The sequence below is a fragment of the Tachysurus fulvidraco genome, chromosome 2 (genome assembly GCF_022655615.1).
Source record: "Tachysurus fulvidraco isolate hzauxx_2018 chromosome 2, HZAU_PFXX_2.0, whole genome shotgun sequence".
NCBI classification, from domain to species: Eukaryota; Metazoa; Chordata; class Actinopteri; order Siluriformes; family Bagridae; genus Tachysurus; species Tachysurus fulvidraco.
In genome coordinates this window covers 37,700,864-37,845,042 of record NC_062519.1, presented here as the reverse complement: position 1 = coordinate 37,845,042, position 144,179 = coordinate 37,700,864, and the positions used below count along the sequence as shown (strand labels likewise).

Below are 144,179 nucleotides of genomic sequence, written 5' to 3'. Positions count from 1 at the left end.
CTTTAAAAAGACTTGAATGAATGAAATGATCCATTGGGCCCATGGCCATAACTAGCTATGCAGACCTCAGTAATCCTGGTAGGGTTTTAATATATACTGTACATACAGGATGTAATGTCACCACCAAAAAAAAGCCTAAATGCACAATTTCAAATGAAAAGCTTGATGCGATGGGTTTTCTTTAGTTTGTTCATTGAAAACAAAAAAAATGTTTGTTTCTTTTTTTTATTCCATTAAGCAGATAATATGCCTCGTATATTCTTCAAAAGTTGTTGTTAGTCTTAATAAAAGAGAATTTGCTACTGATGTAGTATAATCATTTGTGATTGTACATATAGTAACTATGAGACATTTCAACCATGTGGATCTTACAGAACTGATTGGGTCCCTGACATTTCTGTGCTTGAAAATACAACATCAGCTACTCTTGTGACAAAAAGGACAAGTGGAAGCATTCGGAGTCAAGCATTAACAATTAACAAAAGAAATGATAAGAATAGACTAAACAAACAATAACAAAAGGAGCCCAGTGTGGTTGCAGGCTGCAGTCACATTCCTTAAGGTAAGACCAGGAGGTCGGCTCACGCAGCTCATTTCCCCAGGTCATCGTCTTTCACATGGACGCGCCGCATCAGAAGGGCCTCCACTGGAAATCAGATCCAATCAGATGTTCCCAAGGCTTTGAGAGGGCCGGTAGAAGTCCCCCTATTTGATATTTGATCAGATTTGCCAGGCTCTCTAACCCCCACCACAGCTTAGCCACTCTCTTTTCCCCCTGCTTAATGGGAAGTAAAAGTCAGTAAGCCTTGTGGAATTCAGGACTCCTGTTACATGAGCATGTGCTTGCCGTCTGGACAAGGGCCTTTTTTTGCTCTCTCCTCCTCCCCCTTTCTCTTGTCCTCTCTCTTTCTCATGCCTATTTCTCTCTTCTTTTTTTATCAGTGCACTTAGCCAAATGTCACTGCATGCAACTGCATTAATGTGTGGCCCAGGCACATGTCTTGAGAAAACATTCTCTTCATTGTATTCACAGTAGTTATATCATCCATTTCCAAAGTGCTACACCCTCAGGTACCTGGTGGAGCATGTCCCTGGCTTGCAACAGTGTGATGTGTCATAGACTAAATATCTTGTTGATAATGATTACATGCCAAAGGCATTATTCTCAGCTTTGGCTGTTTCCAGCAGGAAGGAAAACTGAAAGGTCTTTCCCTATTATTTAGGTCAGCTGACTATCAACAAGTGACTTGTACTCTTTGTGGCTAGGATTATTTATCATGCTGTCTAAGTTAATTCTGTGTAATTTTGTATATAAGAATATCTTTCTTTGTATTGGTAACTAAAATTCAATACACATCACACATTGTCATTTTTTTTTTTAAAGAAAAACACACTCAACATTTAGAAATTTAGATTTTCCATGAATGGGACAAAAGCATTTCTAACGTGGCAACCAAACTCTTCCATGGCCAAAACTGTGAGAAGTTCCAGCTGTGAGGCTGAATCCCAAAAGATAGGACAATGCAGCATGGAGAAATTAATGTTATTACAATAGTAGCAAGAACTCAGTTTAAGCAAGATGGTGGAGAGGTTTTGGGCAGCTACAGAAACAAGAGGTTTCATTACAATTATTGAGCCAAAGCTAATTAAAACTGCCAACCGCTATCATCAGCTGCTGAATAAACAGCTGATCTGGATGACTGAATGCAATGATTGCGCTGGATAGATATAAATATCCTTGCATCCCTGCCCTCTCTTGCTTTCTCCAGAGAAAATTGCCTCTATTCTTCAGACATCTCCACCTACAACCATGGAGGAAGACAACCAAAAGTTCAAGCAGTCCTGTGCTGAAGGATACATTACATCATATGCAGCCCTGGACATCCCGACCGGTGCAGAGCTTCCTTTTTTTTGTCATGTGAGTTACCTTGGCACAAGGCAAAGTTGCAGGTTACTGAATTAGCAAAGGTGACCTCTGCATCTTTCAAAGCTGGATAATTTGTTATTTCATAGACACTCAACACAAGATCATTCATTTTTTTCAACTTCAGTAAGCACTTTCCTACACCTGTACTTAACAGATTGAGGACAGGTGGATACAGGTGGCTTCTGCAATGTTGAGATTCTCAGATGCGGAGAAACAAGAGCAGGCTTTTACAATCCATCACAATCATTTTGATAAATGAGGGTGCAAACAGGCTACCGTATACAAACCCACGACAAACCTTTCACTGCGAGGCAGTTTCTGGTTGCCTGTGGGCATAAAGTCCATAATATTGCTGACCCCTCACCTCACCCCACAAAACCACTTCCTCCAGCAACACTGTGCCACTCATTCAGAGTCACTGGACTGTTTCAGCCACAAGTCTGAAGACGCCTCATAGAGGGACAACTGGAGTGAAGCCCTTCGCAGCACAAGTTGAATAACTTCCGTCCACTTCAATTGCAACCGAAGGAGCAGAGTTGAAAGGTCATGGTAGCTGCAGCTCTTCAAGTACCATGCTTCTCAAAGGGGGGTTAGAACCAGATAAGATCAGCCAAGCACCCCATGCTGTTTTGTGACATATTTGCTAAACCCTAAGTAATTAGCATGTGTGTGAAGGCATACAAAATGCACAAATACAAGTCAGAACAAACACATTCAAGGCAGACTTGTTAGGTAGGTCTAATCACATTTAGAAAAACCTGCCTACTTAAAAATATATGCATGGGAGTGATATTTGGGCAGAGATTCATTGAAGGGTAGAAGTCACAAACACTAGCTGTCTCAGGTGGTTAGTTGGGGATACTACTAAAACCTATTAAACCAGCATTCAGTGACTTCTCTGCAGTTTATCAATGAGTTTTTCTTCACAACCATGTAGGAAGGTTGCTTTGGTGACTTCTTACCCAGTGACTGTTATGAAGGCTGCCACACTGCATTAGAGCTGAATAAAGAGTTGAATGTTCTGGTTGTGGAGCAAGTTTGGTGCATAAGGGGGCCTGATTCATAAAGCACACCGGACAGAGGAAGGAAGCATGGCCACCACCACTGATACACTTACTTCCTTTTTTCTGCTCTTACTGTCAAAAACTCAAAAGTTGTGGAAGTGGAAAATAACCATCAAGTCCCCATGGTTTACTGACATGTGAATGTCTTTGCTTTGTGGTTTTCAGCCAGCGGCTCGTCCAATAACAGATGCAGAAACTTAATCTTTCTGTTTCAGCAGACAACCACATGCACACACACACAGCAACACTGTAAGTCCTCTCCTGCTAGAGGCAGGATCTTTTCTCATTGATCCAATCACAAAGCACGTGCCCCTGAGAGGAAGACCAGTCATGTTTCAGCCCCTTTAACTGGTCCACCAATCCCTACACCCCCCCCCCCCCTTAAAAAAAAAAACCGCTTACACCATTCACAAAAAGCTCAAGGCACCTTTCTCATGTCTCAATTGTTCTTTAGTGAAACTATTGTGCAATCCTTTTAAGAGAATCAGGAACTGAAAAAGCTAAAAGTGCATACACCCAAGAATGCCCTTTTAACTCATTAATTCATCTGGAAAATTCCTGCAGAACAAATGTATTCTTCATTTAAGAGCACAGTTGTGCAAAGGTTTTAAGTGGTCAATATAACGCTTATACCAATTATATACTTCATGCACATAAGCTGTTTACAGACACATCAAACAAGTAACTGCACTGATATACAGTATAGTGGTGAAATATTTGGGGGGGGGGTTAATATTCTTCATGCAACAACAAAAAATTATGCTTTATCTAAATAATTTCTCAATTTCATTCCCTACGTTTTCCAGGGGAAAACATTGCCATTTTCCTTGAGCCAATGGAGCACATGGGAAAATGAAGTGTCTGTTTGGCCTTCTTACTGCAGCAAAGGGGTTCACAAAGTCTTCCCAGGATTAGATATCTCTGCTTGGCTTCAAATGATGTGGGAACCTTCTTCAACTACACTTTCAAGCACTTTTATGCAATTACATCCAATATATAAGGAATGGTGGTGGGGAGAGGGTAAGGCAACTGACCAGTATGGCCGTTATGAGAGGGTGGATCTTATTGCACTGGTGTGGGTGGAAGTTTGAGGAAGCAGAACGATCTTGGTGGGGAATGATTTCAAAGCCATGCGCTCAGCAACTCTTGATCGCAGACAGATTTGATGATAATCATAGCAGTGAGGGAAAACTGATAATCTTAAAGCATTGCTGTTGTGCACTGTAGTGGAAAGCCATGGAATACTATATCTCAACACATCAGTATGTAAACGTCTAGTATGGAAGATGATATGAAGGAGAGGGAAGCAAAAAACAAATGCAACATGGTATTTTATTGATGGCCTTCCTTCCTTCCTTCCTTCTCCTATTAGTCATAATATTTTGTGTTTAAGAAAAGAATCTCATGCAACCCAACAAAGAATGTCTTCTACCCAATTTGATGTGGATTTCAATGGAAGCTTTGCATGTCTGTACAAGTTCAAAGTCTATATGTGAGATGTTTTATAAGTGAATCCATTGAAAAGAAAACTTATCTGCCCTGCTAACAAGGCTACGCTGGTAAGTTAGCTGGACCGCATGCTGTACGCTAGGCTGAAAGCACATGGCTCGGGGGAGAGAGCTTACGTGGGAGCATTACCACTGCCTAGTGTGTGGGCTGGAAAGTCTTTGTTGTAGATTACTGTCCCATGAGAACCCGGAGCAACAAGCAGGCGGGGAAAGCAGGCTTTCAATGAGGGAGGGGTATACGGAGACCGACATGTATCAAGCCAGGAATGCGTGCTGCCCCTGATACACACTCAAACACCAAACATGTGCAGATATACACACAAACACCCACAGACACAATACTTGAGGATCATGCAGTAAACAACACTGATGAGGGAACGACATCAGAGGATGTCCCTGAACAAAAGGCAGTTGTAGGAAGTCGAGTTCCCAGACAGATATTCCTGACTGATGCTTGGAATTCCATCGTATTCGAGTCACGCTTAAGATATATTCGGGATGAAAAGTATATGAAGTTGGCTTTGGTTACAGCGTGCAAACTGCATGCAGCGACTGATCTTCCCATTGACTGTGCCTTGTTCTTCATCCTATTATACCTGATACCATTCATCAAACATTACAGCTTTACCCCACTCTCTTGACCTCTATGAAGTTCCAAATCACATGTTTGGCACTCCAGCATGCCATGTGTTGGCTGGCCTGGTGTAGGTCAAGCAGTGTCTTGCTATGTCTTGCTGTGCTTGCTTTATGAGTCATAATAGCTTCTTCTCTGATATACAAGACATAATAATTGTTCCTATGAAGTACCTTAGGAATTCTTGAAAACAAAAAGTAGCAGTGTGTGTGTGTGTGTGTGTGTGTGTGTGTGTGTGTGTGTGTGTGTGTGTGTGTGTGTGTGTGTGTATTGCTGCACATTGTTTTACCTGCTTACCTGCTCATCCACTTGTAATGCTAATTGTAGCAGTGGGAGGCAATGACTATCAGAGCCAAGACCTGAGATGCTGTCATTCAGGTCTTAAAACGGTAAGTCTATGAGCCTCATCGCCCATTTATTCATCTTATTTTCCCAGCCCTCCCACACTCACATGTGCTTAACTAGTGCAATTGGATTACAAGCGCCACCTTGAGGACAAAAAGTAGCTGCTTGTTTCATGATGATCCATAGCCCTTTCACCATTTCAAACCATATTTAGAAATGTAATATTTAGGTTGATTTTCTTTTTGAATTTTTGGGTGCGACTTTGCGAATTATGAAAATTGTATTTCTATTTTTAATGTCACATACATACATTTTTAAAAGTGTGTAAGCTTGTTAGAGCGCAATGTTTATATGTGCGATATTGCAATAAGTGCAATAACCAGCTGCCATTTCTTTATATCTTAATTGAACAGTCCTGATCAGATTTTTATTTATTTTTTATCCTTTTATTTTTACATCCTTAGATTTTTATTTATTTTTTATTTTTTTAAACATAATGAAAGACACTAAATTTTGTTATACTTTGTGCATTGACAATAAAGAATCTATCTATCTATCTATCTATCTATCTATCTATCTATCTATCTATCTATCTATCTATCTATCTATCTATCTATCTATCTATCTATCTATCTATCTATCTATCTCAAATGAAATGCTACTTACCTAACTCTTCTTTGCACAAAGACAAAGACAAAAAATAAGAACAGATTCATATAAAGAATATACTTTCCTGTATAGTTTATAGGTGATATAAAATACATAAAATAATACATGTAAAATAAAAATACATGTAAAATAAAAATTGAAATGGTGCATAAACATCAACCTGATACAATCATTTCTTTTCAAATTAAATTAAGTCATATTTGGAAAGCAACACCATGAAAATTTGTCATATTTCTTAAACTATGAAGTGTTTAAGAACATTTTAACACTTAATTCTTAAATTTGCTACAGAACACGTGAGCTGTGCAGATGGGTGTAAATGGGTAATGCATATGTTTTGAGATATGCTATGGGTATCTATTATTTAAGCTGATGTTTCTGGGCTTATTCTTGTAAAACGTGACAGGGGGGTTTACCTCTGTCAGTTCCTGATAAGTACAACATTTTTGACACCCTTTTTTTCCCCTCTCTCATTGAGTGTGTTAAGGCTCCAGAGTGACACAGACACAGATGATGATTTCATATGTCAAGTTTAACTAAAGTTTTAAATTACGTCGATTATGTTGTCTAGCTACTTAAAAAAAAAAAAAAGATTTACACTGCTATGAAAAATAATCTGACATTAAAACTAAATCTGCTAAACCAAAAATAAAAACTTGAGAAACCCTCTAATATCACATATTTAAATAATTATAATAATATTATAATATATCTAAAGAGCTAGGTACTTGCTATTGTTATAATAATTTATGTGATTATTGTTCTCTGTTATCTGTTATTACTGTTATAACTGTGACCGACTTTATCCTAAACTGCTAGTGATCAGTAATTTATACAGATCAGATTTGTTTATTTTAACTCTTCTATCCAGGATCTATTCTGCAAGACAACGTTTTGAGTTCAAGGACCAACAACGTTTGAGGAAAAGACGTTTCATTTTTCTTTTAAGTTTAAAATATTAACAATTTCACAACAGAAACATTTTAGCATGTGCAACTAGGAGTTAAAGCATGCCACTGAGGAGCAATTAGCATAATGCTAGCTTTCTTTACTTGTTAGCAGTGTTAGTACCCATGGGAGAACTTGTACCCATTGGGGGAGGACTATTCCCAAAGGTAGTCTTTTCTTCCTCCTTCATTGTGTCATCAGTTAGCCCTCCTACAACTACAGGGGTCAGCAGTCAGAGGTGAGACGTTCAAATCGTCTGTCTAACACCGAGGATGTGTACGGGACAGAGAGGTGACAGGGGTGTAATGGCCACCATGCTTGTTTTGGCTTGCATTAGGTCAAGTCAGGTTTATAAAGCAGACCAGGTGCTATCAGTCAAGCAGAGGCCAGGATGCTGACCTGGGATCAGGTCCTAGTGTGCTTTTAGGCATGAACTCATTTGTCAGAGAAGCATATTGAAGCAGCGTTGCCAAGTCGGTATCCCCCCCCCCCCCTCCAAAAAAAAACAAAAAAAAAAAACAAGCTACATCCCACAAACTGCATATCGATCAAAATGTTTTTTAACAAACATGCTAACATTTTCAGAGCTTATACTAAATTTCCTAAACAACTTTCTAATGTATTGACTGATGCAGAAAGAGCATGATCTAGATTATATTGAGAAATTTCATGAGGATCTTGGCACTGATTGGAACTACAACAACACGTGTGGTAGAATAATGTGTGGTTTGGTTCTCAGTGCAGGTGAATGTTGGTGATTTTCTTCAGAGCTTCCAATCATGTTGGAATAGCAAACCCTTAATTTGGATAATGTTATTTGATTCGAATCACATAGCCCATATATGCATTTAAATTATTAATACTCAACAACCTTTTTTTCCATGTAGATACACTGTTTGCACCTTTCTTTTGTCTGTCATAAAACATTTCTAGGAATTGTTTAGAGTTCATTCCAATTATTTGCATTTAATTAACAGCTTGGCAGCGACAGACTGTTTGTTAAAGGGTTGTCCATGGGCTTGGTGTTTCCACCCACCACCTTATTCCAATACAAGCCCAACTTGGCATATTAACTGTGAGCCTGGCAACCCTGCATTCAAGGCCTACAAAGCTGCCGGTTCTGTTTAGACTGGTCTATCCTTCCGTTTCCTTATAGCTGGGTGAACGAGCCAGACAATCGCTCAAACTTTGAAATAATGAAAGGAGAAGTATCGACACACAGGTGATGACTGACACCTAGATCATTATTGAGTTGTGTAAATATGACAGTTTTTCTTTTCCCCAGACCAACTTGTTTCAGGCTTAAATGCATTATTAAGAGGCCCCATGGGTACACACCCTATAGTAAAACATTCCTGAATAGACACAGAGAATAGAGCTTTGTTCTTGATAACCATGCATGCTCAACTCCATAAAAAAGGAGAGGTCTCTTTGATATATCTTCTGAAGAATATTTTATGACTGGAATACAGTGCAATGAAATGATAAGAACTAACAAGTGCTAACTTATTGCTGGGCTGCAAAGCATCTCGGTTATATGCAACACCGGAACAAATTGACCTGAACAGACTATAGGACTGTGTCTGTTGCAGTGTTATGTTGACCTACATAAAATATCTGGGTCTCCTCCCTGACCTCATTGAGCCAAGTTGTTGGAGGAGACTCCGTGCTGTTTACATTTACTCTATATCCTTTACTCTGACACCTTCAGTAGGAAATGAACCGTAGGTAAATATTGATAAAAAGCACTAACACTAAAAGTTTTGTGTTCTTCCATCTTGGCATACACCCCTGTTTGAACAGTGCAGGTCAGATGACTAATGGCATAAAGAAATTGTGAATGAAGGAGGGAGCTACTGATATGAAGGGGGCACCATTCATGCATTGCGGCTCTTTAAGGAAACATGAGCCTAAGTACAGGGGGTGGGCTCTTAAGATCCTGCTGCACTGCTACTGAAAAAGGATGCTGTCAATCATTCCTGGAAAACTGAAGATCATGCGGGCAAAGTGAAGCCTGATGAATAAGTGAGTGAATAAAAGAAAGAAAGAATGAATAAACGGATACCAATTTATAATTCAAAATCTTAGCACTGCTACTTTCTTATGCCAAGTTCCAGAAAAAAAAAAAAAAGGAAAGCACAGACATCTAAAGGTTACAAAGCTCCAGCACTGGTGACTTCTTCCTTAAATGTTACATAAACATGACAGAAATCTCCACTATGTCATTGATTGTTTTCTCTCTAATCTAACAGCATGTTTTATACATATTTATTAGCTTTAGATTACATGTCATATTTGTTACCTACTATAGGAATAATAATGTATTAAAATGAGCATGCTAAAATAAACCTGACATATGTTAGTCAGAACTACTGTCAAAGCTGGTGTTATAGGAAATTAATCCACGCCATCTGATTCATGAATTCGATAGCTCTGTGGTAGAAATGCCTTTAAAACGCTGACCTCACTCCGTGCTGTCATAAAAAAATATTTTATGTTCCTCCAGTCCAAGTCTGAAGAATATGTTCGTTTATGGCAGGAACATCTGTCTGCATATGGCTGACAGTGTTGCGTTATCCTCTTGTACAGTGTGAAGGAGGTAACCCAATTCCAAGGCCAGCTGTTGCCCAATGGGTGTTCTAGGGCAGGGGGAACATTACTCTTCTCTCTGGCTCCTTGTCTGAGCACTTCTGAGGAAAAGTTTATAAAAACCCAGGCAGCGCTTCGACAAACTGGCTTATTCCAGCACTCTTGCCTGACCTCCCCAAATTTAACCTTTGGCCCGGAAGGCCAATATTAACTCTCAGCCAATTGTCTGGGGGCTCCCAACTTCCCCTGCACAGCCCGTGAGAACATTCCAGAACTGGTTGCCAGGCGAAGTTGGGTGGTAGAATGCTGACCTCCAATATGTACTGGGTTACCCTTGATCTCCTCTCCAATCACCCCCTCTGCACCACCTCTCCCAGCATTTTGCATAGAGAGGCTACTGCTTGCTCTCACACAACACCTTGAGTCATGTCAAACACTGCTACCCCAAGTTCACTTACTACTAAGCACCTGTAGGTGTTTAGGTCTTCTAAATATACACAGAGACACTGTTCACTTCTTGTGTCAGAATTTCTTTCCAAATACCTGAGGAATCAGACCTTTAAGAGTGTAAATACTATTCCATGTGGAAACTCATTCATACTCCTTTTTTTCAACTGCATATTTTGAACACTGTACATAAGATAAGATAAGATAAAAAATAAATGTTGTCCCATTACTGTGGACAGTCAGCTGATGTGTCCATTTCCATTACATGTGTAACTAGGTAAAATTTTCTTTTTGTCCTTGTCTATCTTCTATTTGGGGTGAAGGTTCTGTGGGATCTGGGGGTGGAGGTTTTTTCTGTCAAGTCACTAGGGCATCGGACCGGGAACGACCTCAGAGAACAAAGGCTAAACCCGCCGTATCACTGCGTGGGAGGATGAAAGGCCGGTCGCTATCAGGCCCGAGCTAAGGGCAGCTGCAGTCAGCTGAAAAACAACACGCGCCACAATGTGAGAGGAGCAACACCACACTGCGTGTGTGCAAGCAATCAGAGGGCACGGACCTGTAAGAAAGGAAAATGAATGGCCACAGAATGTAAGGTTTTACTCAAAGTGACTGACCTCCTAAACAAGCTGCATGTAAGCTGGTTCCATAATCAAGTTTCCTTAAGCCAAGCGACGTGACTGATATCTGAGGTAAACAATGCCACTTTGATAAATTAGGTACACTAAATCATCATTAGTCAGGCACTTAATCAATGATGTCAGGAAAAAGATTAATTATATCAAAAGGATCGAAAGCACAGTGTTGTTTTCAGTCAAGGCCTGAGCATGGTAGATGAAAGTATGTAGAGGTATTTTTGCTGTCTTGCATTTTGCATACTGATCATTTTTTTTCCATCCAATTAACCAAACTGACTGGCACTTTTCATAAAATTTATCTAGAAATTTGATTAGTTATAGCATTGTGTAAATGGAGAAACTGTACTATTTTCATATGTTTCTGCAACCAAATGATAAAAACGTATTAAATCAAATTATTAATTAGGCCTCCAGACAAACCATCAAGAAACCTGTGTATGTATGTACTGTATATATGTATGTACATTTTGTCTCCTCTTTTACTCAATACTAAAGATATCCACAACACCTCTCAAAACTGCTGAACCAAGAGCAAATAAACCACAAGCCCAAAACTCATGACTCGTCAATCAATGACTTTCCTCACACTGCGCTACATATGTAGTTTGTCACTTACACTAGAATGACCTCTGCTTCTAAACAGCATGAAAACATTTAGACTCTTTCATAGAGGTTAGTTAATGATAAGTGCACAAAGGCATGGGAAAGCGGATTGCTTATCACTTTCACAGGTTAACAATGTCTTGGGAGCATAGTGTTCTTTGAGAAATACTGAAACTAAAAGTATAATGTAAAGGCAATGAAACATACATTGCACAACATATTCCATAAAAAACAACTACACATATACTAGTACATAATAGATGATAGATGCCAGAGATATAAATACAGGCCACATAGTAAGATTTTTTTTTTAAATCTGGTGTACAACCAAAAAATATACAAGGAAAGCCACATTCAAAATCTACAAATAACAGTTTCGTTTAGTACCATCGAGTCAGCTTTCCTCCCTAAATTCGACCTTTGTGAATAATTCACTGTTACAAAACATTAACACTAACCTTGAGAGTCTCTTGAGATGAACCAAAAGTATGACTCTTTTTATTCCTAAATAGCAACACTGGCATGTTCACACTTTCCTTTATGAGTCACACAGGAATCTAACATAGCTTCATGAAACAATGCCTTGAAACTTTAACTCAAAATATTGCACAAAAAAAGCTTTTATTGATTTATCTCAAGAGAAAGTCCCTTTCAGCCAATTATTTTCATCCAAATGATTCAACCTGCTATTTTTGATAGTTGAGGGTCACTCGTGCAAGAGCAGAGAGTATGGAGGGCTCTCCATTCTTCCTTCTGTTGTGTGATTCTAGCTATCTGAGTCCCACCTGGAAGGGTTACAAAGACTTGCAGTGAGTGCTAAGGGCTTTCCAAGGCTCTAGGCCAGCAGCGGTCAATCAAAGGGGAATGACCGCCAGGCCATGAGAAGCTGTTCTGATTAAATGCATTTAGAAGAGGAATTCTGAGTCAGCAGGTTTGGCACTTGATTTGTCACTGTAACACAGTAGAAATTGGTAACAGGGAAGACACAGCAAAAATAGGAATGGGGTTGGTTTGGGGCAATGAATGTGATCATGTGGTCATACGATGTCTAGGCAGTCAAAGCCTTGAAAGGTCTTACATAAATTTGAATTGCAATAAACAACAATAAAACCACACATCTCCCATATTGGCTAGAACCACCCTCATGTTTGTCCAGGGGTTCCTCTGAGATATGCTACTCATCCTCTTGCATTACTTTCCAAGGTTTGTCAAGGTTCAGATGGACAAACCTTTAAAGTCAACAGGGTTAGGGACAGGTGACTAGGCACGTCCTTGCATTACAAACAGGACTGTTTCCTTCCCCTGCAAATTTCTCCTGCATAGCTTGGAGGTGTGATTGTTGTCAATGAAAATCAAATGGAAATAAATGCAAGGGGCCCAAAATCTTTAGGTATGCATGAATAGTCAAACTACAGAAAGGCCAACATTTACATTTTAACTGTAGCTGTTGACAATTTTTTACCACTTGCTTTGGTAATATGTTGTTTGTTCAGCCAAAGCAGCTGTCCGGAAAAATATAAATAAAAAATATATAAATAAAAATATATAAAACATTTTCTATAAAACAGAAAAAATCATGAAAAAAGGCCCAAAAAAATGTGCAATTGTTTCAACAAAATTTTGGAGAAATTTGACATTTTAATACATAAGCTTTAGTCTTGTGAACCAATAGAAACCATGTGGGTGTGGCTCTGGTCTCTGGCTGGTAAAAATGGAGTAGCTTCTTGTTATTAATACTGAGTTAATGATGCCTTGTAAGTTTGAATTTACATTCATGGCATTTGGAAGATGCACTTATCCAAATGTTTGTGTCTACCAATAAACACATTCTGATACTGGTCACAGACTAGCGCTATCAACTACTACTTCAACTATTACTATTTTGTTATAAGATCATTTCCTAGGTGCGGAATGGAAAAAAAACATGGATGGGCCTCCAAAAAGTTGTGTCTTTTGTTTGCTCTGTTAGAACACATAATGCTCATTAAAAGCTAAGTAGACAGTTACAGTTACCCGCCCGAGTGGCATTTGCTCCTGTAGTGAACGTCAAATATTTCTGAAATATTAATGCAATAGCAACAACATTGGACAATTGTGAGTAGATTAAGCAACAAGCTAGCTGGCTAACATTAGTAATAACTAAAGTTGATAATTACCTTTCCAAAGCGACGATTAGTATGGTCAATGTTATAGATTTTTCCAAGTTCAGTGTCTGAATATTAACTGATTTAAAGACAATACTTTTCTAATTTATATGTAAGAACGAGGGATTTTAGACAGTTTACAGTGTGAGCTACCATGTTGATTTTAGCTCACTCCATAAACAGGGAAGGAACCAGTAGTTGACATTTTTAGTTGAGGGGATGTTCTTGGTGGTTTTTAATGGTACTAGGTGAGGAATTACAAGTTGCAAGTTTACGTCAACCATAGCATAAATAGAGGTTGTAAAGATTATTGCAGCACATTCCACAACACCGTGCTCACAGAAGGTCTAAAATGACTAAAGTGTTTTTATACAGTACCAGCAAGTATAAACTAGTTTGTTCTTTTTATTGTGCTCTGATTGTTACAAGACAGGTAAACAGTGCATTTTTTAAAGTGAGCAAAGAAGAAACAGAGGACAGAGAACTAAAGAGATGCAGCTCAAAGCAAGAGAAAAGTCTATCCTTGTTTGTAAAACCAAGAATTCGCTGGTTAGGTGAGAAATGTCCAGCAAGACGAAGCTCATGAGAAATTCCTATGGGTGAATGATTGAAAGGGCTGATGGCCGCAGCGGTTTCACGACGTTCCTGACTCTTCACACAGATTCGGCTTGTCGCCAGTGAGCCTATGATATTTGATGTTTTTGCTTCACACTCCATGTCTCAAATGGTTAATGTACATTGGCCATTTAATCAGATTTTTTAGATAGAGAACCTGATTTTCCAAGCTTGAAAATTAACCTCCTTATAGCTGGGCAAGCACCTGACTAATGGATGGCTGTCCAGCATTGTTTTGGAGAGTGAGTCTTAAGGCTTCATGGAAAATGCCTCAGGATAATTGGTTCCACGGTGGTAATGAATTCTGAATGAACTGAATTCTGGTAGCATGAAACCTGTTGAACCAAGCCTCATCACCATGTCAAGGGTCATAGGTTTTTGCTGGTATACAGTCTGATACACAGGATTTCTAAAAGGTAATGAATGGATGAAATGGCACCCATCTGTGGGAACCTTTAAACAAACCACTTGGATCATTTGTTCAGTATTTTGTTTTGTATTACCTAATACCTACCCATTTTAATGTTACGTGATTCCACTGACCAATTATTAAAAGCTAGTAATTGAGAGGGAGGTAATAGCCCTGCCCTCTCATGTTCAGAGGAAAGAGATCCAGATGGCCAGCTGTTCATGTACAGAACCTGATAATCACAGGCCTCCTCCTACTTGGCCTATGTGTGTGCTGTGGGAGAGAGTTATCAGGGAAGAACCCTCTCTGTCTTACACAACGGGTAGAGGTAGACACCCTAATACCTCATACTGTACCTTCATGATAATAACCTTATCACCCTAAACACATCTGCAGCCAACAAAAAGTAGGCTAAAGGTTAATGAGGTAGATGTGATGCACGCAAAAATGTAAAACCATACTGGGGATAATTCCTCAAGAGCATACTCTTCTTCGAATGCATGGTAGAATGTGTCCAGCTTTCCAGCTGTCCAGAAGTCCAGCTTTGGTAGGTGTAAGATGGTTATGAGGAGTGTCTTGAGAGGAAAAGAAAGGTGAAAAAGGAAATCATTGGCAGTGAATAGGGTCACAGCTGCCCACATCATCCTTCTTTCATCTATTTATGATCTTGACACCTCCCTCAACTTGGACCAACACCATCAAGCAGCAAACTCTTTAGGTTCTAAAATTAAATTAGATTAGATTAGATTCAGCTTTATTGTCATTGTGCAAGGTACATGTACAGATCTATTGAAATGCAGTTAGCATCTAACCAGAAGTGCATAGATGGCTTATTTACAAGTGGCAGTGTAATAAATAAGGGTATGAGGTTATACAGAAGGTGTAGTGATATGTACATATAACTGAATAAGGGTATATATAGTATAGTGTGGTTTTAAATATATATATGGATGGACACACAGAAGTGTAATGATAGTTTTTGGGTGGTGCAAGGATGCATCATTTTAAAGTGGTGCAAAATAGTGCAAAACACAATGGAAACATTCTATTGTTTTTTGACAGTGCATCTATTTTAAATACCCTCTGCTCTGCTGTCTTATGCTCAATGTAACACAAGGGTCCAAAACGGTATCCTATATGTCCAGTAAGAGTGTGTTTTTCCTGCTGATCACAATTGCCTTAGAGAGCAAAATTTTGTTTTTTTTACCGGGCTATTATTAAGGTTATTTCTATATTTATTTAATTATTTAAAAATTAACATATGGTATACTTTTACATATGACGTTTTATACTTTTTTTTTTATCTCTTAATGTTTATTTTTGTGTCCAACTTTTTCTTTTCATATCTAATATATTTATGGATTTATTTACTTATTTATTTATTTGTTTGATTGTTTATTTATGTATTTCTTTTTTTATTTTTATTTTGATTTTTACTTTTATTTTATTATTATATTAAAAAAAGTAAGTAGAATTTATTAGTAGGACTACTGCATCCTGATGGCACAGCATAACAACATACCGATGTGTCCAACACCTGAGATTAAGACTTGTAGCCCTAGTTATGTTATTTTCCTTAAGTGGTCAGAGTTCCTTAAGGACAGGACTGGTGAAGCAGTCAGAAGGAGGGAGGAACAACAAGGACCCCTCACTCTGTGTCATACAATCTATTTAGTATATACTGTATCTTGATAATGCTGCATAGCTAGTAGTTTAGATACTGGATTTTAGAAAAAAGGAACAAAGTCTTAAAAGTAGAAGCACATTTAAAACCTTAAAAGGACATTTAAAAAGTCATGACACATTGTATACTGTATATTCTGTCATACAGTTAAGATGACAAAATATCACATCACAATATTCTAAGACACTTGTATGATGCACAATATTTATCTTGGTGTATAGGATTCAGCAAATCAGCAGTGTTGTGTTTTACAATAGAACTTCAAATAATTCACTTGCTGATTTTCTTTCCATTTTACAGTTTGGTTTAGTTTTTAGCTGTTTGTTATTTTATGAATTTTATTTTATGAATGAATAAGAATAAAAAGAAAACAATTATTTAAATATAAAATCACAATACCAGCAGAGTCATGTGCAAAAGTTTGTGAACCCTTAAGAGACTATGTAGTTTATTTAAAACAATCAATCAAGTGGTTTTATTTAAAAAAGAAAAAAATGTAAGAATTGTACATATTGCACAATCTTAATTGTGAAAAATAAAAAGTCTTTCAGTTAAGCAGTTTTTCTAAAGATTATATACTGTCTAGTATTATATACAGTACTAGAGCCTTTTTCTAAAGATTATATACTGTATACATTTTTAATTACTTACAGACCCAGCCTTTTTTTTTTTTTCGCTTTTTATGTCTAAGCCCTTTCATTTACTTGAGAAGTTTTTGAACCATTGTAGTTGACTTATTAACACTTCACTTCTTGACACATCTTTTAGAAAGTCTGGCTTTTGTTTCTATTCAAATCATTTTCTCTTGATTTTACCTTATTATCACTTCAGTTCTTGACATCTGTCAAAAACATCTGGGCTTTGGTTCTTTTCAGACTATTTTGCCTCTTTTAGATTCTCTTGTCTGTCTTATGGTGTTTTTTTTTTTTCCATTTGTAATTAAATTGTAAAACAGACTTCGACCTAAAGGTGTCTTTTTTCCCCCTTTTCAAAAACCATATAGGATATAAACATTTGCACTTTATTATATATTCCGCATTAAACAAGTTATCAAAGGCTTTATGTGAATTTCCTGCCATCATTCCCAGAGACACAGATAATGTGACTGTCAAATCAAAGAAATACTTCTCCGCATCTGTATAAAGACTATCACAGGAACTAGTGAACCAGAGCAGGTCAGGCTTGAAGCCAGAGGTCACAACAAAAACTCACCCACAGCATGCAAGCAGAGTGAAGCAGGCCTTAATCTGCAGAGACCAGTGTCACTTCTGGATGTGATATACAAAATGGCTTGATGTCTGACACACACAGATCTTCAATGTGAATTGTCCAACTTTATTAAATGTTCCCAGAACGTAACAAACTCAAAAAGTGAACTAAAATATTAATGAAACCAAAGCCACAGCATCTTTCCCAATCCATAAGTTGGCACTATATCAATATATCACGATATCTATCAATAATATATGTATTATCCATCTAATAGGCAATTGTTGTCAACAATAAATTGCACTTTCTTTAATTGGGAAAGATGTTATTGCCTTGAAACATAGTTAAGTTGCTTACTTTGTCCTCTCTAGAGAATAGGAGACTTTCCAGAATGTTCCAGAATGTTGTGGAAGATACAGGTAGTGACACTGTGTTAAACCACTATATGTATTACACCATTATCTATAATATAAACTGCATCTGGGAGAAAAGTTTGGGAGATGTTTCACTAAGAATGGAGACTTATTTTTATATATATACTGTATATATATACATAAAAACTTCAAAAGGTTTCCACAACAAAACCTAACAATTTCATTTACGACCTGCTTTAGATGCTGCTTTCACATTCAACCATTTTTTTTGTGTCACTGCCAAACCTTTTGACTGTTTAAAAGGTATATTCCCTCATAAGCCTGTATTTGCTTAACGTCTTCTTAAACCTTCCCCCAAACTAAGTATACACCAAAAGGGACAGGTGGCGAGCGTTTAAGGATAATGAAATAGCAGATAGGAAGAGACATATTGACATTCATATTGTTAACTCTCCTTCCTTTATGGCAGGGAATTTACCTGAGTGCACACCTGCAGCTCCATTCATGAACCATGGATTAGTCTTTGTGCATGTGCGACTATGAGGAAGCGCACTGAGAGGGCGTTACATAACAGCTAAGTCAATATGTGTTTGAAGATCACAAAAAAGTTTCAGGCTTTTTTTTTTTTAAATGCAAATGCTAAAAGGTTAAGCATAAATAAGTAAACATAAATAAATGAAGTTTGAGACATTCATTCATATTCTGTTAGTTCTTGGGCAAGATCATAGTAGAGTCTATTCCAGTAACACTTTTAGGAAGGAATACACACTGGATTGATGCCAGACCATCACAGAACACACATTTGCATACTCAATCAGACCTGTGTGGAAAGTTAGAGTAGCTAGACCACCTGCTGGCATGTTTTTGGTAAATGAGAAGAAAACAGAGAACTCGGAGGAAACCCATGCAGACACTGGGAGAATATGCAAAAGTTTACACAGACAGTAACAGAGGTCTTGATCAGACATGGAACCTGGGGGCTCTGCTATCTGCTTTGCCATAATGACACCCATAATTTAAAAAAATATGCAAAAAGAATTACTGGCAATATGTTGATTTTTACTTGAAAGAATTAAAAATGTCCATGTTAGTAAACTTCTTCATTTTCTTGTTCCACCATTTACACTGTAGACAACAATATGAACACACCAAATGGACATGATAAAATTTTAATTCAAGTACAGGAAATGTTCCTTTTATTTTAGCTAGCATCTGCCTTTGACTAGAGGACGTTTTCAAAACCTGCATGTCCATTCCATGGACTACACCCAGTAGTCTGACTCACTGACAGATTGTCAATCCAACAGCTAATACGATCTCTTTTGCCAATCTTTTGATGAGTTTTTAATCCTGTTATATAACCAACAACACCCAGACATGCAATCGCAGTCCTCAAGCTGTCCGGTCCTCCCAGCCACCCACTGCGAGAGACAGAAGAGGACAATTCAAGTGGCGAAGTTTCCCGCTTTCTCTCCCACAATCCAAACTGTCAATTTTCAGAGCAGCACTATGGCAGATTATTTCTAGCCCAGTGGCCACAATCAACAGGTCCTGCTGGCTCATGGCTGGTTTGTCCTCATGAGGACCGTCCCGTTTGCTAACGTGCACACGTCAATGCACATATGTGATGTCAGAGATATGTTTTCTAATCAGAAGGAGAACGTGCCCTCCCTCTCGTGTCCTGTGGAGCATGCCTTTTCTAGGCAGCTGTCCCCATGCTGTGTTCGTGAGTGTGCGCTTGTGTTTGTGGTTGAACTGTGCAATTGGGATCTGCATGCCACTCATATGTCAGGGGACAATACGTGGAGTGAGGCAGATATGGGTGAACAATGGTCTTCTGTCTGGTCAACCAAAGACAACACACCAATAATAAAAGGCTGTCAAAATGATTCAAACAGACCCCACGATGAGACAAGTCTTTCTCTGAATGGACAAGATTGAAAAGAATGTTACGTTGCCATCATAACCAACGGTGTTTGCTGTACTTTTACAATTCAACACTTAGTTCAGGATGTAGGTGTTCCTTTTTAAAATAATCCTTTTTTGTACTACTTACTAACTCTAAAATCATACAAGCGTTAAACAAGCTTGATAAAAAGGGCAGGTTATGATGATACAAGTTTCATCTCGTGCACATACACAAAAGGACAAAAGATTGTGTTTACAGTATAGAGATTTACTCAAAGGCAATGGTCAATCACAAGCTATCCTACACTTACAGATTACAAACTTTATCTATAATCTTTAAAAACACTTTAAAGTAAAGTTGTCCAGGAAATGTAAAAAAAAAAACCCCAAAGAAAACCAAAAGAAAACTACACCTTGACTGATTATATTAATCTTAAATTAACTAACGATATTGAATTGTGTCCAAGATATATTTGAAAATATATATATATTTTTTTACATCAAACTTGTTTTACTGGCAATGTCTTTCACACTCCACATTATGTAACACCATAATTGAACCCATATCATTTTTAAGGTTATTTGTATCTAGAAGCTATAAATTGGCTGTGGTCGTTGGCAGTTTTTGGCATCAAAACAAATGAACACAAGGGATTATGATGTCCATTTTTTTCTTTGAAATCAGAAAACAGAAGTGAGAAGCAACAAAATACAAAGTCTGTTTATAGTCTGTACTTTACTCTGGTTATTCTTTTACCGAACGCCTTTATTTACAGCTTAAGAGGAAAAAATCTCTACTTATTATTTTCAGACATCACTTCACTTCTGTATAATTATACATTTGTAAAGACACAATGTGGCTTTTCAGCATCAGACAGCTTCAAAGAGTCAAGATAAATTCCTAACCAATCTTTAACATATGTGACAGTGAGAAAAAGACCTAATACCCATCCCTGTAATCTGTCTGTTACTATGTACATGTGGTATTTATCACAGCAGGCTGTATTGTGAGGCCTATCTATTAGAATTGAGCTAGCTTTGAGTTATCATCATGCTAGCTAACATTTGAGACAGTAACAAAGGTGACTGTTTATCAATATTTTAACAAAGGTAGTTCAGGATCAAGGTGCTCCAACATTGAGGCTCACTTGTGCTACCACATCTCTATGAAATGCAATTCAGTGGGAATGATGAGATACAGGATTCCTTCGACTATCTTCCTGCCATAGGGTGGGAATGAGGTTAGGAATACTAACCTGGGAACCTAATCCCTTAGGAATGCTTCCCTCCACGACCGGATGCATCATAGCCCCAGAACCTGAGGGAGACAGTCAACTGAAGCTGCCGGATTGAATTTACTTCTGATTAGCAACACAGATCCCTCTATTGTCCAAACATTTCAGCTTCTATAGAGCAGTCATGGGGAAAGATGCTGGAAAGGGGCATGATTTAAAAATGCATAAAGGTTTATTAGGTGCAATGGCTAATTTACAATTGAGCTAGGATTTAATTGAAAACCATTTGTTCTACTGTAAGTAAAGAAAAACGTATACAACCCATAGACAATGCTAGCAAACCTAGCAGATTTATGTTCAGAAACAGGGTAGCCCGGGACATTGTTTTATTCACACCGTTATAAGGATTTGTGTACAATGTTTCTTCATTTAGCCAAAGTCAGCAATGTGCAGACTTGGAGTAGGGTTTTTTGAACACTACTTGGGACAAGACTGTTCTCATGATAGTTCTCATGGGCATCTCTGTTACTATAATAGACATGATGCGGGAATATCAGGGATCTCTTTTGTAATTGGGAATACTCAAAAGGTAATAAAGGGTATTTCTGTTTTATATCCTTCCTTAGAAGCATTCATACTGTAATATCCTAATAGAACTGATCGTATGATAGTGAGGGTTCATATGATGATAGAGATGTTGGTCTTCCAACAGAAAAATAAATGGCACTGATAAGAGCAAAGACTGGCCCTAGCAACCGAATCAGTCGAATAGCCATGAGGAAACCTTACCTCAATTCCATCTGATCTATTCATCATCACTGTAATGTCCTGAGTCCCACATTAGGACTCAATCTGGTATCTTTCAGTGGACAGAAGGATCTTAGTTCCATCTAATTTAACACCTTCAAAGTTCACTGATGCTTTTGTTTGAGCAGTTCCCTAACATGACGTGAGGTCAGCGTGTGCCACTCATTAACTCTGCAGACCCTACCAAGCACCTGCTCTGCTGCCAATAACCATACTCCTACCCTTTTCCAAGCAATCACCATGAAACATACTCCTAAATAGATTTGGCCACTGTTCTCTCTGGTCCTGCACCCCTCCCCTGTCCAAACCTGGTCTTGCCCTTTCTACCCTCTGCTAACAAGAGGTGCTTGGCTGGTCTGGTGTCTGTGGCACCATCTCCAATCTGTTTTTGGCTGCAGCCACACGCTTCAGCGGCCAACTGACTGTGCCAGAACCTCACAGCCATTCATAGGAGTGAGCTTTGATTTCTTTTGTTGCTGCTAACTGTACTGAGGAGTTCACAGTTGTTCACTAATAAAAGAGGTCCTTGTCTCTTTACTCAAGGGTGGGGCAGGGGTACTGCTGAGGAAGGGAGATGCTGGACTGGCATTTGTTTTACTGTCTGTTTACCCACACTTCAGTGTAGTGTTCATACCCCATGCTCCTGACACTCACAGATAATGTCTCTGTATTGTTCTGGCAATGGCTTATTTAACAGAGATACACTATGCTAATTATGTTTTTCAAGGACAACTCAAAGACTGCCACCACAGTCAACAATGTCATCCGGGACAAATGACTAGATAACTTGCATTCCACCCATTTCTTGCTGACTATAATGTCAAGTAGTAGTAGGAAATGTGTCATGGGAACATTTCTGGACTGTCTGTTTGTTTTCCACATGGTTGGTACTGACAAGTTTCATTAGCAAGTAGAACAGACTGAGAGAATAGAATAAAAGCACATATAGAATATTGAGAGCAAAACAGATGATTAGTTGTTGCTCAAAGTGCAGATGCCTAGAGCTCGTTACATGTCAAAAAGGTTCAATCTGACACTAACAATACAACTAACAGAGAGCTTCCAAGTTTAGAAATCTTTTGGAAAGGTAGAACCATGAACTGTCCAAAAACACTTAAAAACCTTTCTCTAATTAGCTGTATTTTCTCTCAGGTATTTGTCATTATGTATGAGTCTGCACTCAGTCCTGATTTCTGGGCATATTTGGAGGAGGGGCTCATAATCACAGGTTAGTTTCACATAGAAGAATTTTTTTGAAATCGTGGATTCATTGTGCAAATAGGTGATGGGATATTAATAAGAATATTTTTGCCCATGCAAATTTGCATGAGATTTTTGGTGTTTTTCTTAGCACCACAAAGGTGAACTAATTACAGTGCTCCAGTCCTATGAAAGGGTGGTTTTATATATCAGTAGAGCATGACAGCTTGTGACTATAATAACAAGCTGGCATATTTCCATGCCATCACCAAACCTGAAACAGCAAGCAATTTTTGCTTGAAAAGTTGAACGAGTCATGTTAATGACAAGAAACAAGCCTCGGACCAATATTATTAAAAGGACCAGGGATCAGTTCATTGGACTGCTCTAAAAATAACTTTCACATTACACCAATTGTACCAAACTGGGCCAAATGACCCAAGTCTGAAAAAAAGCAAGTGTAAAAATGTCTTTCAAAAAATTAATGCATGATCCTGAAAAACTCTAGGGATAAATTATATCCTTATGTCTGGACCTTAAACCGATGCCACCCACAAAGCTTATGGTTTCAAAATGTTGCTAAGTGAACAGTCCCACTGGAGACTGTGATTGGTCTCACCAAATTGTCTTTGCATCCCTTGAGGGACATATAGGTCCAAGCTGTGTGGGCCACAACAAAAGATGCTACTGTACTGTAAAGATGCTACATTTTTTTCTCTCTTCTTTTCTTTAAACTCTAATGGATGGGATGGGAACCTGGGATCTAGTTGAGAAAACTAATGAGTTTGGAATGATTGGGGGAACAAGCAGTAATGAGGTCAGCATGTTAGGGGAGGACAACCCCATCCATTAGGGACCACAGGCCAGCCACCATCTTAAGCCAAGCACACTTCATAACCCCCCACTGGGTTCTGTCATATCTGATGGAGGGGAAACTTGTCACGTAGTTGACAGAGTGGAGTTAGTTAAGAAAGTGGGGCAAAGAAGAGGGATGTGTGGTTTGGGTGGTGTTGGTAATTTCCACATTGGCAAGATAGAAGAAGGCTGTAAGAGTGTGAAACACAGCCATTTTTCAAAATTCAGTCAATATTCCAAGGAGTAATCAAATTTCTGCTTCTGGAATGACCCCAGGCATTGTTATACTGTCAAAAAGAGGAATAGTATTGGAAATCTGTCAAGCCCATCTTTAAAATTTTCTAAAAAGATTTAGCACTTTACTAAAATGAATATGTAATTAAGCCTCTTAATTTCTTATGACTGGTCTGCCTGAGGCCTCTGTTAACTACATGTTAGTGAGTGGAGTGACAGGTTCAACGCTATTCTCTGCCATCACTGCCTCCAAAACAAAAGAAGCACCTGCCAGATTAGCTCCCTGATGACCCATCAGCAAGAACCAGTATTGCCCCCACATTGGTTTGCCATGTGCCTGACACAAGGCATTCATTATTAAACCAACAGCCCTAGCTTCTCATTTCTAGGGAAGCCCCTGGGGGATTGAGTACAGCATGACATGCTCTGGGGTCAACTCGGTGCAACTATACAGTATGAACCATGTTGGCCCTTTATCAGGATTACTGTGTGTGTGCCAATACAGTAAGCCCCTCTGGGCGACTGACCTACTGGGGTGTGCTGAACACATGGAGACATCCTTCCAAAATGAGCAATAAAAGGTCACATTATCAGACTATACAGCTTCTGTTCAAGAGGCAAGTATGCCCATGGATGGCCATGCATTGTGCTTTGGCACAGAAGCCTCATTTGCAGGTGCGGGTGTTATTTTCAAAGACCAGTGCCAGGAACAACAGCATGGACAGAGGAACATGTGGCACAACGTTTGGCATGAATCTGCTAACACAAAGTTACATACTTGTTGCATACAGTACGTCCATTTGTTGCACATCTGTTGCACATCTCCTGCTACAATATGTGTGTGGTGGCCTGGTGAAACTCTTCATATGTTGACATTTTCTCTTGTAGTTCTAAAAACCTATTATGTTCCTTTCTTCCTAGTATTTCAAACATTACTTAAGTCTGAGCATTTTAAAATTTTCGTTACCTCCAAAAGTTAAAAGGGAGAAAATAGATGTTATCTGAGTTGATTAGCTGTATGTCATTTTAGCTTTCAGTTTGCTGTCAGCTAACAACTTGATCCAACAGGAAATTACACTTAAGCCCCATACACAATTTTAACCCCAATTTTGCCCCATTTACAGGGTAATTTTGGGGCACAGCATCAAAACCAATCTGTGCCTTCCATCTATTTGTGAGGGAATGTGAGGGCAAAATATAAGCAAAATAATACTAGTTTAATAGGACATCATTTGTTATCTTATACCCAAATTTAAAACAAAGACAACATGATTTCTGGTGGCAACCGGTATATAGATAAATAAAGTAATAAAGGAAGAAAGAAAGAAAGAAAGATTGAAAGGCTTAAGTGTAGATATATCAATATTTGATATGATCAAAATACTATTTTTGCACTGCATCTCCGATTCTCTTTGCAGAACAGACATTTCTCTCTTTCTACATAGATTTCTTTTATTTCTCTCACATTTATCTATCTATCTATCTATCTATCTATCTATCTATCTATCTATCTATCTATCTATCTATCTATCTATCTATTTATTTATTTATTTATTTAAAAAGCCATAGTGTGTGCGCTAAGCTTTTTTTTTTTAAATTTAGTCAGAAATACATTCTCGGGCTCATTGTCTGTTTTTAGCACCAAACAAGTGTTTTTTACCAAACAAGATCTTTGTAAGACTAAGAAAGTCTAGAGATTTAAATTAAAGATTAAAAATATATATATAAAAAAATATATAAAAACATGTCAATATGACTTTTTTATCAAGGTATGTAACAGGTGTCAAAACTCAAATTGGTCTAAAACCTTTTTTATCCCAGAATCCACTGACAGTAACACACGATTGACTTTCTCAACGTCTTTCTTGTCATATGTGCTGCAATCACTTCTACTTCCATGTTAATCATTATAACTATAAAAAGTTCATCATTTGTGTGCAAGCTCATTACCTGCCAGTAAAAGGCACATACATTTAGAAAAGACTGTGGATAATGTTTGTACAAGTGAGATCAGATTTTCCTGATGTACTTCATCATGTACTATAATCCACCTACCCGCCTCTGTGGTGCATAAACATAACATTCTTCTGCTTGTAAAAAAAAAAAAAAAAAAAAAAAAAATGCCTGCTTTCAACTGTTTTTTAATAGATTCTAACAATACCTTACATTGTCTGAATGCTTCTTTCATCCCCTGCAGAAGGGTTTGGACATTCCACACTAATCTGATTGAGATGTGCTCATGGTGGTGATTAGCATGCAGAGATAGAAAGTACCTGTGAACAGAAAATGCAAGCGCTTACATTCTATAACGCATTCTACATGAAATTTCACACCCCTTTAAAATGGGATATCTCATATCATAATGATGCAGTGGGTCTAAAAGCCAAATCAAGAGCAATGTACTGTTTTAAACCCAGGCCTGGCAGTTCAGCCAGAGCAAAGAGAGGCATGTTTCCTTGCACTGTGATTGCAATACACAGCAAACCAGTTGATAAGCTTGGCACATGAGATCAGAAAGAGGTCAGCTTGCACCTTTGTCGGTCAGGTACATATGCGAATTCCAGGATTCTGCCGCCCACGTTGTGAACACAGGTTAGAGGGTGCAGTCAGCATGGAGCCACCTCAGCAGAATGCATGTTTGTTTTGGAGAGTAAATAGAGACCAATTACCACGCACTAACTTTGATCAGCCCGCTGTGTTGATTGTGGGAAAGAGTGGCACGGGTACCGAGATCAAAAAAACTGGAATTGATGGGCAAACGAAATTAGAATGGAGAAGTCATTTGTTTTGTAGAACTTCAAATGTTGCATTGTGGCTGTATTTCTTCCATTAGCCTTAACTACTGTATATTGGTTCTCAACAAATGGTTGGTGTTTGATAAAATGGAATATGGTCCTATAGTGACAAAACTTTACAGTGGCACAGAAAAAGTTTTTTCTATTTTTTGCTTAAGCCTAAAAGAAAGACATTGCAGGCTTGAACTATCCAATCCCTAAAACAAAAACAGACCCACAGAATATGGTGCGAGTTTCCACAACCACCGAGAGCCGAGTTCCACTGTGACTGAGCGCCACCCGTTGGCAGAACAGCCTGCATTTCTACCTCAAAGAACATACCAATTAACAGGGGTATCAGTGCTGGGCTTTATGCTGCATGATTCGCAGCACCTTCAGACAAAGCTCCCTTCAATTTGAGACATGTTTAAAGAAATGGAGCACTCATCAGAAAGTGAATGGAAGGAACAACACACAAGACTAACGCGCTTTCACAAGAGGGAGTTTCTGAACGCGTAAATCCTCCACGCTCTCTTTGGCTGCAGCCTTAATTCAGAGGTCGATCATGTAACAACAACAAGCGGTGACAACCCCTGCTCCCCCAGCATCTTGTGAAAAACACATGGTTTTTGCGATGGACTTCAGATTGATCTAAAAAGAGCGCCGTCTCGAGATGCCCACACAATTAAATTACTCTAATGCAAGTAGACAGGCAATCTCTATACTATAGTCACTGTGCACAATGCACTGTAATTACGCATTCACAAAATGCAAGCATTTAAAATGTAGGTGTAAGAGAACTAGAGGCTTGGAAAAACAGAAAATGGGCCACAGCCACCATGAAAGTAAGTGATCTTACCCTTGGAGCCCTACAAGAAAACTAAGCCTAGTGTCTTTATGAATAGCTGAGAGTTAGGGCATGATACAAAGTTCAAATAAATAAACTGCAGTGGAGTGTGGTACACCAAAAGGTCAGCACTATGAATTGAAAGAGGCCCAGAAGTTTACCATCAGTTGTGTAATGCGGTTGGTTGGACATCGTGCTTTTTAAAAGAAGTGCTTTTCTTTCAGTAGTTGAACTAAGAAAGGAGCAAAGGAAGTGGATGGATCGTTAATGCTGGGCTTGTATTAAAACTTGATGTATAGGTGTGTACCATAACCTTTTTTTTATTGAATTGAATGCATTCACATATTAATGACCATAACATTTTATACTACCAGCCAGTGAACATTAGCAGTAGCACAAGTGTTTATACTGAAATCTAAAAAAAACAATACGAAGTGAGAATTCTATAAAAGAAGATTGTGACCTAGCGAGATTACAAAATCACAAATCTGTCATTTATTTTCAATTGATTTTGTCAAATAATTTGGACTAATTTGCTTTGATATTCTTTTTTTATTGCTGTTTTTTCTTCTTCTTTCTTTAACACATCCATGTACAAAACATCAGTTCGATTGACCCACAAATAGCTGTATGTCACGTGACTTATGTCACGTCAAATAGCTTTGTATTCACTATGTGCTCACAACTTAGGGTATAACATAATGACATTGTAGTGCACTATAAGCTCAATAGAACACCTACCGAGATGCGGTCACAGGAACAGTGTAATACCTAATAGTGCTTATAGGAAAGTAACTATGTGGATGTAATATCAGGTTTTAACACACATTTATACCTAACTTTATTTTTTAAATATATATAAAACAACACAACAACAACTAACACTGTCATTTTATAACCTCAGACTCCAGATGCATTTGTGTGAACAAAAGACTCTCTGCATCAATAAGAAGAATGTAGAAACAACTCAGAGGAGGTTCCTTAAAGCTCTGCTCTTTCTTCCAACCCAAGATTGAGAGCTACAGAGGGTCTATATTTTCTTAACAGATGGGTGCTCTGCTATGCTAAGCTGTGAGGGTGTAGCTCTTGTGGTGCATGCGTTCAGAAATGCAAATGGAGCCTGCCGGCAGATGTGGCTTTAAATAGTGTCACACAGAGAGCCCCACTGCTGGAACCCACAGGACTCAGGCCTGAGCAGCGCCGGGTGGGGGAACGTCCCACATGAAAATAAATGGATCCCTTTGGGTTAGGGCTAGTTTAAAAGCGTTAAGGCCTCTCGCTCAAAGACAGAGGGTTCGGTGGAGGGGAAGGAAATGGTGAAAATGTGCATTTAGCACTCTTGTATGAAGGGCTTGAGGGTAGCGTGGTGAGGTTTTTGTGGGAAGGAGGGGTGATTGTTGGGGTGCAGAGTATTCATGAAAATGGAGAAAGAATGAAACAACAAAATACAGATGTTTCTGGAATTATGAAATGATGTTATGATGTAGCTCTGTCATCCTTTCCAAAGAGGAAATCTGATGCCTCATGACAGTCCTAAAAAGATTTAGCAGAAGTTCAATAGTGGGAGAGCGCTGTAATCTGAAACATGTACAGTAGTAAACAAAAAGCCTCAGCTTAAACCTGCTCTTAGGTAAATGTAAAGCTGCAGCAGGAAGTGGTGAAAGTTAAATAAACACTTCTCTCCCTCACCGTGCTCAAACAGAGGCCTCCCAGATGCAGCTTAAATGGGCCGGAAGAGTTTTTTTTTTCCCTTCTCCTCCTTCTGGAAGGAATTCCCATTCACAAAAAAAAAAGATGAAGTGTTTTAAAACAGAGGCTGTTTCACCCCATGTTTCTGAGACTGATGAGGCAACAAGTCGTTAAATGATCTAGCCATGCATACTTGCAATTCAAGACACGGTTCATATTCAAGGACATCTGGAGGTGATTCGTTTAGTTAGGTTAAGAGTGATAACAGGAGTGACTAGTCAGCGTATCAACATATTGATTCGTATTCAAGGATTCTTCTAGAATTTCTGGATTTTGTTTTTTTTCTCCTAAATCACAATAGTAAGTTTGTACTAACAAACAAAACCATGAATAAGACAAAAAGCACACCTTGTCATGAAACCGGAACACAAATTTCATAGACTTTCCCGTGGTTAAAAAAGTTGAAATCTGACTGTCTCTCTGATACTAGAGCACTGATACTGGAGACTCCTTCCATAAATCTTATACACACTTCATCTTAATCATATTAGCAAGCACTCATTTTTGTTGCTTCAGAGCAACCGCTTTTTATTAGGTTTAAATTATGTGGTGTGTAAAAGAATCGTCCGTTTAGGAACAATAATATAGTAGCATAAGCGTATTATTTATTTTATTTATTTATCATTTCAGTTAGAAACGATTGTCGAAATCGGCACCTTTTATCTAATCAGTTTTAAGAATTCTGTGGCATAAAGGGAGGATAAAATACAACACGATTATTTCCTGGTCATATTATTTAAAACATAAAGTTCTCATATATACATGTATGTGAATGCTGGAATTATTCGTAGATTTTAAATCCAGATTTTAAGACTTCTTGATTTCCAGTTTTCCTCACTCTGAGTATCATCTCTTGTGGTTGTCTTGTGTAAGTTAATATCTGATAGATAACACACTCTTTAGTTTGAATCCCTTTTTAAGTGGTCAAGGCTCAACCATTAGGTCATTTGAGTTGAGGAATGACAAGGTGACTCTGAAGTCACACAGATGTCTTGGGTATAAATGCTTCACCCTAGGGTGAAACGACTGAGAGACCACACTGTCTGCCACATTCCCAAAATGATGGCCTGGAGAAGGCGAGTTTAAGCCTTTTAAGGGATGAATAGCAACATACACCATGAAATTGGGAGACAACAGAGGGCCATGAAATCGGGGAAAGTACCGGAGGTGTTTTTGGTTAGGTGTAAATTGTAATTGGTAAAAGCTTAAAGACGCTGTAAACATAAGAGCCTTCTTGGAGAGGTGTGAATCCTTGTTGAAGCCATGCTTTTTAAACTCTTTCACCAGGCCATTGTTAGGATAGGTCAGATTTTCTTGGTGTTAGAGAAAAGGGGAAGTGGAGGGCAAGTTTACATGGCAACAACCGCCTCTGGTGGTCCCATTAGGGGCCATTAGTTTTACTGACATTTTTTTAAGGCTTTGGCATCCAGGCTGACCCAAAGCTTAACTCCAGGCTGGACACCAGCACCATCAGGGCCTTATGATAAACATGGCTGGAGAAACATTCCTCTGGGAACGGACACAGCCCTGATTCATCAAAGCACTTGGAAGCTTCCATTTTGACATGGCTCAAGTTTGGCATCTGAGGAATCCCTTTTAGGCTCATTTATAACAGGACGAGGTGACAAAGACATCATGAAAACATTTGCCAAAACGAGAGTGACCAGATGGTAGACGATGAAAGGATTACCGGGGCTCATTGTGTTGTTGATGGTCAAGTACAAGCCAGTGCTCTATTAGTTCATTTGTTTTTATGTCCTGTAACCTAGAGGTTAATACAGATTTTATCTGGAGTCAGAAATGATTAGATGAAAAAAATCACCTCAGAAATCAGTGTTTCAGTGCTCTTTTTATAGGAAAGGAACAATTGTTTTATTAAGTTCTGCCAGGAAAATCACAGGTTTACTGTATATAATAGCTGTAACTATGTTTTCCAACACAGGAAAATCTCCAGGATTGAGGAATTTATGGATTCTGGGAAACCTGACAAACAAATTTTTTTGAATTATTAAATCCAATAAAGAGAGAAAATGGAGGCTGATGATGGAACTATTGTTTCTAGTTGTGATCATAGGAAATAATCAGTGTTTGCATTGGCAAATTGCTGTGATGTATTATAACAGAAAGAATTGTGTGTGCTGTCACTGAAAAATAATCAACACGTCTTCATGTGTGTCTTCATGTGTTCAGGTTCCATCACCCTATTGTTGATTATTTTCCTCGGGCACATATAACTAAACGTTATATTCCTTATATATCTCTTTGGATTCCATAAAGACTCGTTTACTTTATTGAGTTCACTGTTATTCCATGTAAATAACTTTAAAAAAAGAAAGAAAGAAAGAAATTTAAATAATTAAATAATAAAATTAAATAATTATTTTTTCTGGGGGACACGGTGGCTTAGTGGTTAGCACGTTCGCCTCACACCTCCAGGGTTGGGGGTTCGATTCCCGCCTCCTCCTTGTGTGTGTGGAATTTGCATGTTCTCCCCGTGCCTCGGGGGTTTCCTCCGGGTACTCCGGTTTCCTCCCCCGGTCTAAAGACATGCATGGTAGGTTGATTGGCATCTCTGGAAAATTGTCCGTAGTGTGTGAGTGAATGAGAGTGTGTGTGTGTGTGTGCCCTGCGATGGGTTGGCACTCCGTCCAGGGTGTATCCTGCCTCGATGCCTGATGACGCCTGAGATAGGCACAGGCTCCCCGTGACCCGAGAAGTTCGGATAAGCGGTAGAAAATGAATGAATTAATTATTTTTTCTAATCTGAATTGGAATCATTACTACATGTAGGGTAATGTATTCTATTACCTCTTCTAACTTTTTATAATTTCTGTTCACTCTTTTATAAACTTAGTTCTTAAATTTAGTTTATTTACTTGCACAATTTAGTGCCGGTCATTTTCATTTCACTGCAACTGTATATAACTGTGAACATGACAAATAAAAATCTTGACACTTGACACTTGAATCTATGTCTTAAGTCTAGGGTACATTTTTAGGAGTCTGAGAAATATGTTTCTGTTAAAAAAGAAAAAGCTTTGTAGTCTTTTTATACCATTTCTTTTAAAAAATAGATCATGGCTTAATCAGTTAAATTTCCATTCTTTTTTCATATTTTGTAACTCCGTTCCAGCCCTGCAGTGTCAACACCATGCTCTGGTGTGGCACCGGGACAGAACAGGAATAGAGGTTAAGCCAAAGTCATTAGTACACTCACACCCTCAGACGCTACAAAGCATGGGCATGTACATGTGCACAAATAAACTACTACGTGCACTGACCGGTAAAAAGCAAAAGTTCAGATCTGCCTGAACTTTTATTTATCTCTGGCACAATAAAGCAACAGATCACTTGATAACATGTTATACATTTGTGTTGTAAAGAAACAGGACATTTACCAGAACAGGTCCTTGACATTGGGGGTCCAATAAAACAATAAAAGCACAGTAAATCCTGCCAGTTAGGATCTGTGGGAGTGTTGCGGTCACACCAAACATGTCACAATGCTGGGAGCCCCATGACTGACCACCGAGCTGCATTGTTGGCCAGTTGAAGAGCAACGTCACCATATAAAAATAAGAAAACAAAAAAGGCCAGCTGTAAAAAAAAAAGAAAAACTCACAATGGTCCTATTCTTAAGCTCAAATGAGATATAAATGCCCCAAAAAGTCATATGAAGGAGAGGAACTTTCCCATAACAAAATAAGCGCATTCTTGTTCTTAACATGCCCTCGTAAATGTGTTGCTTCTTTTTGTGTGAACTGCAGCGTCTGGCTGTTGGTCAATCAACTCCCCGGCCTGCTTCGTGATGACTGAACAATCACGCATAATGAAGAAATGAGAACACATGCAGAAAATGCTCATCAATACAGAGAAATCTGAAATAAATAAATAATAAGCCCAAGTGTGTCTTTTCTTCATTTTGATTTATGGATCGGTCTTTAAAAACTAAAGTGTCTGAGTTTTCTCTCAACGTTTAGAGTGCACTAGACCATGCACTCAACACCAATCAATCAGTGCGACCAGTCAGACGCAAAGCAACGGAGGATTCCAGCGCTCACTCCCATGACAGAACCAACAGTCCCTTATAATTTAACAGACACAACTGTAATGACTGCTGAAAATAACATTATCTGTCAACATATTCCATGTTTCTTTAAAATACTATTCCACTTTGATTTAATTTGCACTTTTATTAATGTGACATTTAAAAGGAACAGCATAAAGTCTTCCAAAAGTTAAGGGTGTATGTACTGTAGGGGTGTCAACTGCTGTTTAATAAAGTGTCATTATAGTAGAAGGGTTTGGTATGAGCAATCAAGTTGGAGAAGTTTCATTTTAATATACATACAATATCGATATATTTAGAGATGGTGGGGTAGCTGCAAGGACTGGAAAACTAGTCAGTATTAAGGTCAAAATGGATGGAGGGTAATTAAAAATTTGCTTTAAAGCTCCTCGCTACACAATCGAATTGATAATATGCAGTTACAAAAAGGAAAGGATTCATAAGCACACTCTCTGGTGTCACCCAGATGAGTATGGGTTTCCATTTTGAGATTCGTTCCTTTCCCACTCTGCTCAGGGAGTTTTTTTCTAAACACCGTTGCCTCTGGATTGCTTATTAGGATAAATATAAAAAAAATCTTAAACTTTATCATTTTATTCTGAATTCTATACACCTGTAAAGTCGCTGTGCGACAATAAACTTTTAGTACTATAGAAATAAAATTGAATTAAAAGAAAACCTGATCCAATCTGAGACTTAAAGGTACAGTAGGGTCTCCGATTTTTGAGAAATGCTTCAGAAAACTGAGTCGGGCCGAATACTAAACAAAAAACAAAACAAACGTGTAGTCATTGAGCAGAAAGGGGCGGGGCTTGTTAGTATGCGATGGAGAGTGTTCAGTGCGCATGTGTGACATTAGCAGAGAGCGGTTTTAACATTGACATGGAGGATAAAAACAAAGAAAGAAAGCGAAGAAAGGCTTACGATAAGGCAAGAAGTAGGACGTGTTAATATAGGATCAGCTTTCCAGCGCTGGAGAGAACTGAAGGAGCAGGAAGTTGGCCACATATCCACAGATTGGAGTTTCCCGAGTCAATAACTCCTGAGCTAAACGCTGTTACTACACAACTAACACCTCTTTTCTATCGTAGTAATGTAGAGAGGCAGCTACAACCGCGTTTTGTGTAGTAACAGCGTTTAGCTCTGGAGTTGTTGACTCGGGAAACTCTAATTCATAATGAATATGCGGCCAACTTTACTTAAGAGGCGCTTTTTTCCTCTTCAATAGGTGAGTAACATTAGTTTTGCTTTGTTTCACAGAACTACCAGCAGCTGGTCGTGTTAGCAAGAAAAAAGTGAGAAAAACATCAGAGAGTTACAGCTTTATTCAGTACGGTTATAAAGTGCTGAAACTGGAGAATGTGAAAGAGAAATCAGATAAATCACTTCACATTTTGAAATAATAATTCAGTCAGAAATCTTTACTCTCAGAAAACTTTTTAAAGAAATGTTATCTTTATTTATTTGGTGCCAAAATTAATTTACAATTTCACAGATCACTTCAAGAAGTAAAATATAGATTTTAAACATGCATGAAATAAATTATATGTAAATTAGCATTATTGAAATTCTTTTTTTTCTGTGGTGAACTATGTATTCCTAAGTATAATCTACTGAAATGATCACCTTTTTAAAATGCCATGATTTATGAACATTGTGTGTCATACTGACATACTGCATATTTGCCAATCTAGCAGGCAGATTATGTTACAGTTAGAAAATTTTATTTATTTGACTATTACAGTAGGTTCATGACTAAAATGAGGCATTTAGGAAGTTATCAAGAAGTGTTTACAGCATCACCCTTTAATCTCATCTTGGTGTGTACCATTTAATCTGATTCCTTTAAAGGTGTACAAATTATTTATTAAAATGACAACCTGGGATGATGATGATGATGACGATGATGATGATGATGATGTTGATGATGATGATGTTGATTAAAAATTAGTAGTAGTAGCATTCCAAAAATAAGAATGTGAATGTGTTCAAATTTAAATTTGAGCCAAATGACATTCAGGAACATGCATTTAAAAAAAAGAAAAGAAAACACTTAAAAGGAAAAACTAAAAAATACATTTGTACTCATAGTGACTTCTACTAAGACAATTTCCTCTGACTGTGAATGTAGTAATTAAATTTTAGTTCAAATTTGACCCAATTGAGATTCAAAAATAATGAAAGAGAAAAAAAAAGAAAACCAAAAAAAAAAAAAAAAATCAACCAAAACTTTTCTTATAGTGACTTCTATTCTGACAGTTGCCTCTGCCTCCTGGCTCTTGGCTTTTTCCTGAGCAGTTTATCACCAATGAAAAGGCAGATGACATTCCATAAAACCCTGCGAAATAGCAGTAATATAACCAAAACCACCACCAGAACACCAGAAAACATTTTGAAACTACACTACAAAGTAAAACCTAATGATGTTTAAAAGCGACAAAATCCCATTTACACTCCTCTGTAAATTTCTTGGGCCCAGCTTTTCTCTCGTTCTGTTTGACAGTCTCAATGCCCTGTGCCTGCTGGCCAAACAGAGATGTGTAAGTATTAATTCCAAAGACGAAGCAGGAGTGTGTGCCCGGAGCAATGTAATCTCAGCTGTATGCCAAGCTCAGACGCGGGGCAGAGGCGTGGGGCTCAGGCGCAGGCAGCTGACAGGGCAAGGTTGAGTTGCTGTTGCTGTGTTGTCAGGATGTAGAGGGGGGAGCAGTGGTGATGAGGGGGGCCTGCTGCACTATTCAGTCCTGGCTTTACCCACTTCAACCTGCTAACAATGACAGCTCTGTCCGAGAGAACTCCAAGAACCGAGCCGGGGCCCCCTCCCAAACTAAGAGCCCTGATTTGTGGAGTGTGCCCCGCTCCCTTCTCCCTCTGATCCCTTGTCTATCTGTCCTTCGCTCCTTTCTTTGGCACAGCACTGATGTAATCCAAAAACATCCACGGGAGCAGCTGCACAGCGAAACTGTCCTCTCCAGCTCTCTCTCCCTTGCTCGTTTTTTTTTCTCTCACTCTCTATCTCTCTCAGTCGCTTTCTTCTCCTTTTCTTTCTCCAGTGGCATGCGAGGCTGTTGCAGGGAGGGAGCTGTGGGGAGCAGAGACAATTAGGGCCTTTCTCTTCTCTAAAATGGGCTATCACTTCAAATCTCCTTTGCCATCTACCTCCGTATCCTGTTTGAAGAGCTTTCGGCGTCTGGGTCGAGGACAAATAAAGAATTCCGACAGTTTGGGAATGCGGCTTCAGACATGCGTTTAAGATTCAGAAATGATGGAATCAGAAGGAGTTAAAAGCTATAATGTGGTATATAATGTGTGGAAAAGCTCACCTGATATTCAGCTGCCAGGAGCTCTTAGTCACTAATCTTAAGCAGCAGCCTTATCCTAAAGTAAAGACCATGTGTTTAAATTTAAGATTTGAAGTGTAACTTTTCCGTTAGCGACACAAAAGCGTTCACCTTCGGGTCTGATAAGAAATTGTGGGAGGAAATCCTTCAAATCACATTGGACATTTGGGAATGTGAACTTCTCTCAAGGGTGAACTTGTAGGACTTGTGTTTCTGTTTTCACTCCCGGTGGAGCTCCTTAACACCCTGCTGTACACTTTTGCAAGGAGCCCTGAGGGATATCCTGTGTGGAAAACCTTGATCGATACCATCCCTTCTACATGCCAAGGAAGATGGAGGAGCACAAAGGGTTGGCAGGCTGTGTCCTACCCAAGACCCAAAAAAACATCTCCCCACAGCCTTTACTGTACATTCCATAAAGAAACGAGTACATGTGCTGTCGTCTGGAAGATCACGACAACAAAGACTCCTAAAACAACTCTGATTGGGTTCCATGCTATCACTGTACAGATCTGTGAAATAGCTCGAGTTCTGACATTCTGTTTGACCCCAGTTGACCTCTGAGAAACTTGAGGTGGGGTGAATGCATGCAGAGTTTCTCAACAAGCCCTCAGTAATGGCAACCAGATAGGCCAAAGGCTACAAGCTGCCGAGTGGAGGAACAGGTTAGGGCACTAAGGGTCGGAAATAGGACTCCGTACAGCCACAGGGCAGGAAGTGGTCTGTTCAATGTTAGCAGGGGGGAACATTGATAGTAAATAAACAGTGTTAAAGAACAGTGCATTCAATCCTTATGTCAACTGCCAACGTCTATGGTGGCAAACTTTGTCTTTGATCCAGTTATCTGATTGGTTGACTGAGATAAGGTTTTCGAAGCCTCTTGATCTTAGATATGAGAAAAGTATATGCATTTTCTGCCCATTATATTGCTTAAAGTATATAAAATATAGCACTGAAAATATATGCTTTATAGTTCAATATCATCAATTTTACAGATGAAACCCGGCCCAGAATACATCTACAAAATGAAACATATTCAAATACAAGAAGTAATTTTATGAAGTATTTTTTCATTTCATTGAAAAATTTGAAATTCCTTAACCAAGTTTAATCCTTCGAGTAAAACGTTTGACATAATTATATTCCAGAAATATCCGTTTAATAAGTCATTTAATTTAGTTTGCCTGCATTGGCTTGTTCACTCCATTACGAGTTCCTCACTATAACATGACACACCTGAACGTAAATGGTGACCTGAATGTTTCTGGATTATTTTGATCCATCTTCAAACACAAACTCAAAGACTCGGCATCTTGGTCACATTTAAATGACCAGTGGATAAACAGGAGTGATGAAGATCAGTCTCAGAAAGGCAATAAGGGTTAAAAGAAGAGGAAGTATCACACAAAACCCTTGGTTCAACTGGCAGAACTTAAGAGGGTAAAGGGGCACTGCACTGGAGGCAACAGCCATTTTGGTCTTTGTCCAAGCCAAGCTGAGTGCCAAATGATGAGGACACAGGGCCCAGGATGTGGGCAGACTGTGCAGTGTGGGTGGGCTGACCCCACCTCCCTTTGTGCTTGGGCCCCTGTTGATAAAATGGGCATGAAGGGATGTGCCTATTCTATCCCCATTTAACCCACATTGTGAGTCTTCAGTAGTTAGCTGGTCTTCAAATGAATTGTTGCCACTGCTTCATGCCAAGGTTAATGCCTTATTACTCTTAGCGTAGAAAAGCCAATTGGTTAAGTGTGCATCTCAAGGGCTTTAATGGCACACAACTTTGATATGGTATCAACCTCAAAAGGTTCCATGTGATTATATAGAGGAACAGAAAATACTTTCCACATCATAGGCAGCAATTAATCGAAGAAAGAAAATGAATGAAAACCTGGTGAAATTCTGCACCATTCAATGAAGCTGCTAAATGCCAGCTTCACTTTAAAAGCATAAAAACATTTAAGTAGAAGAATTGGCCAAATTACAAGGTTGGTAGGACTCTAATGTCCATCTCGTTTATCCAGGAAGTTGCTCAAGAACTGTTCTGTTCACAGTTTCGGAAACATCAAGATGCTTCATTTCACAGTTCATCCATTCAAAAGAAAACTCTAACCAAATCCCATGTAATCAGAGATTTACATATGCTGCATGTTTTTAGTATACAGATGATAGTAAAACTCATTCATTCATCTTTAATAATCACTTTATCCCAAGTCTTGATGGATCTGGAGCCTATTCATGGAAGACTATCCAAGGAATTCTGAGGAGGGAATACTCTGTACATGGGATGATAGTCCACTCACTCAGTCATTCACAACTAACAACAGTTTAGTGTAACCGATCCACCTACAGGAGATGGTAAGAAACCAGAGAACCTTAAGGAAGCCCACATGGACACACTGAGGACATGTGAAACTCTGCATAATAACCCAAGCTCTGAATTAAATGAGAATTTTGGAGTTGTGATAATTATAAAATTTTATCATACAATATTATACAAATGTGTGATTGTGTTATTAATGTAGCAAGTCCAAATTGATCATTATGAAGATGTGCATCATCTGTGCACATCAAATTTTCAACCACTCATAAGTCAAGTTTTTGGACATCCTTGTAAAGTTACGGTTAGGGGTGCAATTATATCCCTAGTTATATGACTGTGGTATTTAAGCCTAATGTATTTTGTCAATATTTTTCTGGAAGTGATTATTTAGGGGGAACAATTTTTGTTTTGGAATGGAGTGTACGTGTGTGTGTGTGTGTGTGTGGTGGTGGGGGTGTCGAGGGAAGCGAGGGTTATCGACAGGCAGGGCGCAACGAATGGCTGGCGCCAGACGAGCTCCACAAGCCTGGGGAAGATTTAGCGCCAAAGAGAACCGAGTGTCGGAGCGAGTGCGTGTGTGTTTGGGAGTGTATGTGAGAGGGTCAGGCTCTGAATGCCGATCTGTTCAGGGCAGATTTCACGGCTGGCTGATCACAGGCGTCCGAGCCTCGACCCTCGCGACAGCTGCAAGGCCCTGCCGGCATTGCCCACACCCCCCTCTACCCACACACACCTCCTCCATCTATACTCTGCACAAAGGGGGCCAGCCTGGACCGGCACAGTCCAGCCCAACACTGCAGCGCCTGACAGGCCGCACTCGCTGCTAACGATGGCAACTGTGTGAGGTATGCATGAAGGGTGGTTGGGGGGGTCTTGCTAATGGAGTGCGTGCGCGGGAAACACAGCAGCCCCTGCTCTCCCCCTGCAAGCTCAGCGAGGGGCTCCCGCTTTCTATGAGATTATTTCTCTTTCTTCTCTCTATTTGCTTTGCCCATTTGTTTCATTAGCATCATTTTTTCCTCTTTCTCACATCTTTTATCAAAGACTTTATCCCGATCTGCATATCCACGAACCATCTCCACTCCGATGATAGCACGCCCCGTGTACAATACAGGGACGCTGTGGCCTTTGCACACGGGAAGTTTTTGGGAGGCCAAATTGGGTCAGAGTTCGTGGTGGACAGATTGGCATCGAGCACGGCTTTGCTTACTGTGCCCGATCAATGACAAACGGCACAAACAAATGACAGGATGATGAAGATGGGAATAAATAGCTGTAACCAGTGATAAAGGATCGGGGAATCAGTGTAAGCAGAAAACAATGGCAACATATATGCTGATCTACAACTTTCCACTTATTTCTCAAGCTGTCGTTATTTCAAAATGCAAGCCCATTAAATGATCTCCAGTTAGAAGTTAGAGGGCTACATTTAAATTTATGTTTACGGCATTTGGCAGACGGCCTCATGGCCTCATTCAGAGCGACTTACAGATGTGCTTTGAAGTCTCAATACCAGATCAGCCTAAAGATTCTATTATAAGCTAGATTTTTATTCTTTCTAGTTTTTAACTTGTAGTTTAAGTACTTCAGGAATGGCTAGGTCTTTATAAATCATTTAAGACCCCCAGCTACTCAGATGTTTGGATATCTTGGATAAGTTCATTTCCCTAAAGTAGTGTGAAGGGGTATTCCATAATGCTAGCTAGACTATGTTTCAATTATAGATTTTAAGATTGTATCTATAGAACAACTGTAAGGTCTTTAAAGATGTCATAAATAAACAATAAATTTGCTTAATTAAAAGGATATAATATTATACCATGAGCCTTTTATGCTAAATTATACAAAGATCTGAGTATTTAAGAAACAATGATTATCTCACAATATGGAACATAGTCATCAGCATAGTAACATCCATCTGGAAAATAGGTAAGGTTGTGGTGCAACTTTGCATCTCCCATGGTTTTTAGGTAAAGAATAGAAAAATCCTCATCTTGGAAGCAAAACTCAATAAATTCAGCATCATTAATAGTGAGTAATTTGCATTACCTGGTGTCTTTTTAGTTTAAACAGGTTCAAAATGTTCATTTTAGTGTAATCATTTTCTACCGCTTTATCCGAACTTCTCTGGTCACGGGGAGCCTGTGCCTATCTCAGGCGTCATCGGGCATCGAGGCAGGATACACCCTGGACGGAGTGCCAACCCATCGCAGGGCACACACACACTCTCATTCACTCACACACTTACACACTACGGACAATTTTCCAGAGATGCCAATCAACCTACCATGCATGTCTTTGGACCGGGGGAGGAAACCGGAGTTTAAGAGAAACTTGAGAAAGCTTATACAGTATGAAAGGATTTAAAATGAGACCTATACCAATAGAACGAATTTGAAGAAACAAGCACAAGGACTGAAAATGGTGAAAAGGGATTAAAATACCACACATGCATTACATTATCAAACTTGCCATATTGTTTTCACTACTGAAGCAAATGAAAGAACATCTATAAATAAATTTGTATTTAATGAATAGTTTGGTTGCATTTCAAAGTAAGTGCTGTGTTTCCCACACACAGGTGAGATTTGAGCAGTATTCCCCAGGTATAATTACAACCTCCTAAGTATTTAAAGTCCCATTAAAAATAATTTGCATTGTATTTATTAATCTGTACCAGTGGGAATACAACATAGCAGCAGAAGCAACTAATATGAGAGAAGAACTAGATTGCACTGGTAAAAATGACCTAATTTAATATTAATGCTTGGCTGTTATTTACCTTCTGGGTACTTATCTTATTGCTGGTGACTACAAAATATAAAGAAGCCGATAAGCAGCCGCATTGGTTTTCAGCTTGTGGAAATTCATGGTACAACTTCAGTCTGTCAGAGGAGCGCCTAATATTCCTCTGCTATCATTTTCCAAAGAGTACAGCAATGTAGCTTGTAAAATCCAAACACAGGCTTAATGACATGTTAAACAAAAGAGTTGCCAGTGATTTTTCCATCACTAATTTGCATTTTATGTGTGCATACCTTGTCCTTATCCCCATTAAACTAATAAAGTCACAGTGCATTTCCAAGCAGAAGAATGTGACCGATGAATAAGCTTAATTCACCTCAATATCAATTTAATTATGGCTAAGACATGGGCGACACTTTCAGTCTCGTCAGTTTACAGCTTAAATTTCCTCATAGGTTCTACCAAATGTGTGCGTGAATGATGCCCTGAAATGGACTGCTGTCCTATCCAGCGTGCATTACCACCTCATTCCCTGTGTTCCTGGAATAGGCTCTGGATCCACCACAACCCTGACATGGATAAAACGGTTACTGAAAGTGAATGAGTGAATTGAAATAAATTGTCCTTATTATTTCTTTCACACACACACACCCCCAGTCCCCTGATACTTACATTCCGTATGACCACCTACGAGGCTGTAAAATAAATCTCATCCATCACTGTGATGAAAAGCAGAGCTTTCAACACAAATGAGGCAGATTGTTGACTTGCACAAGTCAGCAATTGGACATAAAAAAAATCCATTATCATAAAATATCACTACGATGAGAGCCTTCATTAAAAACGGATCAAAAGTTTGAAGCGGTTAAGAATGCGCCAGGAATTAAATGCGTGAGCATACTTGGCTGTAAGTAATTTCATCGACAAGATAATCTATATCACCATAGGATTGGTTGTTAGGACATGATTGTCTGTCTTGGTATCTGAACTTTACTGCAAATCTGTAGTCTGTAAAAAGAGAATAGTTTACATGTTCTACATAGAGGAGTATCCCAGATCCATTTGCTTCATTTTCTCCAGGAGAGACTTTTCCATCTATTGTGTGTAAGGGTGCCGATACCTTTGACTTAAGAACAATGTATACAATGTTGTTTTGAAATCCCCACTCGGTATGCTATTCGTGATTTGTTGATTTTTTTTCTGAAGGGTGCTGATACGTCTCGAATAATTGTTGTGCCATTTACTGTGATGTTTTGTATCTTGGGTTTTCATTCACAAGCACAGATAAGATTTCCACCTTGACCTGAAAATAAAAACTACATTTAAATACATGAGAATTTCATATTATACATTGTACCATCACTGTTCGTCCATTGGTCTAATGCTGAAGTCACTTCTTTTTTTGACTTCTTGTTACAACAAGCAGTCTGGCCATGCTCTAATGCTTTATGCTCATCATGGACCTTCTTGCAGTATAAAGATGGCACCCTTTGAACCTTCATGTCCCTTAACAGTTGCCCCTAAAATCATTGTAATGAGCTTAGACTGGCATTGAACTGTGCAGACATGTGCTTAATACATAATAATCATTTTTCTTACTAGAATGGGCTATGAGTGGTATTCTAACACCAGTAACTTCAGACCAGCTAATACATAGCACACCTTCCTAAAATTGGGTACATAGTCATTACACCATATTCCAAAAATGACTACAAATTGCAATTCAGACGTCTCATTTACCCACATGGCTGTATTTGGACTAAGTTGTGGAATGAAACTCTGCATAATCGATCTGTTATCACACCTAAGCCTTTGTTCCGTTTGAGAAAACACAATGACTGGGATGTTTGTCAAAGAGATATTAACGTTTATAACAAGGAATCCACTCCCCCGCCCTCTCGTTGGCTGGCACAGATTTACACCTACAACGAAAATTTGGCTCAAAGGTTTCATGCACCTCATGTGACAGCAAGAGCAGTTGAGTGCCTGCTGAATCTGAGCCGATATATGCATTCCACATGCTCTGAGAGCTGGGATCGGCTAGGCAAAGACAGAGAGGGCAGGTAGCTGCATTTCACTGCTCAAGACTGGGCTCATTGTCCAGCTTCTGTGGGAAAATCGCAATACTTCCTTCAAGGGTGATTACTAGGAAACTTAAGATTTCGTATCAGTGACGCTTCTCACGTTTGCCACAGGAACACACATCTGCCCCTTCATATCTACCAGGCCCTTGCATACAAGCACGTGCTCCCTACATGACTCCCACCCCTACATTCATACACAGACTCACATTTACATATACACGCAAATGATGAGGGTACCTGGTTTTTATCACTTGGCCACTGGACAGAGGGCAAGGTGTGAAGATTTAATCCAAACCCTCAGCATGGTTTATGTACACTGTCTGCAGGGAGGAAGATAAGCTCATTTTGATCAGGAGATAGATGTAGCTTTGTGAGCAAAAGGCCAGCATTATCATGATAACTTTAAGCTGGATAATCAAGATGAGCTACTTTATCAACTGAGGCAACTTGTGACTGCTATTACAAAAGTTATTAGCTATTTTGCTATTAGCAAAAGCAGGTCCAGAATATCAGTTACCCCAAATGTTTATTGCATTATAATGCATTTGAAACTTTTTTTTTTCAAACATTTCTTTAAGAGAAGTGAAAGAATGTATCCAGGTCTCTGGTTATGTAAACCTTGTTCACCTAATCAGCTGCCTCAGTAGCAAGGTCTTCTGCAACAGAAAGGGTATGGAAAGACTGCTGCTCACTTGTTACTTGTGGAATGGGTCATACTGACATCTAGCGGTAGTCTAGATCACAGCTCCTCAATGCATTGTTGGAGACAAATTCTAAGCACTGCTGACATAGACTAATGGATCCTTTTGCAGCTAATGATGGAGCAATGTGGACAGCTGCTGGGCAGCCCATGGAATGCCAACAGTGACCCCAGGCTTTGGTTGATGAAGAAGAGAGATATTCACTTTACCTCTCTAACTCTTTTTCCTTTACTTCTGCTTGAAATTATCCCTCTTTTCCCCATTCAAAGCTCATCACACCAATTCCTTTCCTTTCTAAAGGCCTGCTTCTTTTGGGGTCTTTCTTCAGCTCACCTGTATGCAAATTGGCCCAGCATTCTGTTTCATTAATCTGGGAGAGGTAGGGCGAGATAGAAGCAGATTGCTTCCGCCGCAGCAGAATGTTCGCCGCACTTTGGCCACAAGTTAATTTATTACTGGAGGGTTTGGAGGGCCAGGCGCACAGGGGATGTTTGTTAAAGATCCTTTTCAGCGCATTCACTCAGAGTATGGTGCTTTGAAACCCCCCTGCAAAAGAGTGGCCATTCACAGAGAGTGCAGGAAACCTGAGGGAAGAACTAGAGGAACAATTCTGAAGAAAGAGAGAGATTAAGCAAGGGGGAGTGTGTGTGTGTGTGTGTGTGTGTGTGTGTGTGTGTGTGTGTGTGTGTGTGTGTGTGTGTGTGTGTGTGTGTGTGTGTGTGTGTGTGTTTGCAAGAGGGCAAAAGAAAAAGAGAGGAATAGAACTAGCTTTAGAATAAAAAAAAATGTGTTAGTCTGTGTACAGCTATTCAGATATGCTGGAATGAAAAATTGAGAAAAAGTGTAAAACTTTGCATCAGAGTAGACTTTGAGGTCTTGTGTTGAAAACCAATGTGTTGATCAATTTGATAAAACCTTTATGCATAGCCTACAGTCAATTGAGATCTCAAATGTGAATATTTTTGAGTTCTGGGAAGGTCCCTAGGTAATGCTGTAAAGTCCTGTTGTCTTCATTGAAAAGAACTGTAAAGAACACCTTATCAGTATGCCACTACTGAAACACACCTCAGCAGCTGCCACTAACAAAAGGCCAGGCAGCGTGAAAAAGATGTGGGTTGAGCTGAAGATGAGGAGAGCTGAACTTTCTTCTCAGTAACTCATTAATTACCGCCCTCCTTATCCACTGAACAAAATTGAGCCGGTTGGACGGGAAACAGGGTACGTAAAGATGACGAAGTGGCACCTGGCTGACAGGTGTTTGGGCTGTCAAGGGGTCACGGGATTAACGGCTTCACTCACCTGACTTACCTGAGTAAGAGGAAAGGGGCAGATCCTAAACAGACAGGTGCATCTGCTTGAGCAGTGGTACAAACACATCTAAAAAAAAAAAACCCTGGACATGCAGAGCCAGCCACATAATTACAGCTGGGGAAGCATGTGGATAGGGCTTTGAATTGCAGTGGTGGAGGTGCTGGAGAATAGAAGGGGAGTGAGAGAAGCAGATAAGTTGTCCAGTTTTCAAACCACATCAAAAAATTGATCTGAAGCCCAACTTCATTGTGTGGTTGCAAGGACAACCTCCTTTTCTTCGTTGAAGGCCCTGCCAGAGGGTAAGGACGGCCTTCCTTTTTATCACAGTGATTCCCTGGTTTTCGCTTTCTTTAATTATAGCCTGAAAAATGCAAGCCCACTCAGTCCAAAAAATGAGACTTAGGAATTATGGCCAGGTGCGTGGGCTTCAAAGGGCTGGGGCAGAGAGGGAGGTAATAGTGGGATGTATGTTTAGTGCTTAAAGAGGCAGTTAGCTAAACCGCCTCAATGACACAACACCGGTAAAGGGCCATGCAACAGCTGTTTCTGGATCAGTTTCCATCCATAGAACTGAGGGATCAATTCCTACGCGGTGTCAGAAGGTCATGCTGGCCAATCAAGCTAGTAAGCTAAAAGTTTAGGTTCTGTCACTAAAAAGTTTCTGGATTTACATCCTACCAGTAGAAAAACGACACCGCGAGCTACTTGTGAACGAATATTTCGTAACATGGGTTGTGTTTCCATTAATCTCTTGTACATATTATCACAGATCATGGCTGCGAGAGCCAAGTTGATACTGTACACATTCAGGAAGTATTATATTCTGTATCCCAAACTGCATAATGTGCACTAAGAAGTACCTACTGTAGATATTAATGACCCCAGTGGTCTACTGATATACTGTTTAATATAGTATTATGCAGTTTGTGGTGTGATCCAGATGCTTGCAACTCTGAGGATATATTTTGTGAACTGTGTATATGAGTGTGACTGTCCCAGTTACTAAACATCAGGTGAAAAAACAAAACTTCTTGGCTGCTTCATGCTGCTGTGTAGGTTCACATATAACTGCATCAAATTAGGCTCCATGCATTTCTGACACCAGTAAACATAAACTAGGCCACAAAATCTAGCCAGCTATCTTCCTCTGGTTAATATTGTTGTGTGTATTTTATGTTCTCTTTATATTGTATTCTCCAATCTGTCAGATACTGTACATGTCAGATGGTGTTTTCAAAATGGCTACACAAAACAACACCACAGACACAAAAGTCCAACGTTTTATATTTTAAGTTTGGTGCTTATTCCTTTGGCGATGCTCTGGTAATGTTTTTAACCAATATTTAAATTGACCAGTTTTGGTAAAACCTGTGTCCATTGGAGCCTTGGATTGCGGTTCTAGCCCTTTTTTAGGGTGGCTTCAGCCCCCCGGTGTGTGATCTCAGCCACCCTAAAACTAAAAGTATAATTTTTACTTTCATAAATAAACAATAAAAATTACGTTAAATGCAGGACATGTCGTCGATGGGAAAGAAAATTATTTATTAGTTTAATCCAAGAGCGATTTTTTTTTACTTTGCTTTTACGCGCGTGCGTTGTAGTCTTTCAAAAGTGCGTCATCAGCTGTCTGGTTTAATTGAACGGTGAAGCTCAGGTACGCGCAGCGTGAACGCGCAGTCAGAGCTGGAGGCATTTATCTATAACGTTAATCGGCAGAAAACCGCAAATACGGCAACCAAAAGCAGTGAAATGTCACAATATTCTTATTACCAGAGTTGTAGCACAAACAAAAAAATAATGCAAACAATCCATTCAATACTAAATAAAAATAACATTTATCGATTTGGTCTTTGTCTTGTGAATATTTTTTTTTATTATTATTAATGACTGCATTTATTGGACACACTGTTCGTAGAGAATGCACACATACATGAACTGATTTGATTCAAGGTTGGCATCATTACATCATGAATAAAATTTTGGTGTCCACTTTTGCCATTTTAAATAATACCATAACTTTTGGCTTACTATGTTTTAAATTCTCACTGAGTGCTAAGACCCCCTAATGATGAAATCCTAGAACCGCCCCTGGTTATTTGTCCAGTGATAGCTGTTCAAGTGGCTGCACAAGTGGTTCTGGGTTGTTGATTGAAAGTTTCTGGTTCAAGCTCCAAACACCACCAAGCTGCTACTGTTGGCCCCTTGAGATAGGCCCTTAATCCTCTTTGCTCCAGGGGTGCTGTATCATGGCTGACCCTGTGCTCTGACGCTAACCTCCAAAGCTGGGACGTGTGAAGAAGAAAATTTCACTGTGCTGTAAAATATATTTGTTGTTTTTTGCACTAAAATCTAGACACTGGTAAATCCTGCTAATGTACTGCCCTATAGAGAGTCAAACAACAGAAGGTTCAGAAGCTAAGCGTTCTTACAATCCCTGAAAAGCCTATTTTTTCCCCTTCCCATTTCAAGTCTAGAAACTGTTATTTTCATTTCAACCATATACATTACAGTGCATCTGAGATATAGGAAAGTGTATGTGAAAAGTTTCTGCAGGAGGTGGGGACAAGATAGGAAGGAAGATTTTAGAAGGAGAGGCAGCTGAGTGAGATAAACAGCCACAAAGAGCAGGTGGAACTCAGGAATATCACATGTTGTTTCACATAATTCTTTCACCATCCTTTTCTAATTACTTCTTAATAACTCAAAATGTCCTCAAACAGTCAGGTTTAATACTGTAAGCCGTTAATGCATGAGAAAAGGATTTGTATAAATCAGTTCCGCAGAAGAGTTTTTTATTCTCTGCCAACTAGGAATGCCGTGGGAGGCAAGGCTTTACAGGCTGTGAATTCCACAGGTGAGCACCTCTGCAGAGGTAGCAATGGAAAACACCTCAGTAATCAAAGAAGCTACAAGATAAGCACAGACATGCTAAGCACCATCCAAATAGTTAACATAGTACAGGGCCTCACATCACTTACACATCTGTCATCACAAGCAAACTGTACATTCCGGTTTTGGAAAGTGTTGTACAGTGTTAGGTGAAAGATCCTGAGAGAGGCATGCTGATAAACCTTGTTAAACCAGTAAATGATTGATCATAATCTAACACGATCACAGAATGAATCACAAGACATGCACAGAGCTGTGAACTGAACGAGGAGATCATTGTTGTGACTTTCTGTTGTTCTGGCAGGGATGGCAAAAAATATCTTCAGTTTCAAATATTATTTGTTTCTACATATTTCTGTATAAAATTTCTAACTAAACATACAAAAGAAAGATTTGTGCATTAGAAGTGATATTTTAGCTAATTGGTGACTTATATAACCAAAAACTTATAACAAATAATTTAGCATCTACTAGACGAGCAGGCCCGATAAACCATGATTTTATATCCTATAGCGCGAGTGAATGAAATCTGTCGTGATGTGAATGAAATATTTAAGGACGTGCTCAACCATTGTCGTTGTGTATACTGATGATATTGTGATCTATTCCATGTCTAAGAAAGACTATGTTAATCTAGTGTGCGTAGTGTTATCCTGTCTCGTAAAACACAGACTATACTATACTAAACACAGACTATACTATACTATCATAAGCAGACAAGGAGATGAGAAGGACCAGAACAAGATGCAGGAGGTGAAATATTGGGCAACTTAATGCATAATGGAGTTCCAAAGGTTCTTGGGGTTATGAAGGACTATAGAATTGTGGCTTACCACATCTCTTCTTCAAGCTAAAAACAAGAAACTATTCGACTCTGCACAGATGGCCTTCAAACACCTTAAACATATGTTTACTACTTGAGACATGACTGAGTTCTTAAAAGCCTTCCCAGTCTGTGCACAATGCAAATCCCCTTGCCAGCTACCAGCCAGATTACTAGAACCCCTCCCCATACCAAGACACCCTCGGTCTCATATCTCAGTTGTTTTTGTCACAGACTTACCTAACTCCCATGGTTTCACCACAATTCTGGTCATGATTCATCATTTTTCTAATTCCTACAGACTGATTCTCATAAATTCCCCATATACAGACAAACCCCAGCTGGTGTGGTTGTCTACAAGGAACTTCAAGCTTAAACTGCCCAGTCACAAACTCACCCTAAAATTCAGGGGACCATTCAAGATTCTACGTCAACTCCTGCACACACCATCTCCTGCTCCCCACCAGTTACATCCTACTTTCCACCACCAAAACTTGAAATGAAGTTTCAGCCTATCTAGTCCATGATCTGCTGGACTCCCATCACAGAGGTAGTAGACTCCAATATCTGGTTGACTGGGAGGAGTACAGCCCCGAACAAAGGTCAAGAGTGGACGCCCATAACATCTTGGACCCTTCCCTTATGAGAGATTTCCACAGGACTCACCCTCGTCCCCGGGCGCCGCAGCATAAATGGCTGCCCACTGCTCCGGGTGTGTGTTCACAGTGTGTGTGTTCACTGCTGTGTGTGTGCACTTTGGATGGGTTAAATGCAGAGAACAAATTCTGAGTATGGGTCACCGTACTTAGCCATATGTCACGTCACTGTCACTCTTGAAAGGTGTTTCTAGGTCTGTAGCATTGTCATCAGCCACCCCTCCTCCCAACTAACGGAGGGAATTCGTGTCAGAGTACTAAATACTTCCAGTATTTTTGCACATGTACTGTAGAATATATACAGTAGTATGTACTCTGTTCGGTGCTCCTTTTGTGTATTGTCATGTAGTGTTGTGTATCGGTTGTTTGCACTGTTTCCACCAGGTTGCACAGATGCACTTTATGTGGCTCGGACTAATTTACTTAAGTTCTTTGCTCTGCGTTGTTCTAGGTAGCACCATGGTCCTGGAGAAACGTTGTCTTATTTCACTACCTACTATATGGCACTAAAAGCTTCTTGACTTGACTTGACTACTTTTGGTCAACTATATAATATATACGCTATACAAGTCAGCATTTTAATAGACGATGCCTTACTCATCGCCATTGTTTCTTTTTGACATACATGACCCTTGCTGTGCTCATCTCGTTCTTACCTTTCCTCTGTCCCACTGTCTGTCTTACTGTTTTTTTAGATTTAGTTTTGCTTGTAGATTTTATTTTGTTTGCTTTGTATTTTAATAATCCACTGCTAATAGAATTTACACCTTCCATCTTTGGGGTTTAATCGTACAAAAGAAATCTGATGGCATTCTAAAGGCAACCGGCAACCGTTACACCAAATATTAATGTTTTAATGGATATTACTGTTTACATAAAGTGTATTAGTTCAGTTTTGGAGCTTCACTGACCTTAAGTATTGATTAAACATGTTCACTAAGACAAAAAGTAATCTAAAGTTACAATAAAGTTTAAATGGGATTAGTTTTAGTGCAATAGGAGACCTTGTTTCTGTCTATGAATCTGTTTACACATACGTTGTGTAAGCTTTAATTCAGAATGATCAAGAAATTTAAAGCACAAACGAAGGCCGGTGGCTAGAAGGTTTATTATGTTTGTCTCTGGAATAAACACCAGGCAACGATTAAAAAAAAAAAAGAAGTAGTCAATCAATCATGTAATTAGACACTTACCACAGTTCCAGTTCTTCTCATAACCCAAACACTCTTGTGGGTGTGGACCATTTACAAACGTTTATTTACAGAAATGTAAAGCAAACAATTCCAAATCAGCTAACTGTAAACTGTAAATGCCAATCTGCCAACGGTTACAGGAAGGGCAAGGACAAAAAGGGGAATATCCAGAGGAATGGTATAAGGTCATGCAGAGCAGAAGGTACAGTAAGAGGAAATGTGCCTTAAAGACAGATTTATACTGAATATACAATTTCAAGTTAAGGTTGAAAGAGGTTTTTTGTTTGTTTGTTTGTTTCCCGCAAGCTTGAAGTACTTCCGATTCAGTAATGTCTGCACATTTTGTACTATTACTTAATCTAACATAATTGCAGACCATGTTCTACTGTTTAAACATATACTTATTGCATATCATGTTCTATATTTTTTTATATTATACTTACTTCTTTATTATTTCGATTTAAATTCTTTTTTTGTTGTTGTTAGTCACATACACAATCATGCACAGTACTACACGGACTGAAATGCCGTTTATGACTGTCCGCATTACAGAGTATGTAAATAAAATAGAGGAAAAGAAATAGAGGAAAAACAGAATTTAAAAGTAAAAATTCATTCCGTCATTCATTTTGTACCGCTTTATCCGAACTTCTTGGGTCACGGGAAGCCAGTTGTCATCGGGCACCGAGGCAGGATACACCCTGGACGGAGTGCCAACCCATCACAGGGCACACACACACTTTTATTCACTCACACACTACGGACAATTTTCCAGAGATGCCAATCAACCTACCATGCATGTCTTTGGACCAGGGGAGGAAACCGGAGTACCCGGAGGAAATCCCCGAGGCACGGGGAGAACATGCAAACTCCACACACACAAGGCGGAGGAGGGAATCGAACCCCCAACCCTGGAGGTGTGAGGCAAACGTGCTAACCACTAAGCCACCATGCCCCCCCCCCCCTAAAAAAAAAAGTAAAAGCAAAATCAATAAATAAAATGGAAATAGCTGTACAGAACAGAAGAAAAATAAATAGACAAGATCTAAAAAAACAAACGGTCGTTGTCTTTAATCGCAGATTTATCATTAGAGGATAGATCCGTCATACATAAACTGATATGAAGAACATTTCATCTCAGTGTAACACTAGATTTAGACTGATTAAATGAGAAGACTGACTTGATAGCTAATGAGTTTCAAGGAGCTAGTTAGTCACTATGGCAACCTACAATAGTACTATGGAATTAGTCCCTCTAGTGGCTATGTGAGGAGCTGCAGCAAGGTGATGGAACATCTACAGTATGGAGGGGTTCAGTAGTGTGAGCGCGCTTGTGAGAATGCAGCTTTTTGGGCCTGTTTTCAATTTAACAATAAAGTTTTCATTACAAATTATTTTATCAGCAACAACTCGAGTGAAACGTAGAATTTTGGAAATACTGAAATGTGGGAATATTTGCAATATTAGCTGATACTCAATCATCTAAAAAAAGGTTTCTGGAAAAAGGAAAAGAAAATAAGAAAAAAATACATACCTAAATTGCAAAAAAAAAATAAAAAATTGCAGCTTTTTCTTATTTGGTTAAAGTCTTTTATACTAAAAACACTCCCATTGAAAATCTAATAAATAATAGAATATAAAAATATAATAAAAATTAATCAATCAAAATACACTAAAAACACTTCTATTGAAAATCTAATAAATAATAGAATAATATAAAAATTAAGCAATCAAAATACACTAAAACACTTCCATTGAAAATCTAATAAATAATAGAATAATATAAAAATTATAAAAAATTAAGCAATCAAAATAAATTAAAAAACAAAACAATCCAGTCTCTTTAAATGTAAACATTTCTATTTGTTACAGGATCAGATCAAATTCATGTTTTCTAAAAAATCTGATCGTCTATTTACGGCTGGTCTTCAGCGCAATACTGATCCTGTGTATCGTGTCTTGTCTTGTTACTTATTTAATTGTTTAATCATTTATTTAGCACCAGCTCCCCGTGGTCTTTGTGCTCCGGTGATTTTTGTGACTTGGCAAAGGTTTATTTGATCTTTTCTGACCGAAATGTTCTGTGAGTGAATTTTCACCACATTTTTTTGTTTCAATACTTACAGTATGAAACCAAACCAAACAGCAAACAAACAAAATTTGTTCAGACTCTCAAAAAAAAAAAAAAAAACCCTTATAATTCTTATGAACGTGTTGTGAATGTGTAATGAGCTTTATGTAGGTAGGATAATCACAGACAGTCTCGTGATATAAATTGACTGCCTAGTAAACACCAGTGTACTGTGAGTTTTGAAGAGAGGGCAATGGTGCGAGTTTGGTGCAGTGGATTAGGTTACGGACAAGGAAGCGAATGACCTGAAAACGGTAATGAAATTCATTCATTAATTCATTCATTTTCTACCGCTTATCCGAACTTCTCGGGTCACGGGGAGCCTGTGCCTATCTCAGGCGTCATCGGGCATCAAGGCAGGATACACCCTGGACGGAGTGCCAACCCATCACAGGGCACACACACACTCTCATTCACTCACACACTCACACACAATTTTCCAGGGATGCCAATCAACCTACCATGCATGTGTTTGGACCGGGGGAGGAAACCGGAGTACCCAGAGGAAACCCCCGAGGCACGGGGAGAACATGCAAACTCCACACACACAAGGCGGTAATGAAATTGAGTGTGTAAAATAATTTAAGTGATTTTTTTTAAGACATTTTAGACCACTCCACATTGTGTGTCATATCAAGAGGGAAAGTAAACCATGGACAGGAATGGCAGCTGTGTACAGAGAAGTCAGAGTGACTTTGTTTGTGTATTGATGAGGGGGTGATTTGTGTCCTCGGGTGTCAACACATACTGTTTTGGGTAAACATGCCCCGTGCAACTGGGTGTGTTTGTGTGTTTTGCTCTCTGAGATCAAAAAGAAACAGAAAAGCAGACAGAAAAGCAGACAAACACACAGGATCAACAGTTCCCCCCCGAGACAGGAATTTAAAGCTGCATTCTGATAAATAAAAGGCGACTTGACACCAAAAGGTGGTTAAAAACTCAGAATGTGCTAGAGGAATGTGCTCAAAACGTCATTATAGTCATGAACATCGCATTCTGTATTATACATATAATCCACCTTTCAGTACAAGCACATATTATATTTGTTGATTAGTATATACTTTATACAGTATATTTAAGTATATTTAGTATATAGTATATTTTAGGAGTAAGTCGTCGTGCCTTGCTGTATTTGGAAAATAAGCGACAATGTGAGTCCACAGCGAACTTGATCATAATCTTTTAACAGTCTTCTTATACCACAGCAATTAGGCGACCGTTACAATCTGAATGGAGAATTTCTAAAACAGAACAGCGGCTGTGACTGTAATTTCTAAACACCTTCTAACCAATCAGATTCAGGAATCCAACAGGAGAAAGACACTATAAAAAAAATAAAGAAAAGAAGAACATGAATGTCATTTCACCTTTATAACAACATCCTATTTTATTTAAATGGATCTCAGAATGCTGAAATATATATTATCTTTATAGGATACATATTTTATTCGTTCAAAATAATACATTTAAATACCCAACACTGGCTGTAAAAGTTATTAAGTATTAAAATCGTATTTACATACTGAGTAACATACTGGCTCTCTGCAGAAGAGATTTCATTTCATTGGTTCATAATCGAAACCTGAAATCTGGTTTAAAACGAGCCGATCATACAGATACACAGGTTTATTTTTATTACTGATCGTTTCATATATAAAACTGTATCCGTGAACAAATCCAGTGGGTTTCAAAGCCCCATTATACCTTAAGCTAGAATTCTCAGAAAAGATAGAAATTAAATAAAATCATTTTCAATTGAATATTATCTACCACATTTGTAAAGTATATTGTAGAGTATGTGTAGAGTATGCGTGTGTGTGTGTGTGTGTGTGCGAGTGTGTGTGTGTGCATTTGTGTGAGGTACAAAATGAGAAAGGAAGTGAAGTGTTTGCTTTAGAGACACTAAGTAAAACGTGCAGGTGATTAGCTATAAAGCGTGAATTCAAACTATACCATTGCATTCAAACAGTAAAATGTTCTATATTAACACGAGAGAAGTGACATGAATGTGAAAAAAAAAGACAGCGAAACTAATCAAATGCCGTAAAAAACAATCCAAGGTCCTTGTGCTGTCCTTAACATTGTGTTATACATTGTGATGATAACACCTGACAAAATATCTTTAAGTCAAATGTATCTACGCTTTCTAATTAGAAGTTTACGATAAACCGGATCTAATATTATTAAGTCTAGACATATTTTACAAAAATCTAAGCTCTAAATGATCTCGTTCTATTCTGTTTTGCTCAATTTAAGCAGTAATTTCTAAAAGGAATCTAAATTATCTGCCAAGAGAATAAAAACATGTAAATCTCATAAACAGCAAAATACATGTTAAATGCTTAATCAGCTTATATTTGGTTGATTGAATTGATTGAAATTTTATAATATGAAATAATAAATGGGATAAATGTGACTAGATTAAAAAAAAAAAAAAAACTAAGAGTATTTGCAACTAAAGTATTAGGCATGAATTATTATTTTTAACTGTCCCAACAACCGCCTTTACGTTTCCATTACACAAAAACTTTAGCATTTACGGGTGCTCTGCTTTTATATTCTGCTTTATGGTTATCATGTCTATAGTACAAATGTGGTAGGTAAAAATAAGGCTGAAAAACACGGGCAATGTTTCATTGGATATATACAGACTGACAGACTGACACGGTGCTCTGATGATTGTATGCAGCCAATGAGAAATGAGAAACGAATCAAATCAACCAACACCTCAACTTGTGTGCGGAGGTCTGCAAAAAACACAAAATAATAAAAACAAAACAAAAAAATTATAATAATAAAACAAATAATACAAATAATAAAAACAAAACAAAAAATTAAGCTGGTACAAAATTGAGGATACATAACCATAAATATATTTCACTGAACTGTTGTAAAATATTCACTTTTTTTAAGCTTTTTTTTTTAGCTTCAGGATCGTGTTGGACGATTCCAGGCACGCGTTTACGGATATTTAAAAAAGATTTCAGATCGTTTTTAAACCCTTCTGTTTGAAAGAAAAACACACGGACAGCGTCTTCAGAAAAATCTTCCACCAAATGAAACACGGTGACGGTATTTCATAAGAATTTAAAGAATTTAAGAGCTGCTCCTTGAGCAACAGAGAAAAGTTGAGGGGGGGGGGGGGCAATGGTTATGTAAGAAGGCACTGAATCCAATGTCTTCACCCATTTACATTCTCAAATTTTCTTGTCATTACAGATAATGCAGTCGATACAGATGCAGTACATAAACATCTGGCACATCTGAACAAGGGTGTATCAATAATAATAATAATAATAATAATAATAATAATAATAATATTATATTTAATATTATATTAATATTAAATATTAATATTAAATTAATTATATATATATATATATATATATTATTATTCAGCTTTGTTATATTATTATTATTATTATTATTATTATTATTATTATTATTAAAACTTTCATGACACGTACAGTAAAGTACCACAGGAGGCGTTCATTACAAATGTTATGTTATATTTGTCTGACCTACACGTGCCTCTTTGATTTAATTGTAAGCAGGATGACTGAATGATCAAAATCAATGTCAAACCGACCAAAACAATCAATTTCAGTTGGGGTTGAATAATTTTGAACACAACTGTAACTATCTACACTTCTCAGGCTCTAAAACCTTTTCAAAGATATCTGTGTGTGTGTGTGTGTGTGTGTGTGTGTGTGTGTTTGTGGTATCAGTAAATAATGGAAAGATGTAAAAAGAATCAGACTAGCCAAGTCCAAAGATTGCTAGCCGAGTCTGGAGTTGTTGTTTAAAAGCAAGCAGATTAGATAGGTAGAAATCAAACCTGTACTTCTGGTTGAGATATGTGAAAAGAGAAACTTTAAAGCCTGCAGCTTTCACAGTTAAGTAGACACTGGCAGTGTGAAGGGTTTTCTCAGGCTGTCACACACTCAAGGTTTCAAGGAAGGATTTTTACGTATAGTGTCTGTGCCATCTACTGCTCCAGTAATTAATACTACTATATACATACACACACACACACACACGCTTCCTTTGTAGACAGGCATCTATCCTTCAAGGCTGTGACACCATTTGTGCTTTGTTGAGTATTAAAGCACCACAATAAATTCTACATTTCAGCAGCAAACCTGTCCAGATCTTCCCGTTCCCATCTCAGCACTAACACACAGTCTGGGTTGCATGGAAGAGCTTCTGGAGCAGCTTCAGGGTGATTTCAGCACACATGTTCCAGCCCGTGACGTCTGCTGCCTTCGTTTGAGCTCTACATCCCTTCTAGTAAAGGAGTAGTCGAGTGACCATGAAGTAGCAGAGCAACAACAGTGGTGGCATTCATAATTCACCCTTCAGACAACGTTGCTAAGTTTTCACTCCCCGTTGCCCATTTCTCTATTTTGGATTGTTACAACCGGAAACCGGAATTGTTTTAATCGGGTTTATAAATCACGACTAGTCACCAGAACTCATATCACTAGAATAGAATCTACGACGACTTACATTTTATAGCTGTAGACCATTTTGTATCTAATAGCTGCATGATATGTAATCGGCTTTCAGTTTTAGATTACGACATAATGCGGAAACATTCGAGCGGGTTGAAGACTTATGCGAATCATTTCTTTTATTTCTGTTTTTTGAACCTAAGACCCGGTCGGATGGATTCATCTTGTATATGAAAGTCATTATCTAGTTAAAGCATTCATTTCAAAACAAGCAAAAAAAAACAACGTATAATTTCCCTTTTCGTAAATGAGATCGTTTAGTACTAGAGCGTTACTAATTAAAAAATAAATACATTTAAAAATAATAATAAAAAGTCTCTGGAATTTTAAAGCAGTGCCATGTCTCGAACATGTGTTTAACAGAAAACAGCAGCATGTGACACTGTCTTCTGTACCAACCCCAACATCAAGACCATGGAAGTCTTCATGCGTCCGCACCTAAAATGTAAACATGCGGTGAAGAGCAGGTGTGTGTGTCGCTGCCGTTAAGGGCTGTGTGATTGAAGCGACCAGCGAGGAAAATGGAGATGTGGAATACACTGGAGTTGCTTCTCTAGGTCTTCAAGACTGGGTTCTTGGATTTTATCTCTAAGAAGAAAGCAGGAGGTGAGAGGAACATAAATGCATGTTACAGGATATTTTTGAGCAGAGTGTGTTATCATGCATGCGTTAGATTGCTGTTAGATATGTTGGCTTTTTTTTTTATTCATTCAGACAAGCAAAAGTAAAAGAATTCATAAAGACAAGTCAGTGCAGGGATAAACAGCATGTCAGAAAGGAATGTGCAACATACTTTAATTAGAAACCCTGAGGCGTTGACTCACTGCATACTGAAATATAAACTGACTTGAAAGATGCTGCTCAGATACGATGCTCGAGAACCAAAGACATTTTTTCATATCAAAACATCATTTTAAATCAGCTCATATTACAACAGAACACTTAACTAGCCTACATCGAATAACAAGTCACTCGAAAACTTAAATATTACTATTTGAACAATTAGGAGATGTTTATATTGATGACTTTTGAACATCTTTGAGAAAAACAGATTTGTGAATCAAAGTCTCAGCTGACAAAAGTCTTGACCTGTCAATCTCACATCTACAGCAGATGTTCACTAGCTGTCGACAACACTAAGACCCATACGGGAATAATTCATTTTGTTTGCTTCATATATCTAATCGATTCCAAAGTTTAACTCTACGTTTTCATGCCTGGAATCAAAGAACAGTTTCTTTTGTAGGATCAAATTCCAGCAACTTCGATGTGAACCAAAAGCAGGAGGACAAACTGACACCTGACACCCAACATAGTTAAAAAAATTTTTTTTAAAAATGTATTATTTAATTTTTAGTTCAGCCACTTAATCGATATAAATAAACTACATGTGATATGAAGTAACCTCACAATAACAAATAAAAACCGTCTAGACGGCGGTGAAAATATTTTTCTTATAAATTCTAAATGTTTCTGTAGACAGAATTCTTTGAGAATTTTGTATCAGGAACCAAAAGGAACACCATGTATACACAGTGTCAAGAATAGTCTTTTGTGTCATGCAGATAGCCTCAATAGACACGACAAATGTATCGCAACATCTCAACAAAAGAGAGTCTAACTGTCTAAACTGTTTTGTGTTCAAGAGGCAGAAGTTCGAGCAGAGAGAAATTCATAGGAAGGGAAGCGAAAACGAAAAAGAGCTTTACCTGAACATCACGTGCACTGTGGTCTCATAGCTCGTTCTCTCCACATCCGATACGCTCATCGCATGGCTTTTGTCCCATTTGTAAGTGAAGTTCTGGAACATTAAATGTAAATGGCATTATATTCTGCCTACAAGTACACAATGGACAATGAACCATGGGAACAATAATGTTGGATTGTAGGTTTCATGCTTATAATATGCACAGGCTAGTGGCTAATCTTATGAGTTCACATCCTATACTGTAAGTAAGAGCTGAATGTGAAGGTTAATTTATCAGAGCGATAGCACAGCTGTACACCTTTACATAAAATAATGTAAGCCACACAACATAATGGGAACCTGTAGTTTTTCACCAGGTTTGCACACACTGCAGGAGGGATTTTGGCCTACTTCTCCACACAGATCTTAGATCAGTCAGATTTCTGGCCTGTCGCTGAGAAACACGGAGTTTGAGCTCCCTCCAAAGATTCTCTATTGGGTTTAGGTCTGGAGAATGGCTAGGCCTCTTACAGAGCCATCCATCCATCCATTTTCTACCGTTTATCCGGGGCCGGGTCGCGGGGGCAGCAGTTTAAGCAGGGACACCCAGACTCCCCTCTCCCCAGACACTTCCTCCAGCTCTTCCGGGGGAATACCGAGGCGTTCCCAGGCCAGCCGAGAGACATAGTCCCTCCAGCGTGTCCTAGGTCTTCCCCGGGGCTTCCTCCCGGTTGGACATGCCCGGAACACCTCCCCAGGGAGGCGTCCAGGAGGCATCCGAAACAGATGCCCGAGCCACCTCAGCTGACCCCTCTCGATGTGGAGGAGCAGCGGCTCTACTCTGAGCTCCTCCCGAGTGACTGAGCTCCTCACCCTATCTCTAAGGGAGCGCCCAGCCACCCTACGGAGGAAACTCATTTCGGCCGCCTGTATCCGGGATCTTGTCCTTTCAGTCATGACCCAAAGCTCATGACCATAGGTGAGGGTAGGAACGTAGATTGACTGGTAAATGGAGAGCTTCGCCTTACAGCTCAGCTCTCTCTTCACCAAAACAGACCGGTATATCGACCGCATCACTGCAGAAGATACACCGATCCGCCTGTCGATCTCCAGCTCCATCCTTCCCTCACTCGTGAACAGGACCCCAAGATACTTAAACTCCTCCACTTGAGGCAGGAACTCTCCACCAACCTGAAGGGGGCAAGCCACCCTTTTCCGGCTGAGAACCATGGCCTCGGACTTGGAGGTGCTGATTCTCATCCCCGCCGCTTCACACTCAGCTGCAAATCGTCCCAGTGCACGCTGAAGTCCTGATTTGAAGAAGCCAACAGGACAACATCATCTGCAAAAAGCAGAGATGAAATCCTGTGGTCCCCAAACCAGACTCCCTCCGGCCCCCGACTGCACCTAGAAATCCTGTCCATATAAATAATGAACAGGACTGGTGACAAAGGGCAGCCCTGTCGGAGTCCAACATGCACTGGGAACAAGTCTGACTTACTGCTGGCAATGCGAACCAAACTGCTGCTCCGGTCATATAGGGACCGGACAGCCCTTAGCAGAGGGCCACGGACGCCATACTCCCAGAGCACCCCCCACAGGTCACCACAAGGGACACAGTCGAATGCCTTCTCCAGATCCACAAAACACATGTGGACTGGTTGGGCAAACTCCCATGAACCCTCCAGCAACCTGGTGAGGGTATAGAGATGGTCCAGTGTTCCACGACCAGGACGAAATCCGCATTGTTCCTCCTGTATCCGAGGTTCGACTATCGGCCGAATTCTCCTCTCCAGTACCCTGGCATAGACTTTTCCGGGGAGGCTGAGGAGTGTGATCCCCCTGTAGTTGGAACACACCCTCTGGTCCCCCTTCTTATACAGAGGGACCACCACCCCAGTCTGCCAGTCCAGAGGCACTGTCCCCAACCGCCACGCGATGTTGCAGAGTCGTGTCAGCCAAGACAACCCCACAACATCCAGAGACTTAACATACTCACGGCGGATCTCATCCACCCCCGGTGCCTTGCCACCAAGGAGCTTCTCAACAACCTCAGTGACCTCAGCTTGGGGGATCGACGAGTCCACAACCGAGCCCTCTGCCTCTGCTTCCTCACTGGAAGACATGCTGGTGGGGTTGAGGAGATCCTCGAAGTACTCCTTCCACCGTCCGAGAATGTCACCAGTCGAAGTCAGCAGCACACTGTAAACAGTGTGCGCAGGGCACTGCTTCCCCTTCCTGAGACGCCGGACGGTTTGCCAGAATTTCTTCGAGGCCAACCGATAGTCCTTCTCCATGGCCTCACCGAACTCCTCCCAGGCCCTAGTTTTTGCCTCTGCAACCGCCCGGGCTGAAGCTCGCTTGGCCCTCCGGTACCTATCAGCTGCCTCCGGAGTCCCCCGAGCCAACCAGGCTCGATAGGACTCCTTCTTCAGCTTGACGGCATCCCTTACTTCCGGGGTCCACCACCGGGTTCGGGGATTGCCACCACGACAGGCACCGGAGACCTTACGGCCACAGCTCCGTGCGGCTGCATCGACAATGGAGGTGGAGAACATGGTCCACTCGGACTCAATGTCTCCAGCCTCCCTCGGGATCTCGTTGAAGCTCTGCCAGAGGTGAGAGTTGAAGATCTCTCTGACAGGAGACTCTGCCAAATGTTCCCAGCGGACCCTCACAGTACGTTTGGGTCTGCCAAGTCTGTCCAACTTCCTCCCCTGCCATCGAACCCAACTCACCACCAGGTGGTGATCAGTTGACAGATCCGCCCCTCTCTTTACCCGAGTGTCCAAGACATACGGCCGGAGGTCAGATGAAACAACCACAAAGTCGATCATTGACTTCCGACCTAGGGTGTCCTGGTGCCATGTGTACTGATGGACACCCTTATGCTTGAACATGGTGTTCGTTATGGACAAACTGTGACTAGCACAGAAGTCCAATAACAGAACACCACTCGGGTTCAGGTTGGGGGGGCCGTTCCTCCTAATCACGCCCCTCCAGGTGTCACTGTCGCTGCCCACGTGAGCATTGAAGTCCCCCAGTAGAACGACGGAGTCCCCGGTTGGGGCACTTTCTAGCACCCCTCCCAGAGACGCCAAGAAGGCCGGGTACTCCACACAGCCATTTGGCCCATAAGCACAAATAACAGTGAGAGACCTCTCCCCGACCCGAAGGCGCAGGGAAACGACCCTCTCGTTCTTACAGAGCCACTCCTTGGTTATCCTGGCTGTGTGCTTCGGGTCATTGTCATGTTGGAAGACCCAGCCTCAACCCATCTTCAATGCTCTGACTGAGGGAAGGAGGTTGTTCCCCAAAATCTCGCAATACATGGCCCCAGTCATCCTCTCCTTAATACAGTGCAGACGCCCTGTCCCATGTGCAGAAAAACACCCCCAAAGCATGATGCTACCAAACCCATGCTTCACAGTAGGGATGGTGTTCTTGGGATGGTACTCATCATTCTTCTTCCTCCAAACATGTTTAGTGGAATTATGACCACATCTGACCACATAACTTTCTCCCTTGAGTCCTCTGGATCATCCAAATGGTCATTGGAAAACTTAAGACAGGCCTGGACATGTGCTGGTTTAAGCAGGGGAACCATCTGTGACATGCATGATTTCAAACCATGATGTCTTAGTGTATTACCAACAGTAACCTTGGAAACGGTGGTCCCAGCTCTTTTCAGGTCATTGACCAGCTCCTCCCGTGTAGTTCTGGGCTGATTTCTCACCTTTCTTAGGATCATTGAGACCCCACGAGGTGAGATCTTGCATGGAGCCCCAGTCCAAGGGAGATTGACAGTCATGTATAGCTTCTTCCATTTTCTAATGATTGCTCCAACAGTGGACCTTTTTTCACCAAGCTGCTTGGCAATTTCCCCATAGCCCTTTCCAGCCTCGTGTAGGTGTACAATTGTGTCTCTAGTGTTTTTCGACAGCTCTTTGGTTTGGCCATGTTCTTACTGATTGTATGGGGTGGACCGGTGTCTTTATGCAGCTAACGACCTCAAAAAGGTGCATCTAATTTAGGATAATAAATGGAGTGGAGGTGGACATTTTAAAGGCAGACTAACAGGTCTTTGAGGGTCAGAATTCTAGCTGATAGAAAGGTGTTCAAATACTTATTTGCAGCTGTATCATGCAAATATATAGTTAAAAAATCATACATTGTGATTTCTGGATTTTTTTTAGATTATGTCTCTCACATTGGACATGCACCAACGATGACAATTTCAGAAACCTCCATGATTTCTAAGTGAGAGAAATTGCAAAATGGCAGGGTGTTTAAATACTTATTTTCCTCACTGTATCTATGACCAAGACAGCAAGACTTGTGTGCCATATCGAGAGCCACGGTATCCAAGGTAATATCAGTATACCACCAAAAAAAAACATAAAACCAAAGCTCACTTAAATTAAATTGAGCACCACGACTCTTTTGTTTCCACTAAAACTGCTCGTCAGGAGCTCCACAGGGACAATATTACTGGTCAGGCTTCTATAGCCAAACCCTTGTTCACCCATGCCAATGCCAAATGTGGGTTTTAGGGGTGCCAGTGGCAGAAATCTGGGGCTGTGGACATTCTTGTTCTTTGAGTCCACCTTCACTGTCTTTCTCACTTCCGGGAGAGTTACAGTGTGGAGAAGCCTCAAAGAAGCTTGTTGCTTGCCCAGTGTGAAGCACAGGGGTATCTCTGTGATGGGTTGTGGGGAAAGTTGTGGCCTAATGGTTAGAGAGTCTGACTCATAATCCTAAGGTTGTGGGTTCGAGTCTCGGGCCGGCCACGACTGAGGTGCCCTTGAGCAAGGCACCGAACCCCCAACTGCTCCCCGGGTGCCGCAGCATAAATGGCTGCCCACTGCTCCGGGTGTGTGTTCACGATGTGTGTGTGTTCACTGCTGTGTGTGTGCACTTTGGATGGGTTAAATGCAGAGAACAAATTCTGAGTATGGTTCACCGTACTTAGCCGTATGTCACGTCACTTTCACTTAATATCATGGCATTCCATAAGCCTATTACTTTGCTAGATAGGCATGTCACCGCCAAGGACTTACAAACCATTCTGGAGGACCATGTGCACCCAATTGTTTAAACACTGTACCCTGAAGGTTGTGCCTTGTATCAGGATGATAATGCACCAAAACACAGAAAGACTAGTCACAGTCAATCATGTCCTATGGCCTGCACAATCACCAGATCATATATTATTGAGTCAAAACACCTTTGGCCACTGTGTGGGATTTGAAATTATTCCTCGATGGCTGTTCTCCTGTTAAAAGCCCGAGGCTCCGGCCACAGAGAGCAGAGACAATTTCACTTTGAACTACCTTATGAGAAGACTTCCCAAATATGACTTAAAACCCACTGACCTCACAATTCAATACTCACCAAGAAAACTACATAATTTGTGTCTATAATAATCAACTAAACAGAAAGGATCTGTACGTTTAGAAACCATAACTGCTCCAGAGAACTTTCCATGCTGTTTTTTTTTATTACAGACAGCACAAACAAAACAAGCTGAAAATTTACTGACAGGGCCATAACTGACTTTAAAGCTTGTTTGGTTGCTTTAAAAACCTCCTGATGAAAAACTATTAGTACAGAAACCCAAAGGGATAAAATAAAATTAGTAACACAAAATTGTTGTACCTCCAAAATGAGCGCAACAAACAGATTGACCCACATGACAGACGAGGTGAACCACCAGGATACAAAGTACACCTTCGACCACCTAAAGACAACCGAGATTATAGTGATCACACAGAAATGTATAGAGTATAAAATAGAACAACCAAAAACAACCAAATCTGTTGCCTTACTCGGTGGTGTATCTTGTATAGGCGTCCATAAAAACATGCCAGTTATTCACCACCATCACGTCATAGAGCAGAACTAGAGATGACTGAAAGACCCAGAAGTGAACATTGAGTATTATGAACAACAACCTACTGTTATAATGCTTAATTTATGCACTAAATACTTACAGCAAAGTCATCGAAGTTGTTTGGCCAATACTCCAGCTGTTCGTAGGATCCACACTCCATGGTGAAGTTGGATGTACTATTCTCACTACTTGAGTTGGCCACACTGTGAGGAAATGTACACAGATAGAGTATAAAATATTTACATTCATGGCATTTAGCAGACACTATTATCCAGAGTGACTTACATTTTTATTTCAAATTATACAACTGAGCAACTAAGGGTTAAGGGCCTTGCTCGAGGGCCCAGCAGTGGTAGCCTGGTGGACCTGGGATTCGAACTAACGACCGATCAGTAATCCAATGCCTTAACCACAAGGCTACCACATCCCCATATAATATCTAGAACTCAGCTACGATCTATTAAAGCCCTAATTAGGAACTGTGAGAAGTGGAAGCAACAGGTGGGGGATCTTGTGTATAGACAGTATCCGTTAAGGGATTGGTTATGATACTCAAACGGTATTTCCATGATACGTAAGACAATATACAGACCCACTAAGAAACTGTAACTTTGGAGGTTGTGGTCAGAGCACAGGGTAAGACATGATACAGCAACCAAGAGAGTTATGGGCCTTGCACAAAGTAGTTTGGCAGTGCTGAGGATTGAACCCCAATCTGATCAATTTGATCACCAACCCAGAGCCTTAAGCACCTGAGCCACCACTGCCCTCCAATGAGTTATTGAGTAATTGTTAAATTAATACACACATCTACAATATAACAGAAAGTGTATTGTCTATACATTCAGTTTACACACTACTGGGTCATGGGGAACCTTGAGCCTATTCCAGGAGACTCGGGGCACAAGACAGGGTACACACTCTGGACAGGATCACAGTCCATCACAGGGCACAATCGTACGCACACACACACACTCACACGAACAATACGTGTACGTGTAGTACGAACAATTTAGTGATGCACATAACACATGGCTTCAGACTGGGGAAGAAAACCTGAGTGCCCGAGGGACAGGACGAACAAAGGTATAATGGATGGACAGTGTAAAGTGTTTTCTGGGATATCCATATTATATGATCAATCTGCCTAGACTAAATCTCCCTATTTACCAAGCTCTCACTATCTCAATTCTGAATTCATCCTGACTGTGTGCTCCATTCTTCCGCATAGTAAACCTTCTTTGACATTTGTAATAGATAGATAGATAGATAGATAAATGGATAGATAGATAGATAGATAGATAGATAGATCTTTATTGTTATTGCATGGTACAGGTACTAGGGGTGGCACGGTACATGAAAAAACACCCTTGTCTCAGTTCGGTTCGTGTGTGTCGCACGGTTTGACGCGTGCGCAATGTAGCCCCATGCTCAGTTTCACCTCAGACAGTTTCACATGAACATACATATAGACAGTAAACGTTGGGTAAGGAGTGCAGCAGAAATGGCAAGTGGAGGAGATAATGAAGGCTGCCCGGAGTTGGCGGATTCGCCCGCGTCGTTCAAATCCGGTGTGTGGGAACATTTTGGATTTCATGTTACTTACGATGACAATGGAAATAAAACAGTAGATAGAACTGCGACTGTGTGCATGCGTTGTGCAAAATGCATTCGATATGCTAATGTCCACACTTCTAATATGACAGTTGTGTGAAGATTTTAAACTTATGCTTGATGATTATGGCCTTTGCTATTGTTATAGCCTCATTATATTATGTTATTACATCATATTATATATTTATGTTTACAATATTTTGACTTGTTTAAAAGACAGAGCTTGTAAGAGTTCCTCTCTTTTTCTTTACATTTTTTTTTGTAAGAGCTACACTGAAGTTGTCAGTTTGATAAATGCAAGTTAATGTCAGTCTTTGTGTGCTAAAAAGGCACAAGTTCCTGTAGAGATAACAATACACATTCTTTTTTTTTCCAAATAAACGAAATGCTGTATCAAAAAATCACCTAGTTTTTACTCAGAGATGGTCCCAATAATGTGCTTAAAGTCAAGTCACAGTTAGTGCATGATTACATTACAAAAATGTTGACGATTAAAAGAAAAAATAACAACAAGAACCGTACAGAACCAAAAACCGTGACCCTGAAACCGTGATACGAACCGAACTGTGGGTTTAATGAACCGTGCCACCCCTAACAGGTATATAGTCGAAATGCCATATATATTGTATATACAGTACCTTGAGACCGGAGGAGTAATAGCTCCTTGGAAAAGCCAGATACCAATCACAGCATACACATAGTACACCACCTACAACACATTGCAGAGAAGACAAAGTCTACATGCGTAACTAGTCACTGATGATGCTGTTAAAGTCCTAAAGCACTGTTTGTACTCACCAACAGAATCCCTGCAAAAGCTCGCAGGTTTTTCACAAGGTCCACGAGAGTGCTAGCCACCAGAGCCATCAACTGCAAACAGGAATAAAGGTACATTTTACATTTAGACATACATTATATATACACTATGGACTCATGAGGTCCATTAACATAACTGGGGGGGGGGGGGGGGGGGGAGAACCACATTTCCAACATGGGGAACTAAATTAATTCCAAGAGCGCTGCAAATTTGAGATAAATTATTCCATGGAAATACAATATACAGTTCTAACCACAAGATGGAGCCAGAACTCCGTGTAACATGCATGTATCAGGACGACCTTGGCCACTCAAAGTTACCTTGTAATATTAATATTTGAAAAGCATGACAGTAATTCAGATCAAAGACTTATATTAATAGACTCCTTCTAACATTGTTTCTATAGTAACAGTATAGCTCATACAAGACCTTTTGTGGCAGATGCTCGACATAATACAACAATTATAATAACTAATTTATAAAAAGTGCAGTTTAACAAAGAAACATTTAAAATTATTAATATGGTGATGTTTTCTATAAGGAGAGGTTTTTGTCGCATTTGAGATTATAGAGGTAAGTTTTCTATCCGTTCAGGACGTTGAGGACAGAAGATGTTTGTCTTATTAACTTTGAGAGAGAGAAAGTGTACATAGGTAAGTAGCTGGATAGATAGATCGATAAACAGACAGACAGATAGTGGCTGGTGATGGAGCAGCTGATTATAGCTGCTACGACATACGTGATAACAGGAACTAACTTGTTTTGTGACGTTCCACACTAATAACGGATACAAATGGATGTCATGTACAACATATGGCGCTTTACTCGTCTGTAAACAGTAAAAATCAACAGTAAATATCTTAGTATAATGATACTCAATCCAGGCTTGCGATGTGACTGTCGCAGTTGCATAAGGTGGACTGAAAAAGACATGATTATAATACAATTTTTTTTTTCAGAAATAAATAAATAAAGGACCATGCTGCTGACCTTAATTTCTGGAATGATCCTGAGGAAACGGAAGACAATCAGCATGTTGACCAGTCGCACCATTTCCCACAGCGATATTCCCCCGAGCTGACCCATCATCCTGGGAACGACACACAGGTGCAGTTTGCACGATCGACACAAACTGTTGTATACGTTGCCGATATAGTGCCCCTTTAATAGTATGCATGAGTGAAATCACACTTACGATTTTGGATCAGTAATCCTGAACACGACAAAAATAGTAACCTGAAGGATCTATTGAGATAAAGAACATCAATGTACAGATTACTGAAAGAAAACATGAAATCTGCCTGTATCAAACGTTAACAATAATCATTTTTGAAAGAACACAAGATACATATGTTTATATACCAGCAGAAGGATGGTGAAGAACCCATCAAAGACGTTATTTCTGTAAGAGATGTAGCCCTTCCAACCCAAGGCAATCAGCTTCAGTATCATCTCTATTAGGTAGTAGATGATAAAAGCCCAATTAATGACCTGTATAAACAAAAAACAGCCCATTATACGCATCATGAAGTACTAAGAGACTAAAGGTTAAAATGTAGCATCAGCAGATATATGAGGTTTCCATAAAACACAAGATATACAGCGTATAATTTAGATGTGGTAGCTTAGTGGTTGAGGTGTTGGACTACTGATCTGAAGGTTATGAGTTTGAATCCCAACTTCACCAAGCTGCACCTGCTGGGACCCTGAGCAAGGGTGATGTAAGTCGCTCTGGATAAGAGCGTATACCAAATGTATATAAAGTTTTCTATTAGGCTATTAGGCTATTTCGGGGGGGCATTTTGGCTCATGTTGCCTCATACTGTACACGTCATACATTTTTAGGAGTGCTTCAGATGTTCCAAAAAAACGTGACATATTGCAAAGGGTCTAGTTCATTCATTAGCTGACACTAAATAAGATATAACAGTTAGTGTGCTTGTCATGTGACCTTTTTTTCCTTCATATCAGCACAAAAGGCCATGTGTGAAAGTGCCCTTATGGGTGCATAAGCCGGCATTCAGAATAAAGTTACCTCCATGTAGTAATCATTCCTCTCGATTACAGTCTTTTCTGAATCCAGTACTAAGATGGTCTGCAAAACACAATTTTTTTTTCATTTGAAGAATTGAAAAGAAAAAAAAAAAAGAAAAAAAAACAACTACCGCAATCAAGGCGATAGTCATAAATAATTCAGTTATTGTAAATGATGTATAGGTATGAATAAGTATGTAAATATTTATAGAAATAGAAATATATAGAAATGTGGCTTATATTTAGTAAATTGGATAATATATCAGAAACAATTTATTATTCTTTTTTACATGTAAAGAACCTTCAAGCAAACCTTCAATAAAAAAAAAACCCTTGTATGTTTTCCAAACTTGTTGTTTCTTAGCATAACCACAAGATGGAGACAGACATCATTTGAAATCTATTGTCAATTCTTGAACCTTGACCTGGTAACTGTGAAGGAAAATAATATTCCATTTAAAACATAAAATCAAATGTCTACTCACGCAGATACAGATGACGTTGGTGAGGGCCACGACGTTTCCCACCACGGTCAGGTAGTAATGACTGCACACTTTCTGGACTGACTGTAGAATCGAGGAGCTGTATTGTGGATTCGGTGGGTGCTAGGGGACAAAAGGTAAATATCATAATTTGCAAATATTTTCTAGCTATTTTCTAAGCTACTAACGATCTACACGCATGCAAATACATTATGCACCAAACATGATCGGATCTACGTGCACGCAAATACGGAAAATTGTCGTCTAGATACGTTTATACAAATGACTTCCTCAGTTCAATTCAGAGAAAGTTACCTCTTTGATGTGCTCCTTATCCAGTTCATCAAACAGCCTCTGAAACGCTTCTCCATCAATAAAACCATCAGGGAATTCTTGAGCAGCCTCAGGAATAAGATGGGAAAATGAAATAAAGCTTTTTTTTTTTTTAATACACAAAGCATGGGAATATTTTCTCAGCTCAAACTGTAACCTACCTTAATGACAGCTTGTCTGTAATATGATGTCATCTGCACTTTTCTCATGACCTGCAGCACCGTGCCTACTCGAACCCTCTTTCTAAATACACACAAATACAGTACGTGTGCACAAGGGTCAATTATGTAAGAATAAATAAAACAGGGATGTACAGTTATAGGGACATAGTGTTGTGTCTTTAAAGCATTTTATTTCTCTTTTACAACAGCAGTTTGGCAACATGATATTTTGCTCGTTGTGACGTAATTGGTATTTGTTTCTAGTTACGTTTAATTAATGCTGTTAATGCTAATGCTCTAAAGAATCTAGCTCCAGAAATCACTTATATTATTTCAAAACCTAATGCCTCTAAAACTTACAGACGCTAGAATCGCCTCCTTAACTTGTATCACAATGTCCAAAGATTCTATGTTACATAACATGTTTTTAATACTTGCCTTAGATTTCATAGTGTGTCAGTTATATAATCCTGTGCCTTAATATATAGCTGGAATTATTAATAGAGCTGATGTATAAAATGAAATCAACATCGTCTCTATCCAATCAGAACCTACATCTCTGCAGTTCAAACGAAGGACGGCGTGACCGCTGTGTTAGACATGATGTGCACGCGCTGTAACTTACAAATCTTCAGAACTGTCGTCGTGCCTTTGACCCGGACAGCACAGCACCCTAAACGCGGCTCTGATCCCCAAAAGCCTCCTTAATATGGAAGCCTGCACTGACATCTGTAAAGAAGCCAAGCCAAAGGGCAGAAATTCATTCATAAGTACTGTGACACTGTGGCAGACACTGAAGTCTAAATCAATGCTAAACAATTCCCACCAGCAAATAGCCTCGAAACTGGTTGTAGATGATAGCAGTGAGTAAATTCATCAAGATGTAGGTTCCTGTGGAAGAAAAAAATGCAATAATATTCAAATACAGTTTCATCAAAAAAAATTCTTGCACAGGTTTTTAGAAAAACTTACCACATACGCTGAAAAGTATAAAAAATATGGTATATCCCCGATTCAGTGAGTACGCAGGAATCATCACTGTTGGCAGAAAGAAAGGAAAAATTACAAATTCGCTTTTTGTTAACAAACCAAATATGTCAGTACATCGTAAAGTGATTTATTCCTCTTCAACGACTATTGTCTGCAATGAATTAGACTTGTTACAGAAATGTTACAGACTGTTGATTATAATGCAGCAGATTCAGGCTTCACATCTAATGCACAACATACTGAAGAATCCTTACAGAGGAAAAACGTATTGATGCTGTGCTGACACCGGAGATATCTGTGTACATGAAGCACCTACCATACAAGGCGTTTTTTAAATAATTACTAAAGAAAGAATAATATACAGTATTTTCCACACTATAAGGCGCACTTAAGAGCCTTAAATTTTCTGAAAAATCTGCCATGCGCCTAATAATCCGGTGCGCCTTGTGTGTGCACCGAGTTCCAAAAGTCTGTAAAAATGTTGTTGTGTGACTTTGGTAAGCGCTCCGCTTGATTGACTGTCCGACTGTTTCCCACTGACACAGGGACGTAACACATACACTACATACGCTGGCAGCGGTAAACCAATCAGAGGACATTACGTAATACGTATGCTTACCTCCGCCACGCTCCTGGAGTTATACCACCGGTAAGTTGCAAAACAACATTTGTTTCTTCCTAACTATTATTGTATAGGTATCTATGACCATTATGCGCTCCACACTCCAGTCCAGTAGGTGGCGGTAAATGCACCTTAAGTTGGTTTGCCATCCGCCAATTACAACACGGTTGTAAATGGGAATAGAGCAGCTGCGAAAGAATTCATTATCAATGTATCTATGGTTCGGAAGTGGAGGAAGCAAGAAAATGAACTGCGCCATGTTAAGAAGACACAGTAGATAAGGACTTTGATGGATTTGTGGGAGAAGATTGATTAAAAAATAATGTGTGTGTATTGTTAAATAGTAGAATAAAGTTCAACTAAACTCACTGTTTTGCTTCTGTTGCCTTTTTTTGTAGACCGTATGTTTTAGCATGCACCTTATAATATGGTGCGCCATATGTATGGGTTAAGTACAGAAATAGACCCCGTAATTGAGACTGCGCCTTATAATCCGGTCCGCCTTATGATGCGGAAAATACTGTACTAGCACAAGAACATTATATATAAACCTGATTTGCCTTGTAGCCAGATTTATGGTCAGAGCTGCTGTTAAATGTTAGTTAATACATTATGACCATTTATGTAGAACTGTTATGTTACAGGATGTGGTAGCCTAGTGTTTAAGGTGTTAAACTATCAATCTGAAGGTTGTGAGTTCTAACCCCAGGTCCACCAAGCTGCCACTGCAAGGCTTCTGAGCAAGGCGCTTAACTGCTCAGTTGTATAAAACAGCATAAAAAATGTAAGCCGATCTGGATAAGAGCGTCTGAAAACGCCATAAATGTTACGATCATGTCCTCGGCACCAAAAAGTGCTGCCCAGCAAATGTTTTCCGGTTGTTGCTTTTTTTATCTTTAAAATACTGCAACGTTTGTCACAGAAACCATGGGGAACTGGGAAATGGGAATATATTTTCCATGCCACTACATATATGCCAGTATGGGGAAACACAATGTCTCTGATGAATTCTAGAAAACAGGCACTTTTGAGAAATAAACAGAAATGTATTTCAACAAAAATGGAATGTAAATGATATTATTTAGGCTAATTTTGAAACTTGGCAGCACGTCATAGCACCTGCCCGAAAAAGATCACACTGGATAAGGAGCCGGTTTAACAAAGATGTTTAAAATCTTGAAGCTTGAATACAAGCCTGATCGTTTCATATTGTAGTCAGACGTCGTGTGTCTGTGGAGCTCCTGTGCTCATCAAAACGTCGTCTTTGAAATGTTTAAAGTGGACTGATAAAAAAATAAATAAATAAATAATGTAGTAAATGATTCAGCGATTATTTCCCCGTCCACGTTAGCATGAAAAGTGATCAGTGCAAAATGAATAACGAGGCTGAGGTGATGTGGATAATGCTGATAATCAACGTGATACCTCATCTCCCTATTGTAAACATATAACTAACTCGTTACAGTTTGGTCTTAATGTTGTGTTTAAGGTATCGATATAGACGAAATTGCCGCATTTTTCACTGGACTTTGATTTTAAAAATGCTAGTAAAACGCTTTAGTAATGATTGAGACGTGCATGAAAGAAAAACTATATGTAGTTCAAAATGTCAAAGTTTGACCACAAGAATGGTTTCCTGAGCTACTACACATATGACTCATGTAAGATTGGAGAAATTAGTCATGAGCTTTGTACCGTCTGGGTTGTTAGCAGTCGTCAGCAGCACAAGCAGAGAGGACAAGGCTTTAGGCAGGTTTCTGAAGTATAACTCCCATTCCCCGTTCTTCGACGAGTCCTATTGACATGTTATATAACAGATTTCTTCTGTTAGAAGAGTTATATTCTTCATCAGTTACACCGACATCTGACATTTTAAACAATTATACAAATTATCGAAGCTGTAATGACAATTTATCAGTTAAGGCTTTTAATTTTAATTCATTTTCTCCTTCAAATGTGGACATCACGAAGAAAGCTTAGTTAAGGATGAGTAAATAAGGTTTGTGGTATCTGCCTGTACCTCAGATCTGGGGAAGATCAGCATCCCAATCATGGTGAATAAGCACAAGTGGAGGGCCAGAAGCAAGAACACACTAGGGGTAAAAAGAGAGTCTTGCCTTTAATTAAATGTAATGAATAGAATTAACGCGACATATTCTATAGGTGGAGCTTCTCCGTGATTTAAATCCCATCCTCCTTTGGTCATCACATCTAGAATAACTATGCAGTAATTTATTTACTAATGCATTATCCTAGGCAATATACAGACAGGTGACAGATTAAAGGAAAAGTGTGTAAGTCTGAGGTAAAAAATTATCGTACACGTTATTGTGATGTACAGGATCCATCCAGCTTCGACAGAACATTGGTCCTAAATGAAGAGGTTACAAAATCAAAGCCTTAACGTTTTTACCTTACTATTTCTGGAATGGTCCTCTTGATGCATTTTAAAGTTTTCTTCATTAAGGAGGAATTTTGCAAGAGGAAAAATGGCCGAATCAGTCTCCTGACTCGTATGGTCTGCATGTGGAGATGAAAAAAAAAAACAAAAAAAGCAAACATTACTACAATACACAGAAACAAAATGAAGAGATAAAGATAACCGCTGCTGAGTCTGTGCATGGGCTGTATGATGTGAACTTATATGTGATCTGATTAAACATCTGAATTAACTCACCGGATCACACAGCATGGCAAAAGAGATTATGCAGTCGATGACGGACACCGCTATAACCAGCGCGTAGCCGATCAGCCATTTATTCGCACGGAATTCCTCCCATCCAATCAGATAGCTCTGTGGAGCAGGAATTTACATACGCTCAACTGAAGGGCAGTTGAATATATGTACATACTGTAAATGTTCTTGCACTTTTTAGTGATATTATACCTTGACTACTATGTCTAAGATGAAGATGCAGAGACAGACCATCTCTATGGCCTCGGGCAGGCCGCACGGCGGCTCCCATGGCTCAGGCCTGAAGCGAGGGTCTGATGTGTATGTGATCGAAGAAGGTTTCTCCACAAAGGCCAGAGCCAGAATTATAGCAATGGTAAAACCAAGACCCCTTTATCACACATACATACACACACACATGGTATTAAGTGTACATGTAGCTAATTTCATGGGCTATGCACCATATTACATAGTTCACATTAGTGATAGTAAATAAATAAATAAATAAATAAATAAATAAATAAATAAACTAGGAAAATAATACCTACACCACTTGAATTATTTCAGATGACTATAAATCTCTGTTCTTGCTTGCTTACCACTGACATATCCTGGAGTAGTACCATCTGTATAAGTTCAAAGATCTCAAGTCAACCTTGTGATTGATGGACCGATACTGTGGAGGAAAACACACACTTAATACAATAAATTAATTAAAAAAAAAAAAAACAAGACAGAGTAAACACTAATCTAAAAAAAAATATATTGTGATGTTTGTATTACCTGAATGGCATCTTCGATAAACACAACCGCTTGCTGGATGTACAGGTCTTCATCACCTTAATAAAAAAAATAAAACAATCCATGAACAGTATAATAAGAATAAGAGAGAAACGATCCAGTGTTGAAGTCAATCCGTTAAGGAATAAGCACCATCATGCAATCAAACGTCATAAGAAAGTAATCACATCACGTGATGGACCTGATTGATTTATTCTTTATACCACAGCAATGTGTCAACATTATAGCAGATTTCTTGAGTAAGATAAAGATATGAAGCTTGTCAAGTTGCGCAAAATCTTCTCTCACAAAGCACGGACACAAAGCTAAACTAAGGACTTTTTATAAGATCTCTTTAGAACAAGAGCGTTAATATTAATCACTGAACTGCCTTACTTTCAGAATCAGCCATTAAAAAAAAACAAAAAACTAGTTGACCGGTTTATGCTTAGACATTTGCCTCCGGAACTCTAGGGGGCAGAACAACAATGTGATCTGTGTTGCCGTTGTTGGTTTCATGTTCACGTGTCCTTGCCTCGCTCTGCCTTAAAGGTGGGGTCTCTGTTGTTTAAAAAATGCTTCATAAAACTGAGTCAGGCCACCAAACAAAAAAACAAAACTAGCGTGTAGCCAATGAGCAAAAAGGGGCGGGTCTTGCCAATATGGGCGGAGAGAGTGTTCAGTGCGCATTTGTGACATTAGCAGAAAGCGGTTTTAACATTGACATGGAGGATAAAAACAAAGAAAGAAAGCGAAGAAAGGCTTACGATAAGGCAGGAAGTAGGACGTGTTAATATAGGATCAGCTTTCCAGCACTGGAGAGAACTGAGCGTCTTAGATAAACCTTTCCCGGTACAATACACAGTACTACAAAAACACATTTGTATTACCATAGTATTACTCATTGAGTTCATTTATTGATAAAAAAATATCCCCTCGGTCAGCTGCTGTTATAGTTATAGTTACCCAGGGTAAATTAGTGCCCTTTCCCTGAGGAACCCAGGAAAACTTTAACTAATGCTAACTAACTAACTAATATAATATAAAAAACTATATGAAGTTGCATAAATTATAAAATGTAATCTTGTTTTATTTATAATTTCGTTGTTTTTATTTATTTACAAAAAAATACCATAACTAGATTTGTAAAGTTCGTCGTGACAAACTTTGATGTTGGTCTTGACGGTGCAAGTATTCACAAGTATGTCACATGTCCATGTTGTATAAAGTTTTTTGATTTGGCATATATTGTGGGCGAGGCTGCGGCACAACCGAAAGGCCAGTTGGTACACCAATTTAAACCTCTGTTCAGAGTATCACCCTAAAGGAGCTGGCCAAGTTTGGTGTAGGTAGTTCGAAAGCTTGCCGAGTTATAAACCTTCAAAATTTATAATGGGAGTCTATGGGAAAAAAGGCCAATTTGAGACCCAGTACCAGGTTTAAAGACCACGTGTATAAGGATCCTGTATTTCACAGGTGTGTGTCCATGGACTGCAGAAAGAACATTATTTCTATATAATCTGACATTACTAATTAATAAGGGAGTTAATCTCCCTTCACAGGATACTTCTCTCTTGCTCCAGAGTTAACACCACCTCGTTACAATACGGTGTCCACTTCACTCCTTGTAACCTTTTCACTCCAAGGCTTGACCACTGATCTCTCTATCCCTTCTCCACTGCTGCTCAAAGAGCTGTGAAAGTTCTTGTTCAGATGCAATGCCACTGTGTGAGAAGATATGACCTGCACTGGAGCTATTTAGAAGCAGAATGACATGAATTTACTGCCTTTAGTCACATGTGCTGTCTTGTCTGAGCGGCTTGGGTGTGCAACAAATCCATCATGGGCCTGTAATGCTGTTAAACTACGTGTTGCAAAACTGAAAACATCCGTGCGGTGAGTGTTTCCCAAGAATCTGGGGACATACGTATTTGGTTTCTTATGCAGATATGACCCAAAGAAAAAGTTATTCTATTCAATAAAGAATAATAGATTCGGTTTTGGATTCTAAATTTCCATCTGTGTGTGTTTTTTTGTAATATATTTTAGATTTTATTTCACTCAAATGTGTCTTGTTTTGTTTTTATCTATGTTACTTTCTGTTTCAGTTTTAGCAGCGTCAGTCCAGGGGCAGGCTACAAAGCTCATAACACATGACACATAAATCACACACATTATCTAGATTTGTGTCATAGACATGTTTAGCACATGTGCAACATTTGCACCGCTGTAAATGTTGTAACTGCTCGTGTTTGCTGCATACTTTCCTAAGAAACCTTGCGACGGTCGATATAAATAGGAGGATTTTTATAATAGTATTTTCCCACTAAACTATTCGCTTGTTGCCAGACACCATTTAAACTGATAAAACTGGCTGGAACCCAAGTCATACTGTGTTAGCATGTAATACCAGGGAATTTTCAGACTTTCCAAGCTCTTTTCCAAACTAAACAGACTTCAAATTCAACAGAATCATAAGCAGTGAAAAACAAAAACAGAAAATAATCCGTGTCGATTTTTCTTATATTTCGATTGACTTTAATCGTATGTATTACTTTTGCACGTCATGATCTTTATCTGGGTAAGAACAAAGAAAACAAATTCTGGTTGCTTACCGCAAAAACCTCAAAACCCAACAACTTCCATCCTGAAAACTTTCGGTGGAACCAACACCTTCTGGCTGATCAGATTAAAGAACAGAGTACAGTGCCATCAAATATGAAAATACATATCTTTAATATTCCCTTTTTTGTTTTCCATCATTATCTAATGCACCACCCGGCTTGTATTTGTACCAGAAAATGATTCTCCAAAGTATTGCATTTACTCCATATCTAAAAAAATTATAAGATTATATAGAATATATTCACTATAAGAGAATACAAGAAATTCCTCTCAAATCTTCTCTATCTCTCTGTACTAAAGTCATATGGCACAGGTTATGTTTTAAGTGCTAGAAGAGTGAAACAGAAACAATCACCAGGAACACAAAGTCAGAACGCTGCAGAAAAGCCTCAGAGCCACTGGTACAAGGATCATATCACCTGGAGCATATTTATTTATTACACAATACACCTTTCCATTTTGTGTTTAGAACTTCAACTGGCTCTGCCTTTGCTTATTAGGGACCGTCATCAAAGGCTGCTTCGTTAAATGCATGCTTTAATACATTTTGGTTTAATGCAATAAAGCAATGACTTTCAAGCATGGTCTGTGTTGTGCTAATTATACGATGTCAATATAAAAAACAATCCCTTGGGTTGGTCTGGCATTTGTGTGGAACATCCATTTATTAAGGCACACTTTGAAGACGCTCCCTCAGCAGATTCCAGTCACCTCAAAACTTAGAGGTTTTTTTTTCATAGCATATACTAAACCATAATTTCTCATTATGTCTAGTAAATGGTTTGAAGTTTTGTAGTGGCCAAATTCTGGATATCGATGACTAACAAGTAAAAGAGGAATGTACAATACAGGTAGTTAAACAATGTCACGTATCAAATCCATCTTGCAGTAAACTATGTCTGGAAAAAAAACTATGCTTGCCTAATCTTATCTATAAAACATATACATACATTCATAAAACTGGCAAAATAAGGGCACGTCTCTGCCACATTTGCAGGCTGTAACGGCTTATTCAAAAGTTGTCACCAGTGTGAAAAACATGTACGTAAACTCTGACAATACTTTACACACTGCTTTTAGCAATGTGCTGTGGTTTTGACGCTCACCCTGAACTGTATGAGTCATCAGTCTCTCCTCTTCATGCTCACTAGAAGTGTAAGTGCTGACCAAACACACAAGTTTTAGACGCTTCATCTTGCCAGTGGTCATGCCAAAGGCTGTTCGAAACTAAACAAAAAGCACATAAACGTTTCCACGTGGCTTTTATTCAACGTAACATATACCGCAACCTGCTTTAAGATCGGGACACAATGTCGTTGCTAATGCGCAACATGAATAAATATACTGTATTAGTTCAGTAACAGTACCAATAAATGTGACCATTCTCCATTCTGATTGGTCAGGAATTTGATACATTTCAATAAGCACCATTTTGATGATTGTTGTGTTCTTATTTCTTTTACTGACAACCTGTAAATATCGATCTGGCATTAAACAACCTCAAAAAAAACCTTCTCCTGTCACACAAATTCCACCTTATTCCAAATGAAAAAAATGTATTTTAAAAAAACCACAGACAACCCATGTTTGCCCCTAATAAGGTGCTACGGTTGAAAAAGGCACAAGTTCAGGGCCGGATGTATAGAGTGCATGTAATTGGATGAACACAAGACTAGTACAGGATGAGTCGATGAAGTGTTTGAATAATTTTAACAAATTAATTCAATCAAAATGAGATATATATATATATATATATATATATATATATATATATATATATAGATATATATATAGAGAGAGAGAGAGAGAGAGAGAGAGAGAGAGAGAGAGAGAGAATAAAATATACAGTAAAAATATATTGTATGAAAATTTTTTTATATATAATAGTATATCTAGAAGAAGAAGAAATATATACACATACACACATACACACACACACACACACATACATACATACATACATACATACATATACAGAGAGAGAGAGAGAGAGAGAGAGAGAGAGAGAGAGAGAGAGAGAGAGAGAATATAATATTAGTTAAAGGGTTTCAGGTGCACGATTGTCTGGTCAGGCTTATAAAGTAACCTCAGGAAGGGTCATTTAAAATGGATAGCGTGCTAACAAACTGGATATGACACATATTTGGAAATTTTGCGCAATGCTGTACGTTTATAGCGTAACCAAACCGAAAGGTAGTCTGTTCAGTGCACTTACGGTCTTGGACATGGACAGAGTCCCTGCTGTGTGAATTAGAGAGTCGACTCGCCTCCTTAGAATCAGACTGGGAGTCGGAATGAGAGTCATGTTGAGAGCCGTAATCAACCGAGTCCCGCTTTCTGTGTTCGGTTAACAGCGGCTCGGTTTCCATTCGGTTCTGCTGGAAAAGACAGAAATTATTTTTTTTAATGTCCGTAACAGAAGATCCCCACGTGTAAAAGTGTGAAATACCGTGAATAAAGTGTCCGAGGTTTCCTCAGGACAGACCTGTAAAGTTTCCCTATCGCCTTTCTGACCCGGTGACTGCTTTCCGCTCATGACAACATCAAGGCGGGTGTTTTTAAGACCCCCCGCCCATGTTTGCGTCTCCGTGTGTCACGGTTTATGTCTGTAAGCGTTACACTTACTAACAATACCCAAGTTTTCGCGAACAGATGTGGAAAACCTGCAGTTTTTCACTAAATCTCGCCGTTCATTAACAACCTGTTACTGTCACTTTCGCAAGGTTTTTTTTTTTTATATACAACCGACACCCTGGCGCGTGAGTTATGGAGAGAAATATCGCGATAAAACACGAGAACTGAAACAAACTGACTGCTAAGTGGTGTAAAAGTGGTGTGTTGTTATAAATACAATTGTTAAATAAAATAAATAAAATCAAGTAAAAAAAAAAAAAAAAAAGGAAGTGGTGGTCTTTAGAGCTAGGTTTTAAATAACTTAAAAAATATATATATTGCCCATATGTTATAATAAATAACAAAAAAACATTTAATGTAGCAGCAATTACATGTGGTGGACACAATGAAGTTAATGGATATATATATATATATTTAAAATTAGTGCTATTTTTAAAAATATAATATAATATAATACAATATATAATATAGAATTTAATATATAATATATAATAATATAACATAAAAGCTTCTTGACTTGACTTTGTGGACTAGAACTGCTGCCATGGACCAAAAACCAACATGCCTGCAGATTTGTTTGGTATTCCAAAATAAAAAAATTAAAAAAAAAATCCAATAGATAAAAAAAAAAATATGTTATAAGAAAACTAATCAACAAATCTTTATTTTTTAAAGAACAAAACATGCTTTCTCCTTTTATGGTTACGTTTAATGTTGTGTTTAATGTTCATTCGCCTGAAGAAGACCCAACAGGGTCGAATTGAATCGAATATGTTCGAATTGATTGAATATGTTATCAATCAAATTACAGCATATACTGTAGGTCTACACTAATTATCTTAAACCCGCTTCAGTATTTATGTATAGCAGCTTTTTTGTTTGAAAGGAAAACATTTATAAAATTAATTTTGTCAATTTGTAACAGATTCAGATGCCTTGGAAAAACAGCGTAATTGCACAACGTAGGCTGTAATGGATTTTTTAAATAATAGAACAGGTTTTTGTTTCTGATCTGATCAGTACAATGACAATGCAGAGAGAAATGTGGGTGAATTAAAGCTGATCTTTTTTATGCATATGTTATATCAATAGATTCTTACTATCATGCTTATCAGCGCATATTACGGACAATGCAGCGATACACATTCTGGAAATGGCATTTGCAGAATATTCTGTTTTGTGAGACCTCGAAACAGAAATAAAGGGGTGGCTCTCTTACAAACAAACATATTAGGGGAATTTCTTATCTCAACCTCAGATAAGACACTTTTGATCATTCTGTGCTTTGGTCATTGTTCTGTTTAACTCCTTATCTCACCCTTTTGTGTTGTTCCTCCAGGAGAAGTCACCTGTGGTCACCTATTGTATGGTTTTTAATCTCCTCCAGTTGTAAGACAGACCAGGCCTAGTTATCTTTTGATTACTTAATCAATAACATCACACAGTATCACTTTATTGATAGACAAAAAAAGGGTTCATGGGTTGAAACCTGTACTGTTTTTATACTATATTCAGATATAATTTAAAGCTGCCTTGGGTGTGAGAAAAGCTCTATGTAGACGATATGTATTATTATATATTTTATTATTATTATTTCCATAGTTCTGGGAGAATCTTTGATCAGATCTCATGGCAGTATCTACTGTCTTGTCTTTTAACATTTACCTTATTGCACAAGTGCTGAGTCATGATTAAATGAACCTCGAGAGACTAGAATGCGTATTGTTTGCCTGTATAACGTATACAGCTGAAGTGAGAATAGGTGTTTCCTACAGTATGCACTTTATAAAAGTCTCATGAAAAGCTTTATTATATATGGTAAGAATTATAAAGCTAAGTGTTTACTGCAAATTAAGCACTCAGAGGGGAGTTACATTGGAACTACACATGGATTGTTTGGAATCAGGTTCTCTTTATTATTGTCAATGAATAAGCCATAAAAATACATAATCCTCTAGACTGACAACTTTCCTGTGAATGAAAACATATGGCTAGAAGTTAAAGAACATCACATATTCGATAAATGGATGTGTACATACAACTCAGACAGTTTATTTGACATGAAGAAAATCTTAAAACGTGACGAACACCGGTATACATGGACCTTATATGAATTCTGCATATCCAGCCTCCATTAAGGAAATCTGTAAAAGAGAAACATTGCTTAGTATAGCAATGGATTATAATCTGTACACCGAGCTGAAACCAATCACTAAAAGGAGGCAAAAACAATTGGAAGACAAACCTCATGGTCAATGCAGCGGAACTGCCAAGTCCACCGTGTGTTATAGAGGAAGGGACGGAGGTCGAAGCGGTTGTCGTCCGGACCGTAGCTCTCTGCGTGGTACGACGGAGTCACTGTAGTCATCTTGTGCCTGTTGGCTGAGTACATCCTAAAGAAATGCTTCACTTTTGCAGCCACCTAATTAGCCAGAGATTGAAAATAAGAACAGACTAATCGCTAGAAACAATATTGTAAGAAATTACAGATAACTGCACCCAAATTCCACTCCAAATTCCACTACACATCTAAAAAGAGCTCATTCCTAAAAAGGTTTAAGTATCATAAGGTAATACGTTTAGGACTCTAATTGTATAAACTTGATTCGATGGTTAATATGGGAGCGGCAGCAGGACATAAAGGATCACCACGAACAAAGGGTCTACGTGACCGCGATTACCATTTAGAGTGACCATTTGGTTGATAACAATTGTAACAATACCAAGACAAGGTGTACGTGACCATGATTAACATTTAAAGACAATCAGCTAGACAACAAGGTATAGCCCAGACATTTGGGAGACAGTCAGTTCTGACACTCAACACACATTCGAAGCAGAACCTCATTTAAATTACCAAAAGGGAAAACAGTATAAAATGCTTGAGCAGGATTTGGGTTCTTATTGACTCCGATGAATCCAAAGTACTTTATGTATTTTGTCACTGCTATGCTGGAATAAACTTCTTGTTCTTCATTAAGATCTTCACCATCATCGTCTTATTTTTACACATTTTTTTTTATTTCTTACAAAATCCAGTAACTGTCATACATTTTAATGCCTTTTTAAAATGATAACTGAGATTGTCTGAAAGATCATTAGCTAAAACAGCCAGACATATTTTTCTGCAAAAGTTTAAACTATGTTGGTAGACTGGTATTTATTTGAATGACCCCCTGAACTGCTTTCATCATCACTCCACCGTTGCCATTATTAATATCATGGCTATTCAGCTAATGCAGAGAGTGTTAGCTAACATTCATCACAGATACAGAAGTAAGCTTATTTTGTGTAGATCATATTCTCAACTACTTACTTGAAGCGTTGTGGAGAAAAGTTGCACATTACATAGTGCAAGTAGGGATTCATGAACAGAGAGAAGGCTTTTGTACATCAACGAGGCCTTGTGTTTTAACTAGCTTGATCTAACAGCTAGCACACTAACTTGTTACTTCTGTCTTGTGTTTTTGCCGAAACAAGCACATAACATGATGTTACAAATAAGTCAGTGAAGAAGAGAGAGAGGGAAGAAAAATAACAAAACAGCGTTGTGTAATAACCGTAATGCACAAAACTGAGCATGCTGGTAACAAAAACAGCTAATATACAGTACAATATATTTTTATTCCTATATTGTATCATGATGTATTTTTCTGGAAATTGCTTCAAATAGGACCTTCAAACCATGGAGAGTGAGATTCTGTGAAGATTTTGTTCATCGCTGACAATTTAGCTAAAAAGCCGACTATCCTAGCATGAAGGTTCTCAGCTAAAAGTTTCATCAATCCATGTAATTGTATAATCATAAATGATTAATTAAAAACCCTGATGACATTTTATGACATCTGAGCTCGTGGCTAACCGTCAGCCTAGGGAAGTCCAAACCAGGTGTCTCTGTTTAAGGTTGAAGCCTGACGTGTATTCACAATAAATTCTAGACATTTTATCATTTCCTCATGTTCCTAACAAGTTCCTTGCAGTGTACATTATTAGTTCCTTGCAGTGTGAAGTAGCGGTGCATTTATACCGACTAGGTAAAGGTCAGAGCTAACCTGTGATGGAGAACAGCTTTCTCTCCACGAGTGAATGAGTTTGCAGAACATGCTGTACGGGCCGCACTTTGAGATCTTCCTAAGCTTGCCGATCAGCGACAGCTCCGAGTAGGTCATCCCCATATCGGCCTGAGAGAGTCGGAGTCAGATATTTCTTTATATCGTTAGTTCACTAAAACCACACACAGCTAAACAGGTAGTGATATAGAGATGTGGGAAAGATGAAAGACATATAGTTAATAAACAGAGATGTCATCTAAACGTTATTAGCATGTTTTTATTTCGCATAACCTGCCTGATTTCTAGGATCAGCAAAAGTGTTGTATGTATAAACACGATATTACATAAAATAACACTTTTTTTTTTCAGTTGACTTGAGAAACGATTAAAGTAACGAAAAACATTCAATTATTCAATCCTCCTTTTTGAAAAAAAAGGACACTTAAATCATGTTGTAAAATGATTGCCACCTTAAAATGTTATTTATATGTCATCTAAATGACATATTAGAAAACAAATTGTAAAAAAAAAAATCTATTTTGCCCTCAGTCTTTGAGAATATTATTAAATAAAATGCTGCATGCATGTAAAAAAAAAAACCAAAAAAAAAAAACAACAACAATGAAGGAGAATTTATTGCAATTAAACTATGCATCGCCATAATCTCAAACCTAAAGCTTCACTCATCCTTCATTTTCATTAACCGAAGGGTGTTGTTAATTCTGGAGCACACTGGATGTCTCCCAGGCTACTGTAATTGTGTGCAACCTCTCTCTCTGTTTCATACTGACTCGTCCTACCTCGTCGGTCTGAGACACCTGGCCGTCTGACAAGGGTTCGAGTTCTGCGGTGGGAGGAGCGGCCACGATGCTGCAGAGGACAGAGAAACAGTTCAAACCTGAGTGCCAGGAATCGTACCTCAAAGAGACGACTCTCAAAAAAAAAAAAACATGACCCTCACATGGTCTTGTCTAAGGAACTGTAGTATATGATCCCACACCTGCATATTTTTCAGCTTGATTCCCTCTAACACACTTCATTCAACTGGTTCTAGAAGTAAACACCAGTTGAACGAGGAAGGAGCAATAAAATTTAAATATGCTAAATTAGATGTAGCATGTACTTCCTGCTATTTTATACACACTGACAATGTTGTAAACTAAATGATTATACATTTTACTGTTTACTGATTTGTACAGTGCTTTGAAAAAGTATTCCCACCCGCCCACCCTGAGCTCCTCTAATTCATGAAATTTGTGATCTTTCATGGTCTTTCATATAAAATGTAACTCGACCCAGTTATCATCACATCAACTTGGTTAACTGATTGATTGTGTAACTAATGATTGATGGCGTAACATATTACTGTTGTCGTTATTTTTGTACAGTGCTGTGAGAAAGTATCTGCCTCCCCCCACACAGAGTCTTTTGAACCCTAGAATTTTGTTTAATGCGACAAAACAACTGAAAAATTAATTCTCTATCCATGTTTAGGATTTTCACACACCTCTTAAGAGCCGAAAGCTGAAAATGCTCAGCACAGTAAAGCAGGAAGCTCTTCAGATCCATCTTACTAACACCTCCGATGGGGTTTATGTCGGCACTGGAGCAGTCGTATTTAGTGAAGTAACCAGTCAAACTATGCGAACGGAAAACAGTTCATGAAGCCATGACTTGTTGGTTATGAGCATGTGATTTTGCAGCTTAAACGAGACAAACCTCTCATCCACGTTGGCAGAGCCAAGCACCAGCAGACCCCCAGGTTTCCCCTGAGCCCACAGATACAGCTGGGCAAAGAGGTACGCCAAAATCATCCTGACACGAGCCTGAAAGATCAAAAACACAAACAGACTGCATTTATACATAGACATGAGGAAAGAATAAAAAGGATGTTATGCTGTGATGCCACTGTTACCACTTATTTGACCAGTTATCGGAAAAATTCTTAGGTTCCTGTGCATTATTCCTCTTGTACCGCACAATTCGGCAATGCAAACAATCATTACATTTCAAATTATGACAACCCAAGCAATTCTATCAGTTTATAGTTTTCTTTAATATTTGTAAGTCAGTTCCTGTCATCACAACCGGTATATGAAGCTGTAAACTGTGGTTCCCACATTAGACTTCGTTTTCACTCTGTTAAAGTTACTGATACAAAAAAAGAAAAGCAGCATGTCATGGTTCCAAGCCCAATATCCTAAAGAACTTCCTGTGGTGAAAAAATAAAAAATATAAGTAACAGCTTTATCTCGGATTGTTTCTTCTGATTCAAGTATTCTAACAAGTTCTGACATTCTATTTAAAAACAACAACAACAATTATTATTATTATTATTATTATTATTATTATTATTATTATTATTATTATTATTATTATTATTATCACCTTTTCAATCAGTTACTGAAAAACTGCAAATCAATACTTGCTTTTCTTATTTTTATTCATTTCTAAATTTTATGTTGTTTTACAATCAAGTGAATGTGTTGTTATTTCTAAGGATCAACAGGTAACTTTTGTAAGTTATATGCTGTATTTGTGACAATAGTTGCCTTGTACATTTAATTATTAATCGGTGACGACATTTAGCAATGATCAGACGATTTTTTACAGTAAAGCACAACACAGCAGTAACAGTTACACCACATGTTCATCCAGAAAACAAGTTCTTGGTATGACTTATATTGTAGACTATACACACACACACACACACACATATATATATATATATATATATATATATATATATATACTTATATATATACGTATATATATACACACACACACACACACACACACACACACTCACACACACACATATACACACTATATCTCCAGACTCTCTTTCTGTCTCTTATTGTGACTTTACTAAGACAAAAATGTATAACTTATGTTACTGACAAACCAGAAATGAAAACTTCACTGTCCTGTTACAATGTACTGACACTAGAGACTCCTCCTAAAGGTTTAAATAAACATCTTCACTTTGTTAATCTTTTATTTTAAACTTTAATTTTTTTCATCTGTTTATGTTCATGTGCTATTTCATCTGTTTATGTTCATGTGCTATTTCATCTGTTTATGTTCATGTGCTATTTCATCTGTTTATGTTCATGTGCTATTTCATTTGTTTATGTTCATGTGCTTTTTCATGTGTTTATGTTCATGTGCTATTTCATGTGTTTATGTTTATGTTCATGTGCTATTCATCTGTTTATGTTCATGTGCTATTCATCTGTTTATGTTCATGTACTATTTCACAACAGACTTACAGCATGTTCATTAGAAAGCAAAGGGAAGGAAGCAGACAGACGGCGCATGTGTTAACAGTGTATCCTGTTGCACAAAATGTTATTCGTTTTCACAAATGAAGGAACTCGATCGAACGGCTGAGGTGAACAGTGTCAAACGGTCCAGCGTGGCCATGAACACTGTGGTGAGTCTGCAAGTGTTGTTACAATGCCAGCAACTTCTTAAGCAGAAACAAGCAGTCAGCACAATTTGCCCGGGCTTTTCTAATGGGGTACGGTTTGAAACAGGCAAAGTGCATGCCAGTACAAACACAATGTGATTCAGCTTTAATAAAGAAGAACATAAACCTTTTCAAGTTAATTAAGACCTAGAGAACAGACGAAAAAAGGATCAGTCAACAATCGATACGTTTCGCTTCAACATATCAACGGATTTAAAACTCCCAGGTTCCCCAAATCACTAGAATGTTTAAGGAATAAATCAGGGTGTGTTGTTCAAAAGGAACAAAATCAATAACAGGTTGGTGTAATGCCACTTTTAACACCATAGCAATTTGCCAATTATACTGAACTTTTCCTAAAGTATGCCACATATCAGTCCCTCATAGGGAATTGAGCGAGCTCTCAAAAGGAAAATGAGATTTTCCACGGAAGCGCTGTTCGCTTTGTGCGTGTTGAACATGGGTAAAGCTATCATAGAAATTATTACGTACTGCATGTGTCTATGTTACACTTTAAAACAGGAATCCTGGGCTTGCAATTTCACCAACTCAAGTACTTTTCCCTCGCAAAAATCACCACAAATGAAACGGAGTAAAGAAAAGTCACATTGAATGTTGTGAAACAAATTACAAAGCACTGACACTAACAGTCATTTCTTCCATAAATATTGGAACGCACCTCGTACCATCTCATTAGCATATCAATGAATGTGTCTAGTTCTTGGTTAAGTTTTTCCCCAGAGGCCAAAACATGGCATTTGCGTCTGTTTGGTTGTGTCCGTGTTCAGCTTTAAATGTCTTTGTCATGTCTACACTCCACAGTGGTGGTTAATATGAAGCTCATATGAAAGTAGACACCCAGAACAATAAGAATCTTTTTTTTACAGGGCAGCGGTGGCTCAAGTGGTTAAAGCTCTTGGTTGTTGATAGATGGATGGAATAGAAGCACAACCAAGCTGCCGCTGTTGGGTCTTTGAGCAAGGCCCTTAACCCTCACTGCTCCAGGGGTGATGTATCATGGCTGACCCTGAGCTCTGACCTCAACCTCCAAAGTTGGGATATGTTAACCAGTAAGTACTTTTTGTCTTTATTATCTATATGTTGTCTTTATCGTCACTCTAAACTAGGGCTATTTAATGACTTTTTTCATGGGGGCCAGTTCATGAAAAGCATCCCAAATAAGGGGCCGGAGAGATACGGCTTGCGATATGAGTGATGACGTCAACAACGATATTGGAGCCTATATGTTGTATTGTATTTTGCACCATAAGACACCACAGTAAGATTTTTCCCTACATTTAAACATCCTTGTGTTGTATTTTGAAACTGCATTACAACAGCATCAGTGCATTGTAAGACGCCCAAGTATTCTACGTTCAAATGTGTAAATCAGAGAGCCAGATCACACTCATTTAGAATTTATCTCGTATAACTGAGACTTAAGTGCACATAAAAATAGTTCACGATACACAATACATCATTGTTTCATGATATTTTTAGTCAAAATAAAGTATTTTAATATGTCTATTTAAACTACAACAGCCATCTCAAGAATTCGCAAACATTTAGGCTGCATTCTAATGTGAGAAATGACATTTTTTAGATTTAGCAAGAGCGGTGAAATCAGGTGTGTATGTTGTCGGTGAAATACACATACAGTGGTGCATGTGCTGGGCTGTGAGGGACGTGTGATTACTCGTTTTAATTCAATTCATGTCTGAGAATGTCGATTCGCACGTGTAAGTAGAGCTAAGGTAGTAGAATAGGGTAAATGTTGTTTCCTTTCAAACTGAAGAGAGAAATTCATTCATTCATTCATTTATTTTCTACCGCTTATCTGAACTTCTCGGGTCACGGTGAAGCCTGTGCCAGGCGTCATCGGGCATCGAGGCAGGATACACCCTGGACGGAGTGCCAACCCATCGCAGGGCGCACACACACTCTCATTCACTCACACACTCACACACTACAGACAATTTTCCAGAGATGCCAATCAACCTACCATGCATGTCTTTGGACCGGGGGAGGAAACCGGAGTACCCGGAGGAAACCCCCTGAGGCACGGGGAGAACATGCAAACTCCAGGGGCGGGAAGGGAGAAATTAATAGAAGAAATGATACGAACAAAAGTTCTCATCTGTCATTGTCCTGTCAGTTATCATGTCTCACAGGAGAGGCTGAGTCAGTCAGACGCGAGTCGCTTCATTACTGTAGGATCTGTTGTCTGACTGAACTACATTTATTATACAGATGTGTTTTTCACACTGGCAACAAATTACCTTATGTAGTGAGAACTGACCTGAAGCACAGTTTAAACCTAATCGCTTTTAACACTCAAACTTCTTTTTCTTTTTACTTATCCACGTCCCCTCAACGTTCCCCCTTAGAAGATGCCCCTGAAGGGCATCTTAACACTTGTGGTTTATCATTTTGCAAAGCCACAGGCATGATAGGAATTCCTTTGTTTTAAATAAATGCTACAATTAAAGGAAAATGTTCAGCTTTAAAATGTTGTCCGGTCATAAGATTTTTTCTAAAACAGATACCCAAGTGGTGATTAAAATGAATAAATTAAATTTTCCCACCTGTACATTCTGCAAAGCCAGGTTCTCTCGACTGCTCCCTCCACTTGCACGGAAATTCGGCCACTTTCCCATCACAATGGAGAAGATTCCCAGCATGCCTTTCACTGCTGTGTCAATATTGATGTTGAGGTGATTGCTATGAGAAGAAAAAAAAATGCAAATTTGTAGTGTATATAAAAGTTCCACAACGATCATGACACCTGGTTTAAATTTCTTTTCGGTTCTGACTTTTAGAGACTGTAGAAATCATGATGAAATGATGGAGTGGTAAAAGCAGACGGTTAAAATGAGCTCGAGAGATTTCACCGAATATTTTTCATTCTTTAACTTGTTTATTCTGGTAATGAGGGGGGAAAAAAACAGAAATAAAATCAGTTCTAGAAATTCATCAACATGCTGAAATCTTTTAAAATCTCTGAAAAATGATTGAACATATCGTGCTAACTTTTATTATTTTGTTTCGATTTCTTAAAGAAACGTTTGGGGTTCCAAAAAGATCGTCTTCCAAAAAAGATTAACTTATGGAAATAACATCAAGGCTGAAGCAACTAGGCTGTGGAATAGAAACTACATGCAAAGGAAGGGACTACATTTGACAGCCTGAAAAACCTCGTCATCTGACCTCCCGATTTGAGCAGCCAGCTCTTTGGCTCGGTTGCAGGTATCCACTGAGGAATTTTCACTGCCCATGTAGCATGTGGTGAAGAGACGTCCGGTCAACTCCCGCGGATCCTCAGGCCTGTAGGAGGCATTGTTCACCATGCGCTGAACATCCCCTAAAACACGGTCATCTGGAAGAACAATGTCAGTAAGACTAATACAGCTGAGACTTCTACTTCTAGTTCAGCAAATTCAGTTCAATTATTTATTTGTACAGTGCTTTTAAAAATTTCCCATTGTCTCAAAGCAGCAGAAGTATGGAAACAGAAGAGAGAGAACAAATAAATAAATATATAATAAGGAAAAGAAAAAATAAGAACAAAAATAAATAAATGAATATGCACAACTAAAGTTTAAAATTAATTTAAAAAAAAAAAACAGATTAACTTCAAATTTAAAATACTATATATCTGTCCCTATCCCTAACGAGCAAGCCGGAGGCGACGGCGGCAAGGAAAAACTCCCTGAGATGATAAGAGGAAGAAACCTTGAGAGGAACCAGACTCAGAAGGGAACCTCATCTTCATTTGGGGTGACACTGGACAGGAAATAATGTAAATGTAAATAATGTCCTTTCTACAACAGTTTATAATAGTGTAACCGAGAGCTCCTGGGGAACTAATGGGTCGTCGCAAACTCTGAGTTCAGCGCAGACCTGATTGCTGATACAAAACAGACTATACAGCTGACTGACACAACACTGGTTCAAAAGACCGCAAGACAGTCTCCGGGCGGCTTCGTTCACAACAATCCTAAATGTCTTTGTCATTTCTACACTCCACAATGGTGGTTAATATGAAGTTCATATGAAAGTAGACACTCAGAACATTAAGAATCTTTTTTTTTACAGGGCAGCGGTGGCTCAATTGGTTAAAGCTCTTGGTTGTTGATAGATGGATGGAATAGAAGCACGACCAAGCTGCCACTGTTCTGACGCTGGTTCATCGGTAGTTTGCGTAATTAAATCTTTCCCAATTAAATATTTCTCTTTTGGTGGGAAAATATCTGAGTGAGTGTGTAAGCGTTTCTTCCCTTTGGGTGAATCCTGACAAATGGTTCATTAAACAGAATTGCAATGTGAATGTTTGCATACCATCAAGATACAAAATGGTAAATCCTGACTAATCTTTGCCCAGTTTTCTTGAGATGAACTAGCTGTGCTAAACTGCTGATGGTGTGAAAGCATGTGCATGTGATTGATGGACTGATGTTCATGCCTCAAGCCTGGAGTTCTGGTGAAAAGCTCTAGATACTCCTGACTAGGATAAAGCAGATACTGAAGAATAAATGAACTGCACCTGAGATGCAGCTCTGTGACTGAAACACATAATTATGTAAAACTAAACTATTAAAAACTTTAAGCTTAAAAGGCGTTTAATGCACAATGGGAAGACTCGTATTCCATTACAGAGCTTAGCTGTACTTTGAAATTTGGCCTCCATCAGAATCTGTGTGTGTGTGTGTGTGTGTGTGTGTGTGTGTGTGTGTGTGTGTGTGTGTGTGTGTGTGTGTGTGTGTGTGTGTAGCATGTGTGTAAGACTTACTGCCATCTTTGATTGCCTTACAGACGAGCACACACATGGAGTAGACGATGCAGGCTGATGAGGCACTGTCAACTCCGCCACTGAGAGGAAGCAGGAAGCCAGCCTGAAACCACAGAGAGAAAAAGGTGAAAGATATGAAATGAATCATGAAGCTGGCTTCCTGCTTACACGCACACTCACACACAAACACACACACACAGGTGTACCCACACAGGCGCACACACACACATTCAGATGCTCACCTGACCACTCCTCCTTAAATAGTCCCATAGCCAGCATGCAGGACCAAGACTGAGGGGAAAAAAATAATAATAATTATACAAGATTTTTAATTCTACAATAACCTGTGACAGATCCAGAAAAAAATCCAAGGAAAAGCAGGAAACGAGCTGCACGGAAGATAGTCTAGCTAACATTATTAATTGGTAATATCTAGTTTTGGGCAAAAGTTTACACACCCCTATGATTTCAGGTGGAGGGAAAAAAACTTTTTTCTTTTCTTTTTTTTTTTTTTTAACAAGACACCCATCATAGAGACATGAGAAATGAACAGAAAAATGTTTGTACAGAACTAAATGCAAATTTATTATCTATAAAATTTTCAAATTACACTGGGAATCATTTTTAGGCCATTTCTGATCATTTAGGCGCATCTGTGAAATCCAAACGTAACTAGGTGTGAGGTATGTACTGGGGTGTGTAAACTTTTGCACTCAATTGTATGAGCAAGTAAGGGGAACAGATTTCATTCATGGCTCATGTTCCACATCCTGAACGAATGTCTAATACCAGAACGCTTCTTATTAGTGTCGAAACAGAAATACGCTTCGAAAGATCTTTCATTTATGGAATAAAAACAGTCAATAGTAATCGTACGTAATTCAAAGCATTGTGTGTAAATTTGAATTTAGTTGTGCGTAATTTAAAACTATTGTACGTAATTATGTTTTTTGTGGAGTTGGATCCCAAAATTTAAGGCCATGACAGTTTACAGATACGAGATTTTGTGTGTTTGTTCAAATACAACTCCAAAATGTACGACTATGACAGTTTACAGACACAATGCTTGTTTTCACAACACCTCTTTTTACACATGAAAAGGTCTGCGAAACAACTGTCAGAAATACGTCATCACGTTCACAGGCATTACTATCCGAGGGAAGATGAATCGATTCCACAAAGCGCGCATGCGCCCCGCCCTCTTCTAAACCACTCACAGAAACCACTGGCGCCGAAATGGCGGGTTAGTTATCACTAATAACAGAGAGAAATTTGTGCTAACACTTTAAAATAATGGTCTGTTGGTAACGAGTGATTATGCAGGAAGTAATAGGTAGTACTAGTAGATTTTGGGATCCAACTCCACAAAAAACATAATTACGTACAATAGTTTTAAATTACGCACAACTAAATTAAAATTTACACACAATGCTTTGAATTACGTACGATTATTATTGACAGTGTTTTTATTCCATATCATTCATGTTTATTCTTGCCAAATGGTGTCTGGACTTGTGCCATAATTGTGTTTCAGTAACTCTGACACACCTAATCTCCTCCTCGGGTGTGTGAAAGGTCCAGTCGATGGCCTGGTGAGTAGGCAAGAAGGTGTCTTTGCAGTCGGACAATGAAAACCCGACTTTGATCCTTTGGTATGGTTTGTGCTCGTACTCCTGCAGGAGGGGGAAACAAAGACAGCAACGTCTTTAACAAACGTCCGGCGATGAAGCAAGAACTTTTCAACAATGTCCCCAACGGCACCTTACCATGTGCGGGTGACATCTCTCTCCTCTATAGCTGCGTATGTCCTCCAGGTCAAGAGTGGCTGTGAGAACTTCCTGCAACGAGTAAAAAGAGATGAAGAAAACACCTGCTAGCCATTAACATTAAGTCTTACACACACTGGATTTATCTTCAACTTAAAGCAGTTATGTCGTAATTCTAATAACGAACAGAGTTTTACAAAAAATGAACAACAATTTCTAATATTTAGTGCCCTCTGTTGCCTGGTTTGAGAACTACAATCGAATAGAAAACACGTGGGTGGAGCCAATGGAAACATTCTGGAATCTGATTGGTCAGAAAGGGTTGCAAAAAGGTTTGGATTTAAAGGTTGATGCTGACAGCAGTACCGACAATAATATGGCTGTAATTCAAATTCCAGGGTTGTATTAATGCACTTGTTCTAACGTCTTACCGTTTCCATAGTAACCATAGAAAGCACTTGGTAAGGAGATCAGCATGTTCAGGAAAATACTCCGTGTGGATACTCCGTTAAATACAAAATGCAATTGCATACAAAATACCACATTGTGTTTTAATAAGTTTAATAAAATGGAAATGTTATCTAACTGCTGTGTTATGAAAAAAAAAACACCTCATGACATGATTTTATTAGAAAAGAATTGCTTTCAGAAAGCAACAAGAAATGCCGGATTCACAAACATGTCCAGTGGGAAAACCTCCTGAGAAACCATGAAGATGGCTTTGGACTGCAATTAATAGTGAGAGTTAATTACTACAATCGCTTTAGGACTGCAATGGCCACAAACAGTTTCCATCAGTGACCAGTTGAACAAAATAAAATAGACTTCATATTAAAACTATCCTGAATGTCCTGGTTACACAATTGCACTTTCTAACCATACAGTACACAGGGATAGAAGGAAAAGGTTTTGACAATCACACTAGATGTCTTCACGGGTCCACTTAGATCCAAAAACCCGAGGTCCGACCCGAGACTCGAGCGGGTTCAGGTCTAAAAGTTTCACGTGTACCTCGGCATCGGGTAATTTAAAATGAATGTGTTTTTACCGAACGGACCAGAGAAGACCCGAACTACTGTATCTCGCTTGTGTGCATCGACTCAAGTCCTTTTCCAACCTCTCCTCTGTTTGCCAAGACCGATTGCGGCATGTGGCTGGCGACGTGTGGCTGGCGACGTTTGGCTGGCGACATGTGGCTGGCGATGTGTGGCTGGCGACGTGTGGCTGGCGGTAAGCTAATTTTCGTTGAAAGAGACCGATCAATCAATTTTGAATCCACGCTATAGCGGTTACTTTAGTGTAGAGTTATGCAACATTCGGGTCCAGTCAGGTTAAAAATAAATGCCAACGGTTCGGGTCTTACTCGGGTCTATTTTTTTCGGGTTTGTCTCGGGTCGGGTCTTTCTGAAAAAAAATAAATAAATTATGCACGTCGGGTTCGGGTAAAAAGTGCTTCGGGTCACTTCGGGTCGGGTACATTTTTTTTAGACCTCTAAATCACACTCTCTGGTGTCCATGCATGAAGACGGCTTCCCTTTCGAATCTTCTTTCTCTCCAAGGAAGTTTTTCCCCACCTTTGGGTTGCTCATTAGGCATGCAAAATTCATCGGTTTAAAATGTAGATATTTCTGTAAGGCGGCTTTGTGACGACGTCCGTTGTTCAAAGTTCTATGCGAATAAAACTAAATTCATCCTAGAAGCCCGAGTTCTTTCCTCAAACCTACTTACGAACTGTAGATTGGACATATGGAATAGTTTAGAATTGCAAAAACGTTCTGAAGCTAGGACACTTACCACGTCGTCAAGAGAGAACTGTGTCCCCTGAGCGACGATGTCTCCGTTGATGGCGATCATAGCGCAGCCATCGTAGTACAGACGATCCCCATCACAGCCTTTCTGATTAGCGAACAGATAGATGCCTCCACTCTGTAACCAAACGATTAACAATAAAGCACACGCTGAGGAAAGTATTTTTAAAACCATATTAAAGGAACTTATATAATGCAGCAAATCTCAAATCTGATTGGTCGGATGGTGTTAAAGTTATTTGAGGGTTATTTTAACTTTGAGGTTAGTTAGGAAACAGCTGCTTATAGCTGCTATAACAGAAGTGATAACATAAGTAATAAACATGTCATACTATAAAGTTTTAACTTCATGCAAATGATTTGGAATGCTAATTGCTTGCTGTACGTGTGAACGTGGCTTAAGTGGAACAAACACTTCTTCTTCGACTGTGCTGTCACAGGAAATACTGTAATTCAGGTTTGTGTGGTAACAATCATTCTGCTTCGCTTGAGCTGCATCAAAACCGTTGATTATTTTCCTATAACTGCACATTCCGGTGTAGTTTATTCTTGAGTTACTTACTAGAAAAGAAGACTTTATGTATTTTTTGTCATGTATACATTACAGCACAGTGACACTCGTTCTTCGCATATTCAAAATCTTTATTTATTTATTTTTGGAAGTTGGGGTCAGCCATGATACAGCAACCTTGGAGCCGGGAGGGTTAAGGGCCTTGTCAAGGGCCAGACAACAGCAGTGCTGGGGCTTGAACCCTGATCCGCCGAGCAACAACATAGAGCCTTAACCGTGTGAGCTACCACTGACCCTGGATGCAACTGATGCTAAAGTAAAGCTCAAGCATTTTGTAAAGCTTTGTTAGTAACATTAGGGTGTTGTAGCCTAGTGTTTATGGTGTTGGACTATTGATCGGAAGGTTGTGAGTTTGAACCCCAGGTCCACTAATCTGCCACTGCTGGGCCCCTGAGCAAGTGCCTTAAACCTCAAATGCTCAGCTGTATAAAATTAGATAAAAAAAAAAGTAGGTCGCTCTGGATGAGAGCGTAATGTCATAAATGTACATAAATACATTTGGTGAGATTATTTCTTGTTGATAATAAATAATTGTGTTTATTTTGGTCTCAGGGCTACAGTCTTTCTGTTCTATGACAAGAGATAGGAGTGTGTGTGTGTGTGTGTGTGTGTGTGTAAAACTGACCTTTGCGGTAGCTGACTTGACAAGGTTCACTCTCTGGTCAGCTTTACGTAGCTCATGGTAGCTGGCAGACGAGTTCGTAAAAATCTCGATGCCGTCCAATCCCATGTCCACATGAGGACTGAGGGAACAATCGCACAAATTAGTGCATAGATTCACAAATCACACTCTCTTGTGTTCGAGTTTGGTGCTGCATACAATATAACAGAGATATAAACAGGGACCGACAAGATAATACGGCACTATACAGAGTTATGAAAAAATTACAGTGCAATAAATATAGGACAAGGTCTGTTTTTTGTAAACGTTTCTTAAATATTGTAGATCAAAAAATGTCCGCCTGTATATCTCAATTCATTCTGAGTGGAGTCTGTAATATTTAAAGTAATATTTAAAAAAATATATATATTATAAATTATTAAAAAATAATGTATAATAATATTTATATAAAAAACATTATAAATTATTAAAAAAATAATTTATAATAATATTTAAATAAAAAGATATTATAAATGATTTTTAATAATTACATTTCTTTTTAATTGCGGTCTAGACAAATAATGAATACATTTAAAATAAAATAAATAATAATAATAACAATTTAGCATGACCAAGATCTAGCTTCCTAGATCTTTGAGAATATTTGATATTAGCAGTATTAATAATAATAGGTTTGATCACATAATAAATAAAATTAAATAAATATCGAATGGAACAGCTTTTACTGTTGAATGTTATAACATCGCCGATAATCTGTCGACGTTTCCTGATTAGTGATTATGGAAAAAAGTAAAGCTCAAATCATGTTCTTCTGTCTGTTATTTTGCTGAATATTTCTAAATTCATCCTAAAACTCTGAACAGCGGTCGTGCTGCTGTGCTGAGTGGATTTACACAAGCAGTACCTCCTGGGGTTCCACAGTTCAGCACAGATCTCACTGCCGATACACGTGTCCGTAGTGGACAGGACGACGTCACCGAATGGAACCGTCACCTGAACAAAAAGTTTAGTGGAAAAAAATCAGATCATTTTCTTCTTTCTTTTTTTTTTTGCGAAGTCTTTTTATTGCAAACTAAGGCAAATAACAATACAAAATTCCATTTTGGTTTTACATGAAAAATTAGTAAATTAAAAAAATTACAAAAATAACAATAATAGGAAGGAAGTAAACTAAATTAAAATAAAAAACAAACAAACAAACAAACAAATAAATAAATAAATAAATAAACAAACAATGGGCAGGGTTGCAAATGTACTCCCAGAATAGTGGACATCGTACTGAAATAACCCGAACAATAATTATATAGTCGTGGACACAAAAAAACATGTGACTCAGGTGACATTGTGAGTTGGAGCATCTGTCACATTTGTCCACGACATCCGGGTAAATTTGAGACAAGCTATATTTAGAAAAATGCATCCTATAAATGACCTTAAACTGGATAAGTGTGAGACGAGCACATGAGCCATTCACAACACTATCCCACCACCCGTCCCCAAGCTGAAGTCCCAGTTCTCCCTCCCAAGCAGCCTTTGTTTTAGAGGTAGTTTGGTCACAGAGATCCAGAATACGTTTATAAATCTCAAAGACAGCACCTTTTCCTTGTGATTTATACGTAAGCTGTTGGGGAGGTGGCGCTGAGGGAAAGCCAAGAAAACATATTTTCTTATTAATGTGATGAATTGACTGATTCAAATAAATCCCTGCTTGACTATTGTGCAATAACTTATTTAAACCTACATATTTCTATCTATATAAATATTTACATACTTATTTATACCTTATAAATCATTTACAGTAATTGACTTTGGGTTAATTGGGTTTTTTCCCCAATTCTTAAAATTGTAGTTTAATTAAAGGTGCTGCTTTATTTTAGCTGTACTATAGTTTCTTGAAAATTCATCCAGAACTTTCTTTTGGTACAAAAACTGATCCCACACAAGCACGAAAAGAATTCTGGTAAGGATTTGTTGCATCATAATTGGTTTATTTGTTAAAACATGTCTTGGGTGGAGTAGAGAGTTTTACCTGTCCTGTCACATCCTGGATCATTCTTGGCAAAAAGTACTCCTCAACACATCTGCAAAAATGATTAGATAGATAGATAGATAGATAGATAGATAGATAGATAGATAGATAGATAGATAGATAGATAGATAGATAGAGAGATAGAGAGATAGAGAGATAGACAGACAGACAGACAGACAGACAGACAGACAGACAGACAGACAGACAGATAGACAGATAGATAGATAGATAGATAGATAGATAGATAGATAGATAGATAGATAGATAGATAGATAGATAGAGGCATATTTATTGAAAAAATCAACCCTGAACCTATAATCATCTTTATCACCAGAGTGATCTTTAAGAGCTTGTCATGATTTCATGATCGTGATGTCATGCTCAGATGTCACTGATCTCTTTGGTTAGTTTTTCCTACTGAAAAGAACTAAATGAGAGCAATGCAGCAGCACTTTACTCCTTTAGAAGGTCCAGAAGTCAGAAGTACATTCACACAGCTTCGGTTTCATGCGAATACCGGCATCAACACCACCATTCCTATTAAACTGCATGAATAATACATTTAAATGTCGCTCTGTGACGTCAGAGAAGGAGACTACCACTGACCTGGGATTGTTTATATATAAAAATACAATAAAAAAGATCCATCTTACCATGTCTTTAATAAAATAGTGAGAAATATTTGTGAATATTTGCTGGTCACGTACCTGGGTTTACTCCACGGAGAAAACCAGCGAAATTCTCGGTTGTTGCCATAATTTGCCAACAGCATTTTAGGCCGGATCAATAAAATCTTCCTGTAACAAAAGGAAAAGCAAATTCCAGGTTCACTTGTTAAATGTATTAAAACTATACCATGGGATGAACCAAAATGACTTCTACTTATTTGATTAGACAATAACACAGACTGACTTGTTCAGGAAAAGAATCCTGCAATTATAACGGACGTTGTGATGCATAACAGGCCTGTAAGGGGAAAAAAACACAAAGATTTAATTAGTCGAATGCTGGACTGGAACAAAGTAAGCAAGTAATTTTAACACTCACATGCCGACATCGCAGATTATATCCTGCGTCTTGGGAGATTCCAACAACGTCTTAAGGACTTGGAAGCAGTGAAGAAGTGTGTCAGATTCGTAGAAGTGATCAGCGCATCCGTAGCCACTGATTAGTGAAAAAAATAAGTATTTATTCTGGTTCAATAAAGCTTCACACACACTGTGCATAATTTAGGGATGGTATCATTCTAAACCCAGGTAGCGGAATGCTTCATACTTCTCATTTAAAAGCCACTAGAAATAGTTCCAGTATTTATTGGGTCCTTCAAACCCCTGGGTAAAAAAATCCCGGCTTATTGTACTTCACATTTCACACTGCTCACACTTTTACCCAAGGTAAACAAATAATCCTGGTTATTCATAATGTGGTAGCCTAGTGGTTAAGGTGTTGGGTTAAGAATCGGAAGGTTGTGAGTTCAATTCCTACGTCCACCAAGCTGCCACTGCTAGGCCCCTGAGCAAGGCCCTTAACCCTCAATTGCTCAGTTGTATAAAGATAAAAATGTAAGTCGCTCTGGATAAGGGCATCTGCTAAATGCTGTAAATGTAGATGTAAATGTAATCTGACATTCTGAACCAATTCAAAAAATTTGCATCACCTCGATTGCATAACTGCATGTTATCTAAAAATTGACGATATGTAAACTTTTGAACCGGTTCATTTCTTCAAATTCAGTTATCATTCTTGTCTTGTGGACTATATGTAAACAACTGTTAAACTGCAAAATATCTAATTCTGGGCAGAACTAAATAAAACACAAACTGAAATCCATACAATCCATCTTACAGTATACGATCCATCTTAAAGGTGGGGTGCACAATGTTTGAAAGCCAATGTTGACATTTGCAATCACTAAAACAAACATGTCCCTAACCCAAATGGGTGTCACCCCTGTATTGATAGCTCCGCCCCCAACACATGCATATCTGCTGGGGCAGCTGGCCGAGGGGATATTTTTTTTATCAATAAATGAACTCAGTGAGTAATACTATGGTAATACAAATGTGTTTTTGTAGTACTGTGTGTTGTACCGTGAAAGGTTTAGCTTCGTTTCATGCGGAAGATGACGTTCAACACCTAGATCCCAAGGCAGATGTAACGACAGGTATCCGTCATGTCAATGTTTCAATCGCTTTCGGCTAATGTCAAACATGCACACTGAACACTCTCTCCTCATATTCCCTTTCTGTTCACTGGCTACGTGTTTGTTTTGTTTGTCGGCCCACCTCAGTTTTCTGAAGCATTTTTCAAACATCGTGCACCCCACCTTTAACATTTTGCACATTCAGCAAGTGGGTGTAAACTTATGATTTCGACTGTATTCAGAAAGACTGCAAAACAAGTTATTTCCTGTAACAGCTATAGATATATAGTCATATTCTCACTCTTTTGTTCCTTGCAGTTTGTCACGTTACAGAGATTAAAGGTAACGCGCGTGTATTGTCTGAAGACACTGTTATGCTGGAAAACTTCCAAAAATAAAAAATAAAAGCTTCACCTCTGACTGTTACAAAACTCTCGCTCTGGAGACTCCTTCCACAAATGCTATATAATCTTCCCTCAAAAAAAAACATCACTATATCATCATTTACACACATTTCAACTCATTTATCCAAGCGTCCAGCATGCAAGTCACCATGAATGAGTTGTTATTGTAGAAAAGACACCATAATAGAGCAATGTCTATATTATAAACCTTGCAGCCTGAGCTACTGTTATAGAACATGTTATAGAAAACACCTTCTGACCAATCAGAATCGCGAAGAGACAATGACGTCATTACCAGATTTCCAGCTCTGGCCCCAGCCTGTATTTGGCCCCTTTAGATTTGGCTCTCTCAATACCTGTTTTAAAAGGTTATACAAATAAAAATGAATCAGTATCAACTTTAATACCCCAGACACCACACCATGAAAATGCCTGGTGCAAAATAAATATATAAATATATAAAATATATATAAATCAATAACTCATATACCACCCGTACGCAAACGTTATAAACGATTCAAACTTACTTTTCAGTATTCTTTCTAAATTGCCATCAAAATCTAAAGCCCATTGATTCAGGGAACAAGTCGCTAAAGTAACTTTCCGCCCCATGGTGACAAAACAAACTACAACTTCTACTAACTGTCCAAACAGATCAGCGCGCGAGTCTTCCTGCGAGTCACTTCCGGGTTGTAAACCCCGCCCACTTCACAACTTTTCTATTTGTTTGTTTGTTTTATTATTTCTTTACTTAAGGTAGAAAGCGTTATAAAATCCATTCAATTCAATTAAATTCAATTAAATTTGTAAAGCGCTTTTAACAATTCCCATTGTCTCAAAGCAGCTTTACAGAAGTATGGAAACAGAAGAGAGAGAATAAAAAAAATACATATATTTATTCTTATATATATATATACGTATATATATACGTATATATATATACATATATGTATATTAAAGTGTATTATTAAATAAATTAAATTTGATTAAAATTAATTTTAAAACGATAAACTTTTTACATTTTAATATTTAAAATACTATATATATATATATATATATATATATATATATATATATATATATATATATATATAATACATTAAATATACATATGACTGTCATATAAATAAAGTCAATAAATGCTTGAAGTGTTTTTTTCTATTTCATCTGGCAATAAACATCGCTTTTAAAAAACGAAAAAATAATTTTTTTTTCCTCAGATAATTTTGTCAATTTACACAATACATTCCTCTATTGTTTTTCACTGATATCGTCTTTGATCACATAAACATTTATTACATTTTTTAATATAAAAGCACATTTGCCTAAAAAGTATATAGAGGCATGTGGATTAAAAATTAAAGCTTAAAAACAAACAGAAATGCATAATCATGCACTAACGTGTATTGCTGTGAAACATCCACAAAACAAGTTTCTTTCTGTTATCACTTATATTAGCTATTATAACAGCTATAAACACTTACTTGCCTTTCTTTATTTTTCTAGTCATATTGTCCTACAAGTTTTAACTTTTAATCCACATGCCTCTATATACTTTTTTGGACAAACGTGCTTTTGTATTAAAAAATGTTGTAATGCTTTTAGTGGTAATAATGTACATTGATTTAAGTAGGTTAATTTAATAACAAATACATTATTCAAACATTTAAAAACAAGTTTGATAATTCACCATCTGTTAACATTATACCTTTAATAAACAAAACAAATACCCTTATATTGGAGTTGTGTAATTTTTCTTTTCTGAGATTGATCTGATCCTGCCTCTATTTCTTATGTAGATTATCCTTATAATCTACCATAGATTTATATATATATATATATATATATATATATATATATATATATATATATATATATATATATATATATATATATATGATAATCTACAAGCAAACGTGCTGCGTAAATCTAGTGCAGCGCGACGCTCTAAACACAAGCAGAGCGCTCCAAGCTCTCTAGTCTCATCAGGTGTTATCGGCGTCAGATCCGCGCTGTCCAATCACAGAGCTGGAGATCTTATTTACATTATTCTGATTGGACGAAAAGTCATACACGTGGTTTGGGCGGAGTTGAAATTTTACACATTTCTTATCCAATTCTATTTTACTGCTCGTCGTCAACATCTGGACAGATTGTCCTCGAGGTAGGATCTCTTTTAATAAGTAAGTAATCCTATTTCATTGTATATTATTTAGTGAGAATATATGTTTACATCCAGTTTACACATAAAAGATAAAGTGCATGAATAGAAATTGATTTAGAATTAAAAGAGTTTATAATACTGTTTAATAATGAGGTGTGTTACAGCAGAGGATTGTGAAAGATGCATTGGGTTAAAATGGGGTCAAATGACTGAATGATAAATGCAGTTAATTTGAGTAAATTCTATATTTACATTAAACAGAACTACATGCAGAGTTATAGCACTTGCAAGGTTTGATACAAAGAGCTGTCATTCATTTATTCAATAAATCAGTCATCTAAAGTTACCACTTTATCCTGGTCAGGGTCATGTTGGATCCTAGACACAGTGTTGCAAGCATTTTTAGGGAAAGCTGTTCAAGTTGTGACGTCAGATGAACATTTTTGGTGTGATACCCACCCCATTACCACCCCAGAATGTATTATTATTATTATTATTATTATTATTATTATTATCATTATTACTACATAACAGCATGGACCAACGTGTGTTATTCCACTTACACCATGAAGATGATAATGTTTCATTTTTTTTAAACGATTGATGCATCATAGTTTTAATAGTTTTTAATTAGGTTTCATGTTATTTAATAATGGCAATTAGCTCTCGGTTGTTAGGAATACTGGTGATTATTGATCGGTTGTTGGGAATAATGGTGCTTTGTGATTGGTTGTTGGGAATAATGGTGATTGGTCATTAGTAATAATTGTGAATAGTCATTGAGAATAATGGTGATTGCTTTTTAAAATTGACATTGCCACAAAGCAGCTTTACAGAACATAAACATAAAGAATAATATAAAGATTAATCAAATACAAAATTTAAGATCAATATTAGAGCAGTAATTGGTCATCGAAAATAATGTTGATTAGTCATATGGAATAATATGGAATAATAGTGATTTTTGATTGGTCATTGGGCAAAGTTCAGACAGGCTTTACACACTGGTGGTGACTCAGCTGAACCCATTCTTCTAATTTACACAAATGAAAATAAAGTCACCAAAGGAGCTTTAAAATAAAGTCTTATGTAGGCAGCACTGCCAGAATAGGATGTGACTTCATCACAGTTGTCACAAATGCATTTTATTATAAAAAAAATGTGACGTGTATCTGCAGAAGGTTGGTTACAGACTTTATCAAACTCTTTGAGCGATTCTTTATTGTACATGTTACCACACTTTATATAACGTTATCTTTAAGGTTCAAGTCCATTCAGAATCCTTGACCCTGGTTCCCTGTCCCACCTGGGTGTTGTATAGAGGTTACTGCTGTATAGATGAAGGATGATACAATCCTGACGTCTTCACAGTAAATGACGTTCTGCATAAAGCCACAAGTTCAAAACCCAGGTGCTGGAGAACCCACAAACCTGCGTATTGTAGTGTTTTCCTTACACACACTTTAGTACAGGAAGGGCTATAAACCAGCTGATTAGTCGAAACCAGTATGTTGACAACAGTGAAAATACGTTTTCCTGGACCAGGGTTGGGATCCTTTTTATGTCCTGTATTTACGTTGTTTCATTTACAATCACATTCATGGCACAAAACAAATAAAATAAATATTAAAGCATTTTAGTCCATTATCAGTGCTGAGTGTCAGATAATAGTATAAACCACATGATCACTTTGTGTTTCTGTACTTTTTCTTTTTTAGAGATCCATGAGTACGTCAGAGGGTGCCCGAAAGCGCCATAAGGCTCGGCCTAGTGGTACCAATGTGGGGCAGAAAGAGAAGAAGAAAGTGGAGGTGGGCCAATGGGGAAGAGCATGGTAAGTTCATTTAGACTCATCATGCTCATAATGGTGATTACTGAATAATATGAGCTATGGTGTAATTATCAGTTGGTTGAAGGTTCAAGCCCCATCATCTCCAATCTGCCACTATTGGGCCCTTGAGCAAGTTCCTCATCCCTCTCTGCTCTAGAGTTTCTGTATCATGCCTGAGCTTGAACGTCTCAACAAGTAGACAAATAAAACCTGTATAAGTTGCCGAAGTGTAATTTTCTTCATTCGTTATTTCACCAGGGAAGTGGATTGGTTCTCATTGACCGGAGTGATTCTTTTGCTGTGCCTGGCCCCGTTCATCGTCTTCTTCTTCATCATGACCTGTGATCAATACCAGTGCTCCATCGGCTTGGTTCTGCTGGACATCTATAACGGAGACGCCAGTCCGTTGAGCATCTTGAAGCAAGCGCCTTCATTCACGTGGACTGCCGCCAAAATCTATGCCGCCTGGGTCACTTTCCAGGTACAAAGGCTCATATCACAGCAATGAAATGGATTTTCACCAAACAACCACCACCAATATTCTTTCATCTATAAAAAGCCAAAGAGGAGAAGGAGCTTATTTTATTTCAGAACATTCTTCAAACTAGCTTTAGTGGTGCCGTACGTCATCCCGATGCAAGATAATATCTCAGACGTTAGGATGCAAATCATTTAGAAATAGATCCCATACTTTCTTAAAACAATCAGTTTTGGAGTGGAGATTCATGTAAGGTATTCCAGTGCTTCTGACTCCATTAACACTCTTTATCAGTCCTTTATAGAACAGGTTTATCAGTAGTTCCACTGTAAAAGGACATTCTTTCTAGGAGCAAAGTTCCTAATGGTAAATAACCTTCTCTTACATGTCATATTTACAAAGGATTTAACTCTAAAACTTTATTCTGGATCTTTGCATTTCAATAAATGGCCTTATCCAGAGCTACATACGAAAGTGCTATGAAGTCTTAGATACCGGTTCACTAGGTTACAGAATAAAAGAATATCATCAGTCTAAAAACTCTGTTGGAAGGAAATAAGAGCAAAAACAGCACACAGACAACTTTTAAAGAAATGAATAAAACAAGTGCTAGTTTAAGAATTTTAGGAAGTATTTCAACCTTTTTTTCGAAGACTCGGCATTGATCGGTGTTTGAGATGATCTGTTCACGTTATACTTGCATTATTTTCATACAACAAAGAAAGACATGAGTTTAGGTTTGATCGTTTAAAGCAATAATTCAGAAACCATTTCCTTCTTATCAGTGCATATCACTTGCCAAAGATGGTCTACCAGTTTGACCAGTTTGGCCTGCTCTTTGGTAAATGGTAGCTGGTTGAACTGGATGTTTTTGGGGGTTTTTTTGCATAAAGAAATGAACCATGGGGGGCACAGTGGCTTAATGGTTAGCACGTTGGCCTCACACCTCCAGGGTTGGGGGTTCGATTCCCGCCTCCGCCTTATGTGTGTGGAGTTTGCATGTTCTCCCCGTGCCTCGGGGGTTTCCTCCGGGTACTCTGGTTTCCTCCCCTGGTCCAAATACATGCATGGTAGGTTGATTGGCATCTCTGGAAAATTGCCTGTAGTGTGTGTCAGGGATCAGCGCAGATCTGTCAGGGATCAGCGCGGACTTTTGCCCATGTGCGTTTGTTGTTGTTTTTGTCACGTGATTGCCCCGCCTTCGTCTGCTCCTCCCGGTCATCACACCTGTTCCCCATTGTGTGTGATTGTCCTTTGGTGTATAAATGTGTGCCGCGCTGCCATCGGCTCATGGATTCATTAAGATATAGTTAATAATGTAGTTACGTGTTGTAATTAGTCTCGTTAGTTCCCCGTGTATTATGGATATGTTTGTCTTCCTCATGTATTAAACCCCTTTCATTTGAAGCTATCCTGCGTACGGGTCTGTCTTCAATCCACCTCCTTCCGGGGTCTGACAGTGTGTGAGTGAATGAGTGTGTGTGTGCCCTGCGTTGGGTTGGCACTCCGTCCAGGGTGTATCCTGCCTTGATGCCCGATGACGCCTGAGATAGGCACAGGCTCCCCGTGACCCGAGTAGTTCGGATAAGCGGTAGAAAATGAATGAATGAAATGAACCATTTATTACTGTTTTATGAAGCATTGTCTCAAAAACAAAGCAAATTTAAAGTCATTCAGAGACACTTCACTTTAATTCAGTATCATGACTAGTGGAGTGCTAGATGTGAGACTTCAGTCAAAGTCCAAGGTGTTTATGGGATTTGTGCTGATTGTGCTGAATAGACTTTTGTGATTCGAGGAAGGAGCATTGGTGCAGAGTTGACGAGGATTTATCGTTCAAAACGAAGCTAAAAAAAGTATATCAGACGTGAAAAAAACCAGCATGTCCTCATATAGCTAAATACAAATGAACACACTGCTCAGTAGTTACAACTCCTCAGTCCTCAGCTTTAGTGTCATATTGTGAATTAATGTTTGACTAAGGGTCAAGGTTTGCCTGAGGAATAACTGAAGGGAGGCGGGGCAATGTAAGGGGCGGGGCACAGCGAGGGAGGCGGCGCGTATGATTGAAGCAGATGTCAGGGATGTATCTGCTTCAGCTGGTGTTTAAAAATGTTTTAAATAATCCAAATGATGTAAATGATAATGTGCAATGAATACGGCAGCTATTTTCCGGATGGATCGTCTGTTATCAACCTCATCAGACATATCAGGAAGAGTTTACTTTGGCACAGCAAAATTTAAAAAAAGGGGAATAGTGAAACCACTGGCAAATTGTTGGAAGCAAAAAGTATGTACTAGAGCAGCTCGAGTTAAAATTGTGTCACTAGGTGATGTTTATAAGAGTTCTCTATGTCTCATTTAATCATGACACTTTAGCAGAAAGCTATAATTACCCCCAATAGAAACAGCAACATTCCATTGAAATGTCCTCGATTGATGAGTCTGATTATCATCTTGTAGGGAAAATTAAACAGCTTCATGGAACTAATACAATGAGTTTTTCATTTCTGTATTCGGATATGAATCTCTTCACTAGATGGTGCTGTATACATGTATCCCAGATGTTACCCACAAGATCCTGCCAGGTTACGTCGGCGGAGTGCAGGAAGGAGCTCGGACTCCAGCAGGTAAAGAGTTTGCTTTGTTAATTGAATGTTTTCTATTAGAAAATGACCTGATAACCCAAATCGGCTTCTGTGATGACTAAACATTTAATTTCAACAAATCTATCACCAACTACAGATACTGTACCTGTCGATTTCATCATGTTTTTAAAGAACATCCAGGGTCTAGTGTTTTTGTTAGGGTTGGAAGGGATGAGGGGTTTAGTCCACTGCCACTATGTCACATGTAAAACTCTAAATAACAAAAGTTTATTAATATATTTATGACATAAACCTATATTTTATTGATTAAAGTTACTTAATTTCATCAGAACTACAAACTGACATTCAAACTGTTAAATTTGGAGGAACAGTTGCATTATTACCTCACCAACTCTTCAAATGAATGAATGAATGAATGGATGGATGGATGGATGGATGGATGGATGGATGGATGGATGAATGGATGAATGAATGACGACTGTCCACTAACAACAGTGCCAAATGCTGACTGGAATAGGTACTGTTCTTTTTAACAGCTTGACACGTAAGTTTAAAAACTGCGTATAACAGAATCAACATGTAAAATAAGATCAAATGGACAGACGGGTTTATTGTTCTTGTAAGTCTTGTTTGAAAGCCAATGTTGACATTTAAAATCACCAAAACAAACACGCCCCCAACCCAATTGGTTCCCACCCCTGTTTTGATAGCTCCGCCCACACATACACCAGACAAGTGTAACCCAAGTATAACCCACACAAGTAATATGGCAGAACCTGTTGGGGCAGCTGACCGAGGGGATATTTTTTATCAATAAATGAACTCAATGAGTAATACTATGGTAATACAAATGTGTTTTTGTAGTACTGTGTATTGTACCGGGAAAGGTTTATCTAAGACGCTCAGTTCTCTCCAGTGCTGGAAAGCTGATCCTATATTAACACGTCCTACTTTCTGCCTTATCGTAAGCCTTTCTTCGCTTTCTTTCTTTGTTTTTATCCTCCATGTCAATGTTAAAACCGCTTTCTGCTAATGTCACACATGCGCACTGAACACTCTCTCTGCTCATATTGACAAGCCCCGCCCCTTTCTGCTCAATGGCTGCATGATAGTTTTGTATTTGTTTTGTTTGGCGGCCTAAGTCAGTTTTCTGAAGCATTTCTCAAACAACGGAGACTGCATCTTTAAGTCTTGAGGGACTTAAATCCCACTCGTAAATACGACTTCATGCACGTTTATCTCATAAATAGCAGGAATTTCACCCACACTATTCTTCTCCCACACTATTCCAATGCTACGTATCAGACTTTAAACTGATTCTAAACTGTTTTTTTTTTAAACTAATGTTTTTTTAATCTTTAAAGTAAATGGTGATATCAAACCCATTTCTTCTCTTTGAGATGCCCCAAGTGCTTGTTTATAAATAGCTAAAACATGAAGATGTTATCTGGAACTAACTAAAATTCTGTGTAATTTTATCAACAAATGGAAAAACAAACATCTCGTACTAAAACCCAAAATCCCAAAGTCCCAAATCATTTTATATCAAACTTACGAATATATATTTTTTTTTAATATTCGGCTTGAAAACAATTCCTTCTTTCCTTCTCTCAGGTCTGATTAATAAATATCAAATTAACGGGCTTCAGTGCTGGATTATAACGCATACATTATGGGTGGCCAATGCTTATCACTTCCACTGGTTCTCTCCCACTATTATCTTCGACAACTGGATCCCGCTGTTGTGGTGCACCAACATCCTCGGCTACACTGTTTCCATATTCGTGTTTATCAAGGCCTACTTGTTCCCCACCAACCCAGAGGACTGGTAAGAAGGCGTTGTAGTAGTTTGTGTCTTGTTCTGTTGTGTTACTTACTGACAGGTTCGTGTTGTGTAGCAAATTCACAGGAAACGTCTTTTACGACTTCATGATGGGCATCGAGTTCAATCCACGCATCGGAAAGTGGTTTGACTTCAAGCTCTTCTTCAACGGCCGGCCCGGGATCGTCGCCTGGACTTTGATTAATCTGTCGTATGCTGCTAAGCAACAAGAGCTCTATGGTTATGTGACCAACTCCATGATCCTGGTCAATGTGCTGCAGGTGAGCGATTCTGTTTTTGCGTTTCCATGAAATGGGAAAAGAACAAAAAAATTAAATCTCACTTGTCTCAAGTCTAAGGCCAGTTGTTGAAATGTGAGTTAATATATAAATGCACTTCAAGTATTTTTCAGAGCAATATGTTAAAACATGTTAACATATTATTTAAAAAACATATTATTTAAGATTTATTATTATTTTTATAAGATGAAGTCCCATGTGGTAGCGTAATGGTTAAGGTGTCTGGCTACTAATCAGAAGGTTGGAGTTCAGTCCCAGGTCCACCAAACTGCCATTGGTGGGCCCCTGAGCAAGGATCTTACTGCTCAGTTGCTCAGTTGTATAAAAATTAGATAATGTAAGTCGCTCTGGAGAAGAGCTTCTGCCAAATCCTGGAAATGTAAGCCCCAGTTATTCCCCCAGGAGTTAAATTAATCTCAGAACCACAAAAACGCAGCTACTGAGTTCAACTTTTACCTGTATACTGTAACTTGTATCTTTCTCCCATTCCCAAAGAACTAGTTCGGGTGTGAATACTTATGCAATTGCAATTTTTTTGTAAATCATTTTACTAACTATATAAATTATCCTCCAAACATCTACATGATTGGATTCTTTATTATTAGTGTGAATTCCTGACTAAAAAAAAAAGTGTTCACACCCTTTTATAGAATACCGTATGTTGCTTACCAGGGGCAGAATATTCATAGAAAAGTTCTAATGTTGTTTCAAGCTGCTGTAAATTGACTAGTATGCTGTCTAATTGATCCTTGCTTTTAATATAAATGCTGATGAATTTTCAAAACAAATTGAAGAAATAAACTGAACAATTTTTCTTTTGAACAATTTTTCTTTTGCCAGTCTACTTGACATTTGACTAGATTATAATACGGTGTGTTATGCATTGTGAGCTTGACACCACTGATATATATTGAGACTGGCATGAACAAGACTGGACTCCTTCTTTAACCTTGATTTGTGTTATGAGTTGTGAATGAATGATGCTCCAGACAGTCGGCCCAGTCAGAAAAGATTTTGCGCTTGGAATGTAGTGGCCATGTTTGATTCACCAGTTTTCTCCACTCAGGCCATCTATGTGTTGGATTTCTTCTGGAATGAAGCCTGGTATTTGAAAACGATTGACATCTGCCACGATCACTTCGGTTGGTACCTGGGCTGGGGTGACTGCGTGTGGCTGCCGTTCCTTTACACGCTACAGGTATGTTAACGATACTCACCACTTCACAAAGCTATCAGCCTTAATGTATGCTCACGGTTTTAAAAAAAAATGCCGAATCATCTTCTTTTTCTTTGCTAACTGACTCCACGTCATTGTGGACCGAGGCATCCACCGAGGCAGTTCGAGTGCCGGTTCGGAGCCAGAGCCTAATTTAGAACCAGTTCTTTCTGTTTCGACAGCCAAAGCACCGGCTCCAAACCAGGAAAAGTGGTTCTTAAGTAGCAATAAAACGTTGCTGGTCTAGACTTAAGAACCGCTTGTGTCCGGGGCTGGGGGTGGGGCTACTGTTAGCGCATTTGATAATGTACCTTAAGTATACTAATGTTTAATACACTTTTACTTGATATATTATCAGCACATATGATAGTATGTAGCTACATGCTTAGGCAAATTTTTTTTCTGTGTTAACGATAAAATAACGTTATGTACTTTATCGATTACAACCTTCGTTTATACAGATTACATGGAGCTGCACATACACGTTTTATTCGCCGCGTTTGGATGCCAATGTAGGTTCGCAAAGCCATGAGCATTAACAGTAAAGCATTGTTGTTGTGTTTGCCGCTGCTGCGCTAACGTTGCTGGGACACGTGACACGTATACAGTGACGTCACACTCGGCGCTGTGACGGCTCTCTAGCCAGTGGAAAGGCAAACCGGTTCTTAGAAGGTTCGCCAGTGGAACCAACTTTGAACCAGCACTAGTGCTAGCTCTGAACCAGCACCCAGTTCTTTCCGGTGGAAAAGAGGCATACATTTACTTTTATACTTTATTGTCCCCAAAGGGAAAATTCTTTTCCACAACACTGCACTTGTTCGACACACACAACATAAACATAAAGAGTCATAATACACACATGTGAAGAAACATTCAGAATCACACTCAGCGATGTTGTTAAGATACTTAATGACTGAGGGAATCAGGCTTCTTCCAAAGCGGGCCCTTCTGCACCTCAGAGCCCTGTACCTGCGCCCTGAGGGCAGTGGGGCTAGATACTCATTTAGCAGATGTGTGGAATCCCGTTCCATTGAAATGGCAAAGCATCCGATAGCTGTGTTATTGAGTTCTATAAGGTTAGGTGTTGGAAGACCTATAACTTTGCAGCAATATTAGACACCTTTGTGAGTTTGACCATATTTTTAACAGAAAGCATGCCGAAAAAACAAGTTGAACAATACAGTAAAATTGACTGAATAATGCTTTGATAAAGTAGTAATAGTAAACGAGGAGCGACATTAAGTCCTTTGAGTTTGCGAATGACCGACAGTCTTTGATGACTTCTTTTCTGAATGTCCATAATGTGCTGAGCAAAGTTGAGTATGTTATCCAGTGTCACTCCAAGATATTTGAAACTGTCCACTATTTCAACTGGTTGATTTTGAATGACAATAGGGTGCTGAGGTGTAGAGGGACTGACTATCAGCTCTTTTGTCTTGCCTTCAGGTGGTTACCCTCACACCACTGAGTGAAGTGCATAACAGTGGTGTGATAATCCATGACAGAGTTGTTGTCTCTAAGCAGGGCAAGAATGGCCCTGCTTAGAGACAGTGTCGTCAGAATATTTTCGATAATTAAATATAAGTATAAATATAAGTGTCGTCAGAATATTTTCGATAATTTATGCTAGACGAAGGGCTGATATTGTCATTTGTGTAGAATGTATACAAAAATGGGCTTAACACACAGCCCTGTGGTGCTCCGGTATTAATAGTAAGAGCAGAGGATACTACTACTACCGTACTACTTGCTGCCTGTCGCTAAGGAAGTTGGGAGGGGGAGGGGATGTTGAGGTGATACAGCTTCTGAAACATCATATGTCTTTGGATGCAATTAAAGGCAGAGCTAAAATCCACAAAAACTATCTGAGCAAAATTGCCAGGGAAATCCAGGTGCTGAAGGAGGAGATGCAGCAGACAGGCTACAGCGTCCTCTGTGCCTATTTTAGCCTTATAGGCAAATTGGCGGGGGTCCAGTTGTGGATTGACAACTGGCAAGATAGATTTCAGCAGCAGCTTCTCCAGGCATTTCACAATTATACATGTAAGGGCAACAGGTCGGTATTCGTTAAGCTCTGAAGGCCGAGGTTTCTTAGGAACCGGGATTATGATGGACATTTTCCATATGGAAGGTATGATGGCAGTGAGATAAACCTCGCTGAAAAGTAAGTGAAAGACATATGAGAGTTCTTGAGTGCAGTTTTTCAGCACCCGTGCTGAGATGCCATCGGGACCCGTGGCCGGAGTACCCGAAGGAAACCCCCGAGGCACGGGGAGAACGTGCAAACTCCACACACATAAGGCGGAGGCGGGAATCGAACCCCCAACCCAAGAGGTGTGAGGCAAACATGCTAACCACTAAGCCACCGTGCCCCCCAAATGTCAACCAAAGTATTATAAATACTATTCTAGAGGCAAGAAAATTTATTTGGAATGCTAGTTGCTACACCTACGGATCAATGTTATTACCATGACAACCAGAAGTAGGAACACCTGATTATTTCATAGTACAGCAACTTGAGTGATAAAATCACTGTCTATATGAACATAGCATTAAAGTTGAGCAGCTCTGCTTCATCTGGGGGCAGGCCTAATTTCTGGGCCAGAAAAATGTAAACAGAAGCCTGAAGCAAATTGAGACTGATTGCACATTAGAAAGAATCAAATTCTTTAGTGATTGTGTGTATGAAATATAAAATTAAAAAAAAAATTAACATATAAACGTAGGCACTTGGTATAATTTCTGTAAATAATATGACCCGAGAGGACCAAGGTACCGAAAAACACACAAGTACGGAAATGATAAACACGAAGAAAAGTAAGATACTTTTGAAATTTTATAAACTTTTGAAGGTTTCTACTTCTTAATTCCTGAAAAGATCACGTCATCTAAACAGACACGTCGGTAAAAACACTGTCTGCCGAAAGATGTCTAAAGCCTTGCTAGCTAAGTGCAAACTGCTCACACAAGACAAGAGGAAGACGAGCCGAACAAATTAAGTTTGTAATCAGATACCGGCTTCCAAAAGGTCTGCACCGCCGTCAGAATAAATCCTTTAAATGCAGTATTCTAACTTTCCAGTATTTTTTTTTTAACTTTACTTCACTGATTGAGCTGCATGCAGAACAGACCCAGTGCGGGAAAGTCTGTGCTTTCTAGAACTATCGCAATATTAATCTGTATATAGAAGGTAAAGCTAAAGTCTTCACACATAGAGGAAATCTCACTGTTAAGCAATTATTTTATACTTAGTTATATATTTATATTAAATGAAGGCCATAATGTACCAGGACATGATATAGGACAGAGATTATTTAAAGGAACGCAATGCAAGTGCAGTTATTGATATCAGCAACTAACATCTATCTCATTTATACAACTGAGCAGGTGAGGATTAAGGGTCTTGCTTAAGGGCCCAGGAGCTAGAGCAAGTTTTGTAAATAAAGATTGGCTAAAAAGTGTTCAATTTTGGGGACATCCTGTACTATATATACAGAATCTGTAAAGATTTCCACCATGTGAATGCCAGATAATGAAAGAGGATGAGGATGCAAATGCAGGTTAAGACAGTTTTAATGAAACACAAGTGGACAACTCCAAAATCTCACAGTCGAGGTCAGGTGATCAGAAGAAAGTATCAGGTCCACCAAGCTGCCACTTCTGGGCCCCTGAGCAAGGCCCTTAACTCTCAATTGTACAAAAATGTAAGTTTCTCTCTGGATAAGGGCATCTGCCAAATGCTGTAAATTTTTTATTTATTTATTTTTTTATCTGATCTCGGGACCAGCAGGGAGAGCCGGGTTAGCTTTCTGCCCCGGAGTGAAACCCGAGCCACAGCAATGAGAGTGAGGGATCCTGCCCCTGGACCACCAGGAGGCAAAGACAGTACAGTACAATAATTCACAGAAAACATAGAAGTCTAAAACAATGCAATCGAACACAATCCAAAGGCTTGGTAACATTAGGACAGAGTGTAACTGAAGAACTGTCCGATGGACCTGACAGTAATAAGTTTAGCATTCTGTCATACATTTACACTCTTACGGCTTTATTCATGCCTGCCATCAGGAATATCCCCAATGATATGTTATGTTATGTTACTATTATTATTCATCATAATAGGTGAGATGAAGAAGCTTGTAGTCTACTGGATGGAAGAATGAGACACATGCTAATGTAGGAATCTTAAGTATCTCTCAATTTTTCCTTTTTTGTCTCTTTGTTTTAGGGTCTGTACCTTGTCTACAACCCAGTTCAGCTCTCCACCCCTTATACCTGGTCCGTCCTCACCCTCGGCCTGGTGGGCTACTACATCTTCCGCTCCGCCAACCATCAGAAGGACCTGTTCCGCCGGACGCAGGGCGAATGTAAAATATGGGGCAGCAAGCCGACTTTTATCGAGTGCTCGTATCGTTCGGCAGACGGCCGCGTCCATAAAAGCAAGCTGCTCACTTCGGGCTTCTGGGGGGCTGCACGTCACCTTAACTACACCGGCGACCTGCTAGGTTCACTGGCATACTGCATAGCATGTGGCGTAGGGCACATTCTGCCCTATTTCTACATCATCTACATGACCATCCTGCTTCTGCACCGCTGTATCCGGGACGAGCATCGCTGCAGCAGCAAGTACGGGAAGGACTGGAAGCGCTACACGACTGCCGTGCGTTACCGCCTACTGCCTGGAATCTTCTAGAACAGAAAGTTATGGCTTTCCTTTTCATAACCTTACAAAAGTGTAAATTCTTTTTTCCTCAGTGTTCATTTTCAATTTATTTTTTATTTTTTGCTCAATAGCCATCAGAATTATTTCGGATTTAGTACAGGATAACTTCTCTACCTCTTTTCTTATCATTTGGACTTTCCTGGAAGTCTGTGATGTAAATTGCGATGGTTCGATGACCAATTTGTAAAATAAGCGTGTCTGTGTTTGTGACGTATTTCTTTCCATGTGCAGTATGAAAGTAGGCTTCTAAACTTCTATGCAGTTTAATAGGCACTTACATGTTTTATACAAATTCTTGTGCAGTCCCTAAAAGGAGTCCATACAACTAAACCCAGCTCGGCGTCAGTGTTTATTTTCAGGAAGAACGCCTTTTAATATGCACAGATTAACATAGTGAAAGTGACGTGACATACGGCTAAGTACGGTGACCCATACTCAGAATTTCTTCTCTGCATTTGACCCATCTAAAGTGCACACACACAGCAGTGAACACACACACACACCGTGAACACACACCCGGAGCAGTGGGCAGCCATTTATGCTGCGGCGCCCGGGGACCAGTTGGGGGGTTCAGTGCCTTGCTCGAGGGCACCTCAGTCATGGCCGGCCCGAGACTCGAACCCACATCCTTAGGATTACGATTCAGACTCTCTAACCATTAGGCCACGACTTGCCCATGTGAAGACAAGGTACATTATCCTATTCCGAATGAAGCCTGAAATGTTGACGAATTTCCTGTGTATAATTAATTCCCGTGATAATTAAACATACACTCATTTGGACATTACAAATCGATTTGATGTTTTTTTTTGTGCTACACACCCAGTGGTTATACCTTTGCGTTTCTTATATCTTGCATTTTATAGTAACTTGACAAGCTGGGTGTAATTTTTATCTTGTTCACTTGAAGAGAAAGTAATAAGAAAGGCAAATAAGGGGGGACATTGAGCGAATATAACTACTAGAACTTAATTCCACAGAACTACAAAGCGTCATGTTACACATTGGCTGAATGCTGTGGTATAAGAGGAACGATGCACCATGAGATGGGGTTTGATTAGAAAATACTCAACTTTAGGGGGTAAAAGTAACTTTATCGGTGTTGCTGATTATTTCCCTTTAATTCAATTCCATTCAATTGAATTTCTATAGTGATTTTATTAATGGACATTAACCCAAAAAAAACTTTACAGAAATATATAAATTCAGGGGATATGTTATAATTTTAATCGTATTTATAACAACACATCCTGAGTGTTTATTACTTGGATATAAATCAGAATGTTGCCTTCTACACTATGTCCTTTACTCTGAGACTAGAAAAGCTTGGCAGACATTTCCAGCAGGTGGCTGCACGGTCCTGCATTTTAAATGCTCTCGTCTAGAAACTCTAACATTTATCCTATCAGTCTGGCACAAGAGACAAAAGAGGTCATTTATGGTATTGCATATATTTCTATTTAAAAAAAAGTAAAAAGAAAAAAAAAGCCAGCAAGAAAACCCTGATGCAAATTACAATTTTTCCCAAAAGATCATTCAGTTACAGAATCACACACGGGCATAGAAGCCTTTATTATCGCCAGATATACATTACAGCGGAATTCTTTTCTTCACATACGCCAACTGAGGAGGTTGGGGTCAGAGTGCAGGGGCAGCTATGATACAGCACCCCTTTAGCAGGGAGGGGTTGAGGGCCTTGCCCAAGGGCCCAGCATTGTCAGCTTGGCTGTGCTGGGCCTTGAACTCCAATCCTCTGATCAACAACCCAGAGCCTTAACCAGTTGAGCCACCACTGCCCCTAAGCATTAAGGCACATGCTCATAATGAGCACATGCTCATCATACACCATGATGTATGACTCCCACTTTACTCATAAACACACACACACACACACACACTCCTCCCATCATTCCTCTTATAAATAAACTCGTTTGGGCTCACCAAAATCCATGACCGATCGTAAATCAATTCTCTGCAATTTCATGGTGGCTTCTTCTCAAAGACAATGTGGAAGTACTTATTCTCAGTCTTGCTGTGTCTCTGACTGATAAACTGCACTGCACTGGACATGCTGTGAATCACAGTGTTTTTCTTAATTATGTGCAGAAAAAAGCGGTTGTGACCTAAGATAACTTCTTAACACTTAAGTGTAGCTTCTGACTAGAAGAAGAAGAAGAAGAAGGCACTAATAATATACTCCAGATTGACTAAAATGGACGTAAATGGGTTAGAGTAACAGAATATGTATTGATTCAATATTTAATTAAAAAAAAAAGAGAGAGAGAGCGAGACATTAACGCAAAGTGTAATGAATTTGTTGCATTATGTTGCATCATACAAAAGCCTTTGGCTTTATATAATTAAATAATTTCAAATTTAAATACTGGAGAAAAGTTGTTAGATCAAAAAAAAAAGTGTCTTTATTCTGGTTCTCAGGTTCTGAACTCCTAATGTGATGATCTCAGAATTTAGGAAATATAGTAATCCCTCGCCACTTCGCGGTTCTAGTTTCGCGATTCAAGTTTCGCGGCTTCAGTGCATCGCTGATTTTTCAAAGATATTCATCGAAAAATTAAAAAAAAGGTTTTCCAGGATGCCAGACAAAGAGAGAAACTCTCTCAGACTCTTTGTACATACCCATGGGCACTCAGACTAGGCACATGATTGGTTCCCGGCGTGAGATCTGAGCTGATTGGCTGTGCATCATCGCATCCTCTCCCAGCTTCTTCCCTTGTTGTATCTCGCCACTCTCATTCACGCTGTCAACTGTGTCTCGCGTATTGTGTTCGAAATTAACTTTTCATTAAGCCCTTACAATGCCTTCTAAGCGCCTCTAGTGAGCCCAAGAGGAAGACGAAGACGATGACCATCAGTGAAAAGGTCAAACTTAGGGCCAATCCTACTTCGCAGATTTTCACCTATCGCGAGGTGTTCTGGTCCCCATTAACCACGATAAACGCGGGATCACTGTAATTTAGTTTGATGCACACACATAGCCAGTTTTTTTTTCTTTAAGGGTTCATTTGATACAAGATCTTTCTATGTGATAACTCCCACTGAACTTGTGGCAGCATGTAACTGAAACAGAAGCAATTGGCATATGTCATATAACTGTTTTGATATGAATACAACTATTCCTGGAAGCCCCAGAGTTAGTGAGAGAACATACAGTATCTTAGCAAACGACATTCTGGACAATAGTGATCTATTGAAACAGCACCAGAAGAAATTTCTGGAAACACAACAATCAGAGATTAAATGAATTAGAATATGGAAAGAATATGGCACAACCACAACTCTGCTTAGAGCAAGCAATCCACAAATATTGATGGGTAAAGAGGGGATTCATCAGAGAAGCAACCAAGAGGCCAAGTCAGTATGATGCTACCGCCACCATGCTTCATTTTACAAATGGTGATCTCAGGGTGAACAGCAGTGTTGGCTTTCTTTCTGCAAATATGCTTGCTGAGCCTTTCTGTGAGCTCCATATGGGATTTCAAACAGCTGAACATTCATTCATTCATTCATTTTCTACCGCTTATCCGAACTTTTCGGGTCACGGGGAGCCTGTGCCTATCTCAGGCGTCATCGGGCATCAAGGCAGGATACACCCTGGACGGAGTGCCATCCCATCGCAGGGCACACACACACTCTCATTCACTCACACACTCACACACTACGGACAGTTTTCCAGAGATGCCAATCAACCTACCATGCATGTCTTTGGACCGGGGGAGGAAACCGGAGTACCCGGAGGAAACCCCCGAGGCACGGGGAGAACATGCAAACTCCACACACACAAGGCGGAGGCGGGAATCGAACCCCCAACCCTGGAGGTGTGAGGTGAATGTGCTAACCACTAAGCCACCGCCAACAGCTCAACAATTTACTGTAAATCTCTAAAAAGCTTTGCGAAATGTCAGGTGTACTTTTCAAATTCAATTTAAAATGTTTCTTTGTCACAATCATTACATACATACGTATGACATGCAAAGAAAGTTTGGAAATGGAATTAGCTGTAAAAGTCTAGCATATAGATACAATAAGGTGACATTTTTTTTGTATTTGTTCAGTATTGAATTTGCAGGTTATACAACCAATTTTAAGCACGTTATGCAATTATTTCATAAGACTTTAAAGGCGGTCCCATGTAGAACCTTCCTAAAGGGTTGGTAATGTCTTAAAAGTGTACAAATGGCCCATTTCTAGCATTGTGTGTTATATAATTGTATACCTATTATTTCTTACTTACATCTCATAGTGTTTTCTGAACAAGCTGTAACAGAAGAAAATCACCAGTCACATGTCTAACCATGTGCTGGTACTGAAAATACAAGCCATACACAGTGTTTACATAGTTAATCATTAAATTTGCTGTTATCTACAATTCAAATGAGCTTTCTTTTCCTGGACTGATTTTATGAGGTCCCACTGTGAATAACTCCTTAACTGATATGCTATATCAGAATACTGTAAAAGCTGTTGAGAGATCACTGATGTTTTCTTTTCTCTTACTTCCTCTTTTTTTAATACATAAACCGAACCTGATACTGAACACATTTTTCTATTTGCAGATGGATAAACTTGCGCAATATTGTTAAAAACTTGTCATGGGACTTTTCATGCTAAAAATAAAGATAAATAAGGAAGGAAGGAAATAAATAAATAATGCTGTTTATGCTGAGATGCAACTTTTATCTGTCTCTTCAGTCTCTCGATGTTTTCCCGCAGGACCGATGTGTACGAGGAAGCTATACTTGGGGGTTTAGTGGTTGGTGGTTGGCATTGAAGTGGTGCCTTTTATAGTTTAATCCGCACTTTGTACATTCCCTACACAAGCGAAACTATACGCTCAGCTTGAAATAACTCATCAATCTTCTGCCCCTTCACCTTTCCTTTACTTTCGCTCTCATATGGTGTATGACATCTGTGTCTGGGGAGTAGACTCTTTCTATGTTTTTCTTTTCTCTCTAAGGTGGTGTGAAGAATGAGAGAGGGGTGTGTGTGGTTGTTGGGGGTAATCAGAGCAAGACAGACTAAACACACCTGACAGTGTGACCCCGGAGGTCATCCTGAACCCACCCTACATAAATCAGTAAAACAAATGACATGAAGGACAGTTAAAGCACCATATGGTACAGTAGAAAACCAATGATTGTCATAATTGTAGGGACTTTGTGTGGCAAAATTCCACATGAATTGGATTACCTGAAATGGATTACTGTCCCATCCAGGAGTATTCCTGCTTTACTCCCAGTTTTCCAGCTATAAGCTCCTGACCCTTAACAAGATAAAGCATTGCTGAAGATGAATTAATAAATTTTCTCCTTTCTTTCTTTCTTTCTTTCTTTCTTTCTTTCTTTCTTTCTTTCTTTCTTTCTTTCTTTCTTTCTTTCTTTAAAAGAGGACAATGTACATTAATTAACATTACAATAATGTAACTGTACCCGAGTTAGCTCAAAAGTGCTAATTTTCATCGGCAGTCCTCCTGCACTTTAAAATTAATCACAATTTTAAAATCACAAAATAAAATTACATACAACACATTATGGTTAGCAAATATAATTCATGTAAAATAATTATTAAATATATAAATACACACAGAAATAATGCTGAATGCTGAATTTGTTATATAATAACAATAAGTTGGAATAACTTCATTTTTGCACCTAATAGCTTTCAATATTCGAATTAGGGAAAAAAACATGGATACCACCACAAAAGTGTTTCTTTTGGGTGCTCTGTTAAAGAACATAAAGTTCCTAAACAGCTAATTTAAGCTCGGGTTTACAGTTACAAGCCTGGGTAGCTATTTGTACTGTTATATTATAGTGAATATCAAACATTCATGCAACATTTTGGACTGAAATTGCAGCACAGCAACAACAGCATACAATAGCGAGTAGCATAAGCAACAAGCTAGACAGCTAAAATTGACGATAATTTTAGGCCGATGATTAACTTTTCAAGACAGTGATTATTATGGGCAAATTTTTTGATTTACCCAAGAATTGTGTCTCTTTAATAATCTAGCTAAATCCAATACTGCTATAAACTAATACAGTAGAGAAAGTTTAGTTTACAATTAGCAGTTAGCAATATGAGCGATAAAAATGTTGATTCAAAGTCATTCTGTAAATAAGAAAAGTAGTGGTAATGGATAAGGCAAGGCTAAGTTGATAAGCTACAACTTGTTTGACATTTTATATGTTATCCATGTTTCCCTGGACAATTTTCACCCCTTATAATCTCAACTCTACAACACCATGTTAACATACAACATACTGTTAAATGATGGTCAGAGAAAATGGAGACCTAAGAGCAAATAGTGTTGGCAAAGGGAAGTGGGGCCACAAGGCCTGAGTTAGCACATCCCTCATCCCAGAATAGCAACAGCTTTAGCAGGAATCAGACACTTCTCCCTGCTAGACACCGGATTAGTAACTTTACTGCATCGTGTTTTGTTGTTGTTACAAACCATGGATATGATGGAGGTACTGTCAGATACGGAAAGTTATTCCTTTGTATTAGTAACACCAAAGCATTATAACTGTATATTCATTTAATTTATAGTGGGTCTCTATAGTATTGTATGTCCAGCACATTCAACAGACGCTTGGTCAGTTTGAGATCTGAGATCATACTTATTTTATGTTTCTTAAACCATTTCAGAACAATTTCTGAAGTGAGGCAGGGCACATTATCAAGCTGAAAGAGTCCATTGCCATCAGGGTGCCGTGAAGGTGTGTACTTCCCCAGAGCACGTGTGCTCAATATACACAATAAGCACAGCTTGCTTGATCCATTGTGTTTTCTGACACCATTCTATCATAGCCAGCATTACCTTTTTCAGCATTTTATTTTACAGTAGCTCTTCTGTTGGATCACACGAGACAGGATAACCTTCACTTCCCACTTGCATCAGTGAGCCTTGGGTGCTCAAGTCCATGCCATTGTTTGTCCTTCTTTGGACCTCTTTTTTGTGGAACCTTAACAGCATTTGACAAACACCCTTATCCAGAGCAACTTACAGTTTATCTCATTTTATACAACTGAACAATTGAGGGTCAAGGGGCCTTGTTCATGATATTTGAGATTGTTGTGATATTTGAACTCACAACCTTCTGATTGGTTGTCCAACACCTTAACCAAGAAGCACTTACCCAGTTGTCTAGCCATCACAATTTGGTCTTTGTCAAAGTCACTCATGTCCTTACACTTGCCCATTTTTCCTGCTTCCAACATATGACTTCTGAGATCTGACTGTTTATGTGCCGCATAACATATCGTATCCCTTGACAGGTGCCAGTGGAACAATGTAATTCACTTCACATGTCAGTGGTTTTTAAGTCTTAAGGCTAGAATATATGAGAGGCTAGAATGAAACCATGGTTTTCACTTTTCCTTCCATTGTTGCATGTCCCAATTATAAATGGAAACTAATTGCAGGTAGGAACTAAAGTTATGAATGAGAAAAGTTATTGTGGCATAGGATGGATTTGAGGAATTATTCAACCCAATCATTTTGATTTGTAGCTATATAATTGGCAATATTGAGTGAGTGTGAAGTGAGAAGAATGGGCTTGTCTCATGTGTTTCTCTCTGCACGTGGCACTGAACATTGCTGTATATTAATATGTAACACAACCACACTGATCACAGTAGCAGGTAAATTTTTATGGGAAGAAGACTGGCATCGCATGCAAATCTTCATGATGCACACATTTCAGGTGATTTATGTCTGTTTCCCTTGAGCATTAACCCACATGTGATGTACAACACACACATGTCCGGCACACATTCCTTTACACCATTTCACACATAATTCCCTGGCTGTAATGCGTCATGGCAAGTATCAGCTGTCTTTTTGTTTTGATGTATATGTGGTCATATTTAGGGTGTGTTCCACCACCCGCTTCCTACAGTACCTTATCACTACATATCTCACTCCTCCTATTAACTATCTGTCTCTGTCTTCATCTCTTGCACTAGGGAACAGGTGGAGAGGTTCCTGAGGGAGGCAGAAGCTTGACATATGTCTGCCAGTTGCCACAGCGACTGACAGACATATTTGGCCTAGAATGGGATGGGAAGGGTAGTGTGGTGTGTGTGTGTGTGTGTAAGGGTGATTTACAGCTGTCCCCATAGAGTTGGTGATAAAAAACAGAGCCCAAACTCACACACAGAAGTTGGCAAAGGAAGCGGGCAGAAAGGTCAGCAAGGCCTGTGCCAGCACACCTCTCAGCCCAGAATAGCAACAGCTCTGGCACAGATTGGACCGTTCTCACAGGACTGGTCTAGCATGAAGCAGCGTTATTTAAGATGAAACCCCTTAAAGTGCCCTTGAACGTCATTTTATACCCATAGCTTTGTAAAATACTGAAGCATTTCCAATACAGATTTACCTCAGATTTTTACACTAGAGACTCTTTCTAACATCAAAACATCCCACAGATGTTAAAACGTATCCAGTTATAACAACTAATCTATTTATGTCAAGTGTCAAGTGAACAACTGGCACAATTGTCAGAGCTACTATTATAGTAAATGAATCAGTTATTATAGTAAAAGCATCTTCTAACAAATCAGAATCAAGAATTCAACAGCCCTTGTTTAAACATCTTGACTTTAATCCTTTTGATTGAAATTTTATCACCACTTGAATTGCTTTACATGTAGTTTTTTATTTTATCCCCTAGAATTAGTTTAACACGGTGGTATCGATTGCAAGACGAGAGAAAATTTTCTTTTATTTATATGTCCTGTACATTTTGTAAAAGAAAATCTTTCAAATGGTCCTGGAGATAAAATCTGCATGTAGATAATATTTAGGTTTAATATTTAATTTATTATTAAAAAATGTTAAGTCAGTCGGAATTGCTTTTGTGTCACCAGAGACAGCTGGTATTTTGTAACATTAGCAGAGACCGAATTGCTGTGGATGGCGCCATCTTGAAAACGCTCTAATCTTTAAATGCACAATGATCCTGTGGCACCTAAAGTAAGTTTAGATCATGTGACCTCACCACATAGGAATCTCAGCGGACAAGCTCGGACAGAGTTGCCACTTTTGCTTTATGAGCATGCCAGGCTCGAGTCGTGTTATACGTCCTTTGAAGGACAAACCTGCCTTCACCCGCAATTTATTCAGTGCGGTACAGAAATAAAACCTCAAGCTGAAGTCCTGACGGTCCATCGATCAGCAGCGAATGGGTCTGCCAACGCAGACTCCTCTGCGTGAGGTCCATTCTTAAATACACTCAATCAGATGGGGCTTTGCCTCTTCATCTAACATTTCTGAGCTGCTTCTGTGCCAGGGGATTTATGAGCCAGTGGCAGTTTTGAATGGTGGCCAAAGGCCATCTTGTAGTCCTTGAGACACAAAGAAACAATAAAACCATAGTTCTTGTCTGCTGTAAGGTCAGGCAAGTATTTCATCTAACATTCAGAACAATACTGCTACTGTACTTTTCTGATGCAAATTGACTAACAAATAGGCATTTTGGGTCATTGCTCCTAGTGTAAATTAGCTGAATTCACATCCAACTAGGTTTATGATGTATTTATGACTGTATTCATAAACATGTGCACAAGTACATAAGAATAGCAGAGATCAGAACTAAAAGTTCAATCCCCTCCAGTCAGTGCTCTGATTTCCTCCCACCTCTCAAAACATTCCGGATAATCATTTACTATAAATTGCTTTATAGGTACAATTAGGTGTGTGAATATGTGTTTGCTCTGTGCCCTGTGATGGACTGGGGTCCCAGCTGGGGTATATTCCTGCCTAGAAACCAGCCTTTCCCAGGATAAGCAGTGGATCTAATGTGTCTAGTCACAGTAACTACCAGCCATGGGAAATACAGAAGCCTAGAAGGACAGATTCATGTGAACATCTCTAAAGTAAAAATTTCCACTACACCTTGTCCAGGGTAAAGCAGTTACTATAGATGGATGGACATTAATCATACTGAAAATGTGCTGTATCAGTAAATGAGTACATGCTAATTAAAACGATAGCTCTTCAATGGTTCCTCGGATTGTTAACTCTGGATATTTTGACAGATTTTCTAGAAGGGAAGGGCTTCAAAACCTACGAATGTGATGTCATCAAGCTTCAGTCAATATATTTGCATAGCAGCAGCCAACATCTTACCTTCTACTGGGAGTTTTGGGGAGTTTGCTTAGTATAATTAATGGGGATCTATTGAGGTCAAGTTTGGCTTTGCTGAGTCATAAATAGGCTGGTTCTCTTGCCAATAAAGTCTCCTCATGGACACAACACACAGACGCACACACATCCATACACACACATAAACAACAAGGCTTTCCTCTTCCCTCTACTATAGTCCAGAGAGCCCATATCCTGTATTATTTCAGTGTACCTTTCTCTTCCTCCCACCCTGCCATATCCTCAGGACATGACAGAAAAAAGTATATGTTTAAGATCAGCTTCGCTCTGAAACAGAGCTTGAAGGATGAACACCATTCTTCCAAAAGGTGTTCCCTCATTTGGTGTTTGGATAATAGTTGAAGAAAGTGGTCTCAGAAATACCCCACGGGTTTTGAATTGACTACAAAGGCCACTACGGATGATTTAAATCACTTTCATACTCAGGGGCAACCTCCTGTTCATGAAGTGTGATGTTGGTGTTGCTTCAGTCAGCAGATTTGTTCTGGTGCCAGCTGTGCTTTTGGCTGGGTCTCTGTGAAGTACAATATCTTTTCACAAACATAACAGGACAGGATTAAAGTCAGCTGTGAACATTGGAAGGTAAATAAAGACCAGAACTGGGGATGAAAGTGTGATTAGTGAATATGAAATTTTCGATGTGATATGATATGAATCTGATAATAAATAAACTCTTTCATTGGGAGCTTTCTAAATGTCCGGTGGATTGCTTTACATAACCATATATAAAATATATTTAACAGCACTCAGACATTATAATAATTAGATATGATGAAGCCTCATGGATGAAAGCAAAGTCAAAAAATTACTGATGGTAAATGGCAGCATGGTACGGCCCATTGCAAGGTAAAATGCACACACACACACACACACACACACACACACACACACACACACACACACACACACACACACACACACACTAATACTTGTAATACTAATACTAATACTTGGAATACTTGTCATATGGTTAAATGACTGAAGACCCCTTTCCTTCCCGTACCAACAGTACCACTTTCATCTGACCAACATATCACCATATAATGAATTAATCCAATCATGTAAATCATTTTTTGATTTGATGATTTGGACCAGAAGACATTTGACATTTGATCATCTTCAGAAAAAATGAAAATGAGACCATGAAGACCTTAATTATTGCAGTTTATGGATGGACCACAATTTTGTCCACAGTATGCCTTCCATTACCATAACAGAATTTAATGTGTCCAAACTCCACCATATTTGGCTTGGAATCATCTGTTAACCAGGGATTAGGAGCACATACAGTATGTGTTTTATTGTTTGGGAATAAGGCAGTGTAGAAGAAAATTCTGATTTTCTCCAGACACCTTTGGAATTCAAGGACATGTCTGGCTGACTATGAAAGACCTGTCATATGCTAACATGTGAGGCTCCTAGTTGACTCCTCACTTTTATGGAATCTCTGTGTGTGTTCCTGTTACATTTTGCATATTATTTCGTAATGCACTTACATTCCTAAAGGGTCATGGGTGTGGGTTTCATCCATAAGTAGGAAAAACTGCTGGGAAATCATTCCCAAAGGCCAAGGGTCACTTTTCCTCCCTTCGTTCTTCATCTTCTTCCCTTCATCAAATACAATATAATATATATATACCATACCTCTTCATTCATCAGTTCCACTATGTGTGTCAGACAGCAGTGGGCATATATTTAACAGATTCCAAGAGCAATTCTTTGCTGCTAAATGTGATCACAGGCTTGTGTTGCCATCTCTGTTTGTTTGTTGATGACAACAAGCAATCATTAACAACAGTAACCAAGTGGCAAATAATAGATGAAATCCATGCATGTATATATATATATATATATATATGATTCATATGTTATTATACAATATATATGATTAATTTGTTATTATACAATATGTTAATATATATGTATATATTCATAAATATATGACATGATTCTGTCAGTGTATATTTTACCACTCTATACTTGGTTATGCATTGGCTGGAAGGAATGCTCCATAGAGAGTAAGAGAGATGTGTGGTTTGTTACCAGGGTCACCCAAAGCCTAACAAACAGTTTATTGCCAGAATTGTCTGGCAGGGAGCTTTTCCATAGCTCTTCTATTAGCTGTTGGAAATCTAGCTTGTAAAATGGCCCGAGTGACCCTCACTGCTCCACTGTCCTGTCACTTTTTGTGCACTGTTTTTTTTTTTCTTCAAAATTTCATCATGAAGAAGGTTATCAAGGTCTGTGGTGAGAGTCTTGTGTGTTAACTTTATTAATAATCTCTGTACAACTACCAAGCCATGCCTGCTTTTCAGTGCTCTTTGGAGCTCCATACTGCTGATCCACCAGTGGACACCAAATTTTGACCAAAACTTGTATTGGAGGCCAGATGCAAAACAGTACTCCACTTTCCTAGAGCCATATGTCACTTCAGATTATCTGCACCACAACCACAACGTTATACCTGGTTGTAATATGACAGCTGCACATCCTGTCTGAAACAAGCCATGCATATCCTCCAGTCTCTGGGAACCATGAGTTTCTCAAACTTTAAAATGTACGTCAAAAAACATACAGTCTATTTATTATTCAAATTACCATTGACATCATGAGTCTAAAACTGATTGCATGGTTTTTTTTAAGTATCTTTCTTTAGCTCTAAACAGCTGCTTATGTCACTTATGCCAAGAAATGCTCTGGCTGACCATGCAGGCTTTGTCCGTCACCTCTATCTAGGTCACCATGTGTCCTTTTCTGGCTACCACACAGGGGACAACTGGGATTAGTTCAAGTTCTCAAATGTTTCTGGTGGTTTCCATTTATCCAGGTTTAACTGAATTGTTTAAATGCGAAACATCAATGCACGTCTATTATGAGTGTGAATTTGACTTTCAACAACAAAGTTTTTTCTGTTTCTGCTGTGTGGCCAGAAATTTCCCACTATTTATAATACTTTGGTTGACGTTATTAAACTTGTCATGGTTAAAATACAAACCCTGCAACATGGGGGTATGCAAACACATTTTAACATGGGGTAAAAATGTGTACATTTATAAGTATAATCTATAATCTCAGTTTCAGCCACCGTTTTGGCTTCTAATCATTTAATATAGAAAATGTTCCACTTGCTGACCATAACACAGACCATCCTGTCCATATTGCAAATTCAGTACGGTTAAATTTGCCCCACATTCTGCATTTATCCCCCACATATCCCTTATCACAAAACCCATTTTATTTATTACAGCTCAGATATTCTTTTACCACCATAGCCACAGGTCAATCCCCACTCAAGCACAAATATCATCAGCATCAGCGACACCCATCGTGTAACTATAGAAGAAATAAACTATGAGAATGAGGGCATTCATTTGTAATTAATTTGCATTAGAGTTTGCAGAACTGTCAGAGATGGTGTTTTAGAATAAAATAAATCAACACTAATCAGTATCAAGTATTCAGCAGCTCTGTGATATAATTCCACAAATATATTCTTAGAACCTTTGAATTATTTACCGTATTCGACAGCTGCTTCATCAGCTGAAAGGTATACACACTAACTCTAAGTGCTCTCTTTATGATCTACATTCCACGATATGATAGCTAGAGTTCACCTAAGAGTGATGGCCCATAGAAATTTGCATGCAAATGGTGCATTCTAAAGCCAGGAAGGAAGTCATGGGGATATCAGTAAAAAGGTTCATTCAGATCTTTGTCTGCCAACAGATTGAGAAAGAAACGGATGTACCACCTCTGCGTACCACAGAGACACCTCCTTCTCCCTGTGTACAGCATGCATCCAGATTTTTGTGCTAACTCGAGTCACACCAGGATGCACTACTCTGGCGTCACTGAACTGACAGTCAGTGTAGAACCCTATAGGGTCAAACAGGAAATTGGTGGACTAGAAATAGTGCTTAGTCATCATTGATTTCATTTTACAACATGGCTCCACAACATTTTCCTTCTCTTCGTCTCCCTTTTTAAGTCTGTTGATTCTCATGGTGCTCTAAAGAGGAAGGGGGGGGGTGATATGGGGAGGGGAGGGGAGAGGCGCTGATGCCTGGTCGGTCCACATGAGCTGGCTCCATTACGTTGATGGGGTTTTTATTAAATTAGCTAAAGCAGTCTATGGATGACTCCTCCTTCACCAGAAGGAGAAAGAGAGAGAGAGAGAGAGAGAGAGAGAGAGAGAGAGAGAGAGAGAGAGAGAGAGAGAGAGAGAGAGAGAGATGCAGACTCAATCACATTTGTCCTTATCTCATTAGTGAAGGCAGGACAGAGGAAAGTGTATTATTCTTTATCACTAGGAAAAGAGAAAGGCTCATAAATAGCCACATATAATAGATACGAGGATGAGCAGAGGGAGGTAGGGAAGAGGGTTCAGCAGGTGGCCAATTTGTCATCCTGTGGTCAAGTGATAGCGTGCTACAGTTTACTCGCTGGCAAAAGGAATTTCTAAATTGGTTGCGTGCTCTTCGAGCTCAGCGGGTGTGTGTTAATCAGGGGGCGTAGGTTGGGCAGACATTGTAACAGGCAGTCATGCGGGCAACACGCTCAGCTATTTTACTGGTTTAGTTTTATAAAGAGATTCCCAGCTGCGAGAACTTAGTCTCCTAAGACAGACTGCTAGCATTCACAGAAATAGGCAATTGACATGGGCATATGACCAACCACAGACCTTTCCTCCTAGCCTGTTGGCAAACATTAGGATTATCTCATTTATTCACCACTAATTGCTTTAAAAACGTCTGTCACAATTATTTTTTGTAACAGCATTCTAAAGTTCAAGATCCTGAAGCTCGTGGCCAGAAAAGTGTACAATAGATGATAGCTCCACAACAGTGTATACACAATTCCATACACTTGATGTGATGATCTGAAAACAAAAGAGTCACTGGATCAATGTGACATCTTTAAAGAGAGTTCCGCATAAGCAGGGCTAGACAAAAAAGTCTGCGGATGGTTCTTTTCGGAACCTACAGACATTCTGTAGATGGCATTTTACATGATTGAAAAATAAAAAATAAACTCTATTTAGTGGATGAAACTATGTTTCTAAAGACGTAGGAACTTAACCAAGTTAGCAAATGCTAAATTTAAATATCGTCATAAATCTCGCCTTGCGAAACCGCACAAGCGCTCGACAAAACCTCTGTTCTGTGTTTAGCAATCCTGTATTTTTTTTTTTTTTACCTTTTTCCCTCTGTTCCTGCCTGTGCAGCCTGTGTAACTCAGTTTTTTGTAAGTAAGAGTGACTGAATGTTTAAAAGGTAGTGTATTATGGACTGGCTGCTGAATAGCTCATGTACATCCTAAGAATAAATAACTTTGGGGAATTTAGACCTTTCACTTACAGACAAATGTAGACACGTTGCTTGACATCATTGGTTTGTTTTCCTCTCCGGAGACGAATGACAAAGCACATGACTTTTTCACAGCTCTGGCATGACGGTATTATGAAATAATCCAAGTGTTATTTTGTGAACTTTTTCAGAATTAAAATCAGATATTTCCTCTTTTCTCAGTAGCCTGAGGATGTGAAAGTATCATGACATACAGCGACTGTTTCGATGTATAATTGTTCCCCAAAATATTTCGATGTGTATAGATCTGGTTTGTATAGCACTTCTGAGCTAACAGACGAAAATAACCAAATGTCATATGGTATACAACAGGGTGGTTGATTAGGGCAGTCTGATACCTTGAGGTTTCCATCAACAGCACACCCAGACGTGTTGTATTCTTCCTTTCCACAGCGTTTTGTCAACAACTTAACCAGTAATAGTTCCATTTTATGTTGTGTATGTTAGTGACAACCCTGAGACATGCTATTTCTTGCTTGTGATCAGAATCGAAAAATTCAACAGCACTGTGGTAAAATAGTGATCAGTAATTTTTGTACCGTTATATTCGTTCCTGATATTATATTGTGTGACCAACATACAGTATATAGTTCAGCATGAAGAGTGTGAGAGAGAGAGAGAGAGAGAGAGAGAGAGAGAGAGAGAGAGAGAGAGAGAGAGAGAGAGAGAAGTGACAGAACACAATACCACTGGAATGTATTATTATCAGTGCAGACAAGGAGACAAGGATGCCAGCGTCTTCCAGCCCTAGTAAATGATGCTGACTCGCTCAATTACGTTGAGAACAAACAACAGAAGAACAGTGAAGAGGGTTATGTAGAGGGCAATAATGACAGCCTTACTGGCAAACTGTCTGATTATGGCATCTGTGGCCTATACCAAGCATCAGGGGGCTTGTCTGAAGCCTATATACCTCATTAGAAGACACAGAAGCTCTATTAGCTTATGAGGTCACTTGGTTCATGATGAATTGTACACCAAACAGGCAAGGCGGGACAAGGTAAGACCAGGTAATGTTTACTTTCTGTCTTTCTTTCTTTTGTTTATTATCATTAGTATTATTAATCATATTATCCAGTAGATCGGAATTCACAGGGCATGGGTGCGAGTGCCATATCAAAAGTTATGACATATTACTGGGTCTGGCTTCCCGTCTGTGGTTAAGACATCCATACAAATGCTTTCAACTATCTGTTATTATAAACAGCAGCTACGCAAATCCCTCTCCACTTCTTCTCTTTTTCTACCCAGCCCGAGGCATGCAGAGATCGTACCAGCTCCAGCTGTGTTCAGGGTCATGAAGACTTTGAGATCCTGTGAGGATCCTGAGGCATCTGATGATGTATTATTACTACATGTGGTCTTTGAGGACAACAACCTCCTAATCAATACACAATTGTCGGACTGTAATGAGGATGAGGTTCCCTTTTGAGTCTGGTTCCTCTCAAGGTTTCTTCCTCTTCCATCTAAGGGAGTTTTTCCTCACTATAGTCGCCTCACTCACCTCAGGCTTGATCATTAGGGATGAATACAAAAACATTTAAATATAAGTCTAATATTAATCTTGAATTTTTGTATAATAAAAAAAAAAGCTTTAAAGCTGCTTTGAGACAATTTCCACTGTTAAAAATGTATTTTTCCCTAATTAATATGAAAGCAGCAGTAAGACCAAGAAAATAAAATGGAAAAGAAACAGAACAAAATGAAAAAGGACATTTTGAGGAAAATTATGTTTACATTTAATTACGTAAAAAATAATTTACTTAAACTATTACCCTGATTAGAATGGGGAGGTTTCTAATACATATTTTATAAATCAACTGACATTCATTATCCGAACAATTTTGTGGAGTCTCATTTAAATGTACTATTATCTGGTCTCATTAACAAATAGAAGTGTTATAATACATTTTTATATTATTTTCAAGACTTTAAATGTTAAATACTTATTTAAAATTAAAGCAGTGCTACAAAAGCTAATGAATATATAAGAAGTAATAATAAAAAATAATAATAAAAAAAAAGCAGCACTATTTTATCCAAACTGCCCTGGATTTTGGTTTGGGCAAATAATTCTCACTTTGTAAAAAAAAAAAATATATATATATATATATATATATATATATAAAATGAACAGAACAGGAAAAGAACAGAACAAAGCCAGAAGCCCCGAATTGAATATTTTTTATTTATAAAACGTAGCCAAGTGAAATGACACCAAAAGTGCCTGCAGTTGCCTAATTATAAACATATATTTAGGCATTAATACCCATATAAACAAATGAATTCTCAAAAGAAATTCTAGTATGAGCGTTCTTTCCCACCTTTCTGATCTTTTTTTACACAACCGTTTGTTCTGTACACAATAGCCGAGCCTGTCGCTCCTCAGGGTCACCGAGGTAAAGTCCCACAGCACACAGGTCTACACACACACCCTACAGATCGCACAGTGTAAATAACGCAGGGTATCGTGGGAAATGACTCCAGGGTTAATAATCAAATACCAGCAGGATTTTGCAATTGGACACGCTTTCTCTGCGTTTGTCTTTTTTATGATAGCCGGGCAGGGCTTGGCTCCTTTGAAGGCGAGATCAGAGAGAGGTAGACTCCATAGGCCTTTGCGGTGGCAGTAGGATCCATTACACCGGCCGTGACCTCACAGGCAAAGCATGGCATCTGTGTTATTGCTCCATTAGAGCGAGCTGAGACTCACGTGCAGGTTGTTATTGAGAGCGGGGCAAAGGTCAAAGGCATGCACATCAAAAAGAGAGCTTTCTTCCCACCCCTGTATTTACTGTTTACTGCCATTCGTAAGTGTGACAGTGTGTACATGTGTTTGTGTGTGTGTGTGTGTGTGTGTGTGTGTGTGTGTGTGTGTGTGTGTGTGTGTGTGTGTGTGTGTGTGTGTGTGTGTGTGTGTGTGTGTCTGTGTGTGAGAAAAAGAGACATGCCAAGGAATAACAGAAAATATACATACAGGAGAATAGGAGATAAATAAGCTGATATTTGTTTTTGCCACCTTTACCCCTTAAGCTGCAAGAAATCTACAGAAATCTCCTTAGTTCTGGTTGAGTTATCAATTTAGCCATGACATAGAAATTTTGACAATGACAAGTTACTTTTTTGTGATAATATCAAATCCAGCCTCTTCACCGACATCAGGTTATCTTTTTTTTTTTTATCGAGTAGCCTAGAGTTATGGCAGGAAGTGTTATATAAAATATCACATTTAGCTTGTCCTCCATTTTGTGAGACTCCACCCAGTGAGAAATTTCATGCTATTGGAAAAATGATGCAGATGTTTCTAACCTTAGCAACAATTAATCTTGCTCGGATTTAATTTGTGAAGTATATCCACAATAGATGTCAACAGCACAGAGTCAATCAATCAATCGAACTTTAGCATGAGTAGCTTCCCAGACATGATTGACATGATCGAGCCTTTATATTGTCTTGAGCCTTTGTGTTTGGCCCTTAATGATTGTGTTCAGGTAAAAATAACAAAGTGATTTTCTTTTTATTTATTTCTATAATTGTGCTGAAGATAATAGTACAAAAGTCTTGTGGTTAACTGTGTGCCATACAACATGCTTTCATTAATATTTATAGTCATGGCAGGAAGTATGATAAACTGTGATATCTGCTATTTTTAAAATGTCCTCCATCTTCTCAATATGGCAAAAAATACAAAGTTCTTTCCTACTGATATTTCTAAATTTATCAGCTTAGCCTGGATGTGCATGTCTGTGTTACCTACTTCTTTTTTCTGTGTTGAAATCTGACAGGAAAACCACAGGCAATGATTCAACTTAAGCATCACAGTTACTGGATCTTACCTCAATCCTCAAATGAACTCATGCGCTCAAGTGTGTGAACAGGGAATATTAGACGTTTTTTGACGCAGTAAATTTTATGGTACACCTTTACAACCAGAAGCCCCCCCCTGTCCCTCTGGAGCAGTACCGGAAGTGAAGTCACCCTAAGCTTTTCCTGACCGGAAAATGAAACTTGTCGTGTGTGAACTACCCTCCCCCATTTTCCTCCACCCTTTCTTTCTTCCTTCCCTCCTCCAATTTCTCTGCCTTTCTAGGGGGCATGGGAAGAGGGGGAACAGGAAGTCCATTCATTGTTCTGGGTGATTTCATAGCTCTCGCTTCATACAACCCAGCCAGGCCATTCATCTAAATAGAGTGCTGATGTAAGCATGCCAGCCATGTCAAGCGTCACACTATGAATTCATCATCAGTCTTTCCTCCTTTAGCCTTCAACCGTATTATTAATTCAAGTTCCACTTGAATGCCAGCTCTATAGAAAGCTTACATATGCGCCCAGTGCAATGCCCTTTTCATTATTATTACTATACACCAATGTCATACTAACAAATGTGCTTATATATGGCTGCCAAGTAGGAAAACCCCTAACTATAATGGTCCACCAACAGGAACATAACCTCAGGGGGAATTCTATGACAGACTTTAGGGCATCTTCACAGAAACAAAGAGGAAGTAAATGTCCGTAGATATGATTGTACAGAATAAACAAAAGCCTTCAGCTCTTTTAAGTAAGACTTAAGTCTTCAGTAAAAGACCATCTTGTGGTTTTGTGATCTCAGTGAGCATGTTCTGTTGAGAATCAGTCTTTCCTCCTTTCCTCCTACGAGGACTCTCTGAATTCAAAGAGTCCTCGTTGCCCTACAAGCTGGACTGTACCATTCCAGGCAAACACAGATTAACGACAATGCAGTCATCATTTCCATTAGTTGCCTCTACAGCTGTATTCATTCAAATGTAAATGGTTGAAACAAGGTTAAACAAAGTAACGATGAAATACCTTCCAGGACTAACAGCCACACTCATTTTGGGCCATACTACTTCAGGAGATCAGCAAAATACTAGACAGTTAATCTGTTTAGGGAATCATATGCATAGAGAATCATACTCTGGATTTGGAAGTTTGATTTTTTCCCAGTTCCAAACTAAACATGTTCCAGAGTTTCATGGAGGAAAAAAACACAGGATCTACATGAACTGTGTCTGTTCATGAGAAATTATGTATAGCATTGTTTATCTTTGCTCATAAAAAAATGATCTGTCACAGTGGTCTTATTCTGTTAGTAAAACTTGGTGGAATGTCTTGAAGCTGTTAAAACACTCTCACTCACTCATTCACTCACTCACTCACTCACTCACTCACTCACTCACTCACTCACTCACTCACTCACTCACTCACTCACTCACTCACTCACTCACTCACTCACTCACTCATTCATTTTCTACCGCTTATCCGAACTTTCTCGGGTCACGGGGAGCCTGTGCCTATCTCAGGCGTCATCGGGCATCAAGGCAGGATACACCCTGGACGGAGTGCCAACCCATCTCACAGCACACACACACTCTCATTCACTCACACACTCACACACTACGGACAATTTTCCAGAGATGCCAATCAACCTACCATGCATGTCTTTGGACCAGGGGAGGAAACCGGAGTACCCGGAGGAAACCCCCGAGGCACGGGGAGAACATGCAAACGCCACACACACAAGGCAGAGGTGGAAATCGAACCCCCAACCCTGGAGGTGTGAGGCGAACGTGTTAACCACTAAGCCATCGTGCTCCCGCTGTTAAAACAGGTTTTCACAAAACAAAAGAAACAAAAGGAAAATCGAGTTATATCAAAATAACATCAGTACTACGCTGATGTCAGAAACAAGACTGAAATACAAAATCTTAGATATATAAAGTACAGAAGGAGACTGCAGAGATGATTAATATTACATTGTATTATTTGTGTTCAAACATGACCTTTATATGCAGCCTCCTGTGTTCACCAGAGTAAGATGTGTATAAGTCTGTGGTCTGCATGCATCCTCCGTCCCCTCTAATCTTCTTCATTTAACTCAGCCGAGTTACCTCACCACTGGAGCCAAGAAAAAAGGGACAATCCATGCTACTGTAGTCGACATGACCCCAGCCACCATGGAGGTCATCGTGCTAATGAATTCCATTGATTCTGTCTCTACGCCTACGCCTACACACACGAGCGCGCACAGACACATACACACACACACACACACACACACACACACACACACACACACACACACACACACACACACACACACACACACACACACACACACAGACATATACATCTTATGCTGCATTTCCACACAGGCAAACAGGATGAATGTGTACTTACGTATATATTATTTGTAGATTATGCAGAATGTTTTATCATTCAAACAGATGTTGACAGATAAAAATAGGCATAAACATGGATGAACACATCTGTACTTTTGCAAAAAACTGAAAATTCTAAAAATATTTTCAATATCTATAATAACTGCTTTACTCTGTTCAAAGCCACTGGATCCAGGCCTTATCCCGGTATGTACAGTATAAGTACAAGAAAGATGCACACACTGGACTAAGACATGCACATTTATGGTCCTTTGAGAAACATCTTTTGTTTCACACAATTTTCACAACTTTAATATACAGCATGTTTTTATGATTAATTTCTTTTCATATATTTTTCTTTCAAACTATTAATTTTTCACATGTGATTCTTTTAAACGATTCATTTATGTTCACATGCGATTCTTTCAAATGATTCATTTATTTTCACGTGTCTTTTAAAGTATTCATTTTTTCCCCACATTATTTTATTTTTCAAATGATTTTTTTTAAGGTGACACTTGATTCTGAATTTAATAATTTATTTATTTCACTATTACTGTATACATTACATTTTTCTCCATGTGATTTGCATCTTTCTACATGTGATTTTGTACATTATTCAGTTATTTTCACACGATTTTAATGTGAATTTTTTTGTTTTAAATTAAGATTATCCGTCTGTGTCCACATTTAATTTTTTTCAACATTAGTCAGTTATTTCCACAATCAATTTCCTCACTTTCACGTTTTTTTTTCAGAAGTAACCAGATATTATTATTATTATTATTATTATTATTATTTGAATAAATGATCACATGTAAAATGTACCTGTAATAAATAAGAGCCAGATCTGAGCTTTCCTTTTCCTGTCCCTGTGCTGCTTATCATCTCTGACCTGCGTTAAGAAAGGTTAAAAATGAGGTCGCAGACAATGACAGGGTCAGTTAATGTCTCGTTGGCTTCGAGAGTTAATTAAATTTCCCTTGAGGTCAGTGGAGAAAATTGTATGTGGCAGCTTTAACCTATTAATCCACTTGAGATGATCTATAGATAGAAAACAGAAAGCAAGCACTATAACAGAATAGGAAATGACATTTTCTAAAATACTAAAGTTTATATTCCGGATAGAATAAAGATGCTGTAATGGCTGGTTCATGACCTGAAGCTTTTTTTTTTTCCTGAGTGTTATCTGCAGGAACTGCACTCCTCTGTGGACGAATGTGGAGCTCTGGGCAGAAATAGCTGAGCTTAATTCACATGTGTACCGCAGAATGTTTGAAAGCAAAAATTGCACCTTTGTTTGCTGTGTCTGCAATCAGTATCTGTTTAGAATTCTTGCACAGTCCCTGTCATTTCGGATGTTAGTAATTTTCAAGATTGGTGGGACGAAAATATGAGAGGGTTTTCTTGTGTCTTATTGCAGAAGAAGCTTAGATATGATCTAGGATAATTGCAGGAAGCCCACCCTGCAGTGCATAACAAACAAGGTGAGCAGAGTTAGAGGAAAGTGTGTACGGGTGTGCTTTTGTCTGTTAGTGTATTTAAATGTGGGAGAACAAGCATGATTGAACGTTAACTGCCCATCTTGGAGTGGCCCTGGCACAGATGTTCTACAAGTGGGCTCCATGAGTTTCACTCAACCAGTTTAATAGAGCTCTGGGCTCCATTGCCTTAATGCTATGTTCTCATTAGCAGGCAGAAAGCCCAGCTCTGTAGAAAGCCCAGCTCTGTGTGTGTGTGTGTGTGTGTGTGTGTGTGTGTGTGTGTGTGTGTGTGTGTGTGTGTGTGTGTGTGTGTGTGTGTGTGTGTGTGTGTGTGTGTGTGTGTGTGTACTTTGGAGACACATTTTCTGAATGCGGCAGGTTTGGCTTAGACATCCAAACTCTGGAAAACTAATCCCAGTCATAGTACTGTTAATGATGATGATGATGACGACAATGATGATGATGATGATGATGATGATGACGATGATGAGGACAAAGGCTGTTACAGAGTCAGGACTGTGTAATTTACCAGTCCCCATCTTCTTACCACCTACTGCTTGTTTGAGCCAAATTAGTTCGATGCAGCATTTATTACTGCCACATTGACTTCTCTAGGGTCACAGTATGGAATTATTCTAACAAGGCTTGGGCACAGATCTCCATGTCAACTAAATCCTCAGAGACAACCAGTTGTAGCTACTATACACCGGGAATCGCACGAATCCGGGTCATGGCACCATAACTCTCCTGTAAATATTGTCCCGGCCGCCATGTGGTCGATGAAATCATCTCTGCAAGCCCTCCACCCACAAGCTAAGAGCAGCAAGTTCTGCAGCTGACTGCACACAAATCGTGCAAACCGTATAAAGGGAGCCCAGCTGACTTAAGCATGACTTAACCTCTGTTGGGATTTTCCCCTTCATGATGCATTACGCTCAGGGAGCACACGCTTGTCCTGTGAAATCTGTTTTTTTCCCCTTATGTGTGTGTACAAAATATGCGTGTGATTTTGTTCTTGCGTGGACTTGCTAAGAACCACCAGCTTTGTCATCACAGCTGTAACGAATGTAAGAATATGTCAGACTTATGCTACATAAATCATACGCTTGTTTCTTTTCACAGCTGTGCATTTAATATAAAGCGTATGAGCAAAGGATCTTGAATGAAGAGTGACATACTGTAATACTTGAACTCTTTTTTCATAATTATATCCTATGAAATTACTACAGTCTGTTTACTTCATCAATCAGTGTAATGAAGGATTGCTTACACTGAGATGAGGTAATAAGTTTATTTATTTCTTAACATTTAAATGGTTTTGCATACCTTCTGCCACTGACGCTATTGTCTTGTCGTTGTATAATACTATGCCCTCCTTCTGTTTGTGGATTATTGAAACCTCTCTCTCTCTCTCTCTCTCTCTCTCTCTCTCTCTCTCTCTCTCTCTCTCTCTCTCTCTCTCTCTCTCTCTCTCTCCTGATCCATTCTGATGCCCTACATTTAGTTGGACTCCTCATCACTTGGGCCACTCACTGTTACTGAAAATGCCTCCACGTGGACATCCTGAGGATACACGGGATTGCTGTAAACAGTACCACTATGTGACCATGGAGGTGGCTTTGCACTGCTGTTGTCTGTAATGAGTTCAGATATCACACTGATGCTCATATCTATAAGTTGCTTAAAAGTTCCTGGTTATACATTTGCATTTGACTATAAAGTATACAGTTATAGAAAGGAAATTTATTATATTCACACACACCTGTGTCACCCAGATGATAATGGGCTCCGTTTTGAGTCTGGTTGCACTCTGCTGATTTAAAGTTTTTTAATTTTTTACATTTTTATTCTGAATTTTAACATTCCTATAAATCTGCTTTACTCTATACAAAATAAAAGTGAAAAAAAAAAATTTCTAAAAGATAAAAAAAAAAAATGTCAAACTCATACTTATTTTACTTCCTATTTGTTTAAATAGCACTTCAACCTCCTTGCCACAGTACTTCTAAGACACGTATGAGGTTCTGTTAGTACCAAAGACATGTAGACATATTTTCCCCAACTTTTTGTCAACAACAACAAAATGCTGCTGTCATTGTCTAAGTTTTTATTGTTTTTCCTGTTGCGTCCATCCCACGGTCATTCTTCTTGTCCCCCTCATGTGCTCATACACCCACTGTGTCTGGTTGTGTTGAGCTTCTTGTTGTTTGGGTGTCTGGTTGCTGTTGTCTGCTTTGGGGACTAAATAAAACAAGCCTGTAAAACTTTAACCTGAACCATAAAAAAAGTGAAAGCTGCGTGCTAATTTCCTCAACCTGAATAACTGAATATAATCAAACATCTGTCAGGTTAAAGCATGACCTAAGGATAGACTAAAGGATTGAAAGCTACTCGGTTAAAAATGTCTTTACAGAGAGATAACACATAACGTAAATATTATAAATAAATGAATAATTATTCAGAAATTTCAATACATTTGCACCATTGATCAAGACCAAATGTCACTAGATGGAGAGATACATGAGGAGAAATGCACGGCTGATAGAGGCTTATCTTATTTGCTCAGGAAAACATGAGAGAAGCAACAGCTACAAAGACGGCATGTCTAACAACAG

General features: G+C 38.8%; 3 protein-coding genes across 8 annotated transcripts; 1 reads left to right on the top strand and 2 right to left on the bottom strand.

Annotated features, from left to right (window-relative positions):
- Nucleotides 1-55,301: 55,301 nt before the first annotated feature.
- Nucleotides 55,302-81,685, bottom strand: tpcn2 (two pore segment channel 2). 4 transcript variants are annotated; one of them, XM_027153249.2, is made up of 26 exons: nucleotides 81,358-81,685; nucleotides 81,124-81,286; nucleotides 76,287-76,342; nucleotides 76,103-76,179; nucleotides 75,717-75,894; nucleotides 75,507-75,623; nucleotides 75,243-75,349; nucleotides 74,850-74,922; nucleotides 74,525-74,624; nucleotides 72,190-72,255; nucleotides 72,044-72,108; nucleotides 71,843-71,946; nucleotides 71,218-71,299; nucleotides 71,039-71,125; nucleotides 70,727-70,846; nucleotides 70,243-70,302; nucleotides 69,570-69,698; nucleotides 69,403-69,452; nucleotides 69,198-69,297; nucleotides 68,189-68,260; nucleotides 68,029-68,099; nucleotides 65,877-65,979; nucleotides 65,712-65,794; nucleotides 65,542-65,623; nucleotides 59,906-59,997; nucleotides 55,302-58,784 (listed from the first exon to the last, which is right to left on the bottom strand). In XM_027153249.2, exons 1-26 carry the CDS (start codon nucleotides 81,442-81,444, stop codon nucleotides 58,682-58,684), a joined length of 2,427 nt encoding a protein of 808 aa, XP_027009050.1. In that variant the 5' UTR covers nucleotides 81,445-81,685; the 3' UTR covers nucleotides 55,302-58,681. The 4 variants fall into 4 exon arrangements, with proteins under 4 accessions (XP_027009050.1, XP_027009051.1, XP_027009052.1 ...); XM_027153250.2 differs by having other exon boundaries at nucleotides 81,124-81,283; XM_027153251.2 differs by having other exon boundaries at nucleotides 81,394-81,684.
- Nucleotides 81,686-83,434: 1,749 nt separating this feature from the next.
- nadsyn1 (NAD synthetase 1) lies at nucleotides 83,435-103,883 on the bottom strand. Of its 2 annotated transcripts, XM_027153217.2 has the most exons (21): nucleotides 103,726-103,883; nucleotides 103,494-103,554; nucleotides 101,699-101,815; nucleotides 101,564-101,617; nucleotides 101,359-101,448; nucleotides 100,652-100,703; nucleotides 99,527-99,615; nucleotides 98,626-98,743; nucleotides 97,416-97,547; nucleotides 95,622-95,693; nucleotides 95,404-95,528; nucleotides 94,098-94,146; nucleotides 93,856-93,958; nucleotides 92,274-92,442; nucleotides 91,652-91,787; nucleotides 87,314-87,420; nucleotides 87,102-87,233; nucleotides 86,395-86,464; nucleotides 85,595-85,723; nucleotides 83,788-83,964; nucleotides 83,435-83,686 (listed from the first exon to the last, which is right to left on the bottom strand). In XM_027153217.2, the coding sequence occupies exons 1-21, from the start codon at nucleotides 103,808-103,810 to the stop codon at nucleotides 83,648-83,650; spliced, it is 2,106 nt and encodes a 701-aa protein (XP_027009018.1). In that variant the 5' UTR covers nucleotides 103,811-103,883; the 3' UTR covers nucleotides 83,435-83,647. The 2 variants fall into 2 exon arrangements, with proteins under 2 accessions (XP_027009018.1, XP_027009020.1); XM_027153219.2 differs by lacking the exons at nucleotides 83,435-83,686; nucleotides 83,788-83,964 and adding an exon at nucleotides 83,979-85,000.
- Nucleotides 103,884-105,290: 1,407 nt separating this feature from the next.
- On the top strand, nucleotides 105,291-118,674 carry dhcr7 (7-dehydrocholesterol reductase). 2 transcript variants are annotated; one of them, XM_027153239.2, is made up of 8 exons: nucleotides 105,291-105,381; nucleotides 107,081-107,196; nucleotides 107,452-107,674; nucleotides 110,211-110,301; nucleotides 111,895-112,108; nucleotides 112,179-112,383; nucleotides 113,468-113,599; nucleotides 117,846-118,674. In XM_027153239.2, exons 2-8 carry the CDS (start codon nucleotides 107,087-107,089, stop codon nucleotides 118,308-118,310), a joined length of 1,440 nt encoding a protein of 479 aa, XP_027009040.2. In that variant the 5' UTR covers nucleotides 105,291-105,381; nucleotides 107,081-107,086; the 3' UTR covers nucleotides 118,311-118,674. The 2 variants fall into 2 exon arrangements, with proteins under 2 accessions (XP_027009040.2, XP_027009042.2); XM_027153241.2 differs by having other exon boundaries at nucleotides 105,328-105,362.
- Nucleotides 118,675-144,179: the final 25,505 nt, after the last annotated feature.

Bases quoted from the DNA above. Each gene is read 5' to 3' on its own strand.
- nadsyn1 (XM_027153217.2), bottom strand. From the start codon at position 103,810: ATGGGGCGGAAAGTTACTTTAGCGACTTGTTCCCTGAATCAATGGGCT. The intron at 92,443-93,855 runs GTAAGTCTTACA...TTGTTCTTCCAG, and splicing joins TAAGGCAATCAAAGATGGCA to ATGACCGTGTTTTAGGGGAT. The intron at 91,788-92,273 runs GTCAGATGACGA...TTCTTCTCATAG, and splicing joins CTGGCTGCTCAAATCGGGAG to CAATCACCTCAACATCAATA.
- tpcn2 (XM_027153249.2), bottom strand. From the start codon at position 81,444: ATGAGCGGAAAGCAGTCACCGGGTCAGAAAGGCGATAGGGAAACTTTA. The intron at 70,847-71,038 runs GTAACTTTCTCT...TTTGTCCCCTAG, and splicing joins ATAAGGAGCACATCAAAGAG to CACCCACCGAATCCACAATA. The intron at 68,100-68,188 runs GTGAGTACAAAC...AATGTGTTGTAG, and splicing joins CTTTTGCAGGGATTCTGTTG to GTGGTGTACTATGTGTATGC.
- dhcr7 (XM_027153239.2), top strand. From the start codon at position 107,087: ATGAGTACGTCAGAGGGTGCCCGAAAGCGCCATAAGGCTCGGCCTAGT. The intron at 107,197-107,451 runs GTAAGTTCATTT...TTATTTCACCAG, and splicing joins GGCCAATGGGGAAGAGCATG to GGAAGTGGATTGGTTCTCAT. The intron at 112,109-112,178 runs GTAAGAAGGCGT...CGTGTTGTGTAG, and splicing joins CCCACCAACCCAGAGGACTG to CAAATTCACAGGAAACGTCT.